The sequence below is a fragment of the Chenopodium quinoa genome, unplaced genomic scaffold, assembly GCF_001683475.1.
Source record: "Chenopodium quinoa cultivar QQ74 unplaced genomic scaffold, ASM168347v1, whole genome shotgun sequence".
Taxonomy (NCBI): domain Eukaryota; kingdom Viridiplantae; phylum Streptophyta; class Magnoliopsida; order Caryophyllales; family Amaranthaceae; genus Chenopodium; species Chenopodium quinoa.
Window position 1 is genome coordinate 5,268,669 of NW_018742205.1, and position 144,179 is coordinate 5,412,847.

General features: G+C 34.6%; 12 protein-coding genes, 1 long non-coding RNA gene and 1 other non-coding gene across 17 annotated transcripts; 8 read left to right on the forward strand and 6 right to left on the reverse strand.

Annotated features, from left to right (window-relative positions):
- Positions 1–1,011: 1,011 nt before the first annotated feature.
- On the reverse strand, positions 1,012–22,322 carry LOC110730386 (protein PAM71-homolog, chloroplastic-like). Of its 3 annotated transcripts, none has more exons than XM_021910178.1 (11): positions 22,102–22,322; positions 20,407–20,561; positions 15,048–15,207; positions 11,903–12,086; positions 8,022–8,069; positions 6,411–6,507; positions 3,562–3,719; positions 1,943–2,008; positions 1,811–1,861; positions 1,621–1,725; positions 1,012–1,539 (listed from the first exon to the last, which is right to left on the reverse strand). In XM_021910178.1, exons 2-11 carry the CDS (start codon positions 20,534–20,536, stop codon positions 1,474–1,476), a joined length of 1,065 nt encoding a protein of 354 aa, XP_021765870.1. In that variant the 5' UTR covers positions 20,537–20,561; positions 22,102–22,322; the 3' UTR covers positions 1,012–1,473. The 3 variants fall into 3 exon arrangements, 2 of the variants coding, with proteins under 2 accessions (XP_021765870.1, XP_021765876.1); XM_021910184.1 differs by having other exon boundaries at positions 20,407–20,575; XR_002513055.1 differs by lacking the exon at positions 1,012–1,539 and having other exon boundaries at positions 1,690–1,725; positions 1,925–2,008.
- Positions 20,707–32,788, forward strand: LOC110732453. The gene is made up of 4 exons (XM_021912401.1): positions 20,707–20,853; positions 29,963–30,637; positions 30,755–31,272; positions 32,047–32,788. Exons 1-4 carry the CDS (start codon positions 20,707–20,709, stop codon positions 32,786–32,788), a joined length of 2,082 nt encoding a protein of 693 aa, XP_021768093.1.
- Positions 32,789–33,179: 391 nt separating this feature from the next.
- Positions 33,180–33,557, forward strand: LOC110732462 (uncharacterized mitochondrial protein AtMg00810-like). Its single transcript, XM_021912410.1, has one exon. It carries the CDS (start codon positions 33,180–33,182, stop codon positions 33,555–33,557), a length of 378 nt encoding a protein of 125 aa, XP_021768102.1.
- Positions 33,558–49,369: 15,812 nt separating this feature from the next.
- On the forward strand, positions 49,370–53,403 carry LOC110725809 (aldose reductase-like). Its single transcript, XM_021905279.1, has 8 exons — positions 49,370–49,560; positions 50,764–50,814; positions 50,981–51,054; positions 51,174–51,261; positions 51,576–51,782; positions 52,169–52,240; positions 52,730–52,969; positions 53,067–53,403. Exons 1-8 carry the CDS (start codon positions 49,417–49,419, stop codon positions 53,178–53,180), a joined length of 990 nt encoding a protein of 329 aa, XP_021760971.1. The 5' UTR covers positions 49,370–49,416; the 3' UTR covers positions 53,181–53,403.
- A 294-nt stretch (positions 53,404–53,697) lies between these two features.
- On the forward strand, positions 53,698–53,770 carry TRNAE-CUC. Its single transcript has one exon. It is a non-coding gene; the product is annotated as a tRNA-Glu (tRNA).
- Positions 53,771–54,253: 483 nt separating this feature from the next.
- Positions 54,254–66,309, reverse strand: LOC110730402 (protein transport protein SEC23-like). The gene is made up of 12 exons (XM_021910199.1): positions 65,083–66,309; positions 64,067–64,240; positions 63,129–63,290; positions 62,408–62,550; positions 60,316–60,391; positions 59,958–60,130; positions 59,756–59,837; positions 57,633–57,710; positions 57,055–57,216; positions 56,715–56,978; positions 56,244–56,348; positions 54,254–55,165 (listed from the first exon to the last, which is right to left on the reverse strand). Exons 1-12 carry the CDS (start codon positions 65,905–65,907, stop codon positions 55,019–55,021), a joined length of 2,391 nt encoding a protein of 796 aa, XP_021765891.1. The 5' UTR covers positions 65,908–66,309; the 3' UTR covers positions 54,254–55,018.
- A 1,412-nt stretch (positions 66,310–67,721) lies between these two features.
- On the reverse strand, positions 67,722–69,183 carry LOC110725818. The gene is made up of 2 exons (XR_002512232.1): positions 69,042–69,183; positions 67,722–68,168 (listed from the first exon to the last, which is right to left on the reverse strand). It is a non-coding gene; the product is annotated as an uncharacterized LOC110725818 (long non-coding RNA).
- A 2,177-nt stretch (positions 69,184–71,360) lies between these two features.
- LOC110730407 (aldose reductase-like) lies at positions 71,361–77,839 on the forward strand. Its single transcript, XM_021910214.1, has 8 exons — positions 71,361–71,607; positions 74,622–74,672; positions 75,830–75,903; positions 76,279–76,366; positions 76,457–76,663; positions 76,785–76,856; positions 77,128–77,370; positions 77,532–77,839. The coding sequence occupies exons 1-8, from the start codon at positions 71,464–71,466 to the stop codon at positions 77,619–77,621; spliced, it is 969 nt and encodes a 322-aa protein (XP_021765906.1). The 5' UTR covers positions 71,361–71,463; the 3' UTR covers positions 77,622–77,839.
- Positions 77,840–79,820: 1,981 nt separating this feature from the next.
- Positions 79,821–81,854, forward strand: LOC110732474. The gene is made up of 2 exons (XM_021912421.1): positions 79,821–80,352; positions 80,926–81,854. The coding sequence occupies exon 2, from the start codon at positions 80,934–80,936 to the stop codon at positions 81,852–81,854; it is 921 nt and encodes a 306-aa protein (XP_021768113.1). The 5' UTR covers positions 79,821–80,352; positions 80,926–80,933.
- Positions 81,839–83,047, forward strand: LOC110730415 (serine/threonine-protein phosphatase 7 long form homolog). Its single transcript, XM_021910222.1, has 2 exons — positions 81,839–82,286; positions 82,368–83,047. The coding sequence occupies exons 1-2, from the start codon at positions 81,855–81,857 to the stop codon at positions 82,809–82,811; spliced, it is 876 nt and encodes a 291-aa protein (XP_021765914.1). The 5' UTR covers positions 81,839–81,854; the 3' UTR covers positions 82,812–83,047.
- Positions 83,048–84,053: 1,006 nt separating this feature from the next.
- Positions 84,054–101,978, forward strand: LOC110730422 (putative protease Do-like 14). 2 transcript variants are annotated; one of them, XR_002513061.1, is made up of 11 exons: positions 84,054–84,223; positions 85,051–85,110; positions 86,112–86,228; positions 86,320–86,447; positions 88,306–88,580; positions 92,084–92,217; positions 93,469–93,586; positions 94,012–94,104; positions 98,153–98,253; positions 98,380–98,462; positions 101,382–101,978. XR_002513061.1 is itself a non-coding variant. In XM_021910229.1 (10 exons), the coding sequence occupies exons 6-10, from the start codon at positions 92,135–92,137 to the stop codon at positions 98,387–98,389; spliced, it is 405 nt and encodes a 134-aa protein (XP_021765921.1). In that variant the 5' UTR covers positions 84,054–84,223; positions 85,051–85,110; positions 86,112–86,228; positions 86,320–86,447; positions 88,306–88,580; positions 92,084–92,134; the 3' UTR covers positions 98,390–98,799. The 2 variants fall into 2 exon arrangements, 1 of the variants encoding a protein (XP_021765921.1); XM_021910229.1 differs by lacking the exon at positions 101,382–101,978 and having other exon boundaries at positions 98,380–98,799.
- Positions 101,979–103,477: 1,499 nt separating this feature from the next.
- Positions 103,478–108,301, reverse strand: LOC110725823 (probable protein phosphatase 2C 65). The gene is made up of 4 exons (XM_021905294.1): positions 107,978–108,301; positions 105,745–106,131; positions 105,197–105,538; positions 103,478–104,549 (listed from the first exon to the last, which is right to left on the reverse strand). Exons 1-4 carry the CDS (start codon positions 108,179–108,181, stop codon positions 104,103–104,105), a joined length of 1,380 nt encoding a protein of 459 aa, XP_021760986.1. The 5' UTR covers positions 108,182–108,301; the 3' UTR covers positions 103,478–104,102.
- Positions 108,302–113,189: 4,888 nt separating this feature from the next.
- On the reverse strand, positions 113,190–115,690 carry LOC110730431. The gene has a single exon (XM_021910235.1). The coding sequence runs from the start codon at positions 115,072–115,074 to the stop codon at positions 113,470–113,472; it is 1,605 nt and encodes a 534-aa protein (XP_021765927.1). The 5' UTR covers positions 115,075–115,690; the 3' UTR covers positions 113,190–113,469.
- A 19,472-nt stretch (positions 115,691–135,162) lies between these two features.
- On the reverse strand, positions 135,163–136,167 carry LOC110732483. Its single transcript, XM_021912431.1, has one exon. The coding sequence runs from the start codon at positions 136,165–136,167 to the stop codon at positions 135,163–135,165; it is 1,005 nt and encodes a 334-aa protein (XP_021768123.1).
- Between the last annotated feature and the right edge of the window lie 8,012 nt (positions 136,168–144,179).

Below are 144,179 nucleotides of genomic sequence, written 5' to 3' on the forward strand. Positions count from 1 at the left end.
TAACTTAGACAACTAGATCAAACTGCTGAATCGGTGTTGCGAATTTTATGATAAGAGCCATTCTGATAAGTTATTACGGAGTATAATAAACTTTTGACTAGATAGGTTGTGCTCCTATTTTAGCACTGCAATGAGCAAACACAGTAGTTCTTTTTTCATATAATGAAAGCTTTTGCCTTCGAGGAATGATAGTTCTAGAAAAAACTAAGGAGTGTCCAGAATTGTTGTAACCTCTATTCCTCCACAAGAAGCATTAGTCTCTAGCACAAATTGCTTGGTAATTTCTAGAAACGCCAGAAAAGGTGCTAAACGCCTAAATTATATGAAACATATGGTTGTTTGTGCTATGCTAATAATCGACTTGATGGTGATAAGTTTGCTAGTTGGAGTCAGTAGCGCATATTTGTGAATGGTTCTGTTAGAAACGGAAATTTGTTGCAACTGTGATAGTAAGGAAAGAGCCTAAAAGTTTCCGGTTAGTGTGATGCAATGGGTGTGGAGATACGAGCACTAGAACAAAATGACACATGGATCATTGGGAAAATGCTGCCCAGGAAGAAAGCCCTTGGAAGCAAGTGTGTACAGAATTAAAAACCCTAATGAGAGTTCAAAACACTTGAAAGCAAGACTTGTGATTTCTAGAGATCTCAATTCGGGGGGGTGGACTATTATGTGATGTTTGTTCCAATGACAACAATGGTGACTGTTTGTACTTTTTTGGCTGTGGCAGCTGCAAAAATTGGGAAGTATATCAAATGCATATCCCACAACGCTAGTCGCTAGCCTTCATGGGACTTCCAAGATGGTGTATATGAAAGCACCTCCAGGTTTAAAAACAAGAAATTGGGATTATATTAATTAATTTTCCTTATCAATTCCCCATCCCACAATTCTCAAAAGTAATACTTCAAAACCATTTAAACAAACTCTCTGCATCTGATAAAAATGATGGAAGATTACTGAGGGATGAAATTCCCAAATTCCATCCGATCTGTGACATACATTTCTGTATCAAGAGTAATGTAGCTATAATGCCATATATGCCAAAAAATGAAACGTATAACACTTAAAAAACTCTCTTGTTTATTCATGGTAAATCATTATGTATACAAAAATGGTTGTTGCAAGATGGCAATTTAAATAAATGTCATACATAGGAAGGCACAAAAATTTTATTAGTAACAATGAATACCTATACTTCACAGGTTTCACTTTGTTTACCTGGTTATTGGAATTTGTCAAATTTCCTACTTAAGGTGCTCTGTTGCTGAATTGGCATGGCGTAACTTGTATGAACATTTCCAAGCTGGCTATAAAGCTGATAGATTCTACTTGCACAATCCAACTAATGTGTCAGTGGGGAGGAGTTCCTGATCTGGGGAACAAATCTTCTGAAGATTTCCTTTTTGAAGATAAACACTTTGAATATAATATCTTGGAAAATATCCTTCGACTCTGTTATGTCACGAGGAACTAAAAGAATCCAAAGAATGTTGCTACAGCAAAAAGAAGAAATAGGACTCCTCCCAAGTAGCCAACCTAAAGGGAAATATAGTGAGCATGATAAATAAGAGCAGCAAGATAGCACAATTTAACAGCAGAAACACTTCAGTGACCTACCAGCTTTTCAGAAATGTATTTGGCAAGAAATGCTCCTCCAAGAACTGCAACAGATGTGGCAACTAGGTGTCCCACTATGGCTCCACTTGCCACGCCCCATGGAGACTGAAAGTTAAGTAGTTAAGATATAATTGTAAACCTTATGGATGCATACAAGTTTATACATATGAATGCTAGGTCTATATCGTACCTGTGCAGCACCAAGGGCGATGGTAGCAAGCATTGAGCGATCACCCCATTCCTCAGAAACAAAAGTGTAAGCATGTTTCAGCAAAATGAAATTATTATAAATACAGCTACTTACGATCGATTATATACTCACTGCAAAGAACACAAGGCAGAATGACTTCCACAGAATTTCAAATGGGTTTGTCAGTCGTTTTGAAGCCTGCACAGTAAAAATAGGCTATCATTCACTAATGCAATGATTATCATTACAGCTTTTCACCTTTTAGGATTTTTTTTAGGAAGGGGGGGGGGAGGGTAGGATGATTAGAGAAATTTGGTTTTGCAGCAAGAACTCCATTGTGTCATTACAGAGAAGTTAATCCTCAGAGGGAGGGGGCTAATAAATTTATAAGATCTAATCTATATACTTGATATAGATTAAACAAAGTAAACGAAACAATTGTAAACCCAATAAAAAGTAGAGAATTTAATTTGTTATGTTAGAGCAAACAAAGTCCTAATTAGAAACTTTGAAGGAAAATATAATTAATTGGACACAATGGAGTCAAAGATAGGGGTGAAAGTAAATTGGATAAAAACCGAAAACCGAACCAAACCAAACCGAATAAGCAATTCGGTTCGGTTTTTTTCGGTTTTCGGTTTGGATCGGTTTGAAAAAATGGAAATCGAAATATATCGGTTTGGATTCGGTTTTGGGATTCGAAAAACCGAAAACCGAAAACCAAACCGAAGTTTATTAAGCCCACTAATCCCAACCCATTTTCCTACATATGTATATCCAAAACCCTAAACTGTTCCCCTCTTTTCCCATTTCCCTTTCACTTTCTCTCGGCACCTTCCTCACCAAATCCCTAGATTTCCCCACTTTTCTCCCTCACCACCTCACTCTGTCCGTCCACCACCACTCTAGAAGTCCACTTAAGGTATCTCACCACCAGTTCTTGTTTCGGTGTTTGTGCTCTCAACGTATCTCAAAGTTGTTCGCTGGCCGCTCGTGTTTCATTGTTCGTTTTCCCTCATATCACCACCACTTCACCGCCGACCACCACCACGTCTCCTCACCACCACCTCTCTGGTCAGTCACTCAAAAGGAAATGATATTAGTAAAGAGGTGCAGAAGCAGAAGATTTTATTTTTCTATTTAATTTTTTTTATAACTCAAAGGAAATTATATTAGGAAATGAATAGATCTGAGGTTTTGAGCCAAATTATTGAAGGAATGCATGAAGCAGAAGATCTGATTTATTTATTTAATTTCTTTTTTAATCGGTGGACAAATTTATAATGGTTGATTGTATGTAATTAATTCTCAGTTTAGTTTGTGTAATTTTATGTTTATAATTATAAAGATTGCTTAGTTTTCTTATACTTCAATTTGCATCTGGTAAAAAATTCGGTTTATGGATCGGTTTCGGTTTGCTAATCAGAAATTCGGTTCGGTTTGGTTTGGACCGAATTAAAATTCGGTGTGGATTTGGATTGAAAAATGTAAAACCGAATTATTTCGGTTTGGCTTCGGTTTGGGCCATAATCCAAACCGAACACCGAACTTTCACCCCTAGTCAAAGAGATTCACTTGAGAGCCTAAGGGTCCAGTACTAGAGCAGTAAATTTATTAATTCAGAAATGGTGCAAATGAGACAGAGGTAATAGTAAGCTTAGAAAGAAGTGAGAGTTAAGGTGTTTTTTGAAGAATAAAAATATGTGATCTATAAGTATCGTGAAAATAAAATTCGGTGTTTTGAAATTCACCTTCACAAGCTCCTCAGCCTCAGTATATTCACCAAGTTCAGAGCCATCTTTATTTTCATCTTTGGAATCATCTGCTGGAAGGTCCCATGCATCTTTGATTGACTTTAAGCCAAAGAATAGCAGAAGAGTCACAGCAGCGTACTCTCCGATCGGAAGAGCTGAAAAGGAGACCATACATGATTAGCATCAAACTTTTTATATGTTTAAAGAGCTCAATGCAAGACTGACCCATTATCTAATATATACTCCTTCAAATGGAAATCTTCTACATTTTTTTTAATTATTAAATCTCTCATCTTATGGTCCATACTCTCAAATTTTTCGTTACTTTTCTCTCACATCCCTTACTTTCTAATTAGAAATATACACCCACTATTCTCTCTCTAAATAGAATGGAATGGATTGGGATCCCATACATAATGGTATGAATTTAGATTTTAGAATCTTAGAGGGTGAGTTAGGTATGAGATTTTAGGGGGTTGGAATAGAGTTAGATACAAATATTATGATATTCCACAGCATTAAATGTCCGACTGAACATCGGAATGGATTTGACATTATTCCAATTCATTCCAAAAGCCCCAATCAAACACCCCCTAAGTTCTCTATATAGGTAAGAAAAAGTAACAAGGAGCCATGAAGGTTTTTTTTTTTTCCCAAGTATAATCTAATATACATAATTAAAAAACTTGAACTACACTATGTTATGCGCGCATATTAATACTATCTGAATATTATACTACCTCCATTTTTCTAAGACTTACTCACTTTCTGTTTTCATCCGTTTTTCTAAATTCTACTCACTTTTACTTTATTCCTTTTATGACAACTTTTTATTCACTTTTTATCATCTAAAAACCCCACTTTGTGGGGCCAATTTTATTTAATAAATCTCTTACTCTCTATCTTTCTCCTCTTTAATACAAAAGTACCCAATGTATGGTCCTCATTATTTCTTTTCCTGGTTTGCGTAGCTATAGTAAGTAAAACTCAGCAAAACAGGACGTAGTATTTCTTACGATCAATATTGTTAGGACCTACAATGTCATAAGAACAATCAGCATGAAATCCCAAGTCCAAGAATGATATTCTCCAAGACATACTTTAATTTGTTCAAGTTTTAGGACCATCTGCTCTAATAAGTAGAATCAAATAGATTATCTTGGTATTCATATGACAAGTACTAAACTGTTATTCTAACTTGTATTAGTGAGAGTTGTTTCTTAAGTTTTTAATCAAAAAACTAAACATGGTTAGTATATTTTTTATTTCTTAAAAAAATAATAAAAAAAATAAAAATAAAAATAAAACCCTCAAACCCCCACCCTTCTCTATCTTCGTCCCCCAATCAGGCCACCCACCTCCATTAGCAACACCCAACCACCAGCCCAACACCATTTCCTTTCCTCCGTTAACGCCTAAGTGTCCAACATCACCAAGCAATCTGAGTTTTTTTAAAAGCAGGAGCAGAATTGGATGAGAGAGTGTAATGAACTGGTCTTACTGCTAACTTACGCATATAACAGTAAAAATACAGAGAAAGATTGGTTTTGATTAAACTAGATAATCTGATTTTTGTAAATTGCTTGAATAAGAGGAAATAATAGAGACGAAAGCTTTAATATTTGATTGATAATGGTGGAAGGGTTACAAAATGATAGGGTTAATAGCTTTAGGCTATCACTCTCAAAATAGCTAGAGGCTATCACTCTCTAACAATGACTTGAGGCCATGACTCTATAAGGTCTCCCTTCAATAAAAATTTCTGCCTACCTTCTCCTTTCTCCCCTCTCTCTATTTATACTAAGGCTAAAACTACTAACCTAATAAACTAATATTACCGGAATGCCCATACTACCCTTCCTTAGATTAGTCTATTACAGAGAGAGAGAGAGAATAGTGTTGAGGATATAATTCACTAGGGTTTCTTGTCGCTTTTGTTCCAGTTTTATACTCCTGCCTACTCCTGCTACTATATCAGGTCTCCGTTTCTTCATCAATCAATTTTGTAAAAATTTATTTATTTAATTAGTTTCCCGATATTAGCTGCTCCCCATTCTTTTTTCTGCTTCCCTTATTGTCTTTGGTTGTAGTTAATGGAAAATTGAAGACTTTTAAATGGTTTAAAGTGATTAAGACAAAAATGGGAAGAAAAAAAAAAGGCGAAAAAAGTCATTTTTTTTTTTTATTGCCTTCTTAAATGGTTTAATTGCAACTCAAATTGAACTACATTGCCCTTTTCATTTGTGTCGTTGGAAATGTATAAAATAGATATCTTAAGAAATTGCCAGATTAAGTATATTCATAACAGGTTCTATATGACATCTTTTTCAGATTCTCAAATACTTAAATGTGTTCTTGATGGTTGTAATTTGTAAAACCTCCTTGGATTCGAAAGCAGTACTCGAAACCCATGAATTAAAATCAAGGAGGGAGAGTGATTGGTGTACTGTGCTGGGCTAAAAAGGGTCTTACTAACAGTTGTGCGGTGGCGGTGATTGATGCTGTAAAGTGGTGTAAGTAGGGAGAAAGCTGAGGATTGTAGGGCCATTTAAGAAATTTATTTATAGGTTAACCATGGTTTGCAGTTTAGTGAAAACTAATCCATTTAGGTCTTATAAACGCTTTAAGTGAATAAAAACTGAATTAGGGTCATTTTATGAATATTTTTTTTTTACAAAAAAAGGGGCTACCAATCAAGCGTAGCAATTGTTAGAGGCAACATGAGAATTTCCCAAGAAAAATAGAAAAGGTGGTTTCATGAGCCTGACTCCCTGACACAGTGCATACATAAGTTAGGCCAACAATTACAAACATGATTCCTCAAATATGAGGTATTAAACACATACTTGTCTGAAATTGAGCCGGTACAGACTGAAATACTCGTCCTATAATCACAGAGAGGATGGTCATCAGTCCAAGGGCACCCATTGATCCTAACAGCACCTGTTTCATGAAAAAAAAGACTGTAACATATGATTTCCATCAGTGGAAGTACACTAAATTCCTGTGATCATCCTCCCTTTAGAAAATGCTTTAACAGTTAATCATGACGCAGAAAAAGGACTTGTGCAATGAAAAAGCTACATTCAACACTGTAATATAGTAGCTCCACAGAATGGCGACCCAAAAGTTCAAGGTGAACAAAACTTAGATACCCCGCAGACAGAAGTCAGTTACCATAACTTTTTGAACCTTCCAATAGAGTGATATCCACTCTGTAATATACCTGGAGAAACTAGTGACACAATAAGCAATTAAGCACTAGCAAAACTAGTGCACTAGAAACATGGTTGAAGGCTATTTATTAATTTCTGAATAAGTAAACATGCGCTAGCAACAGAGAGAGTAACAAGGTTCTAGTAATATATCTTACGCTTATTTAGTGCATCAATCCATGTTATCATAAACCTTGGCATGGCCTAGTCAGATAAGCTTACTCTTTTCCTTTTTCAGTTTCTCAAGCTTCATCGATTTTCTACATGACTTGTGGTTGTCACTTCTCAAGGGCCAACTCATCATTGATAGATTTATGAAACGTTAGACTGATTTACTGCATGTTTTAATTATAAGATGTTCCTTTCAATCCGTCTTTTTAACCCTATACTGCTTGATTAGGAAGTATAACATCACATGTCCCAAACAGATAAATAGACGATCTTTACACGGGGCACACAATTCTTTGGTGTCATGCAAATCTCGGGAAAAGATCCTCTTTGACAAATTCAACCCTAATTGAAAACAGTGGACTGGGTTAAAAAGTATTCCACCTAATCTAGTGATTTCTCCACTCTGCTCTTCATGTTATCTGGCAAAGCGTATCCTTTTTATAAAAATTCAACTTTTCATGCCTGAATTCTGACAACCAATTTCAACACAAAGAAAAGAGGTAAAATTAACTGGCATCCTCTTGACTATTCCTGAGCAAAAAGCACATGTGAAACTATGCCTAAATTATTCTGCTTATATAAAGAGGAAACAGGAGACTTCTTGTAGAATGGCTAAAAAGTGTCACCTACACACTCTAATGTAAAGAAGGCTGTCATTTATAAATTCAAATTTTATTAGAGCTCACTGATTACAGATACTCAAATTTCTAATGTTCCATTATTATTTTACATTAAGGTGGTACATCATCCACCTTATGAGAGATTGAGCATCAATATGTAGTCATGTACTATTATAGTATTATTAGCTGTCCTGCCAAGTAGAATACATGAAAGCATCAGACCTTAGGATGAGTTTATATGTGATACGTTATTAGCAAAATGACATGACCTTCATTTTGGCATTTACAAGAAAGCTGTTATTGAAAGAATTCAATGTTGTACATAAGTTTAATAACTTAAAATGCAGTCATGAATGTGAAAAATGAGTGCGTGTGTTGAGTATGCTCACAAATACACATACACGCGCGCAGACACACACACACACTGAGAGAGCGAGAGAGAGAATCATACCAGTCCTTTTTTATACTGCATGGCCAGGAGAGCAGCAATAAAAAATGTCTGTTCCAAGGACACAAAGCAACTTATCAATATTTCCATTTCACAAAATAACATTCCAGAGGAAGTCTAAGGGTATACAAAATGAAAATATAACATTTATCTGAAAATTGCACGAGTTTATCTGATCTCAGGCCTATTACAGTTAAACATTATACTGAACATTGTCAGTATATTATGTAAAAACCTTCCATAAACAGTAGGTAAAATATGCATTTCAAAAGAGCTATATTCCAACTCTGATTAAAAGGCTCTTTTCGTTCACTTCTAACAGCCAATAATCCTACATCCATAGTTATTAAAATCGCGTTTTAAATCTTAGAGTCTTACGATTGTTGTACGGCCATGTGATTCGAATTACAATTGTACCCGATTTTACATATTTCTTTTAACTAACAAAAACCTTACAAATTTAAAACATGCCTACAAAGTTATTAATAATTGCACTGTCAATTATTGGCTGTTTAGTGGGTAAACAACTATTTTCTATCAGTAGTTAGGTTTTTAACTTATAATACAAACATATTCAATGAAATTTGAGTATAATGTACTTGATTCGATTTTACAATTCAATTCTAAAGGCCCTCAAAGTAGAATCTTGATTTTAATAACTTTACATCACATTGGAAACTAACTAGTCATGCCTAAGACAACAGAAGCCAATCGCTGTGTATGGAAGGTTACTTTCAAAACAAGAAAATGCTTATATACTTGTGTTTCAAAATGCAAGAGTTATGTAAAGAGAATGCAAAAGCTAAATTAGAAGGGCTGTATAGAGCAGGAACTGACAAAATGAGTAGCATCAGGAGCCCATGAAACTGACATACTTCCTCCGTTCTCTTTTAATTGTAAACATGTAAAGTGGAGGGGATACATAATTATTTAGGAGAGAAAAGAGAGAGAGAGCAAATAGGTGGACCCATGTGATAAGGAGAAAGATAGAGAGAATCAATTGGCCAAATAAAGTAATGTTGCAACTAATTTGCAACTTCCAAAAAGGAATACATTGCAGTTAAACTTTAAAAAAGAACAAAGCAATTCATAACAGCAGAAATGAGTCGTAACAAGCCAGCAAATGATATTTATTAATCATAAGAAAATCTAGCTTCATGTCAGAATCAACTGGTTTGTTTACATTTTTTGCTTTCCTATTAAAATCAATGTACTTTTCAAGTTGTTTCTATAAGCCGGATACTCATCCAAAAGCTATTAGTCCTATAAAGCAATTTGATGGTACCAGAAATGAAGCTACTTTAATAACAACTTGTATACTTCAAACCAAAGCCAGATTCCAGAACTTGTTACTCCAATGGGAAAAAAAGGGCAGATCGGTTCTCAGGGTTCTTTAGTCGCAACCTCGTTTCCCTAATTAGTTTAAGCTCTCTAATTGAATCCTTAAGGCTTGCCTGGATTCTCTTAAATAGTTAAGGGAGTAATTTTAAGGGTATAAATTTTACTAGAGGATCAATTAAAGGGATAATATTTTCATTTGCTCAAGTTTGGCATTATTTCAAGGGTAATGAACAAAGTTGTCTACAATGGAGAAAGGACTTTTTCTCTCTAACTTATTTTAGATACTCATTTCTTATTCTTGTCAAAATCAAATTAGATCAGACCGGAAATATTTAGATCAGAACCTTTAATTCTTGTTTACTAATTGCTAAATATCTTTAATTGTGTATTTAAAATAAATTATGAAAATTATATATTTGAAAAGTACATGATTGATGAGACGATCCTAATAAGATCCAAATTGATTTTTTTTTTTTTTCCTGATAGATTAGATTAAAAACGCAGTCAAAGTTTAATAAAATAATGCATCAAAACAAACTAGACCAAATCAGAAAAATTAAGATCAGATTCACACCCAACCACCTTATTTCAGGTGAAGAGAACAGGTCCAAATGGAGAGAGGACACGACAGATGCAACCATCAATCGTTACTACCGACAACACCAGCCATTACCACCACAAAAATCACAGCAAAAAAGCCCTATCATATAAACCACCGCAATGCAAACTATTGCAAATTATATCACCTCACAAACCACCGCAAAATAGAGAGGAAAGAGAGAAATATTGAAATCGCAACTGAGAGTCTTTTGTGGGAAAAATCAAGCTCCATGGTGGTCAGTTTGACATTGAAGGTTTTGATTTGAAATCTTTGGTCAATTTTGACCACCATAGAGTAAGATTTTACCCACTTAATTTTCGACGATAAGCTCATTGGGAATTGAGAGAACAAGGAGAGAGATTAAGGTAGAGCAAGACAAAGGTCGAGGAGAATGGCAAGGAGGAGTGAGATGAAATGGCGCGAGGAAAAAGGAGGAAGCTAGATAATTATTCAGAGGGGGGAGTTACCCTAGGGCTATGTTACTCGGGCTCTTCATTTCACCTCAAGTACCCGCGCCGGACCCTCGACACTCGAACATGGGTATGACACTTGGACACTTCATTTTAGCACAAAATCATATAATTTTTTAACAATATAGCCGAGTCGGACACTTGGACACATACTCGTGTCGGACATGGGTACCCGAGTCCGAGAAACATAGCCCTAGGGGGTCATGATAACTTGTACCCCTATTTTGAGGGGAACATGTTACCCTTTTACAATTCTATCTCCAAATTAGGCATTTCAAAAACGTCAGATATTTTTCTTCCAATAAATTTTCCTCCCTTCTTACTAGCATTCCAAGCATGCCCTAAGGGTGTCCATAAACAAATGAAAACCAAATGAATTTGAACGCATGTACCCAAAGAGCATTCAATTTATCACTCACCTACCCTAAACTTTTGAAACTCAATACACTACCTCAACATATAAGAGCACATGAAAGTGGAAAAACTCAAAACACTAGAATTGAGTGGAAAAGGCTAGGCGAACATTGACAGAAAAGGCACATATTTTGCTTCCTTCAACTTTTTTTTTTACCTCTATCTCTTCTTTGGTTTACCCATGTAGGAGTAACAAATTCTTCCAAAATGTTATTATCTCTTAGAAGCACTTCTATAGGCAGGCAGTCAAAATACATAAGTGAAGTCAAAAGACAGAATTTTTTCTTATTAAGTCCCCATGAATTTTGCATTTTTTCAAATTTTAAGGCTCTTCAGTCAAAGATTCATTTCCCTAATTACTGTTAGCCTCTAAAATGAGTTCTGAAGATGCCTAGCAGAGAGGTATCTAACATAAATGGAGTTGCCATTAATATTTGGTCATAATTCAATCTCAAATATGTTTGTACCACACATTAACTCTATTGAACTTGTCCTCCAAACATATCTAAGCAGCATCAACCCTGGCCACACCAAGAGATTCTATCGAAAAACGCTAGCTAATTTAGAACCTAAGAAGAATCATGAGATGCTCCTAAAAGAGATCATTTATAAGAACTAATCACTAAAGTCCTTACAAGCAGCCCAGGAGGAGGATGTCATTATCATAAACCCAGACATTTAGTACAGAGGAGATCCTCCTTGATGACCAAACAAGAGCTCAAACATAATTATAATATCACATCTACTATTATAGCAGCACAGTAATGCTGGCCAGTTCATATGGAAAACTATTTATCTTGATGTTTCAATTATAAAAAAAAATAAAATAAAAAAACATGGGTTCAACATTATTTTCAAATTTAGGTTAGCAAAGTAACTAGCCATCTGTAATTAACATTATATACTCAAATCAAAAGAAGATGTGATCAAGGAATGTGATACACTCCTGGTGATTTTTCTAATTTAAATCACAGACTCAAATAAAACTGCAGAGTGCAGACTGCAGACCAATATAATTTCAAAAGAACAGATAAAAGCTTTGTTACAAAAATGTATACCTTATCCCCAATTTCCGAGACAAATATTAATGTGAATGCAGCAGTAAATCCGGTCTTTGCAATAGCAGCCAAAATTGATGAAGGCCCTCCTTTGACAAACATAACAAGGGAAAACACCAGAGCACACACACCTAGAACCATAGCTATAGAGAGAGGATAAGGGATTCGGCTAGGACGCTTGTCACTGCCAAACAATTGAAAATTAAACACAAATTGATGTCATCCTAATACACATTGCAACAGATCATATGCGATTAAGAGATGATATAGACTAATCAGAAGTCAAAAGGTGAACAATGTAAAGGTTGTCACATCAAAGTACAGGAGCAGGAGTCACAAACATGTTATTCTGTCAGACACATCACAGTACAAACTTCAGACACAGCCACACGAGACATTATCTTAAGTAGGATACTAAAGAGATGACACAGTTCATACAGCATTATGAAATGCCTTCATGTGTGGAATAAGGCTGCCCTTACCAAACTCCATTTGGCATTAGCTTACAGAAAGGACAAGCTTTCGGTCGAATGAATTCACATATGCCTATTCCACTATGCCTATATCAAGGAAAGGGATGTCTTCACTATGCTTATTCCACGCTTCATGGCTTGAGAGGAAAATTTAGAGATGTAGAGACTACATTGGTAAGGTTGGTGGGTGGAATGCAGATAACAGTAGAGATGGCTTCTCAATCAAACTTATGTAACAGAAGCTTCAAGGACCATATGAGAAGGTGATGTGGAGAAGGGTGGTCTGTAATATTAAAGCTTGTCCTAAAATTGTATTCACTTTATGGATGACTGTCTTGCATATACTACCCACTAAAGACAGAATCACTAGTTGGGGCATTGAATGTGTGCAAAGCTGCAGTTATATGATCAGGCTCCAGAGAGCATTGAACATTAGTTCTTCTCTTGCTCTCTCTCAGCTCATCAGCTGAAGTCTGGACATATGTGCTCAATGTGTTGCAGGTGAGAAGGCAGATCAAGTCTTTCAGAGAAGAAGTGCATATTGCAATTAAGATTGCCAAAAAAACGAGTGCAACTAGTATATTTTATTTGATGGCTATTGCTGAAGCAATTTATAGCATTTGGGTCTGGAGGAATGCCATAATTATTTATAGAGTAAAAATGACTCCTACAGAGATATAAAGAAGTCATTTGTGGAGTCTAATGATAGTGAGAAATTGTATTTACTTTGATAGACCTTAGTATATCCTTAGATGCAATTAGCTTAGTTTTTATTGCTTTGTAGGAGTACAGTTATTACAAACCCATGTACACTATTGTAATAGGCTAGATCGAATTGGATAGGACCAGGACCAGGACATGCTCAGTTTCAACGAAACCGATCTTAGCAAAAGCAATGTGGGAGATCAAGCCACCCAAGTAAATGGGACAGCAGTGAGGTGCCTTAGCTATCTCCTTATGGTGGACTGCAAGTTGGTGCGCAAAATTAATTTTGTATGGTTAGTTGTTCGGTAAACATAACTACCGAAAATGGCCAATTCCTCACTATGAACATTTTGAGGCTCATGCCTCCTAAAAATAGTAAAGCCGGCAAACCAGTGCCAAACCTTAGAGACAAGGTGGTGGATTCGAGTGGCATACAGATGATGGAGGGAGTCACAGTTCTCTTATGACGATATATTCGGGCGGCGATTTGTGAATAAAATTATTGCTTAGGCCAAAAATTCGTGCAAACTCATTCAAACTCATATTAATATTTGTAATCATTAATTTAAAGTACAAGGTAATGTCATCACCTCTAGATTTCACAACACTTAAGAGCTCAAAAATTCATACTGTAAGTAATTAGGGAAAAAGTGTAACAAGACAAACTAAACATTTGAGCAAACAACATTTTTACCTCATCATCAATTTCCATATCATTTAAAGGATTTCTATGAATGAAACAAGTAGGAATTAATTGACAATTATGAATTTTTTTTTTACCCTCTAAGAGGATCTAGAACTTTCAACTTTAAACTCCCTCTCTTTCTGATTGTTTTTACAAAAAAAAAAAAAAAAAAAAAAAAAAAAAAAAAAAAAAAACCAGGTTATTGTAAATCAGTTTTAAAGATTAAATTTGAGTTTTTTTTTTTTTGGACATATTTAATACTTAGAAAGCAGTATATAAATAAATAAATTAATTAAAAAAAAAATGGTGCCTCATATATGGAAGGCGCGTGCATGCGCTTTGTGCCTAGTGCCTAGGCTCCCTGTGTGCCTTATGCTTTTTAAAACTAATAATGATCGAGAAGTACCCTTTAGTCTGCAGTGTCGATGACTATGTCCTAAAAATCTAGTCTGGGTCTTGTTGAATCTCCGATTGTGGTTATCTCGAACTCTCAAACCCGTTCTTGACCTTTTTGGTGCCATATTTGAGTTCTTGAAAGTTTTTCTATTTGGAATATTAGAAACTTGTAAGACTTTAGAGAACGAGGATAAAATACAGTGCATTAAGATAGTAGATTTAACAAAGTTTGAGAATTTGAGAGATGAAGAAAGGGTGAGAGATTTAAAGTATGTAAGTTGAGAAGTTAGGGTTTGGAAAGTAGAGAGAGAAAGTGAAGAATTGGGGAAGACAAGGGGGGGGGGGGAGTTTCAAATTCCCATAAAACCTGATTAACCAAGGGGGGCTTGGTAATTTACTTTTCATATTTTGTAGGAAGTTGAAATTCCCATGAATTCCCACTTCCTCCATTTTTGATTTTGTATGTCAACCAAACAACTATCCAACTTATCAATTTCCATGAATTTCCACTTTCCCCATTTTATGTTGTCAACCAAACAAGACCTTAGTATTGATTATTCCCTATTCAATTATTGTCTTAGTTTCAATTATTCCAGCATCAAAACACTAGACCGCATATATAATAGGATCAAAAAGACATTGTACGACCCTACTTCCCTCACCACCTTGTTAGTGGACTATAGGCTTATTTATTATTAGGTGATGCCTATCAGTCATACGTGTTTTCACATAAACACAACTGTTTATGACATACAGACTACAAACAACAACTTACTTGGTTGCAAACTTGCAACAACGAAAACTGATACAAACTTTTTATGACATAAAGATTACAAATAAAAGCTTAATTGGTTGCAAGCTTGAAACAATGACAACTGATACTTACATTTGAGAGGAACTTTCAGTGGATGAGCCATTTGAAGATATATTCTGACTATTAAACTCCTCTCTTCCATCAAAGTCACTTGATCCAACACCAACATTTGAGGCCTGGCTTTGGACTGGACTGAAGACTGATTTGAACTTCCTTGTTTCCTTGTGTTTTACTTCAAAACATAAAAAACATTTATTTATCAATCAAAATTTAGTGTATCAATGTGTAAATACCAAAACCTAGAATTCCAGAGACTAGGTTTGTATAAGAATATGTCAACACAAATTGAGGATTCTCAGTAAAAATTAATGTTTCTTATGAGAGTCGGTATAGAAAATGTAGGTATGCCACCAATTACACAGTCAAAAGGCAAGGACAAACTAAGTCTCACCATTTCAGCAGCAAAAGGAGAAACATAACGTCCTGACAAGAAAAACACAATATTTCAAGTAAATAGCGGACCATATCAGAAGTGAAAGACACCTATAGGCCATGGTACAGCTTTGATCTCTTAACAGGTCATCATTCAAACATGGAATTAGTTCCACTTGCTTCACCAAGCTCTTTCAGTCAGATATTATCGAATTCTACAAAATTCTGGTCCCTTCTTCATTAAATATGATACTCATACAAAAAAATATAGATACTAAAGACCAAAGTCAAAACATGTACATTGCCCTTAGTTCACTAAAACATCATCAACGTTACCAAGATTGACTGTATAATGGCATATAGGAGTGTCCTATAATGATATACATATCGGCATTTGGACACATTGATGGTCACACTCAAAAAACTCAGGCATTTTGAAAATGAAAATCACCAAATATAACAAACAATATTCACAGCCTTAAATGTCTCTTATGTAATAGGGCACAGAAGCAGACAATATAACACTATCCTCCTATCCAATATATTCTACAACTATTTTTACACCCTTCTCGACCCTCCAACCACACATGTCAAAGACAACTAAACTAATCACAGAAACAAAATGAATGCACATGAGAAGATATAAGAGGTTGGCAAAAGTAGATTACGGTCTTTCACAATTTCAAAACTATGATAGGATTATCAGTTAAGACTGCCTTCGGTTTTATATGTTAGTAATACTTCATGAGCATACCATAGACCAATGAGAGGTGGAAAGGGAATGTGAAAGGTGGGATATGTGTATTAAGAGTAGGAGAGATAGTGTTGTAAGTGGGTTTTGTTAAGAAAGAGTAGAGTGGTTGTAGATGAGTTAATGCGAGGAAAGTCTGCCAAAATAGGATAAAAGAAAAAGTGTAACCAACAAAAAGAATGGATAAAAATAAAAAGTACCACCAAAAAAATGGAACAGACAAAGATTTTATGAATTTATGCATCTTCCAACTTTTATGAGTAACCATGGGTCTTTCTGTATAAATCAAACAAGAAAACAACACACATTTAATGATATACTTATGGTACATTCATTGACACCAACTTTGGGTGTGTTAAATTTATTGACTCTAGCTTGTGCCAATCATCAAATAGTTCCAACTAGCTAAAAACAAAGTTGACATATTTAAACCAGCGTGCAACCTATTTGCTAGAAAGTTGTTTTGATGCCATTTTAAAACAAATCTTAGTATTTTTAATTAAAATAAAAAGTGAGAAGATTATTTCAATGAGTTAAAACACAGGAACTTTTTAAGCACATACAAACTTACCTTAGTTGGGGTATTTTTTAAATTTTATTTAGGTGATTGAATTCATTAAATATATATTCACCTTTTATTTAAAATGCTTAAAAGGATTTTTAAATGGTAAAAAATAACTTTCTGGCTAATAGGTCCCAATATAATGTTATTCATGTAAATTTTGTTCTTTTCGTAGCAAGTTGGTGTAAATCCAACGGGTCGTAGAAGTTAGATTCAATATATATAGCCACACCTTAAAGTTGGTCACCAGGTGTAATTTTTTGCCAATACTTTTTCCTTTCATCTTTATACTAGGTTAAGAGAATATAAGGTAGTGAAACCATGAGTAAATGAGGCAAAGATGCTATCCCAACTAAGCTAAGGAGGTGCTCAGCGTTTTGACGGAGTACTACTTTGCTATCGGTAAAGTGGGAACAATTTGCATGTTTGATCACCTAAATATGGCAATTGACGTGCTTGATGGAGTGAATACTTATCAGCATGAATGTCACAATATGCTAATTTTCTAAAGCACTTCCTATAAGCTATCAACATGACAATTACTATAATTCAAAAGTAAAAGCCAATGTAATTGTCAAATTGCTAACATACTAAAGACCTTTTAGATGGTTGTCAACATACTCCCAACAAGCCTACTAACTCAATTTTTGCAAGTGAAGTCTACATGACAACACAGCCCAAGTATATGATTACTTTCTCCCAACAAGCCTACTAACTCAATGTACAACTCTTGTCTACAAGGAAAGTTAAGAAAAAGTGAGTGGGTGCATGAAAAAGGTAATTAGAGTAAAAGAGCTGGAGTAAAAAGGTAGGTAGGTGTAAGAAAGAATTGGATAATGTAAGAGAGTAATTGTAAATTGGAAAGGTGCATAAATTGTGGAGTGGAGTAAAGGGGGGTTAACTAGTAATATGAGATTGCCAAAAATAGAATAAAGTAAAATTGAGTCTTGCTTTCTAGACAGACCAAAACATAAAGCAAGTCAAACTTTCAAGAATGGATGGAGTACTTGGATAGCAAGCTGGTAGTTAATTTTTCAAACACATTTGATAATTGGTTATAGCTAACTTCCTTATTTTCGTGCAAATTTGATTAATCACTCTTAACAATAACCATTATAAGAGCCATATATTTAGCATCAGAACTACTTGAAAAAAAAAAACAACTCTATTGTTCTAATAACATAATTCATGATATTAATAACTTTTTTGGATCAGAACTACTTGAAGTACAATGATCATATGTTTTGGATTTTCTCTTTGGTAACCAAACTTAATTTTAATTCTCAATGGGTAACCCTGTGATTTTAGTTGTACTTGAAAAATGTGATATTAATAACTTTTTTCCGTTCTAAAAATTGGCTAAAAGGTTTGTTTTCAAACTAATTAAGGTTCTTTAAAAAATAAAATGACATAAGTTTCCTTTGAAAAAATTGTTATTCCTTCGTTTCTCATTGAAATCCTATTTCATTCAGGTTTTTAAAGAGACACAAATGAAAAACAATTTATAAAGGAAATAACCTTTATTAAGCCACATGTTCATGTATAACCGAAGGGTTTTGTTTGTTTTGTTTTATTTTTTTATTTTTTTTTTTGGTTAAAGAACCGAAGGGTTACCATCGAGAAATTCCCTTGTTTTCTTCAATAGCCTCACCAAATAACCAGGTTGTTCAGGCTAACACATCCTTCACCAACCCAACATAATGTAACCCCTAATTATTCAAATCATCTATTACGATCTCATAAGCTCGATTAAATAATTAGGTGTAGAACAAAGAGCTAATTCCTACTCAAGATTCAAGAAGCAAAAAAGGGATGATTACATATTTAGCACAAGAAACCTTTTTTTCTTCTTGGAGGGTTAGCATAAGAATAACCTCAACACCAACTAAAGAAGTATCCTCAAAACAAAAAGTAAAATTGAATCCCAACTGATAGATCAATTCAAGAGCAGGAAAAATGTACACGTTAGAAAATAGGGAAAGAGGAGAGAGAAATTATATGAGATAGAGGCATGTGGGTAAAGAGGGAATTGAGTGGAGAGAACATAGGACAGCTATGGAAGCAATCACCTACCATAGACAAAACTAGATTGAGAGAATATTTACTATGTATATTGGTCCCAAGTACGCTAATTTGCAAACGCTCATTCTTCCAGCATTTCAGTTTCTGGATTTCAAAAGTGAAAGCCGGCGTAGACCACGTAGTTATTATTTTACTAATCACCAAACACCGTTTATATAGTCTACTTACGGGCGTTACGGCTAGCAAACCTACTAACCCAGCTTACTAGTTACTAGTAAAGTCTTCTAAGTGCTAATTGAATATACTACCTTCTGCACAATGATATCAAATTGATAAACAAGGCCCAAGAATTCGGTAATGTCAAAATCTATTAGGATGCCAAAGCTGATGGTTTTGTTGAATTTTTAGGCAGCAAAAATTCCTAAAGTGTTTATAAAAGGGTAGCTTAAAATTTTTGAGTCACCTACAAGAGGAGAATGGTAGGCAGAATGAACAAAGGTAAACAAGAAATGATCACTCACAAGTCACAAGAGTCATTTCCAACATTAACATTATGCTCTTACTTAATTTTCCTTTAGAGATACTTGACCCGAAACTTCATTACTCGAAGTCTACCAACACCTCTTAAAAGTTAAATCCGGATATTCACATATGAAGATGCTATGTTTAAATGCTGTAGAGCATACAGCAAGATAGTAATTATTTACCTGCATCTTTGTCCATGTACTAGGTTGTAGATATCAAACATGTTGGATGGTCTTAAAGATTTTCAGTTCCAATTATGCTCATGCATCAAATTTATGACCGAGACTTTGCATAATCACTTGTGCGTCAACAAAATCAAGGCAGGAAAGACACTTAGGCCCTGATTGGTTTGATGTAAAATGTTTTCATGGAAAATGATTTTCCCTTTTATTTCCATTTTTCTTTGTTAGGTTTGTGAAGGGGTGGAAAACAATATTCCCAACGGTGGAAAATTGCATCCTTAACGATAAAAAACATTTTCCTTTACAAAACAAGGGAAGCACATTTTCATCCCTCCTCCTTACCTCCCTTTTACTTTCCTTTTATCTATCCTCACATTCCCATTCCTATTTTTGATTTTTCTTTAATTTTCCTCATATACAACCAAACTAAGGAAAACTTATTTGCAAATGTGCTTTTACTTGAAAATATATTTTTCATAAAACTAATTTTCCATTGAAAATGTTTTACATCAAACCAAACAAGGCCTTAGTGAATGAACCGTTAGTATAAAATCATGAATGCAGTTGTCTAATCTGCATTATGAAAACATTAACACGCTATTCTGCGCATTTACCAATAAATGGCACACCTCATCTTTTTCTAACCAAATCATATTCTTTGTAAACCAAAATGACTTCCCTTTTTGATTCAGGGTTCACCATTCCTCTATTTAAACTAATTTCTATCGGGTTTATCTTCGCCGAATTTACAAGTGCCCATGGGCGCACGTTAGACAAACCATATTCAGTTATACAAACAATCCCACATGTTAAAAATACAAAAGCAAAACTTTGATAGGTTTGAGGCAATTGAGCTTTAAACAAAGAGATTACTAGTATTAAGTATCCAAAAACACAGTAATATTAAACAGCAATTAAAACATGAAATTCAAAAGAAAAAGGAGAGAGAATTATTACATGAGAGAGAAAATTGGCGTCTGGGTAAAGTGGGATTTGAGCGGACAGAAGAAGGAACAGCTAACAATGGAAGTAATCCTCCGCCATCAATGCCAATTTTTGATGCCATAAGCTGCTGCTTCACCACCATTTTATCGCTTACTTTGTCCAACTTTCTGCTTAATATTTGCTTCAAAACCAATTAATTCTTCATCTTGGATAAAAATTGAAGCACATAGAATTTGGGGGTTTGGGTTGTAATTGAAAGAATTTGCGTTTGGTGATTGGTGGTATCACTACTGCTGATGTGAAAGATGATAGATGAAGAAGAATGATGAAGAAGAACTAGGAAAGATGTACTGTTTTGGACTTTTGGAGATACTGATTGATGACAAAAATAAGCTCATACCCCCTCGCCCATACGCCCAATCCAAACTCCCATACCCGATTACCCGTCATATAGCACGGGTCATTTTGGTTATTTTCTGTGAAATTTTATATTTCAACGGTATATGATTACCCGTCATGCACCATGGGGTATTTTGGTTATTTATTGTGAAATTTTAAATTTCAATGGTATTTTTTGTGTATAATTAAAAATATGTATAGTATCATTGGAGTCTTAATGATATTATCATATACCACATTAGTACCATTGAAATTTACCATGTCCATAAAACTCTATTTTAATGATACTAATGTGATGTACTCCCTTTGTCCCTCTTTTTTTTGCTTAAATCCAAATAATTGAGTCAAACTTTAAAATCTTGATCATACACTCTCATTAATTTATAAGAGATAATATAGTCAAGTGGGGTCTTGTTGGATTTGTCTCATTGACTATTTTATTAATATCAAGTTTTTATAATTTTTAAATATATAAAAATGAAGTTTGACGCGCGTTTAAGACCGTGAAAGGGACAGAGGGAGTATGTATCTAATGGTACACGTAATAAACCATTAAAATTTGAAGTTTCACAAGATTACCAATATACTCTGATAATGAGAAAAGAAAAGGTTTGGAAATTAAGTGTGCTCGATTTTGGGTTTTGTGTGACCACCCGTTACCAAAAATCGACAACCGCAGCCACCCTGACCACCCACGAAACCCCTAAACCCCCCACGAAACTGCCTCCCCATTGACTACCTAAAAGAAATTCAAACCCAGAAAACCCCAAAGTGAAACCCAAACCCAGAAAACCCAAATCGAAATTAAGAGGGTTGCGGTGGGTAAGGAGGCTGGCCGGATTGAGGTTGCAGGTTTGGACGAGGGGTGGGCTTTAGTTCGAGGGGGCGACGGATGGGAAGGGGAGGTGGGCAGGGAAACTGGGAAAGGCAGGTGGGGAAAGGGGAAGGAGTGGTGAGGTGGTGTCTGGTGCGGCAGTGGTGGGGAGCTGTTGCAGCCACACTCACCGAACAAAACCAGCAGGCCCTGCTTCACCATTCACCAATCAACCAATCAACCAATCCAACCCACACCACACGTCCACACCTGCCACACCTCACCAAACTCCCCTGCTCCCTCACAACCCGCAATTCATCCACCAAATACCACCGCAGCCCAACCACTAAAACAAGTAATACCCATAAAAAATTTGCAATGACAAACCGTAGATTACAAGAACCCTAAAATTACTAAACTGAAAAGCAAATCAACGAAAAACCCTAGATTGCGAAGGAATTCGATAGTTTAAAAACACCACAATAAAATCTTACCTCGAAGCTGCTTCAATGGAGGTGAGAAAGCTCAGAATCCGATTCAATGGAGAATAAAGAGCACGAGCTTCAATGGAGGAGAGATATGGAGAGAGAAGGAGGTGCAGCTGCTTCAATGGAGGTGAGAAAGCTCAGAAACCGCTTCAATGGAGAAAGGTGAAACTTAGGAGGTGGTGGAAGAGAAGGGCGAAAACGAGGGAACGAAAACAGAATAATGAAAATAGCAGGGGAAATTAAAGAAAGAAAGAAAAAGATCGATTTTTTTTTTAATTTCACACCGGTTTGAACCGGTGGTAATAGATTATTTCGCACCGGTTTGGTTTGAATCGGCGCGACATTTATTTTCCCTTTTTTTTCTTTTTTAATTCGCACCGGTTTGGTTGGAACCGTACGAAAAGTCTTTTCCCCAATCCCGCCCATTTCTTTTAACACCGGTTTTCAAAAATCGGTGCGAAAACTGCGGTGCCTATTTCATTGGGAACACTGAGGAGAGAGAAATGGAGGGCGGTGGGGATGAGTTGCATCACCAGCGTAGGGGAAGGGGAGAAACCGGCGCAAGGGAAAGGGGGAATAGCGGCAGCCGGCCGGCGTCAAGGTTTCAGTGGTTGGAAGTTAGGGTTTAGCTGGTGGTTTTTTTTCATTTAATTTTGTATTTTTTAAAAAAAAAAAATTTAACCAATTCACTTACAACACGTATCATTTAAAGAAAAATTTTTAAACAAAACCTATTTAACAGGTAACCGGCCATTGAGATTGAAGAAAGTAAACAGCCCCCAAAGTTGGAATAATTCCTGAATAATCCAAAGTTGAGATTATTAAAAGAAAATGGAGCAAAATTGGGATTGTTAATATCAATTGTTCCTAAGAAATAACATATAATACATGTAACAAAAAATAATTACAAAGTATTAGTATAAGTTAATCATTGCTAAATAGTAAGGTAATATTATTAGGGTGGCTAAATAGACACAATAATAAGGATAAATTGCCCATAATAATTAGACCTTTGTCTCATCTGCCCAAATAATCCCAACATTCGATTATTTTTTTAATAATCCGACCATTAATGTCAATCCGCGTTAAATAGTCCCAAGCGACCTGAACCCGGTTAAGTAGGTAATTTTTTTATTATGTTTTTTTTTACACGTGTCACAACGTGATTGGTCAAAAATAAGTTTTAATTTTAATTTTTTTAAAGAAATGATTATTACTGATTAACATTAATTAACCACTATAAAACTAACATTTTTAAAAATAATTAAAATGTAAGAAAAATTAAAACCACCACCACCTCCCCACCCCTATCATCGGCCCAGACCAGGCCCTTCGCCGCCGCGCCTAGACCCCAGCTCCTCTGCGCCGGTCGCCGCCCTTCCTCAACTCCCTTTCGTCGCCTCTAAACCACTGGACCCATTACCGAAACAATGATGGTGTGTGCGCTGACAAGGGGGGGGGAGGGGGTCGAAATTGTGGGGAGGGGCGGAAAAAGGACAAGGGAAGGGGAGGGTCGGAAACATGGTGGTAGAAGGGGAGGGAGGTCAGGATCGGGATGGGGAAGGGTTTTTTCAAGGGTGTTTGGTGGTTCGGGGGAGGGGAGAGGGGAGTCGGCGGTCAGAAGGAGGGGGAGGGTGGTTGGCAAGTGGGGGTGGTTTTTTTAATTAATTAGGTAATTTTTTTTATTTTTTCTTTAAATTTTTTTTTACCAATCAGATGTCGACATGTGTCATGTAAGGCCTTGTTTAATTCAACTTATTTTTACTTATTTCAGAAAAAATAAGTTAAGTTAAGATCAGATCATCATTTTATGTGCGATTTTTTATCGCTAAATATCTTTAATTTCGTAATGAAAAAAAGTATGAAAATTACATTTTAATAAAATACGCTTTAATAAAATACACATTATTACAAATCTAATAAGACCCCACTTGATGTATTTTTTTCTTTATAGATTGTCGTACACATACGGTCAAAGTTTGGTCAAATCAGACAATCAGATCAAATCTAATCAAACCAGATCAGATCTGATCGGATCGGACCAGATCAAATCAGATCATGTAGACACCTAAAAATGTCTCTCTGACTGAAACCCGATGATGAGGGTTGCCTTTCATTACCATATGGTTCGGGTTTAGTATTGGAATAAAGGAGTACTTAATTTTATTTTAAAACCCATTTAATCTAACTTTTGTAGCCCACATTTATTTTAATCTTAGCCCAATCCATTAGTTTTCATCTTTATTCTTATTTTCATTCTTAATCTTATTTTCCAACTCAATTTTCTAAAAATTATCTAAATCATAAATTAATTTGAGTTTGAAATAATCTTCTAAAGGTCTAAACGCGTTCAAAATCGTATTGAAAAAGATGAATTTTTGTATACCAGGACGTACAAAGACTAATTTCAATAAAACTCAAAAAGATGTAATCTGGCGCGTGGCGATGTAGCCGACATTTGCATCATCACGCCAAGTTGCATCGCGTCGCAACGCATTGTATCGTGGCGCGATGCAAATCATCGCCACTCGATGATCCCGAGATGGCGCATGGTCTTTCTGGTTTAGGCAATTTAATTTTTATCTTTTTCCCGTCTATTTTTATATAAATACCGTGGCCTTTCGTGGGTTACAAGCACCGTTTTCTGCTTGCATATTCTCTTATGCTCTAGACATCTCAATCTCTCTCACATAATCTTTCAAAATTCCTCCTCCGAGTGCTCCTAGACATCAATACTTCACCCGAAGCTCTATCGGCGGTCCACGGCGTGAAAGGTTGATCATAAACCCTGAGGGTTTCAATCTAAACTCGATTTAATTTGTTTTCTTTAATTAATTTAATTTAGTATATTTCGATTTATTATTGAAGTTAATTACCGTTTATTCATGATGTAGTTGCAAGGTTTCGCAATCGAAGTAAGTAGCTAGATTTGATTATTCTTTTGTTTAATTAATTCTACAATGTTTACTCTTACTAGCATCATGTTTAGGATCGTTATTTTTAATTATTAGTATCATGTTTAGGCTTTATATTAATTTTGTTAGTATCATGCCTAGGATTTTATTAATAATTATATAATATCATGTTTAGGATGCTTTTAATTCGTTCTATAATTATTGAGTTGCTTCCAATATTTATATGTTTGGTTTTAATTTGTTCTATTTGTTTTGATCACCTATATTGCATGTTTAATTGGGAATATGTAATTGAAAATCACGCCTAATAAGATAATTTGGACAACCGGTTTAGGTTCCTAGTAATCTTGTTGCTAAATTCAAGTTGTCACAATAATTAGATTTATGTATGCATTAAATATTCAGTCGACCTAGATTAATTAGTTTGGAGCAAATTGAATATTGTTTGCATGTATGTGTTTTGGGTTGCAGTTAATACGTGTCACTATAAGAATCGAGTGGAGGCCAATACGGGCGGCATTGAGTTCATGACGCAATCTGTGCCATCATCCCGGAATATCCAGTTATGGTTCAGTTTCACTATGGAGTTAGTAATCTCATGGATTATGAATGGGGTGTAACCTTCATGAATCAAATTGTTGTCGCTTTCGGTTTTGTCCCTTTTCGTGGTTGCCTTTAATAATCCATAAACGGTTTACAAGTTCCTTAAAAACTTGTTGGCGGCTCCCTAATTTTTTGTCCCTATCGTTATATGTCAAATCCAACTTCCTATGATTTCCAAGCATATTCGCCTATGCTCCATGTAGGCGCACTTCGTGCGACGCCTACAGATCAGATAAGCAAAAAAAAAAAAGGTGAACTAAACAAGCTCTAACATGCTATAACAAGTTAAATGACCGGTTGGGACCATTTAAAGCGGATTAAAATTAAAGGTCGAATTATTAAAAAATAATCGAAAGGTGGGATTTATTTTGGGCGAATAAGGCAAAGGTCGGATTATTCCGGGCAATTTTTCTCAATAATAATAAAGTTTAGACATTAAGTTATTTTTGTTTGAAATGGAAGGTTTTATGGACATGTCATGCCATTATTCATGTGGTGACAGGTCATGGTGAGGGAAAGATGACACATGACAATAATACCATATTGCTCCATTGAGTTTTAAGAATATTACTGTCTTTTTGATTCGTTCGATGCATGAGGTATTACTTTTAAATTATTTTTCTTAAAATGTGTTGCTTATTGTGTTATATGCGTCAGTGTTGTTTTGTAATAATTTCATTTGATCTTACAAAATGAAAAAAAAATGAATATTTATTAAATCCCAAACTAAATTGAAATAAGTTAAAGGGAAATCCTTGAAAATTAATTACTTAAGAGAAACTATGCCAGATGTGGTACCTATTTTTTTTTATTTTTTTTACTAATTTAGATTAAAAGTCAAAATCCCGCGTAAGTCGATAATTTGACTAGACAAAAAGAAATTAGAGTTGTCACTCTATTTTTCCCCGAATAGAGACAGTTTTTTATAAGATCGTTTCCAAATAGAAAACGACATTCACTCCATTAGGTGACGCATTATATAAGAATGATCTTGTGAAATTAAAGATCTAGGAACGGGGTATAAGTTAGGAAGATCGAACGTCTGGAACTCGTCTCTTCCTCTGTTCTATAGAGCAAGCTCTTACTAATACGTTGTTACTTGGTTGTGGTTATTCACATACTTTTTCTTAAATTAATAATACACAAAAACACTTAAATTTCCCGATCTTCAATCACATTCAAATGCAAAATAAAAATAAATAAACCTTACGATATATGGTAGGCTTGAGCATTAAAGTTGTCGTTCATCATGGGATTTGAATCCACTCCTGGATCAAAACCATAGATAATTCTAGCAAATGTCCATCTAAACATGGTCTTAAAATTTCATACAAGGTTTTGAAAAAGGTTTTTTTTTTTTTTTTGGGAGGGGGGAGGGGGGGGAGAGGGGGGGGTTTGATCCATATAGGATCATTTGAATGAAACTGAGCAATCTTGCTTTCAAGGTGGAGGTCAATCTATCAAGGTTGAAGAAGCCACTAGAATTAGTGACACCATAGAAAATTCTTTGAGGAGAATTTTTTTTTTTTTTTTATAAGATGTGTTTCGATTGACGACTTTTGGATTGACCAACTTATGTAAGTTGGGATTTAATGGCATTTTGTTTGATACGAATTGAGAGGAATATGAAAGGAAATGTGTTGGGATAGTATGAAATTAACCTATGCAAAATGGACATTCTATATGGCCTAAATCTAAATAATAGGTGATGAATTGAAAATTTTGATCATGTTAGACTACATAAACGATCTATCGGAGGCAATGAAACTTAAAAGTATAATTCTCTATGGCAAATAGATCAACTTGTAACCCGTCATAATTAAATATTCAATTTTACCCTCTTGTTTAAATGTAGGCCATAAACCATAAATCGAAAGATTTTATTTTATTACTAAGATGATACAAGCATGCATAGCCGTATTTTACTTAGTCAAAAATTAATTGTCTTCTTATTAAGAAATGCATAAGGAAACTTTGCTCTTCCGAACGATGATGGAGTTAAAGTTTAAATAAAAGTTCTTTAAAATGCATAAGATATTCTATTCTAAAATGAAATAATTTCTTACTTAATTATAGTGCTCCTTTCATAAAGTCATAGGATATAAAGAAAACTTAGAGGAAGATAAATCGGTTTAAAATGATACATATACGTTTTCTTTTTAAGGGAGAGATTGATATTAATTTGAGGCATGAGTAATTTATATTTTCCTCACCTAGATTAATTCAAAAATATTTTAAGAAAATAATTATAATAAGTGAAAAAATAAGGTTATGACATAAATTATAATACTCATTTCTTTCTCCTTCTTGAAGTTCTTGAAAGTTTTATGCTTCCCCTGATATTTCGGACTTGATATCTTATGATCTATGTAATACTCCGTATTTATATAATATTATATATATATAAATTAATTATTTTATTTATAAATTAAAATGATTCATTTCATTTTAAATGAATTATTTATTTAAATATAAAATAAGTGTATATAAAATAATACGAGCTAATAATTAGGGCAATGAAGTGTTTTAAATTGGGCCAACATCAATAAAAGTATTAGGCTAACTTGTTAGGAGTAAAAGAGTTTTTAAGGGCCCAACAAGTTAGCCCCAAAGGAGAATTCAAGGAGGGATGAGATTAGTAATGACAGTTTTATAAATAAGTATTTTTTTTTAAAAAGGGATATAAATACCCAAAAAAACTCAACAATTTCACTCTTAAAAATCAAATTTGTCAAATTTTACAAAACTCCAAACTTTTTCTCTTATTTTTCTCTCTCCTTTTTCCTCTTTTTTTTACCTTTCTTTATCACGCCTCTCCCCTCCTATCAACCACCGGTGCCACCAGCGGCCAGCAGCAACAACCGACACCACCAGCCGGCTATGGTCTCTCTCCTCTCTTTTTGGTTTTGGTACAAAAAAAAAAAACTCTCTTTCTCCTAATTTAATTTCTAAGTTTGTTTTAATAAATTCAAGGCATGATTTTAATTATATTTTGATGTTATCTTTGGGTAGTTGATGTTGTTAATTCATTCTTATAATTTTCAGATTTTAATTTGATTAAAATCCCAATATACAATCCCTAGAATTTGGATATTGAATGTTTATGATTAGGCTTTGATTCTAGGTTGTTGTGGTTGTTAACTTAATGATTATAACATGTTTTTAATGAGTTTTAAGCCCTCAATTAATGTTGGAATTTAATTATACACACTACTTTTTAATTATTATGTTAGGGTTTGATTACCCATAAAAGGAAAAAGGTTCTTAATGATTTAAATATGATTTTCTAGTTGATTAGTGATGTTTTATAATAAATAAGTATGCTAAAATTTTATTTAAGTCATGAAAAGTAAGTCTTTTTGAAAGAGTTTTAAGTACCCACTTAAAAAAAAGGTTTTAAGCCTTTTAACCCATTAAATTGGGTTAATTAGTGAGGTTTAAAGTATATTATTGTTGCTGGAAATTTGTGAGAATAGAAGATTAATTATGGTTATGTATTTTTATTTGTAGGAAGCTTTGAGCTAGGTGATTTCTAGCGAGTGTGGCTGAGTTTAGGCATTATTCCAAGGTACGTATGCGCATAAAAATATTTGTGTATGCGTAATATCATGTTAGGGAAGTAAAGTATGTTTCAAGTGATGAATTAGTAGAATGTTTGGTTGATTAAATGCTTGGATTGGATGTTGGTTGATCATGAATTATTATGCAAGCATTTGAATATGTTATTTGAGGCATGATACATGTTGAATATGTGTGAATCATGTAAGTATGTTTTATTTTTAAGTGTCAAGGAAGAATGAATTTAATAAGCAAGACTTATGTATGTTTATAAGAGCTAAAGTTAGAATTATTGAGCATGATTCATGATTTTATTCTCGCCCATATATTATTAGAGTTGAGTCAAGAAGTTAGTTTATTTATTTATTCACTCATGTAAGTTGAGATTGAGTCAAGGAAGTTTATGTTAAGGATTGATCTTCTCAGAGTAAATATCTTCTATTATTTTGTAAATATTCTCTGCCTTGATTCTAGGAATATTAGTCAGTAATTTACTCTATATAATTTAACCTTAATCCCCTCCTTAATCCTAGTGATTGATTGATTGTAATCTTATATAGCCTAACTTATGCTAAAGCCCTTACCAGTTGTATACTATATATATGTAATCGTTTGATGAGAAATTACAACTTCTTTCATAACTCTTATATGGTATCAACCTACCGATCTCCTCTCTCCACTTAATTTTTCTTTCTTCTCTAACCAAATTGGTCAACTCAAACTATATTCCTTCTTATCAAATTCCCAATGGGAATGACCCTACCAAACCTTTCACTTTTCTCAATATCCAGACCACTATCAAACTCACCCCTGTAAACTACCTTTCTTGGAAAATTCAAATCGAAGCTATACTCGTCGGCCATGATTTGTTTCGATACATTGATGGCTCCCTTCCATGCCCTCCTTCTGTTATCACCTCTTCTAGTGGTGAAGAGGAACCCAACCTAGATCATGTTTTTTGGACTCGCCAAGATCGTCTTCTCTTTGGTGCTTTAATCGGCACATTATCACCAAACCTTATTCCCTTGGTCTCTGAGGCTCATACCTCCAAGCAGCTGTGGGACATTCTCAAACGCACTTATGCTCTTCCTACTCGTGGCCACATCAAACAAATCAAGGATCAACTAAATCGCATCACCAAGGGTGGTCAATCCATCATTGAATATATGCAATCTCTCAAAACTTGTGCCGATCGTTTAGCCTCATTGGGCAAGAAGCTTGAACACGAGGATTTAATTAATCGAGTCCTCTTTGGCCTTGATGACTCCTACAACTCAGTCATCGAATCAGTGATGCTAGGGATACACCCATCTCATTTGAGAAACTGCACGAGAAACTTATCAACAAGGAGCTCTCCTTGCAGCAAAGCTATACCGATCCCTCACTTCCTGCCACTGCCTTTGCAGTGTCAACAAGGCCTCACTTCCGTACCTACGGTAAAAACAACAATCGTACCAATACTACAGGTATTCTTCTAACTCCCAACAACCATACTAAGTAATCAAGACCTTTTCTCGGCAAATGCCAATGGTGTCGTGAACAGGGTCATGTTGTTGCTCATTGCAATTTTTTTAAAACAACAGTTTCCTAATGCTACACCACCACCACACAACAACCGTCCAACTCCTATGCCACAAGCCAACACTACTAATCTTGCTACATCATCCTCTTCCACCTGGATTCTTGATAGTGGTGCCTCCCACCATGTAACAGCAGACTTGAACAATCTCTCTATGCACACTCTGTATGATGGGAGTGAAGAACTAGTTGTTGGTGACGGTAAAGGCCTAAAAATTACTCACTTTGGTTCTATAATCTTCTCAAATTCTCTAAAACTTAACAATGTTCTTGTTGTTCCTGCTATATCCAAAAATATTATTTCCATATCTCAATTATGTCAAGATAATAATATTTCTATCAGTTTTTCATCCACTTCTTTTCTTGTGAAGGATCTGACAATGGGGGCATCTCTCTTCCAGGGGCAAATTAAGTCTGGCATCTATGAAGTCCAAACCACTTCTCCTAAGGTCTACACAAGCACAACTACTAGTTCTCTTGATTGGCATCACCGATTAGGACATCCATCCCAATATGCCTTTAGGCAAATTATCTCTAAAAATAAACTAAATGTATCCAGTATCTCTACTCTAGAATGTAATTCTTGTGCTTGTAATAAAAGTTATCGTCTTCCATTCTCTACATTTTCCATTACTTCTTCTGCTCCTCTCGAACATGTTTATACCGACCTATGGACTTCACCAGTTTACTCTTATGATGGTTTCAAATATTACATAATTTTTGTGGATCACTATACCAAATACATTTGGTTATATAATCTTAAAAATAAATCCGACGCCAAAAATACATTCATCCGATATAAAGCTCTTGTTGAAAAATACTTTCAATTACCCCTTAAATCTCTCTATTCGGATAATGGTGGTGAATATGAATCCCTTAAAACATTCCTCTTTATTGATGGTATCTCTCACTTAACTACACCTCCTCATACCCCTCAACACAATGGCTATTCCGAACGTCGTCATCGCCATGTTGTTGAAACATTTCTCTCCTTACTAACACACGCCAACATGCCTCTTGGATATTGGACCCATGTTTGTTCCACTACCACTTATTTAATTAATCGCCTATCGACTCCAACACTAAACAATGAATCGTGCTACTCTAAATTGTTTGGTGTTCAACCCAACTATTGTAAACTAAGGAGCTTTGGTTGCCTTTGTTACCCCTTTCTTAAACCCTATAATTCTCATAAATTGGAATTAAAATCCAAACCATGTGTCCTTGTTGGGTATTCACCCACACAAAGTGCCTATTATTGTCTAGAATTAAACTCTCATCGTATCTACACTTATAGGTATGTTCATTTCATAGAAAACAAATTCCCTTTCTCTGAGAAAAATATTTCTCTTCCTTCACATTCATCATTGGTCGAAAAATGGGAACCTCTTACCTTACCCATTCTAACTCCTAAACCAAACCCACCCCACTCCTTATATAACCCCACTACCACTCCTTCTACTGCTGAAACATCAGACCACACACCTCCTTCTACTCCACCCACACATGCCTCTCTCACACCTTCTCCTCCCTCATCACCACAAAATGTGAACCACCATGCACCTTTGTCACCACAAATGGCCACCCGACTTCAACATGGCATTAGGAAACCAATTGACAAATTGAATTTAAATGTAGAGGTTGTTGATATTGAGGTTCCGAAAAATATTACACAAGATCTCAAAAATCCGGTGTGGAGAAAAGCCATGGATGCCAAAATCAATGCTTTGGTGAAAAATAAAACGTGGGATCTTGTTCCCTCCTCTTCTTCACAAAATGTAGTGGGGTACAAATGGATTTTTCAAATTAAGAAAGATAAAGACGGCAATATCATTCAATACAAGGCTAGGTATGCTGTAAAGGGAGTTAATCAAAGGCCGGGAATCGACTATGGTGAAACATTTAGCCCTGTTGTTAAACCCGCAACAGTCCATCTTATTCTCTGCCTTGCTGTTACCCAAAGTTGGCCTCTTCGCCAATTGGACATCAGTAATGCCTTTCTCCAAGGCACTTTAACTGATGATGTTTATACCATTTAACCACCGGGTTATAGTGATCCTAATTAATAATCATACATATGTGTGCAAGCTAAACAAAGCCCTCTACGGGTTAAAACAAGCACCGAGAGCATGGTACAATGAATTGCGCCAACATTTGATTCACTTGGGATTTAGGAACACTATCTCTGACTCCTCTTTGTTCACTCTCCACAAAAATGGTAACATCATTTATTGTCTACGTTGACGATATTATTGTGACAAGCAATACATCATCATTCATGGAATCTTTTATTCAACAACTTGCTGCTCGTTTCTCCTTGAAAGACTTGGGTGACTCTCATACTTTTTAGGCGTTGAAGTTATGCCCCATCCAAATGGTCTTTTCTTAAGTCAAAAGAAGTATATTAATGAAATTTTGTTCAAAGCCAACATGGATGAAGTCAAACCAGTTGCCATACCCATTGTCACGGATCCTCCTTTGTCCATTCATGGAGAGCCACTGCCGGATCCTACACAATGCCGCCAACTCATTGGTAGTCTTCAATATCTTGGTCTAACACGTCCCGACGTTGCCTTCACAGTCAATAAGTTAGCCCAATATATGCAAAGACCAACTGATCAACATATGCAAGCATTGCATCTCCTCCTACGATACCTTAGTGGCACATCCAACATGGGTTTAACTTGGCATAAAAACTCTCCTCTTACTATCCATGATTTCTTCGACTCTGATTGGGCTAGAGATAAGGATGATTATATCTCCACAACACCATATATTGTTTACTTAGGCAGGAACCCAATCTCTTGATCATCAAGAAAACTACGGTCAAGAGCAAGGTCCTCCATTGAGGCTGAGTATCGAGCCGTGGAAAATGCTACGACTGAAATCTTATGGGTGCGAAATTTGTTTAAGGAACTTGGTCATAAAGTTACAATAGCTCTAGTCATCTATTGTGACAGTGCCAGAGCCACCTATGTAAGTGCAAACCCGGTGTTTCACTCCAAAAAGAAACACTTAGCTCTTGATTATCACTTTGTCAGGGAGGATGTTCAAAGTGGTTAGCTCCTAGTTTCTTACATTTCAACCAAATGACCAACTTGCAGATGCTCTTTTCAAGCCATTACCAAGACAAACTTTCACTACTCTAACAAGCAAAATCGGTCTCTCATCTTGGCCGCCCATTTTGAGGGGGCGTGTTAAGAATTTATCTTCTCAAAGTAAATATCTTCTATTATTTTGTTAATATTCTCTACCTTGATTCTAGGAATATTAGTCAGTAATTTACTCTATATAATTTAGCCTTAATTCTCTCCTTAATCTTAGTGATTGATTGATTGATATCATGTATAGCCTAACTTAAGCCAAAGCCCTTACCAGTTATATTATATATATATATATATATATATATATATATATATATATATATATATATATATATATATATAATCGTTTAATGAGAAATTACAACTTCTTTCATAACTCTTATAGTTTATTAGTGCATCTTATGCACCAAGGTAGTAATAGTGCAATTTTGTGAACAAAACTAGGCAAGAAACCTTAATTAAAATAAATTGTATGTGCTCAATAATTAATTCAAGAATGAAATGGAAGTATGTGTTGATTATTGTTATGTTTGTTCTTGATTGAATGGTTGGAGTCATCACAAGTTAATTTGATGCGGTCAATGTTGACCTGGTGTACACCCGGCACCGCCTCCTTTTCGGACCGGGTGAGGGTCCTCAGCATCCTCTTGGCATACTGTTGGAGGTCAAGCCAACGAGAAGAGGCATCTGCATCAACAGATTTATTGGTTAAGAATTGAGCATAGGCGGCACCTACATTCTGCTGGTTGCCTGAAGAATCCCCTGATTGGGTAGCTTGGGACTTGACTCGCATAGGCCGAAGCGGCCGGGGGGATCAAAGGTGAGAGCCATACCTTGATTTTCAGGCTGAGGGGTCATCCCACCCCCAGCCGCATTGGAGCCGGACGTTACAGCAAGCAGCCGGCTTGAGGGAATTTCGGGCTCCCTCGTTTCAACCTCAGCCGGCCCATCATCAATACCACTATACACATAAAATTATAACATCATTTTTTTTACACTATTATATTGTTTATTAAATTGACTCTATCTTACTTTTTTATTTTGCAGCCATTGCAGATATTGATTTGTATATGCAGCTTGTTTTGTGAGAACATTAGACTTCACAGGTTATGCTTGTAATACTTTATGTTCTTTTGGAGATACTTAGCCTATTTTGGTCAATTCTACAACGCCCATTTAAGCCAAGACATTTTAAATTGCTCCATTTATAGTTGTTGCGTACATGATTTGTGTATTTAATCATTCAAAATGAATTTTTATTGAGAAACTTCATATTATATTTACCTCTCCTATTCTAGCTTATTGCTGTATGTTCTTTCTACCACTAAATGTCACAGTCTTCAATTGAAAATTAGAATACAATTCACACTACAATAAAATACAAGCAGTACATGCAAAGGTGTAAAATTTTAAAAAATGCCTTAAGAAAAAAAATACAAATAAAATAAGTAATGGTTTTCTATAATATTTTGGAAAAAAAAAAAGTTGCCATACTTTACATTTTTATGTGTCAACGGAGGAGTCAAAATCACATTAGTCAGAAGTCTCAAGAAAGTAGAGTAAAGCTGGGTTGCTTGTACCATTGTAAAACTTGTGCAATGTGAAACTCACTATTATCCAGATAGCATAAACACATGCTTATTTCCAGTAGATATTGCACAGGTTTACTTTTCTAGCCAATTAAAACGTATCAGCTATAGATATAAGTAAATTTTAATGTTTCCTTTGCTCTATTTAAAGGACAATTTTCTCTTCCAAAACGTACATCTCATTTCCCTTTTAGAGAGAAGCTTCTTTGCAGATTATTCTCTCTGATATCCTGCTGCTAAGGTAAGTGCATTAATGGCTTTGTTCTCATGTTTTCAAATTATTGAGTTATTGCTTATTTGCATTTATTAGTATGCTTTCTTTGATCTTATTCATTGTCACATCTTGATATGTATGGTTGCTGTTGTGCTTTCCTGTATTACATGTCTATTAAAATTAGCAATGAAACTCTTATGAACATGAAACAACTTACGTGTAAAATCTTATTTGCTTGAATTTAATAGCATGACTTATTTAATGCAGTTCACTGTGATGGATCTATTTTTGTGCTTACTATGTTGTTGACCAGTACAAATTAGATATAATTATGGTTGTCTACACTATTAAAGTTGTTGAGTTTCTTATAGTTAACTACTTTGAAAAGGTTGTTTGCATTGTATGATAAAAAAATATTCTTATAAATAAACCAGTAATGTACACTTAGCATATAAATACTGACTTAAACAAAGCATCTTATCAGTTTAGCATGTTGTTAACTTACACTTTTAAGCACTGCAACACCTTTTTATTATTGCATTACCATGTATTGTGTAGCCTTTAACATTGACAAGCACTCTTTAATAACTTTTCTTACATGCAACTGTAGTAGATGAAGCCTCAATACGTTCCTATAGACAAACTAACTCCCAAAAACAAGAAATACAAGATTAAAGTTACAGTCAAGGAAAAGTCTCCTGCAAAATACCGAGAAAACAAAAAGGCTTTCCAGAAACTTGTCTTTGAAGATGATGAGGTATAATGCTATGAACATTCAGTGCTTATTTTAAATGTTTGAGTTAAATATAATCTTATTTTTTTCCCTGTTGTACATGTAGGGTAACAAAATCAGAGGCACTCTATTTGATGATGAGATTAAGAATTTTTAAAATATATTAGAGCATGAGAAAGAGTACATCATTGCAGATGCACCTATCAGAAACACCAATTTGATGTATCGCAACAAGGAAGGTGACTACTACTTGTCATTTGGAGGGTCAACTACAATTCAGTCACTCAATCCTAACACATGTCCTATTTTGCCAAAATACACTCCTATTGCTGAAGTGCCGCCAACAAGAAGTGTAGATGACTGTTTTGGTAATATTCACTCTCTGATTTAGCATGCCATTAACCTTGTTTAACATGTTTAAGCCTTTACTAACTTTGTGATTATTAATACAGACATTCTTGGAGTTGTGGTTGTGAGGAGGGTGTGCCCGTCGTTGGGGATCCTTCTTCTCTATGCCCATGGCTCTTTAAAAGCCTAGGACTTTACACTTTTTAAGATGTGTTAGGATTTGAATTCCAGACTGTTTAGGGGACCTTGAATTAGAGTTGATTTTATCATTACGCTTTTTTTATAAGAAACTAATAAGGAGTCGCCAATGAGTTTTAGGATGACTCATAAATCTCGTTCATGCCTTTCTCCCAAGTAGGGTTCAAGGGATATTTAGCATGAATCATAAGTTTACCCATGCCCAAATTGGTCTACGTGTACCAGAAATGAGTTCGGGATCGAGGGTACTAAAATAACGTTCGTTTTAGGGAGGAATCGCTATTCTAGCCCTAGTGCGACCTCTACTAGCTCTTCCTTTTTCACAATTTCATCACCAAACAATATATGCAACGTGATACCTAAAACTAAGTTAGTTGATTTTATTTACAAACATTGATCACATAAAGATTACATTGCAATGAATGTCGTTATTCTTTGTTATTCAAATTTGTGAAAAGAACAAAAATAAACAAGATTCGCCTTGGCTTAAGTGATAAAACAATCAATTAATTATTCAAATTCTAGTCTTGATTAACGAAAGAATACTATGTGAATTAATTTATTAATTTTTTTAGAGTGACCAAATAACACTAATTAGTTGATTAAAAGTTATTTAAACAAGAAAAGAAAAGTGATTTATCTAAGTGCTCAGGAAACTAACCGTTCTTATACTTGCTTAGATCTTCGTCTTATATGTTTATGGACCTTCTTTCTTCTTCCTACCTCCAAGGACTTCAAATGGATGGATAAGGGTTGAAGATTAGTTGGGAAGAGAGGAGAAAATTAGTGTATAGTAAGAGAACTTGAGAGATTAGGGATTTAAGAATGCTAGGGTTTCCGTCGTGATTAAGACCCCTATTTATAGGCATAGGAATCTAGGTTTAGGGTTTTAGAGCCGCGGCGTCAAGTGGCACGCGCAACTCTTAGAGTCGCGCTGGAGTTCCCACCGCAACTCTTTGACTTGCGCTTGGCAGGCGCGCGCAACTCTGAGAGTTGCGCGGTGCGGTTTACCTTATACAAAAACACGTTTTTAAAACTTCCATAAATTTTGATTGCGAAGTTGGATTAAGGCATATAAGATATCATTGGAACGCTATGAATGTCTACTTTCCAATTCCATTAGAATTAGGTTAAAATATGTTATGGATCAAAAGATATGGCTGTTTTAGTGCAAGGGTGTTGGTTTTAGGGCCCGGTTTAGTATTTTGATGATAAGTTCTTCGTTTTAACTCGGAATTGGGCTTATAATATACCGTTGGAAAGCTCTTTGAAAGGGATATCCAGATGTATAGGCCTTGCACGTAAATTTGATGGTTGGTTTATCTAATTGGATCGGTTTTCAACAATGTAAGATCCAATTGATCTAATCATTGCATATGAAGCATTTAGGTCCGTAATTAATCAAGATGAAACATGTATGAGCGCTTTTTAGGCCTAATTAGTAATTGGACAAGGATCTAAGATAACTTGGTCTCAAATACGAGTTTTAACTTACTTCATAATGCAATTTTGGAGTCCATAAACACTTCAACTTTGATCTAGCATGAAGAACGGGTTTTTGTAACATCATCGCACTTCCTGTCGGGACAGGAGGCCAAAAGTAGATGTCTACAGTGGTGCATTTGGAAGACACACGAAAGAAAAAAACAAGAAGTGGCTATGAATTTGATGTGCGCGATATTATTGTTGTGGGTCATAGTGTGCAAAAGTTAGTATAAATTCATGCATATAGATATTAACTGATTCTTATTTCTGCCATCTATTTCAATAGTAACTTGCTACATCTGCAGGCTTGGTGATGGGCTTGTCATTTCTGTGTATGGATAACTTGCTACTAAAGATTTTGCTCGACTAGCAGGCTGGTGAGAATCTTTCATGGTTGTCAGCTTCCGGCATTTACAACCAGCTCCCCACACTGGTTTAATTCTTCTCTGAATACTCTTATACTGCTTGATTAACTATGTTTATGCCTTAACTCATATTTTATGGCCTAGGGTTCTCATTGGCATCATCTATGTCAACAACTATTGATCCTAACCCTACTGGTCCAGAAGTTAATGCATTAAAGGCTTGGTGAGCTAATATACTTTATCAGTTTAAATATTTTACTACTTGAATTGTTGATAATTATTAGATATTTTCTCTGAAACAGGATATTAGAGAACTAGGATCGTCTTTCTGATCACATGGGACGTCAGGAGACCATCAGGGAGGCTAGCAGCTCCAATGTTATAATGACTGTCGAAGAGCTCAATAAGAAAACAGTAATTGTACATTGCATTATTCATAGAAAGCGTCTTAATCTTCAATGACACATCTTCATGTATGTTTGTTAACTTGTAGTCAACTACAACCACTGCATATGAGCGTCACTGGCTTAAGGTTACAATTCCAGCTGCTACGAAAGAAGATGTGAATGCTTATATTGGATGCAACGACTGTGGAAAACGCTGTGATAATGTGAAGACTGTCAAATTTTAGTGCGACAAATGCAATGCTCAATGCATTGCAGAAAAGAGATACATGTTTCCATACATAGAGAATTTGATACTGCAAATCATCATATTATTTACTGAATGTGTCTCTTTTCAGAGTCAATATCAGCTTCTATGCAATTGATGACATTGATAGTATCCGCTTAACTGCATATGGAAAGCAGTGTGAGAAATTACTTGGCCTTAAAGACACAGAACTTTTACAGAAGAAGGTAGAGAGTCTTAAATAAATTCTTGAATACATAGTGACTATCTTGCATTGCAGACTTAAATAGCATTGCAGGTTATCTCTATATTAACATGTTGCCTTTTCATGTGTAGATGACAGACTGGCTTGAATTTGAAGCTATAGTTGCTGCTCTGAAAGACAAACTAGTTAAGCTTGAAGTAGGCCCAAATGGTTTAATCAAGAGGGTTGGCTATCTAAAGTGGGTTGTGAAATCCATTTCTCTTGAGTAAAGTCGTGACTACTTAGGCCTTAGGCTTCTGATAGGAACACATTGTTTTAGGTATGACTACCTGGTCATTTTGGATGTGTTCCTACTCGACACCTTTTGGAACAATGCTATATTTTTTGCGCCCATTTCATATGCCTAATCATTTGCTCATCGCTATGTAATCCTAAACTACTCTAACATTACCACTATGTTATATTTTGAAACTTGCTAGGTAACTTATGCATGCTTATAAGTACCTTGGCTTATTGTATTTGCTATCTACTGAGTTATCTGAGTTTGAAGTTACCTTTATGAAATCTGCTAATATTTATTCCTATTCCATAATTTTTAAAAATACTCAGTCAATGCAATATGTTTTAACTACTTACCTTTATTCAAGAAAATCAGATATTCATTACCTTATCAATGAACTTATCTTTAAACCGCAGTTGTTTCAGCTATATTTAAATAAAATCTTCTTTATATTCCTTTATTAAAGCATGCAATTAGTTGACCATCATTTTCACTGATATATAAACAAAAATACAAACCTAACAAGTGACAACTTAGTAAAAGCAATTAAAAATCTAACAAGTAATTATTTGTAAGATCTAATAAGAAACTAAATAATAAACAAATACAGTGGAATCTAATAAACTTATATTTCATTGCATGAATTTCGAAGAAACATCCATTACAACACAATATCCCAAATAAACTACCAAAACTTAGCAGAATCACTTATCACATTCACTAAACATGTTGACATAACACTGTCCTACACTCACCTTATTATAAGCAACATCTTTTAACTTACATATTAAGTAAGCACTAATTAACTATTAACCTTATCATTTCCACCATCTCCATAAGAATCGTCGTTGTCAGCTAAAGGAATGCATGACTTTACTAAGGGTATGGTATAAAATCTTTACCAGAACTAATAACCAACACTTATTACTTCATTACCTTAAGTTTTTTTTTTACCTTCAGACACCACAAAATTTTCATCATGTTTAGCTGTACTTGATCCTCAACAGCTTTAGCTAACACAACACCCTCAGTTACTTCAGTTCTGCACATTTGAGTTTGACTTGACTCAACCAAATGCACAGCATCTTGAGAATCACTTAGAAGATTTTTCTTAACCTTTTTTCCTTCTTTAAAATTCCTGATTTCAGAAATCTCATTTTCCACTTCATGCAACTGCATTTCTATATAGACTATCCTCTTTTCAACATCCAAGCAAATGACCCTTGCATCTAATAATTGACCCTGTAAATGAGCTTCTTTATATTGAAGCTCCTAGAGCGTAGCTTCTATATTGCGCTTTTGGAATGCAGAAGGTTGCTTAATTAAGAAATGAAGACTCGTACTTTCCTGCCATGTCAAAAAAAAATGAAACTAGGGATAGAACGCAAAATTTTCTACATGCTTAAAAAAAACAAAACCCCATGCCAATTTAAAGTAACTAACACTCATACACAGGGCTCAATACTTGTTGCAAAGGCATCTCAAATTAGTTAACACTTGCCACAAATTTAAAAGCTATATAAAAGCAAAAAACACCAGTCTGTTTTCCACTGGACAAAAAACAGCACCCCAACTACAAAATCTTTATCAGTTACAATCTCAACAAATCTCCTAGCAACCCAAGAAGTCACCTATCATGTCATACATCAAAACTTAATAATGTAATGCAGAAAAGCAATACAAAACACAAAGGATTTTCAAGAAAGCCATTGTCCAAACAATAGCAGACATTAATGCAGCAATCCAAGGCTCAAAAGAAGCAAGCCTTATGTAAATGAAAAGCAAACTCAAAATAGGCAACATCATTTTCACTTAAAGAGCATAATTTCATATATACAACCTAGAATGACCCAAACTAATGCAAAAAATACTAATACATTTAAGATTACTTAGCTGATTTAACTTTCAAGCAAACTTTGACCTACCTAACCATCATACCTTATTTTGTAGCTTCTCATAAGCCTAATCATTCCAGTAACAAAATCTCACACTTTATTTTGTAGCTAATCACCCTACCTTATTTTGTAGCTTCTCGTTATCATTGTTCATAAACTGATAAGCTTCCTATTACTTTACATCATTATTCCTACTAAATTGTTCACATTCTTGTTATCTAAGAGCAACATGCCATTAAAAATCAATTTCTAAACTCCATCAAACTTTGAAACTTAAAAAATATAAATCTTTTCCTTGTTTTCAATCCATACAACATATAAATTCTGTTTTTTTACCTACATCCAATCCGTTCAACACTTACTCAAAAACACCTAAATCTATTGCACATCATTTCAATAACAACATAAAATTTATTCTGCCTTGTCCAAGAACAACACACCACTAAAATCAATTCCACAATTCAATCCATTCAACATTATATATTGCATGAAAAAAGGCAAATACTAAAAAAACTAACAATTTGAACCAAAATATTTATATATGCCAAACTCCATTACACTGAAACCAACTTATTTATAAACCAAATACCCTAAGCCAGTTCTATAATCATATTAACAATACTCATTAGCTAACAAAATGAAACTGGCTTATAAAACTTCGTTAATCAAGAACTACATAATCTGATTAAGATAATACTACTTTATACCTAAAAATACTACTTCTATAGTGAATCAAATCCGTAAGCGTCGGAGTCTTCATCAAATTCAGGGGTCCGGTAATGGTATGGATACCCATCGTCCTCTTTAGAATTGATGTCCCACTCCCCTGGTTCTGGCTCTGTTTCATCTTCCTCCTCCTCCTCTTCCTCCTCTTCTTCTTCTGGTTCCCCCTCCTCATCAACTTGAGGTTGTTGTTGCCCCTGTTTCACCTGAACAACAACTTCCTCATGAATTGCAGGTTGCTGTTGCACCTGCTCAGCCTGAACAACAACCTCCTCATGAATAACCTCCTTCACTTGAACATCTTCATCACTAATTTCCATATCAGCCTCGCCTCCCTCAACTCGACGAGCCTCAACCCCACCTACATCACCGAGCTCACCTTGCCTTCTAGACGATTCACCTACAACGGTGTGCACCTTCTTCACCCCAACAGTATCATCATCACTATCACTGTTAACTTGAATGACACCATCACAATTGCCCTCAATTCTAGGTCTTTTACCATCTCTTCACTCTTCATCAACCTTGTCGCACTTTGCTAACTGACCATCAATCTCATTAAGCTCCTTTAGCAACTCGTCGCACTTACATGTTGTTGTCAACCGAACTTCAACGGTTGCCGATAATTGACCCATTAGATTCGATTTCCTGTTCTCAAGAAATTGACGATATGCATGTGAAAAAAAAGAGCTGCCATTGTTTCCGGCCATTTGAAAACTTAGCTAGGAAATTTTAATGAGGAAAAAGAAAGCTTTTGAGCAGCAAAACCTAGGCAGAGAAATATTTTGATTTAGGCGAACAATGATGACACTTTGCTTTTTATAACAAGCAAAATGTCTTCTTTCCCTTCCATGTCTCTTCGAATTACTTTTCCAGACCCTTATTGTAGATAGAGAAGGTTGCATCGGTTGACATAATACACATTGACCGAGAAAACACTTCACTTTACATTATCTGATAGTTAAAGCTTGTTATATAAATACTACATAAGAACATTCCAAAAAATAGAAAATAAGCTTTCTACGTAATTGTTTAAATAGTCATATTGAGACGATATTATGCAGCAATTCTACCCGGGAATAAAAACGTCATCAATCCTTATTTTAAAAATTGTCTTTTTTGAGATGCTTGAAAACTTTCAGATTTACTACTCTATTTAATTTGTAAAATCTTTATTACATAGAAAAGCGATCATGCGTACTACTTATTTGTACATAATACGAAATAATAATAATATCGACAAACTATCGCGCAAATTTTTCTTGCAAGTTAAAAACAAGTTACATTGATTTTAATTGTTTTATAAAACATTTAAGACGACAAGAAATGAATTAATATACGTAATAAAATTAATAATAATTCGATAAAGCCAGCAACTTAGGTGTTTTTTAAAAAATTAAAAAAGCCTTAACCCAATTTTATAAAGGCTAAATCAACTTAGAATCCCTGTCTAAAACCCAAATACAACCTTCGTTCTTATTATTTATAACAAACATAGTACTTAAAATTTTATAATAATTCATCAAATCATTAGGTATTTTATTATTAAATATTTTAATAATTAGCCATATTTTTGAAATTACCCATATCAAAGAAATAAGGCAAAATCTTGTCATTATCCATCTCAACAGACTAGGCCTACAGCCCAGTTTTATGGTTTTACTTTGGGCCTTTTGGGTCAATGTATTACCTTCTTGCATTGGACCTTAAATCTCTATCCAATGAAACAATATCATGACAAAAGCATCACATGAAATAATGACATAAACCATAATTATATTGTTTAAGCACTTAATTTTAAAATTGAATTTCCTATATTAATAAGTATAACTAGACATTAATCTTTATTTTTTTAAGAAAATGCATGTGCTAGGTCCAAGAAAATTCACAAGCCAGTTAAAATGCCCTATTTGAGTCTTTATGACATTGAAATCAAAAAAAGATCCCTTAGAGTATTACTCCGTATTAACCATCCTTATCGGATTAATCACTAGATGGGCTTTAACCAACCAAAAATATAAAAGCTAAATTTAAAACAAAAAAATTACAAACTAAATTTAAAACTTATATAAATTACAACTACATAATACTTAACTATCATTACTTAAAAAAGATTACACAAAATAGTAGCAATTTACCACTCAAGGTTCATAGATAAGCAATTACATTACTAAGAAATCACATCACTTAATACTAACTAAACACTTAAGGAACAGTAAATTAAGATAGCTAGAGGACCTTACAACCATAAGACTTTTAAACTAAATTACAAGTACTTTAAGAGCATTTTTATTTTACTTAGTACTAACTAAACACTTAAGATAAACAAGTGAATTAGGACAGCTTGAGGACCTTACAACCATAAAACTTTAAACTCTAACTACAAATACTAAGAAAAAAAGTGACACAATAAAAGTTCAACACAGATGTAGCCTGCAAAAGAGCTTTCTTCCTTAAAATGAACCACCATATAAGGCATCACTTCCAGGTGAATATGATGGGCTGGAATGGTGGTGGATTTCAATGCCATGAAGAATAGGCTGAGCAATGTAATTACTGGTTCCTTCCTGAGGTTTCTGTTTTGCTTCAGCTTTAGCAAAGTGCATGGAACATCCTCTCTTAGGGCTAGGTTGTTCTTCTTCTGGTTCACCAAAACAAAGAGCAGAAACAACAACCTCTAGCTCCTCCACCCTTTTCTCTAGAGAAATAACACGTTCCTCCACCACTTCTAGGTCAGGCTGTTTGGCTGATCCACACTGAACACTGCTATCAACCTTATCTTTACCCTTGTTTTCCATAGTCACTAAGTTACTTCTAACAACAAAGATAGTAGTTTGGATAAATTAAAGAATGCAAGTAAATGGTAAAATCTTTAGCAGTCTACCCTCCCTTTATATATGCCAAGATAACTAACTATGTGTTACCTAAAGGTTAAATGTAGTTTCTATGCAATAGTAAAGCTACCTTAAAATAACTCTCTCATGTGCCACAAAATTGGATAACTCTTACCAAAAACTAATAGAAAACAGCCAGGACCCTTTAAACCTACATGTGATTAAACTATGAATCATAACATAACACAGCTCATATATGTATAGCTACAACTCATCCATATAGAGCCTTTAATTATGAAACTTATCTAGCTATGTATAGTTAACTTAAACTACACACCTCCAATGCACATCAAATCTGAATCAGCTTTAAAACTATACAAGACAGGGTCTTAGTAGATGATGAAAGTTGGTTCCCATAACTAAATGCCTGTTCAATCCAACCTAAGGCTTCTAATCAAACCACATTAGTCACAGCATGCTTCTCTTACTATCTTAGATGTGTTGTTGTTTGTTATGCTCTACAACCATTTCCTGAGCATTGTCTCTAACTAATTTAAATTATATGTGCTTTACAACCCAATTGTTGCTGCTAATTAGCTTAAAAATACATTATATAAAATCCTACAATAATGCTTATTTCAATTGCTTACTCTGAAACATGAATTCAACAAGTTCCTATTTAATTCACTCTATGCCTTCATCTTAGTCCACCCATTAAGTTAAACCAGTAATAACATGTATGCCTGTACAATCCTCTACACTATTCTGTTCTGCCTATAGTTCTCAAAGCAAAATTCCTTGTGTGCTTGGCTTTTTCTCTAATATAACATATTAGCAGCACTATAAACACATATGTTATGGTTAACAACTTGTATTCAAAAAAATAACAGAACTAATAATTTTAAAACACTTATCATAATAAATATCATGCATAAGGTAACAACCCATAGAACATTAACTACCTTTCACATATTACACTACATTTATTATTGTTCTTAAAAGCAAAGTTAAAATCTGGTACACAAAGCCTAAATAATAAAAAAAAAAAACCCCAGTAACTTACACTAGCACTAGGTCTACATCAAATATTGGAGGATTTCCTATACTTAAAAAAAGCTCCTTCATCCTCTTGACATTGTAGCGATCAATGAATTCCCTCACACCAATTTTTAAGAAGCACTGAGTGATAACACTTTCCTTCCTCACAATTTTCAGTTGCACATTGAAATGTGTATCATAATTCTGGAGAACAACATTTGTTGACTCACCATATTCAGCTAACCAATCCTAAGCAAAATCAACTGGGACATTCTGCAAACAACATTACCAAGATAAAACAACATTATTTCAGTTAATTTGCTTTTGCCACATCAATAAATTAATTTATCAAATTCTTTAATCAACACTTACAATAGTCCCTTTTCGAAGATAAGCTACTGTTAAAATAAATCGAAACTTTGGCTCACAACAACCGGCTGCAAGGTCATCAATCCATGCATTTGTCTCAATCATTTTCCTAGAACACCCTTCATAAGCAGGCTTCCGCCCACGTCTCTTACCAGAACTGCCATCACCCTTTCTATGTCCTGACCCTTGTGCTTTCTTACCTCCTCTTGGCTTACAAGTCTGCACAATGAATGAACTCTGCCAAGAATAAGTAAATTTTAAAACATCAACGACATTTAAACCATTATCCTCCACAAACTCTGACCACCCAGCTTCCAAAACAGTTTTTCAACCATCTCCATCCTCTTCATATACCATAGTAACATCCCAAGATCTAGAATCACCATGCACAGACAATTCAACACTTAAGAATCTATCATCTAATATGTCTTTGAAATCATCTGGAATACGCTGTAAATAAATATACATTCACAAAAAACAGAACAACAACATATGTTAAAATCAAGTTAACATTATTAAAAAAAACATAAATACACAAAGCATTATTCCTAGCATAAGATAAAGAAATCAATAAACATATTTCATACCAGCCTGTTCTGCTGCTCAGCCTCATAACATACAGTAAACGTAGCAGCAAATTCCGCCGTAACAAGAATTATACAAATTTCTAAAATAATATATACCTAGACTTATCTCCTTAACACAGCTCACTCAGTATTAACTAATCCATAATAAGAATGCTATATATAAAGAAACCTAAGCATAGTAACTGATATCACATTTAATAAAATAATGTATACCTTTGACAAGAAAACTCTAAAACAAGATTCTTTCTACAGGAATAAAACAGATATCTACTTACATATTCCTTCCCTATATTCAATGACAATAATAATAATAGGTAAATCAAGTCAAAACATATATAATTACTGTCATTCAACACATAAAATTTGTAACAACACTTTTCTTGAATAGCTTCAATAGCTTGATCCAAATCACGATTATGCTGAAAAGTGAAAACAAAACTTATCATGTCAAACAATAATCAAGAAACTAAATAATACAAATAAGTCAATTATGTTTAATGAAAACTATGCATTTGATGGATAGTAATCCAATGCTAAACTGTGTCAAATAATTTGTCATAACCTCTGTGCATTCAATTGAAAAAAAAAAACCCTCATGTTAAATGATATGTTATCGGATCATCTAATGGTTCAATCTCATTGCTGTTAGATGAAAATTATTTAAAGCAAGTTATGTTTGATTTTATGTGTATTTGTTGAGTTTTATTTATAATTTGATTAACATTGGATTATGTAGTATTTTATCATTAATATACTCTCCTAAGTTGTTGTTTAGCAGATTATATCTAATTTTATGTGTATTTGTTGAGATTTATTATAATTTGATTAACATTAGATTATGTAGTATTTTATCATTAGTATACTCTCCTAAGTTCTTGTTTTTTTTTTTTTTTTTTTTTTTTTGTTTTAATGATGATTTATGTCATTGAATTTATATTGATCATTCAGAAATTTTTCTTACAAAATTTAATTTTAAAAGGCTTCATATTTAAAAAAAAAAAGCAAAAAAAAAAAATGCAATTTAAAATCACAAATTCACAACACAATGTGGTTTTAAATTTAATAAATAAAATACAAATTTTGTAAGTTTTCCCCTTTTATTATTAACTAAGAATAGATAAGTAACATCAAGACTTACAGATCCACAATAGAACATTTAACACAAAGCAAATAAAAGAACAAACATGTAATCCAGTCCAAGCAATGATATTAGCTCAGCTAATTTTCCTTAGTCCATACCAACATACGTTTCAATGCTTCTCAATTTTTTATGATGTAAATAATTTATAACGTTAATCTATTTCGAAAAGAGGTAAATGCATCTTATACACATTTTATCCTATTTTTTCAATCACAAATAGCATTTCAATCATTTATATTATATACAACTTCGAATTCATGCACAAAATAACAAAACCTAAACCAAATAGATTTAAGGGTTCGTTTGGCATCGCTGCGGTTTTCTGTTTTTTGGTTTTTTGTTTTTCAAAACCATAAGATATATGTCATATAATGAATAAAAAATTAGTTAAACTTATTAATATCATGATAACTTTGAAAACTGACAACTAAAAAGTAGAAACACCTTTTTCTTGTTTCCAATTTTTGATTTTTTATTTTATAAAAAACAAAAAATGATGTCAAACAAGCCCGACTCACTAATGTCCTCCTAATTTAGATAAACAAAACGCTATGCGTGATGCGCGAGGACAAAAACTAGTTTTTTAAAAGCAAATTCGAAGGAAGACTACGGATGTTTCAGGATGTAGGACTCTCTGGAGCAGCTATAGTAAGAACTAACAAGTGTTATCTAGTAGTCCCATCGAAAGAACAGAACAGAAATCATCATATTTTATAAAGTAATAATTTAATTAACCGCCAATAGTAAGCTACGTGGCTAACTAACTACTAACATATATATATACACGTGGCTAACAACCTAATATGGGTCCATGAGTTAGATCTTACTCATCAACTTATACCAAGTATATATAATATTTTGCTAGAATAAGTACGTGCTTCACAAATTAAAGGAAAGAGAATTAATTTGAGAGAGAACGAAAAAAAAAAATGCATCGAGTAACATTTGTTCCAGCAAATGACAAAATGGAGTACTTCAAATTGATGAGTAATCATACTATTCCTTCAGTTGGTTTGGGGACATGGAAATCTGGCTCTCAAGCTCGTTACTCCGTTGAAAGTGCCATCGTCGAGGTATGGTATTCTTGTTTTTAAATAAATTAACTATTTTTTGGACCCGAGCAACGTGTTGAGTTATTGTACAAATGTCGCGTTACAATATTTTTATACTTTCGTATTTTATAAGTTTGTGGGGAAAATTTCATGTCTATACCCACTGTAAATTTGTAAATCGTAAATTCATACTTCCTCTGTTCTAGTAATATTACAATAACTGGACTTTTGTACTGTTCTTCATGCTTGTTTGACCATAAATTATGATTTATACGTAAAGTAAAATATAGTCATGTAGGGGTCTTATTAGATTCGTCTCGTAAAATACTTTCACAATATCAACTTTTTATAATTTTTACTCTTATATAATTATAAATATTTAACATATAAACTGTGTTTTGAGATACGTAATTTCATCCTTCTTGCAATATTTGTGGAACAGAAGAAGTATATTATAATGGTAGTCCTTCCTCAAATAACTCATTATATTCACAAATATAATATTCATTATCATTTTAAAGGTGGTATTAGTGAAGTAATGGGAATTTATGAGCAAATTCACATGTTTGGAGGTAATAAAGATTAGATGATATACATGGTAATGAAAACATTAGAAATCCTAATAAAATTAAACAAACATCCATTACCCCACGATTTACTATATGAAAATTCTATAGTAGTCATCTTTAAAATGGTTACCATTACACTAAATTTTTTTATTGACTGATTTTTTTAATTTATTTTCTATGTCAAAATTAATTATAAATATTTTTTTCTTATTTTTAAAATTTATTTTTATTTTTTTATATTTTTATAATTAATTTATGAATTATTTTTTAATTTTGATAATAATAAAAACTAAATTTTGTAAATTAATTATGAAAATTATTTTTAAAATAAAAAATTATTTCTAAATTAATAAATGAATTTTTAAAATTAGGAAAATGATTTATAATTAATTTTGACATTAAAATAAATCAAAATCAGTCAATAGAAAATTAATATAATGATAGTATTTTGGGATTCTTAGTCGGTTAACGCGTTTTTTTTTGTGTGAGAATAAGTCCTGACCGACCGAGTAACCATAATAGAATGATAATTTTAGATTTTGTAGTCGTGTAAAAGTTGTGATTATGGATTGGGCCAATTCATGAGTCGGGCTTTGGCTTAAAATCAGGCCCATTTTCACTCTAACAATGCAATAATGGTTTGATTTGGGTGCAGGCTGGTTACAGGCATATTGACACAGCTTGGGCATATGATGTAGAGAAGGAGGTAACTTAACTCTTTCTGACTTTCAATATGATATTTTTTTTTTTTTCTTTTCTTTTCTTTATAAATAAAGCATACGATTTTATATTATTTGATATTAATTTCATATAAAAATAGCTTAAAGTCCTTTTAATACTACACAAATTTGATTTGTAACATTTGTTATCAGGTTGGTGATGGCATTAAGGCTGCAATTCATGCTGGAGTTGAAAGGACGGACCTTTTTGTCACCTCTAAACTATGGTTTATTTCTACACCTCTTTATATAAACGTTACAATTTTAATCTCATTTAGTCTATCTTTAACCCCCCAAAAAAATAGTCGCATAAACTAACTCGTTTACTTTTTTGTTGAGTTTGTAGGTGCACTGATTTGACTCCAGAGAGGGTTAGACCAGCATTCGAAAACACTCTTAAAAAACTTCAACTTGATTATCTTGATCTTTACCTTGTAAATTATCTTACCTTCTTAATCACGTTTTATTTCTTTTTTTTATTTTTTTATTTTTTTAATTTATTGTGCAATAAATCTCTGTTACTCACTGTGAGAAACGTTTGTTTCTCACAGTGGCAGTTTCGTAAATAAAATGTACCACCGACTAAAGTGGTACATTTTATTTACGAAACTGCCACTGTGAGAAACAAAAACGTTTCTCACAGTGAGTAATGGGGGCGCCCTCTTTATTATGTACATTGGTCTTTTATCTATATTAGTATGATCCAATGAACACTTGTCCTAGGCTATATTAATTGTTCATTTCGTAGATCCATTGGCCGTTTCGCTTAAAGGAAGGCGCAAGCATGCCACCAAAAGCAGGAGACGTGCTAGAGTTTGACATGAAAGGAGTTTGGAGGGAAATGGAGAGACTTGCCGCCGATGGTCTTGTTAGAGACATTGGCATTTCCAACTTCAGTGTCGCAAAGCTTACCAAGCTATTGAGTTTTGCTCTTGTTAAGCCTTCAGTTTGTCAGGTAAACATACAAATTGCCTGATATATAGGGAGTTACTTCGTCACATTGGTAAACCGGACTTGCTTAGCTTAGAAAGCTAGCTTACTAAGCTAATGCCAATTCACTTAGAAGATAGAGAATGGAGAAGGCTTTTTTCGTTGATTGCACGAGCTAGCCTGCAAGTCTTCCGCTGACTAATCTCCCATCGGTAGAAAGCCCAACCGGTAACCAAAAGAAGCAAGCCGGCTTCGGTATAATTGGTATAAAATTTAGATCAACAACAATTTGGTTTTAAAAGAGTGATGACAATATTGATCAATACACCTATATGTTAACCTACTCAAGTGTATTAAATTTTGCTTTATCATTGCTATATGACTAATGATCTTCATGAATTGCCATTGCAGATGGAGATGCACCCGGGATGGAGGAACGAGAAGATGCTCAATGCTTGTAAGGAACATGGCATTCACGCCACTGTAAGATGTCACCCCCTTTACCTTAAATATAACATGAATTGTTCTCTTAATAAGTACTCATGTCCAAGGGAATGTTATATTTGGCATCACGGTACCATGTACAATAATAAAAAGTAGATATATAGATATAACGTGAATTCTTTCAATAGACAAATACAAGTAACATGAAAATTTTCCAACATAGTTGAGTTTGATCCTTGAATGTAGAACTAGTGACATGGAAAATTTTGCGAATTGAAGTCAATTTTTTTTAAAATTACATGAGTTCAATACTCTAGGTAACAATATATGATAACATTATGTACTTATGTACTAGTAGTAACACTACAAAATTCTCAACATTTAGTAGATTTGTTATGTGTTTAATCACCTTACTACAAATGGTATGTAAGAGGTTTACATTTCACATAAGATATTTGGGCACATCAATATAATCCACAAACATGCAATTATTCTAAAAATGGGTGGTGTTGCAATATTTTCGGGCAGGCATACTCACCGTTGGGTTCAGGAGGGAAGATAGATTTGTTGAATGATCCAGTGGTGGTGAAAGTAGCAAAGAAGCTAGAAAAGACTCCAGCTCAAATACTTGTAAGATGGGCATTGCAAAGAGGGACTAGTGTCATCCCTAAGTCGAGTAACCCGGATAGAATCAAGGAAAACATACAAGTTTTCGGGTGGGAAATTCCTGAAGAAGACTTTGATTCTCTTTCAATTTTCAAACAACAGGTAAACTTTAACTATACGAATTTGAATTGAGAATTTGTTTTCTTCGCCTTTTTGTTTAAGCTTGAGAACACTTATTTTGGGGGGTTAATTGTTGTAGAAACGAATTATGGATGGCGAAAATCTGTTTGTTAACGAGACGGATGGACCATTCAAGAGTGTGGAAGAGCTCTGGGACTATGAAGATATTCCTCCTCTAAAGATTGCTCCTTAAATTCTCTTCTCGGATCATTAGAAGGGAAAATTATCTAAATCGACGCCTTGTGTTCTTTTTATTTCTCTCCAATAAAATGTAACCTATATGGCACTGTGTCAAACAACATATACTGTATATAGTACTCGTACTTAATTAATTTTCTTTGTTATTTCGCCTGAGATCGTTCAATTTACTTGGCATAATAGCTACTCTGTATCAAGTAATGCATTAGCATTCACGTGAATCAATTCTTATTAAAAGAATTTGATGGTAAAATGTCGATCAAGTTCATCTTGTCCATGTGATATAGCATCTTGCACAACGGGCGAATTAGGAATGAAAGTGAGCCGATTTTGACTACCAAAGATAAAAGAGTTACACATGAAGCATATTCCTTACGTTCATTTCACGAACAATCCAAAAAATTTAATAAAAAAAATAAAATAAAATAAAATAAAAATCAGTTTTGTTGTTACAATGTAAATATGCTATAGTGTTAATACTTTAAAATTTACATCATTTAGTTGACAACAAATCCGTTGTAGTCTAGTTGGTTAGGATACTCGGCTCTCACCCGAGAGACCCGGGTTCAAGTCCCGGCAACGGAATACTATTTTTGTGACTTTTCCATATGAAGGGCGACATCTACAGTCTGCCTTGTTGTGAGTTATCTCTTGGTAAGCTGGCCGTTAGGTTGCGCACCATGGTTGTTGCCAACAGGATCCCCCATTCCGATAGGTTACTAGGCTGGCCGTGAGGTCCAAAGTTGTATAACGTATTCGCTCGATTAATTTATCAGTGCCGTTATTTGAGTCAAAAACTTGGGTTGTTTTAATGAGCGTTTGGAGTAATTATGCAGATGATTTAGTATTTAGGAACAGATATATGTATTCAATAGCCCGTCCATTAAACACCCAAGTGCACCTACCTCTATGTAAATCCCAAACATGATTATAATCCCTTAATTTGCGGTTAAGAATGCATTCATCTATAAGAGAATAACTTACATTGTTTTTTTGGTAAAATACAACTCCGAGTGGAGAACCTGATTTGCCATTGAAAACTTTGCTATTACCACAAGAACAACCAAGTGACAAGAAATCTTTAGTCTCCAACCCTCAATGTGGTTGGGAAAAGAAAACCGTCTCACTGTATCAAAATTCCATTATATAGACCAAGGATCGTTCTACTGTTGGTAAAATACAACTCCGAGTGGAGAACCTGATTTGCCATTGAAAACTGAACTATTACCACAAGAACAACCAAGTGACAAGAAATCTTTAGTCTCCAACCCTCAATGTGGTTGGGAAAAGAAAACCGTCTCACTGTATCAAAATTCTGGAAATATGTCCAAACATGAAAAACAAAGAGGGTATACTACAGTTTGGAGCTGAAAAGAAACGAAAATGAGACGACACATGAGTAGGTTCCTAATTCTAGGAACAAATGCACTACAGGAAACCTGGATAATTCGAAATACAAAAATTCAAAACAAAAAATAAAATAAAAAATAAAGCACATACTTTTAACCTGTGATGATTACAATAGGAATGAAAGATATCCTGACTAAAACCTGCCGCCTGAAACAACTGATATATTCTCACAATTTATATCGATTGTGCCTTGTGTATAACTTAAAAGAGTCAATTGGGCTTCTTGCTCTTTTTATTGTCTCAAACCTCGAAATGCCTCAAAACACCCCCAAAAGAATTATATATGTCCACATTTATCTTCAGGTAACTTAGACCTGAGGGCACTCGCAGGCATATTAAGGTTAACAACTTAAGAACCCAAGATATTCACTACTCCACACCCGTTGAACTTGTACAATGAGGACAAATCCTAAAAAATGTCCATCAAGATTGCACAGCCAATCTCTGAAGATGCTCAAAGAACACTTGAAGACTAACATCATCTGTGAAAATTACATCTGACACAGTGCCCATCTCGTTGACATTGTTGTATGTCGCTGATGGGTTCAGCTTTGCCAAAAGAAATCTAGCCTGTTGATCATTGTAGACAACAGTAGTACCAGTTAAATAATTGCATCACATCTATACTATATATTAAAAGGCGTTCCTTTCAAAGGAACGGTACCACGTGGCACTCTTCAATGTATATGCACAGTGCCACGTCACTATCTAAAGTATATGCGCCACGTAAGCTTGTCACTTCATTTAACAAAATAAATTATGCTTTGAGCGAGAATCGAACCCGTAACCTCCATAGTACAAAGGTCATACATTAACAACTCAACCAACTTTGATTAATGTTATAAATTTCACATAATTAACATCATATATTAAGTAAATTAGAGGTTATATAATTAATTTAATTTTCACAAGATTAGAAATTAAATACATATGAGGTAAAAAAAAAAAAACACCCGAAACAACGCCCGAACCACTAACTATACAAATAGTCGAACATAATTATCAATTTAAAGAAGTACAAACTAGCAACCCGGGGCATCGCCCGGGCCACACACTAGTTTACTATACTATATATAGACGATCTTACTATTGCTTATTGGTTAATACAAGTATGGTGATCATGGGACATTGGGGTCAACTGTATAATTATTTAATATATTCAAAGATAAGGGGATTTAGCCTTTGAAAGGAACAATAAAACTTAGAAAGAATAATGGTAATATCTTTCACCTAGATCAACATTTCTTAATACGATGTGTCGCTATAAGAACTGTCTATCTCATTTATTCCAATTTACAAACTCTAATCTATTTGGAAGAAATGGCAGCTACAGCGAAAGGGAAAACATAGTACAAAGCTTCTAGAGCTCCCAAACATCAAAGAAAACTATGGCTAAAGACAGAACCTTGTCAATCTGCCAGTCATCTAAATTAAGGTAATGACATAAATAGGCAACAGATGGAACACTAAGAATAGGATAGCCTTTTAGCCATGGATTGCAGGGTAGCTTTCCACATCTACTGATTATTATTACTTTACAGAATGAACAACCTTGCCTTCCAATATATACATACCACAGTTTGCATCCAAAATCCAGAAATTAGCAAACACTGGTACAAAAGATAGAAGATCAGAGAAATGTACTGACCTGAGAACCATGCTGATCGCAAACAACCAATCTGGGAACAGGGAAACGATCATGGATGATCATTTGAGAATCTTGAATTGGAGCTTCTAATAGTTCTTTGAAGGCCTGAAAAGTAAACGATAAAAGAGGTTGATAAACAACGGTCTGCAGAATGAGAGATCACTGGCACAAGATAAAAAGAAAGCACCAGAAAATATGTTCTAATTTCTGGAACAGAATGCTGGACAAATTTACTTTAAGGTAAGCTGTTACTTGGACAGTACTATCTCCACCCAATGAGGCAACGATATCAAGTTATTATAAGAAAACACAAGTAAAAGTTCTCATTAGCACTTAGTTAACTACACTGCCCCACCCTCTACCTTGGAAAAAAAAAAGGACTCGTTGCATGGGACCAATTGCATGAAAGACCCTCCATGCAAAGAGAAAACTTTGAGACCACACTAAAATCCATCCAAAAAATGGACATACCTGGTATTCAGGTTGATTCTGGTATCCCAGATTACGCCATTGAGCGACTGTCATGCCATGGAATATAACTACACTGAAATAGGAATCCAGCAAAAGTATGCGATCAGCTGCAATAGATGCCACATCTAACAATGCTGGAGACGGAGGCGAATGCATGGAATATGAAATAAGTGATGGCTGAATCATCACAGCTGCATTAGTAATGTTCTCACGGTTCAACAGCATGCGGAAATAGGCAGTTTCATCAGGACTATTGTTAAACACCTGTTGCAAGAAAACAAAATATAATTGAGATCTGTACAAAAATTAATATAAAAGACACAGAACCACAATTTAGTACCTGCACAAACTGTGATCGTCTTAAATTGAACAAAAACTGAGGGAACAAGGAAAAACAAGGGTTTAATGTAAATGATGATGGATCATCTTTCCGGTAGTCACCAAATTTGGAGCAAAGACGTATTAGATTCCGATCCAACCACCGTGTAGCATCAAATCCTTCCTGCAACAAGACAACTTACATCAAACCAAAGAGCTAAAAATAGAAGAGAAAACAATTAGAGTAACAGCAAATAAGATATTAACAGAAAGATAAGGAGGAGAGCACAGATAAGGGTTTTGGCATAGGTAACAATCACAGAAAGCATACAATACAGCAAAGAGAAAGCTGAGGGAAAATCTGAGCACTAATGGATCCATGATTGATCCAAAATGAACTAGCTTTAAAATGTCTAATGGTTTTAGTGCAGCTTGTAAGCGAAACGGGAACTACTGGAAGGAAATGAGAAGCCCGCATGAAAGAAAACTAAGTCCCTTTCAAATAACAGCGGGATCGGCAAGATATGTATTACCAGATACAAGCCTTTGTATTGGGAATAAACAAGCAGTTAAAGGACACAGAGACAGCAAAAAGAGTACCTCCATCTCCATCTTATGTGAACATAATCTAGCCATTACTACAGCAGCAGTTTCTTGATCAAATCCTTGTACAAGTTCCTGCAAAAAAGAATGCTATCTCAATATTTGCACCTACATTTCCAAAACACATAGCTCCAAAAAGCACTGTAACATAATAAAATATTAAAAGTGGCCTGCACTGAAGTTATGACAGTCAGGACATCCAAACCAATATAAAAATTTTTTAAAAAAATAAAGAATAATGCTCTAAACTACTAGTTACTAAAATGCTTATGGAAACTGATAACTCACAGATATAGCCTATCATCGTTACAAATAGTAACTGTCAAAATAAATGAACATAAAAAGGAATGTATCAAAAGTCAAAAACTAACCACAACAAACCAAGTCAAGCAGCATCAGCTGTAACTGGCCAACACACAAAAGGAAGAGATAATAATTGCCTATTAAACAACTTATATCCATTGCAGATTTAAAGTTTCTCTAAATATTGAGATAAAATGTGAGGGATGCATTTATTCAATTTACTCTATAGCTGACTATAAGTAGCAAGATTATAGACTATTGATAGAGCAAAAGCTACAACAAGTCTGGCTCTCAGATTTTAACTATCCTTTGCTTTGGAAAAATTCTGTTGTACTCCCTCCGTATTCAATTAATTGCTCCACTTCTCCGAGAGAGGAGTTTTAGGAGAAATAGTAGAAAATATTATTTTATAATTCAATTGGGGTTGGTTGAAGAATAAAATAAATCTGAAAGAGCAAAAGTGGGTATAACCGCATAAGTGAAGAGAGAGAATATGAAAATATTAAAATATGATATAAGGGGACCACTAGTGGGGTGGAAAATAGTAAAATATCATTAAAAGTTTCCAAAAAAGGAAATGGCGCAATTATTTAAATATGACCGCAAAAGGAAAGTGGAGCAATAAATTAAATACGAAGGGAGTACAGTATAAGAGTTGATGAATAGTTTCCAAGTTAGAGATACATGTTATTATTTCAGAAATAGCAAATTCATTAAAACAGCCCAATAATTACTAAGATACTTCCTTTATTTTTTACTTTCCAGTTGCCACCAGATGAAAGGGGACAGAATCCAAGGAAATGTTGAGGGAGAAGAGGGGCATATAGTCCATTTAATTAACTATCTTACTTACCCACACCAACCCCTAATTTAGCCACCACCTTCCTTCCTTCCCCTACTTCCCTTACTAGTGTTACAACATATCATCCACCACCACCATCACCGACCAACCTTCTTGCCTGAGGTTAAATATGTAAAGCCTTCTTTTCCTCTCAGATCTGTGTCACAAACAGCCAAGCCATTGTTTCAAAGATTACTCATTTTACCCTTCTATGACTACCCATCCCTTCAACCACCAGAAGCAGTGCTTCTCATTGTTTTATCTCCAATTTAAATTAAGGGATTTCATCCTTCCAATCAAGATTCAACAGTTCCTTTGATTTGGTATTCCGTTGTTCACTTTCAGGGGAAAAAAATAATAATATATATATATATATATCAGTATACTGAAGAAATTAATCAGTTTCTCTTCTCTTTCTCTTTTTCCCAATTAGAGGGGTTGTGAAAGTGGTGGTGAGGCTGTAATTTTGGGAGAATGATAGCAGTACAGTGATGTGGGATGGTGGTGGTGAGTTTAATATGTGACAGTAATTTGGGTGGTGGTATTCGAGGGTAAAGATGGTAGTTTGCTTACATCAATTATTTTTATAATGTGGGACTTAAGTGATCACGTAAGGACAAACGTGAGATTTCCGCATGTAACAATCACCTAATTAAGTAATGTTGCAAGTAATATGACAATTCCCATAAAACCCATAAAAGGAAATTGTTGAAAAAACAGTAGAGTAAGGTTGTCATCGACTAGTAAATCTGCAGTAAGTCTCACTCTCACATTCAACATCTTATGAAGCTAAACTAGAGGTTTTGGATCTGACAATGCAAACTACCAGCTCCTTTGATATAAAGAAGCATAAATTTGTACAGGAATTCAAAAGAAATATATTAGAAATAAGGGAAGGGAGAAGTAAATCATGCAGATATGATAATTTGTGAAGCAAGAAATCAGGAAGTATGATTATAATTCTCAAGCAACACACCTCAGAACCAACAACACTCTCTACCCATCTTCTACTGACTGTAGTGATGCGAAGCATTGTTTGACAATCCGGAGTCTGATAACTGCCGAGAAACAAAACAGTTAACAGTCAGATAAGCTCATGGAAAAATAATTAATTCAGGGTACATGTTCAACAAAAATAATAGACAAGTATAAATCTTTTAATCGCCAAAGCAACAGACCTGGTCAGAAACTGCAAGTACAATTGGGGATTCGTAGTTCCAAAAGGATTTGCTTTTTCACTAGACGAGATATCAAAGAAGATGGTCAAATTAGTATTTTTGTCGAGACTACATAACTTCCAAGCTGTTGTATTCCCTTGTCCAATAACTGTATCGGCTACGGCAACTCCTTTCTGCAAGGATAAATAGTGATAGTGTTAGATTGCATAACTGAACCTAGTTTGCAACATTTACTGATGCTACAAACCTTGGCATGTGAATCTTCCAGAAATTATCAAGTTGAAAATAGAAACAATAAGTAATATACAATTAACACTCCAGAAACTTTAAAGGAAGCTTCAAAGTATTCAGGCCAAACCTTTTCTAGTGATGTGCAAGGTCCAATAGCGCCTTGAATTTTGATATCCTTGGAACAATATATCTCAAGCGCGCCACTGGCGTAATAAAAAATGACCAAGTATCAGCAAAATTAGAAGAGTGGATTTAATAACGAATGTATAGGCACATTACAAAAAAAAAAAAAAAAAAAAAAAAAATAAAAATAAAATTGAGGCCTAAGTAGCACACACAACACAAAATAGGAAAAGAACACTTAAAACCATAAATTGATCATGTACATATAAATACTCCCTCCGTGTTTAAATAAATTAACGTTTTGACTTTCACGGAGTTTTAGGAAAGTTAGTTGAATTTATTAAAATAATAGGTAGTGGGTTTAAGTTTGAGAAGAGATTAGAAAGTAAGGGGTTTTGTGGGGACCATTAGTTAGTAGTAATTATTAAAAAATAGAGAAAAATTACTTAAAAAAAGGAAAGGTTTCATTTATTTAAACACGGCCGCAAAAGGAAAACGTTTTATTTATTTAAACACGAAGGGAGTACACATTTTTATATATAAACAAATAAATAAAACCATATAACAAGGGAAGACAGCCACATGAATTGGAAATATTGGCTGCAAACCCTAACGCAAACTATCTTAAACCTACACTTGATGTTATCTTCTCAGTCTTCCAGGAAATACTTCTCCAAGAGCCCAATGGACCAGCCGCCTGAAGTTCATACTTCAGATAACAGCAAAAGCAAGTGGAACCCAAGAGCAGGCAGCTGAGTCTATGACAGTGTTACCCAATTCATGGTACAAGGAACAGGTATGGGAACACTAATACCCGGGATGGGGGAGCGGATTAGTGAATAAGGTAAAACTGGTCTGTGATGTTCACAAGTAACAATTCAAGCCAACTGAATGATTGCCATCTTCCAATATGTCTTTTTTAGCAGGTAATGACCATCACACTACACAATCAGCTCAGCCAAAAGCGCTCTGCAAAAAACTCCGCCTTAAGCACTCTTCTTTAAATTTGCTTCCCAGCCAAAGCAATTCAAAAATACTACATAAGTCTCCACATTCCGCAATATGCAAACTCGTATAATTTCTTTCTGGTTGCATGAATATCCACATCGACAACATGACACACCTTAGCAGCTAATCTAGAAGCAGTACACAATCCAGCATAATAAATACCCAAAATCAAAGACATACGTACATTAACAACAGCCAAATATCGAAATTCATAATTTGACTAATTTCTCGAGGTATTCACTCAAAATCCTTGTCAATCTATTGACAACAATTCTCTTGTTCAGATACAAAGAAGCACTTAGTATGAATCTCTTCAAATAAAGCTTCTCAAATATCAGTAACAGGGTAGGCAAGTTCAAAAAAAATTCAGCACTGATTCACCAATATCATAAGTGCCCCAAAACAACACAAATCCCCGCATAAAAAGGAATGAAATATGTTCTTCACTGCCAGTATTCTTAAAGTCACAAGTACAAACTAGAATTCAGCACAAAGGAACTATTAATAAATCCAAACATTTTGTACTTAACCAAAATCAATTACAACGTTTCTAGTTGCCTTTCTTGGATGACAATGACCCAGCTGTTTAGGCTCAATATTTCCCCTTCCCTTGGCACTCAGCAATAACAGAATCATTAAGGAATATAAAGAGGTTCAAAACTTGACCATTTGCTGATAATTATATATGCAACATTTCATGGTTGACCATCTTCCTAGATAGTAGATAAACCATCCATTGTTTTAATCACTTTTAAAAGTCTCACTACAGTCAAACACTGCACCACCAAGGGATAGAAAAGCTTAAAACAAGCCATGCTAGCATGATTCTATCATTAAAGCAGAAAAAATTTGCCACAATCTGGAATGTTGGCATCCCAATACAAGTAATCAGGAAAGTTTGTTTACCTCCCCAAAAGCCACAAGACTATCTAAAACAATTCTGTTGCATAGAAGACAGAAATTTTCACATAAACAGCAACTTTGGTTCAAGAATTTCTAAAAAAGGAGTAGCACAACAAAAAGATAACAGGGAAAACACCAGATATAGCAACACATAATTGTTTAATTTACAAATAAAAAATACATACTTAAAGCATAAACCAAGAGAATGTTCTCCTTCCTCAAAAAGGCGCTTGAAGGAGTCTTTGAACACTGAGTGACCAAAACTCTCTGATAGCACAACAAGACCACCAGTATTTTCAACTGCAACCTTCATCTCTGCCACTCCAACCTTCAAAGTATTGTGATTCCGTTAGTGAATAAATTGCAAAATATCACCAAAAGAATAGAAAGTTGCATGTACTGATATATCATTCACCCAAATTTAAAAGGTTCTTAGTCGCTTACATCCTACTTGTGAGCAATAAGATTGTCTTAAAATGTAAGAGAGTTCCAATACTTACAACCCAACAAAAATAATACACATAGCCGTATGACAACAAAATAGCAATTGAAATGCCTATGTCTAGCTTTACTATGTAATTTATAAGTTATAGCTACTACAACAAAAATAAGATGGAAATAATGTCCTTTGGAAAATAATCTTTTACAAACCTTGGGCTGAAACTACCATGAAAAGACAAAACATAACCTCAGTCACATACTCACATTTCTATCAAGCAGACCATCCAGGCAGAAGCCAAGATAGCATACTGTATAGAGGTAGCAAACCAACATACACAACATGTTCAATGCACTAAAAAAGATCAATACAAATATTTTGACATATGCAAGTCTTATAATGCCAGTAAATCAATCAGAGAGGAAAAAATATAATACATATATAGGTATGACAACAAAATGACAGACCTGATCAAGCGCAGAGGCAAAGAGGTCCAAGACATGACCCTGGCTAACAAGCTGTTTTCCTAAACTATCATAAAATTTTACAGCTTTTTGGAAAAAGGGTGCAGCATCTTTATCAAGATCCTTGTGGGAGCGAACAGGCTCTGACAAATCTTTGGATACAATCTGCAAAAGAAACAAAAAAGGCAAAATAAAGAATCAGTCAGGTTTTGAATCACACAGATCAAAGTAAAGCCCAGTATGCATAATGCATCGGTAAATAAAAGGATATATATATATAAAACATGCTTAGACAAGACTCGATATAACTTCTTAAGTACAAGTTGCTTTTCCTCCCCCACTGAATGACCCAAGTTTTACTTCAATATAACCACAGAAAGTGTTTCTTGAGAAGCATTAGCTGTGGACAGAATTAAAATCAGAGGTGGAGCTTGGGTAGAGTGGGTAGCAACAGCAAGGTACTCCCCCCATATCAATTATAATTATCAATAGTTTACTTTGTAACCATATATCCAACACATGGGCTGGCCCCTTCAAAACTTTTGAAAAAACAAAAGCATATTGAACTTCATATTCAATGAGAAACCCACAAGTATCGAAAGCATGACTGGTTTCCAATTCCAACATAAAGCCCACTGAGACAATAATCTTTGAAAAATTGAAATATGAAAATAAACCCCCTTAACTATTTTTCTTTTTTCTTTTTTTTTTTAACTCTCTTTTTCACTCTTGGAATTAGTACAGTGGCATTGAGAGAATAAAAAAATTATATTCAGAAAATCTTCAACTTCTGCGTATCAACCAGACAATATAGCGAACAGGCAAATAGATCATGATAGAAGCCACAGAAGCAAACCTATTAATGTCACTATTTGAGACAAAAGGGTAGCACTGAATCAAAGAAAATGCATGATGTCTTACAACTTGCAAAGCAAACATACCGTTCCTGGCCCTTCTGTGCAAGGACCACCCACCAAAGCAATAATCCGAGCACCAGTTCCTGGTGAACAGGCTCCAAGCAACCCTGCAGCCACATTCAATGCCACACCGGTGCATCGCAATGCTCTACTACCAGGTGGAACAGGCCACTGGTCTGTTTGTAGTTCATCCAGTAACTAAAATTCACAGACACAGAAAAAAAAATTAGCACATTTCAAGCCCCACCCTAGACAATCCACCAAAAAGTCAAAAACTAATGGTGCTCACTTAATTAGGAAGAAAAAGAACATGTGCATAATGGAAAAATGAAAAGTTGAAAATTGTTAACTTGACAAGAACTTACATAGCTTGGACTCTTCATTCATCACAATTACCAATTTACCGCTGTCAGATACTCAACTCTTCGACTATGTAAGACAGTCAATTTAGAACCAAGAGTGTGCAACATTTTTACAAAAACGACTAAGGCAAGGAGTTTGTTACAGCCCATGTCTAATTCAAGTCCAAACGACTATTGATTTCAAAAAAAATAAAAAGATTACAACTTCTCCCATCAAAAGAGAGGGATCGCCGGGTAAAAAGGATGCAATCAACCAAAGAGTCATGATCACTTCCAAAATATGTGCTTAGAATTTTCTCACTTCCTAGATATCACTTAGAATCAACTAAAACTAAAAGAAGAGTAAAACACTCTCAAAAAGCAATATGCACAATCAAATAAAAAATTACACTGAAAAACCTACACTTGCAAATTATACATATGAACTGATCAAAAATCAATACTTGGTAAAAAATAATATGCAACTATCTAGCAATAACATATATCAACAGCCAGAACCACTCATCATGCTACATTGGAGAAATTGAACTAAATCAGATCACTGTAAAACGAACATCATCATCATCAAATATAAGCAAAACAAGTCATTACTCAATTATAAGATCTTATACTACACCTACATTGCATAAATCAACAACGATTCAATCATCATCATCAATCCAAGATGATAAAACTCACCGCATTAAGAGTATACTCGCAATCGGAAGCCGGCAACAGGAACCGATTAACACCGGGACCAGGCAATCCATTCTGCACAACCGGCTGTCCTCTGGGGTACCCACCAGGGCCAGCAGCACCAGCAGGTCCAGGTCCACCACCTCTCCGCGACGACGGACCCAATCCAAGCTGATCCAACACCTGATCCTTAGCAATCTCCTTGGAACCCCTAAAGATGTAAACTTTATTCATATCAGAGAACCCCAATTCATGAACATGCACCTGAGTACCATACGAAATAAACCCAACAAGAGCATTATCCGGCAACGACACAATCGCCCTTCTCAACGCCGATTTCACAAACCCCATCTCCTCTTCAATCATACAAGTATCAAGAACAAAGAGATAAACAGGAGGAACAGCCGCAACATTCGATTGAGGCGCATGTGGGTCCCCCGGATTTGAGGAGAGAGAATAAGCAATTGTGGTGTACTGAGGGTAAAGCTCAGCAGGAACATTGTGCTCGGAAACGCCGGAATAGTGCGGCGGAAAGTGGTTACGCTGGAAACAAAAGGGGCAGATCCAGATCTTTGCGGCGAAATCGACGCGGCAAAAGGGGTTGAGCGCAGCAACGCAGGTCTTACAACGGAGAGGTGCGTAAGGTAGAGTGGGAATTTCTGGGTGTGCGCGGATCGGAGCGATTGATACGGCGATTGGGATCACACACTTCGATGCTTCGACTTTTGTGCGAGGCCAAGCGTTCCATGACATTCTTACGCCGTCGATTCCTTCCGGATCTGCGGCCGCCGGTGGTGGAGCTCCGCCCATCATGTCGGGTGTCGCCATTGATGATGATGATTGAGAATTGTGGTTAATTTTTTCGGGGAATTTTTCGGGTTTTTTGGGGATTTTTTCTGGGTTTTTTGTTTGGGATTATTGATTAATTTGGGGATTTTTATTTTTTTTTCGATTTTTTTGGTTTTTCGGGACCCCCGGAAGAAATGGAGGTGAAGAGGGTCACAGAGGATGGATGAATGAATGATGATGGTGGAGGAGAGACGAAGGAGGAGGAGAGGTGAAGAAAGAGGGGAGAATTGTACAGTATTAAGGAAAGTCAATTTTGGCATTTAATTTCCTTTTATATATGTGTCTATAAATTGATACGAAAGTTTAATTACAAGTAAAATTAGTTGAGGGGTGTTCGTGTATTTTGTAATGGGTTAATGGACTATAACTAACACATGGTTATAAAACTTGTGTTTTGGAAGTTTTGATTGAAAGTCTCGAGTTTGAACCCTAGATGGACAATGACAAGTTTTTCACGTCTAGAAGGCAACTCGACTCGTAAATTTTGAGTAGTTGTGATCTAATTGATCGTTTAGGTTTTTGATTATCAATTGATTCAAAACTAATGAAATTGTGTGGGTTTTTATTATTTGTAAAGATCTCGTTATAGAACTGACTTGACTTGAATGGCTCGACCCAAACCCTCATAGTACCCCGAAACTACATGATCGAAAATTGACCACACTTGAGCCTAAGTTGACTCAAAATTGGATGACCAAAAGTCCAAAACAAGCCCAACTTGAACTATCACGACCAAAATCAAATGTAATTAAAATGAATTAAGTTCGCACAAAGGATAATTTTCTATAGATTCGAAATTAGTCTAATCCAACCCATTATATACCCGTTCTAAGCATCTTTTCATTTAAATCAAACTCGTCCTGCACCCAAGTTGAACTACTCGTCTTCCACTTCTACGTAAGCTCATTTGTTTCAATGGCCTTGTTTGGTAGTTGGTTGCTGGATGTTTCTCTTGGTTGGTCTAATTAGTCTAACCAGTTGTTTGTATTAGTTTTTTAAGTTGGCTGTTTGACTATTGGTTATTAATAAATATGTTTGGTAAATGTGGTTGTTGGCTACTGGTTGTTTTATGTAAAAATTATCTTTGGGGATAAAATTACTTTTTTGTCCTTACTATTCACTAATTGTATACAAAAAATAGTGACAAGTAATAAGGATTAAAATGTAATTTTACACATGAAAAGCAAACAGGCAACACCAAAAAGCTAGTAAGACTAGCTTTTAATTAGTTTTGGTGGAAAAGCTAGCTTTTCAGCTAGTTGAAAATATCAAACATATTTTTAGTTGTTTGACCAATCTAAAAAGTCAAAAGCCAATCAAAAAGCTAGCCAAAAGTCATTTACCAAACATGGCAAATTTTTTTAGTTTTATGCATATCAAGAGTAGTTAGTCAACCAACAAATAAAAAGAATGTGATAGCACATTGTATTTATCCCAAACCATACTTGTGTTGAGCTTTTTAACCATTCAAGAGAAGGAGACGTACGATTCACCTACTTTCTTTAGTTATCAAAGTTTCTCTTATCTAAATTTACCTTAGCTTTTATATAAACTTATCAAAACTTATTTGACTTATTAGAATTTATTTTATATGTAAATTGAACTTAGACCGATCTCCCTTAAATCATCATACTACGTAAATTATTTTTCCTGAACTTATATAATCGTCACTTACTTTTTCTGAAATAAATGAAAATATAGAGAGTAAAACATGTCTTTATTTCCACCAGCAATATATTCATAAAAATGTTCATCTCAATCCCAAAACAGGGTTGAAGCATGCATTAGTGGCATTACCATGCAAACACTATTCGTATCATTTTTATTTTTTTATGATAGAAAGGTACACGATATTAGTAATCTCCCTATCTTAGGGAAGACTACTAAAATCTAAAAGCCTCTCTATCTCAGGGAAAGACTAATAGATGAAAGATAAAAGAAAAATATATAAAATTAAAAAACATAAAAATAATAATAAAGACCTATGCTAAAAAAACAAGCTTCTTAAAGAAGCTAAACAAAACTTCTCTAAGATGCTAAAATGTATAGCTACTCATAGAAGTTAAAGCAAACAGCTAATGAACCAAACAACCGACGACATTCATGAAGCGGTGGGTCGCAATACCGGTGAGGCGGCAAAGAAATCAGTGTCGATCTCAACTAGGATCTGGCGTTGAAACACTAGATTGTCGGCGAGGATGATCAAGAGCATAGGCAACTAGAAGCGGAGGGGCAATCAGCTAGCAGAGAAGAAAACAAGGCAGAGAGTCAGAGACACTTAGACTAAGATATTCTAGAGGAAACTACAACAGTAATTGTTAATGGGTGTTCCGTGTCCATGGACATGTTAGAAAATCTCAATTTTAATTTGTATAGTATTGATAATTTTGATGGTAGAAATTAAATATGGAAATAGTTAAACCATGATGGAAAAATAATATCGATTAGACGATTATATAGAAAGGATAATTTGATTGGAAAATCAAACTCGATTGTGCAACTAACCAATCTTTTGATTCAATGATATACCTTTTTTTTTTTTAGATTTTACCCATTATAGAGTAGTAATAATTTAAATATTCATGGCTATATATTTATATAAAGAATGTTATTATAGACAACAACTCTCTATTTTAACAAAACGAAAGTAAAAGATCAATATTTTAAACGAAGGAATGGCATCAAAACATCAATCGGCAGTTATTTGTCTCATCATCTATAGGTATTTCATCTACGGTAATCAAATTATTAATATATTCACCATGCTTAATTTTCTTTATGCAAGATGTTTCATGTGGTAATTGCTTCTTGATCTAAACAAATCAATTTTAGTTTTTAGTTCTCCCTTCGTTATTAATGATCAAACTTTAAAAATTTGATGACTTATATAATTTATTTATGCATATGAAAAAAATACTACAGAGTATCACGCAGGGCGTGTAGTCAAATTTGATTCAATTTGTTATTAAATCATTTTAAAAATAACTTTAACTCCATATTATGAAACTAAAAATATTAATGATAAAGAAATTACATTAACAAATCAAATAAAATGTAAATAGGAAGATTTTTAAGGAAATGACGGAGTGCAAAAAATTAGTAATCAATTTTACCTTCAAAATGATGACGTTGATGACTTAGCTTGAAGATCTTATACCATACACCCATCTTTTTCTAAAAAAAAAAAGTTTATGTAGGAATTAGCTACATATACTCTGTGATTGAGTTTTATATTTAACTTATATATTTACACATTGTTATAGATGTATTTCTTGTTAATTGAATATATATTAGTAATAATCTTGGATAATAAATAAAGTCGACAATTGATGTCTTAGGTAAGGTGGATTCAACATGGAGCAAAAATTGCATATTCGTAGGGCCATGCAAGTATCAAGATGAATGTTTGAAGAAATGCAAAGCTTCGGGCATCATAACATATACGTTTTTCTGTGGACAAGGGCCACATTATCCTAATGAGTGTTGTTGTGAGGGAGGTTATTTATTTCCCCCTTCACATAACTAAATGAATGATTTTTCTTGATCATTTTGGGTTGTGATTAATAAACTTACTTATGTCTTTAGATAAAGGGCTTTATGAGACAATTTTTCTTAAGAAACATATACTCGTTTAAATTTTGTCTATGTGAGTCTGTACAATAGTTTTTTATGTACAACTATTTCTACCTTGAAGTAAATAATATATTGATTCAAAATAACAAGTATATAATATATAATTAGAGCTATTTGTTTATCCATGTGTTTGTATGATGTGTGAGCACTTAAATGGTCTTGTTTTTTTTTTTTTTTTTTTTTTTACGAGACACTTAAATGTTCTTGGTTGTACCTAAGCTAGAAATATAGTTACATGTTGAAGATTCTCGTAATTCACATACAATAATTACTTCTGTTTAACGTACGTCAATCTATATATGAGCATAATATAGCTTCCATTTGTAGTGATGTTCACTTTTTGTAATTGTGTATGTGTTTACTTGTTGATAATGAGATACTTAAATTCATATACAATTAATTCTTTATTTCTTCTCACTTACACTAATACTTGCACATAACTTTATATGCATTGCAATGATTCCGTCCAAAACTTCACCCGAAAACACAATTTTGTCATACGGAATCAACTAATCAACATATAAGCACTCTTTTTAGGAATAGTATTTCTTTCATTTGATGACAATAAAGACACTAAGGGAGAGTATAAAGATGGGCCAATAAACAGGGGACCAAACATACTCAAAGGAGTGGTTATAAATTGCCCAACAATACAATTAGGTCTGGTGAGCTAAATGAGAGTAAAATTTTCAAAAACTCTCGCTAAAAATGAAACAAAGTAGATTTGTAAAGAACATTAAGCAATGAATTAATGAGGAATGTCGCATAAAATCACTTAGGAACAAATAAACTATATAAATAGTTCAAAATTCTAAGTGTTACCGTATATGTGGTGTGAACTTAAGGTAGAGCCATCAAATTGAGCTAATTAGAACTTACACCCGGTTATATGTAGTTCTACATGCATGGAATCAGGGTACAATAATATTGATACTTTTTTGTGATAAATGTACATGCGTATCAAACAAAAACACTAATATTATATATTAAATAAAAGCACAAACATAATTTTAAAAGCACATTAATAATAAAATAAAAGCACATAAACAACAATAAAAATAAGAATGAATAATAGTATCAACAGCATAAACAACATAATTATAAAACTACACAACAATTATAAACAAAACATATCATTACAAATATGAAGCACATTATAATAATATATTCCGTAACAAAAACACAATAAGTTATGCCATACGAAATAGTTCTACTTGCTTGGTTACATACTTACATGTAGATTTACATATAACTTGATATAACTTCTATCATTGATGATACTAATTTATTAAAAAGCGTTCCTTAATAATATATGTGTCATGTAGCACATTTTTCAAACGCTGAAAACATGTCATATCATTCATAATCAACAATGTTACGTGACACATGATACTGCACCTTTCTCAAATAGTAGAAATGTGCCACATCATCCACAATCAAACTTATCATCTTAGCCAACATTTAGTTATACTTTTATATATAATGTTTTTAATTATATATCTAACTTTATTAGGGTGTTTATTTTATATAATTTTTTGTATTAGTTCTTCTATTTTTTAATAATATTTATTATATCTCAATATAATAGTTATAATAATGACCCTGAACATTGTTCGGTCCACACACTAATTTTGATCTTATCGATTAAATTGGGTCTATGGTGCTTAGCAAATGACACGACCCCTCAAAAAATGACGTGTTCAACATGAATGCATGCAACACTCCCACATGTACACAACCGTCAAACGTAGTACGGAGTATGATTTATATGAATCTATGAGTTAGCTAAGTGAAGTCAGCCAATTATACATTGAAACTTGAAAGTGATTATTAGGTAGAAATTAGAGTGTCAAGAAATACCATTTTAATTTCAATTTGGTCGAGCAAATCTTGCAATTAGTGATGGCTCAGGCAACATTTACGGCTCATGACCAAGAAATGGAGTACTTCCCGCTTGTGAGCGGCCATAAAATACCGGCGGTGGGATTGGGTACTTGGAAATCTGCTTCTCAAGCTAGAAGCTCTGTCTTCACTGCCATCGCCGAGGTATCATGTTAAAGTTGTGATAAAGTTATTATGGTATGTGCGTTTTTAAATACTTGCAACATTCGACTATATGTCTATACTAGTTTAGATCCCGTGTCATGCACGGTTATTTTAAAGTTATTTATAATTAACTTAAATAATATTAAATAACACATATTTTCTGCCAATGCACAACTTTGAGTATCAACATCTTTTAAAAGGATCGATTTCCATGGATGTGGCTAAAAGAATTCAAAATTCCTCAATTGTTCCACTTTTTATCAGAATTCCCTATATACCATCCACGTATCCAACCTCTAAAAATATGATTTTTTTTTTCCTAGTTAAAAGCAGAACCGTAATTGACCCTACATAAAAACCGCTAATTGAATTAGCAATTTTACCTTGCATAAAACCGCTAATTTTATATTAAACCCACAATTTTTTGTAAGGTGATTTTTTACTCAAATAAACCGCTAATTGAATTAGCGGTTTTATATAAAGTAAAATCGCTAATTCAATTAGCGGTTTTGCTCTACATCCCTAAAAAAAATAAAATTATATTTAAATAGGATAGATGACATGGACGATATATAGGGAATTTTTATAAAATATAGTGTAATTGTGGAATTTTGATTTCTTTTAACAATATTCATGGAAATCACTCTCTTTTAAGTGCTCCAAAACGTTTGGATTTTGCACCGTAAAAACAACACTTGGATCAATGCTTGTATCTGATTTATAAATAGAATTAAGCACCTTCATGAAGTGCTTGTATGTGATTTATAAATAAAATTAAGCACATTCATGAAGTATATGTTATCTTTTTTTTTAAAAAAAAAGGACAAACAAATATATTAAAAAAATGGACAAACAAATATATTAAAAAAATGGAATTTTTTGATGGATTAAAATTTTACCAGAAAATGGCAGATATCATATGTAGTATATATGAAGTATATGCTAATATGGTTTAGATAGCTATTGGTCGATAGATCATTAATGTTAATATAAATTTTAATTATTAGAAAATAAGGGAAAGATATATAAAAAATAAAAAAAAAACATATTGGAAACAAGAATTTGGCAAGTCAAAATCACAAATGAAGTAACACTTGCTTAATCAGAAAATAATACCGTTAATTAATATGATGTAACTATCTTTTAATAAGATAACTAGATGATCTCGTGCCATGTACGGTAATTTTCACTATTTATTATTAGTTTAACAATATATTTAATTATAAAAATTATCTAATTGCATGCGAAATAAGATGAAAAATTCGTAATTACAAAAATAAAAATGAAATTATATCATACTATAGAAAATCGTGGGGGTATTACATGCACGACTAATATAAATAATTATAGATTACGTCACAAAGTTATACTTAAGAAAATATTATTGCATAGTATTAAATAAAAGAATAATATTTTTGTTGAATGTGGATAAATGGAATATAATTACCAAATAGTAAAGGAAATATAATTTCATAGTATTGAATATTCTTTAAGAAGCTTTGGAAAAAAAAATTATCTTGGAGGGAAATTTTTAAAAAATAAAGGACATGACACATGTCATTCTTGGTTTCTCCTTTAATGTAATATATAGTTATAGTTATAGATTTCTGTGTTAAAGTCATTTTGATGCAATATAACGTAAAAATGTTTTTATTATTTCATACTATAAATTAAATCCATTTGTGTGTAATTGATCAGAAAAAAAAAAATCATTTTAAACAAATAATATTAATATTAGTAATAAGAATCTTTAATTGGTATTATAATATATAAATTTATTGTCTTAAATAAGTTGTCAGTTAAAAAGATATAAAAAGAAAAATAAAGTTAGAATAACATTATTTTTGTAAAATGATTTTTGGAGGGAAAAAACGACACCAGGAAGTGACATGTGTCATTCCCGGTGTCTGTTTTAGTATTATGTTATTATTGATGATTGAATCATATTAAAAGATAGGTACATTAAAAGATAGTGAAGCTACATCACTATCTTTTAATAAGATACTTAACCTCTGGGCTTGGCCCACTTTCTCACCAAGAAAAAATAAAAATAAAAGATACTCAAGCTTGCGTCATAAGCTATAACAAAGGAGATCGAATTTTTGTAAAAATTATCCTAACCAATTTTATTTTTATGTAAGTAGAAATCATACATATTTTAGCTAACATATTCATCATACCATATAACTAATATATAAAGCTTAACTTTTAGCCAACAAGAGACAGTGACACTTGGCGTTTCAATTTTTCGCCATAGATTATAAAATTAGATTATAACTCTCATTAATAATTATCTTATAAATTTATGTTTTATATGTTATAAAATTTGATTTAAAGAGTACTTCAAAATAAATCTATTTATTATATATTTTATCAATTGACATAAAATATAATTTAGTCATTATTAAATATACAAAGTTGTACGATTAATCAAGTCACACAATATAACAAAACGTCCGTACAATTAGCCAGGGCACGAGATATGGCATTCCAATTTTTCATAAGTGTCATGCCACGTAGGTATAGGTAACAACTAACTGATTGATGTGTATAATTTATTTGTGTATATAATTGTTTATATTAATGATATGTTTTAAAATCTAGCATATAAATAAAAAATTTATCTTAAATTTAATAAACAACCCGGGCACGGGCACAAAATTAGTTACTTAAATATAAGGATTTTATAATAAGTAAGATATTACATGAAAAATATAATATTTTCCTTACAAATTGAATGGTATCATTTAAGTTATCATTGCCTAAAAAACAACAATTTTATTTATAGATATTTACAAAAAAAAAAAAAAAAAAAAAAAAAAAAAAAAAAAAAAAAAACTAAGGACACGCTAGAAGATGACACGTGTCATTGCTGGTGTGTCTTTTAGTATATATATTTATTTATTGATGTTTAGAAAATTAGCTAAAGTTGGTTAATTAGTTTATGCTTGAATACTGTGTGTGTAGTACTCCTTATAAACCTCTTATGAGTTTTGTAAATTTTATTACTGTAGGCTGGTTATATGCATGTGGATACAGCAGCACAATATGGTGTACAAGAAGAGGTAAAGTTTATAAATTCATGCTTTATTATCAATGTTACAATCAATATGATACATATTACATATTCTTTCTTCCTACTAAAATTGCCCCAAAATGAGTTGTTTAAAAGGTTTTTTAAAAGGAAATGTGTGAGGATCGATGTGATTTTTTATTTTTTCTTTGTTTTTATCTCTTTCTCTTTTGAAAAGGGTATATATGCCGGTTAGGGGCAAAATATAGATTTTTTTTTCCATGATTAGGCAAACTAAATAAGACAAAAATGAATAAATGAAGATGTACAAGGCTAACTTAGTGAGACAAAGGGAGTTATAGTATTGGATCTTGGATTAAAAGGTTGGGGCTAAGGTTTAAACTCCCACCCTTTTTACATGTATTTTGATACGTTAATTTTTTAATTTTTTTTAAAGTATATAATTTCGGCTGGCTCCCAACCTGTCTTGAGGATCCCTATAAGAGGGTGTGGTTCATTGTATTAAAATGGATTGGTATGGAATCTTTAAAACCTATACTAGTGTAAAGTTGTTTGGATTTATTGTTATAATGAATTCTATACTTTATTAATAGAATGAATTGTGAATCTTGATCGGGGGGAGAGGTAGGTATGAGATTCTATAAGTATAGGGTAGAGTTAGAACTCCTTGGGTATGAGATTCCATTATTTAAAAAACTCAACCAAACAAAAAAATAGTTGGAATAATATCTAACTCCATTCCAATTCATTTCAAAAGATCTAACCAAACGATTTCTTAGAGGGATTCTCCACTTCTTAGCATAAGTATGTAGATGGCGGACTCAAACTTGAATTGTGACCTTAGGTCACAAGTTGAGCTCCCCACGGCTACCATATTTACTAAGCTTGCTTAGTCAATGAAGATTCTTTAGCTATTTTTAGTATTTGGAATATTGTTATTATACTTTGTCCTATCTATTACATACGAAGTGCATATTAAAGCTACCAATACTACTATGTGCTATCATAATGATATTGTATTACGGAGTAGGTGTTTTCCTTATGAGGAGAGTTGTTCTTCCATACCTTTTAAAAAAAAAATCTTTTCAGATCACACCTTTGCTATTTATGCACATGTTCATGTGGCAGGTTATTAGGTGAATCTAGTATGTCAACTTAAATTCTTTTATCAATCTATAATTTCCCCAGGTCGGTCGTGCACTTAAAGCAGCCATGCATGCAGGCATAGAGAGGAAGCATATCTTTGTCACTTCAAAGCTATGGTATCTTCAAAATTCTGAGCCAAAAACTTAATTCCCTTCAATATGGTCTAGTGTCTTTAACTTCCTCAGCTCCGTTATCTTTATTACTCGTATATATTACTTCTTTAGTCTTATCTATCACGCATGTAAATGTATAACTTTTAACAATCAATATCTTTAGTTTTCAACAAGTAAAATTGTTAAAAATTAAGTATAGAGTACATACTATAGGTCTATAATAGAATTTCATATTTAGGCGGTTTTAACAAGATCACAGTACACGTGCTACATTTTTCTTTACATATAAATCTATGTGATCATATCATAATATGGAACATATATAAGTCACATGGAGTAATCTAAGGGGAGTGCTAATTGTATCATGATACCATGCAGGTGTACTGACTTATCTCCAGAAAGTGTTCGACCTGCTATAAACAATACTCTTCGAGAACTTCAGCTTGACTATCTCGACCTCTATCTTGTAATTAACCAGCCCCATTTGATAATCAACTATTACACTACGGATTTGTAAATCATGAAATTTGATACTACTAGAGTAATTAATTTGCAGATTCATTGGCCATTTCACTTGAAAGATGGAGCTAGTAGGCCACCTAAGGCAGGGGAGGTAACGGATTTCGACATGAAAGGTGTATGGAGGGAAATGGAAAAGCTCGTGGAGGAAAAACTTGTTAGGGACATTGGTGTTTGTAATTTTACAATCAAGAAGCTTAACAAGCTGCTTGATATTGCTCAAATAAAGCCGTCAGTTTGCCAGGTAATTAGTACCTTTGCTTATATAAGTAGTATGGTTGAAATATTCAACAATTCAACATAATTAGCTAGAGATATGTGTTGATAATTCTTAGGGGATTGATAATATTAGGTTAATTTTGTAGGTGGAAATGCACCCGGGATGGAGGAACGACAAAATGCTCGAGACTTGCAAGAAAAATAGCATACACGTCACGGTAAGGAGTGTTCTATTGATTTTCACTAATTGCAAAACCTGTCTCACCCTAATGGCCTAATGTTTGGGATGTATAATGTATATATGCTAATCCAATAAATAGGTTTGTGATTTCAACCTTATTGGATCATATTCATAATCTATTACTGTACATATTTGTGGAGTGTCATGTTAGCAACTTAATTGGAAATCACAAAATTTGTATTCGTACATGTATTATTTCGAAATGGAGCCAAGCAAGTGCATATTTACATGTCTTTTGTTGGTGGTAGGCATATTCACCGTTGGGGTCACAAGATGGAGGACGAGACCTGGTGCATGATCCCGTGGTAGATAAGGTGGCAATGAAGTTGAACAAGAGCCCTGGCCAGGTTTTGGTCAAATGGGCCTTACAGCGAGGAACCAGTGTTATACCAAAATCAACCAACCCTGATCATCTCAAAGAGAATGTTCACGTCTTCGATTGGGTAATACCCGAGCAAGATTTTGAAGCTCTTTGCACCATTAAAAACCAGGTACAATATACATTATACTTCGTAATACATTTTGCCAATTTTTTTTATAAGGTATTGTCAATTGTCAATATAAAGTCTTTAAACATGATTATTAGAGAAATTTTTCAATATATCTCTAGGATACTTCATCTAATAATGATCAATATTTGTGAATTGTACAGAAGCGTGAGTTGGATGGGGAAGCTCTGTTTGTTAACAAGCGTGATGGACCATTTAAGAGTGTTGCTGATTTATGGGACCATGAAGATTAGAGCATCGACTTTTTCTGTTTCCTTAAATACCCTCTAAACTTTAAGTTAATTGTTCATATGCATGAGTTCATCTAGAAGAGAGTCATGGAGCTAATAAGCGACATTCAATTTTTGCGGGTTTATATGCATTGCAATAAAATGTGATATATGTTGTTGAACATGTAAGTACACTCACAATCTTTAATGAGATAAAACCAATTAATAATTGAATATTTGAATGTAGGTACACTTGGAGACTCTTTCTCTAAACTTTTTCTTTTCTTTTCTACACCCTCTCCATTTTAAATTAACACAATTAAACATAGTCAAACTTGAGATGCATGAAATGATTTAAATGCGTAAATTTGACCTTTGACTACAATGATACTAGTATACTACCTTTGTTTTAAACTATTTATAACGATTTGACGTAAAGTATGAGTAGTCGAGTAGAAAATATCTTATTTTTGCAAATAATTTGAAACGAAAGTAGTATATTGTATATAGTAGGTGATTGGTAAAAAGCGAGCTAATTGAGACAAAATTAGTTAATTTGACCAATATTAACTAGTTAATTTGACTACTGTAATAAGCTAGTTGGGGTGTTTGGTGGGGAGTTGATTCAAAAGCTTATTATTCCATCAAATAAACTCATTTTCCATAAGTTATTATTTGGAGGAGCTTATTTATACTTAATTAGCTAGTATATTACGGTGAAAGGTGTCTTCAAAACATTTTTACGGTGAAAGGACTATTATATCTTTACTTTACCACAATAAAGTATGTCAATGTCCTTACTAGTCATTTAATTTGTGTACTCAAACAATTTAAAAAAATAAGTTATTTATCAAATACCATCTTTATGCAACCGTTAATATACAATCAATTAGTCAAATCAATTAATAAAATAATTAATTAGTCAAAATAAGTTAACACGATTGGATTCACCTTTTCAGCTTTCAGCTTTTCACCAAACATGATTACTATTAACATTAGTAAGATTCACTCCATTTATTTCATAATAATTGACGCTATAGATTATTTATCATAAAACTTTGACCATTTGTTTTTGTTGTTACATATATTAAAGTTAACCATTACTTCATTTATTATTTTTTAATTACTGCTTAATAAAGTTTCTTATAAACGAAAAAAAACTTATAAAGACCCAAAAATTAATAAAAAGTAAAAAATTATTAATTGGAAATTTATAAAATTATTAAGTATTTGATTTTGAAAGTTACTTAATTGTAATAGAATATGATTGGATAAATTATTTTTTACCCTTTTTTATTTAATATTATAGTATAACCTAAGAGGGGTAATGTCTTTTTAGGTGAATACCATAGTCTCCCCTCAGCCTACACAATAGATATTCAATTGAAAGTGGAATACAATAAAAAATGGAGTGATCTCTTAAACCGTCAAGATAAAGCACTGAAGATGTAATTTTCAATTAATGTATTCTCGTTGTAACAAAGGAGCTAGAAATGCAAAAATAAAAGTAAAAGAATAGATAGACTAATAATAGAGGAAACCCTGGTTAATCTCTATGATAAACAAAAAACGTTTATCGCAGAACATTTTGGTAAATAAATCAACAACTTTATCCAGTCATTATTACAGTGTGGTCCTAAGATAAAAATAATTTATTTATTTACGAAAATGACATGTGATAAAAAAATTAAAAATTGTTAATCTCAAAAATCAACTTGTATTTACCCCTAATAAAATTGATTTTTTTATTTTTTATTTTTTTTTTGATTTTTTCTAAGCTATGCCCTTAAGGTTGTTAAGTTTCTAAGTTGTACTCATGCTTTTTTAAAATTACAAGTTGTGTCCTCCAACTTAAGGTGTTTAATCAATTGTACCCACTAACGTTAACTCGTACATTAGTGATTGTAAAAAAAAAATGGGAATTAATAAGAAGCGGATGAGAAATTTTTTTATTTTATTTTTTGAGTTTTTCTAAGCTATGCCCTTAAGGTTGTTAAGTTTCTAAGTTGTACTCCTGCTTTTTTAAAATTACAAGTTGTGTCCTCCAACTTAAGGTGTTTAATCAATTGTACCTACTAACGTTAACTCGTACATTAGTGATTGTAAAAAAAATGGGAATTAATAAGAAGCGGATGAGAAAAAAATAAATAAATAAAGAAGAAGAAGAAGTACACCAAGTACTAGACACATTAATGGTTGCTTTTAGAAGAATGAAGAAAAAGTATATGAGAAAATGTAGAAAAAATGATTAATGTTAGAGCTCTTTCCCAAATTAAAGTCAAGAAGAACCGCAATTCCCAAATTGCAGCCAAAGTTTTAAGAATTCCCAAAGTACCGTCCACGTCACCGGTTCAGGGGGAAGAAATTTTAAATCCGGTCTACAGCAAAACCGCTACCTGAAGTAGCGGTTTTTACTAATAAACCGCTACTTCAGGTAGCGGTTTCTTTTTAATAAACCGCTACTTCAAGTAGCGGTTTTTGTTTAATAAACCGCTACTTCAAGTAGCGGTTTTCTAGCAGGTATAATTTCCTGATTTCACTTTCCTCTTTCATTTTCGTCTTCTCACCAAAATCCCATCCACGCCTTCCACCAAAATCACACCTCCTTCAACGGAAGCCGGCGCAGCCAAGGAATCCACCGACGCCGCCGGAGCATTCCTCAGCAACGAAGGCCGCCGCTGTTGACGCCGAGGGTTCGACTTTAGTGGTCGGCTTCGCTAATTTCAGAAGAAACGTGCTGATCTTCTTGTTTGTGGTAAGTGCCCTAATTATTTTTTGTATTCAGTTATTGGGTTTGTTGTTGTTATTGAGTTTGTTGTTGTTATTGAGTTTCAGAATTGTATGTATGTGTTGTTGTTGTTGGTTTTGGTTGTGTTGTTGTTGTTAGTGTTCTTGTTTATTGTTGTTGTTATTGAGTTTCGGTTTTGGTTGTGTTGTTGTTGTTAGTGTTCTTGTTTATTGTTGTTGTTATTGAGTTTCAGAATTGTATGTATGTTTGTGGTTGGTTTTGGTTGTTGTTGTTGATTTACTTACCTTACATATAACCCTTGTAGAATTATTAATGGTTTCGATCACATTACTCAGTTTAGGTTGCTATAATTGCTGATTTTGAAAGTGAAAATAGAGCTTCTATACACAAAGTACATGAGCTCAAAGTACATGTAGTCATGACTTATGCCCATGTTGAGCTTCAAGAGGTATTAAGACCTTCATAGCTCAGTTTAGGTTGCTATAATTGTGTAGTTTGCTTGCTTGATGTTAGGACATTGCCACACTGTTAATGAATTTTTGCAATCTAATATCTTTGATTAATAATGGTCTTTTCTAGAATGAAACATGGAGGTTCCGAACTACCCTCTATATTGCTATTGGGGTGGAGAAATTGTCCACAAAGATAGCGATATAACGTATAGGGGTGGGAATAAAAAATTTGTGTTTGTACATTCTGCGATGACATATTCACAAGTTCTGAACAAGCTATATGAAGAATTGAGTGTTGATCCTAGAGGTGTGGAGTTGAAGGTGGTTATGCGTTATCCTATGGCTGGGGCATATGTTGCAATTCCGTTAAATGACGACAACGCTGTTAGAGCTATGTGGATTGCTGTGACTCAGAGTTCTTCTGTTGCAATGCAATTGTTCATTGAACAAGTTCCAAAGGAGCCAGTTGTGCAAACTAACACTGGTTCCTTTCCGGGGATGGATTTTTTTGGTAGTGTGGATCAACCGTTTTCCACTGGTGTTCAAAGTGTGGGCATAGGGTCATTCACAAGAATGCTTGTTGATCCACATTATGTCAATGACCATCTCTCACAGTTTAGGTCTCCGGCCTCATCGCCTAATGTTGGAACCTCGACAAGCACACAACCACAAGGCATTCTTGATTCTCTTGACCCAAACAATGTTGATGTATTTGGCGATGCAGAGATGAATGACACTGATGAAGATGATGATGAAGAGGTAATTGAAGCTCGTGATAAGGCAATTAAAGGAAGCGCCCCCACTTCAGACTTCAATGAAGTGGCGCAAGTTGATCCTCGTTTGAATAACTCATGGATGTCTTGGTTAGGAAATGAGACATATAACAATGGGGGAGAATTTGAGGTTGGTCAGCAGTTTGACTCATTGCAACAACTGAAAGATGCTGTGAAATCTTACTCCATAGCTAGAAATCAAACAATTCGAGTTGTGGAGGCAGAGCCAGAGAAATATGTTGTTGAGTGCAAGAGGAAAGAACATACTTGTTTTGGGAATTAGATGATTTGGCAGCCATATACTGAGGCGGTGATGGATCGACTTCCGGAGATTTGTCGCTCAGACATGCACATTTGGCGTTCACGGGCACCTCTGATATGCTTTGACGTCGTTGAGTTCCACCTCCCAGACCGAGTCCTTCGTCAGTTCGGGTTAGACCAGCCGATCCCACAGGATGTAGACACGGACGTTGCTCTACACAGGAAGGATCGAAGGGGACAGCGTAATTGGGAGATTCGGCATTCGGACCATGTACACGAGTGGAGTCGACGAGAGGCATTAGTCGTCCAGGGATACCCGTTCACTGGGACTTCTTCCCCGGCCATGACAGAGTACATGGCTTGGTACCGTCGCATCACGAGACTGGTCATTACTCCACCTTCGCAGGAGCGCCCCCCGAGTCATTACCAGCCAGCTACCTCTGACCTCCTGCTTGTATGAACTTCACTTCATTTCAATCTAGTTCTTACGTTTTTGATTTCATTTTACTAACATTAAAACTACACTTAAATGTAGGCACATGCATTTGCTGATTTGCACGTCCAGCTATCGGGAGCTACTGAGACCATCTCCCACTTGCCACCAGAGACGGCTATACCATTTGCCATACAGACGATGCAGGGTTTTACATCATTTTGTGGCCAAACCTTGTCTAGGGTGGGGCAGTCACACCTTATTCAGCAGCCTCGACCGTCCACGTCTTCATCTTCTACTGTGCACACTATGCCGATCAGACCACCACCTCATCGTGGAGGCCATTCAGCACGTGCCTTCCGTCCACCGACTCCTTCTCAGCATACTATCATGACATCTCCTCCACTAGTGCATCGCCAGTATCAGAGAAACCGACGGCGTAGCAACACTACGTCTGGGGTTGGAGTTGGCCTGGATGACATTCCAGAGGAGACAGCTGCATCATCTTCATCGTCACCTCATGGGAAGAAGCAACGCCCGAGCTAAGTGTATATTTTGGAACTAAACTAATTTTTTTTGTAAATGCTTAGAATTGGATTTTGTTATATTTAATCAATTGAAAAATATTCGACTTTGCAATTTCGACTTCCTTAGATCTTCATAAACTTGTTATTTATGGTGGTTGTGTTGAAAATATGCTATATATCTCATGTTTTACAGGTACACAACTTGCAGGTTTTTTTTTTGAGTGATTATGCAAGTTTGAAAAAAAAACCAGTCCAGGGTAAACCGCTACTTCAAGTAGCGGTTTTTCAAAGTAAACCGCTACTTGAAGTAGCGGTTTTCCAAAATAAACCGCTACATAAAATAGCGGTTTTTTGTAAACAAACCGCTACTTCAAGTAGCGGTTTTAAACTAAGAAACCGCTACTTGAAGTGGCGGTTTATTGCAAAGAAACCGCTACTTCAAGTAGCGGTTTACCCTGGACCGGAAAAAAAAAAAAACCGGTTTTTTAACCAGTGCTTACGTGGACGGTAGAATGGGAAAACTTAAAACTTTGGCTGCAATTTGGGAATTGCGGTTCTTCTTGACTTTAATTTGGGAAAGAGCTCTTAATGTTAATCCCCTTATATAACTCTAACCCAAGTTGGGCGTGAATTGTTTCTCTAAAGTGGGGTAATTAACGGTTAACACAACTACTAATGTTGGGTTAACGTCAAAGGATACGGTTGAATAAACACCTTAAGTTGGAGACTTGGAGGACATGTCTTGTAAATTTTACAAAAATGGACACAACTTCAATAACCACGGGGGCATAACTTAGAAAAAACTTTTTTTTTTATAGTAGATTTGCATCAATTACAAATACAGAGTACCTAAGCCAGATTGACCTAGAGTTTATGTTTTTACCTACTTCGTAGCAAAAAAAGGGTATTGAATAACAAATGCGGAGTAACCCGTAGCAAACAGTAAATAAAACCCCGAATCTATTAACTAATATTAAAACAAGACATTGCTGACATTATCCATTCTCTAAATTGTACACATGTCACTCTGACATTAAAAATTTTCCCGCCAAATTGTTATGATGATGACAATAGGTTTTTTTTTTTCACTACCTTTGTTTTTTATGTAATAAACTTTTCATATGCTTTATCATTTGTCCATACTGTGTTGTTTTTTTTACCGATATGTTCATATGCCAATGTATTTACGAAGTAGAAAACTATATTTCTCCGTATTATAAACAAATCAGTGTTTGTTTAAAAACCGTGCATAGCAAAGTAACTAAACTAGTTTGCATATAAGTAAGAAGAGAATTTTGGGTTTTGTAAAGAATTTCTTCCGCGCGGAGTGGTAACTGGCAGCAATGTCTGAGATTGATCAGCCGGAGGAACCTCAGTCATCGCGTCCTCTTACTATCTACGAAAGACTCGACAAAAATTGACGAGGCGAAGGTTTTTTTTCTTTCAATTTTTATCAATTTCTCGTTTTTTCTTATATAATTGTCAAGTCAATTGTATATCTGAATACAAAAATCGAATGTTGTTTTGTCTGGATTATTGTTAACAATTTGATATTTCTATTAACAAAACATTGTTGCAATTTAGTGTTAGTTTGATTTTACTGCTGTTATTTGTTTAATTGTTGAATTTGTTCTCGTTGACATAGAATTCTGAAGAATATTTTGATATATAATGAACACTAGGACATTAGTTGCTTTGTAAAATAAGATAATAAGGTACAATGCTCATATTGTTTAGTGATTTTTTATATATGCACCTTATTCTTAATTCTATGCACATTGGTACAAAATTAATAGTCGCCTATACTATTGTCAGATTACCGGTTAAAAAATGTTAAATTACTTTGATTAGAAACTGATAATGGTTAGATTTCTGAACATTACCCCTTTAAATGAAGAGAGGATGGTAATTACAGTAGACAGACGGCATTTTAGTGAATTCGTGGTGAATTTTAAGCACGGAGGGTTGAGACGGGGGATAAACTGTGTTGTATCCTGACTGAAAGAGTATAGTTTATCTGAAAGTATGTTTTTGTATAGAGATGTACATGACTCAAAGTCTCGCAGTGAGCCACTTAAGCTGGAATCATGCTGCCAAATTAACTGGTTAAAGTGTGTGTATTATGTGAATTGTATAATCGCTATTTTGTAATTGAACAATGAGCCTGTATATATATTTATGATATAAAGTTATACTTTATTAATCTATTCATCATGTACAAATTTTCTTTGTTAACACAGTTTTATTTTCATTGGCAGCGACAATAAAAACAAAAGTTGGTCCTTTGAAGTTTAATAAAAAGCCAAAATATGTAGGCGGTATGTTTTATGCTCTTTACTATATAATCTGTTCATGTCTATTATTATATTGTACATGATATCAAATGATTGCTTTAAGAATGTATAGATGGTCTTATCGTTAGTTTGATTCTTTCAAAGGAATTTCGTGACTGCAAATATCCAATCTTATTTCTTAATGCAAAATTGGCCGCAACACTCTCTGAAGTATCGCTTAGGTGCACTGAGCACCCTGAACTTTGCGTAGTAGCCAAAACACCACCAACTATGGTGTTAGGTGCAACGCGTGCCATAAATGAAAATTTCCGGCAACTTATTTCACCGGGAGGAGGTGAATCTTCACTCTCTAGAACAGTTATGTAGTCTTCCATCCACTTAGCACGCATGGATTCACCTCCTCCGATGAAATAAGTGGCCGAAAATTTTCATTTAAGGCACACGTCGCACCTAACACCATAGTTGGTGGTGTTTTGGCTACTACGCATAGTTCAGGGTGCTCAGTGCACCTAAGCCATAGTTCAAGGGGTGTTGCGGCCAATTTTGCCTTTTAAATTTGGACGCAGACAAGTATTTTGGATTTGTTTGTTGGGGCATACTCTTGTAGTCCTGTATAATCGTGTTTGAATAATTAGTAAAGGACTAAAGGAGGAATGCATTGATCCAGGAACTCTAAAATCTAGAGATTGTAGCTATACACAAGTTTTGAGGAATAGTAGAAAACTGGCAATATATGGTCTTATTTATGCTCTTTTTTCACACATTTCTGCAGTACAATGGAGGCTATAAGTAGTCATTGTACACTCGCCATTGCAAATATGGATTAATTTAAAGAAATAAAATGCTACACATCTCTAATTGTGTGGTTGGGTTAATAGAGATTTTACTGACCTATTGATGAGTGACGCTATATTAAATATGCTCATTCTTGTAGAACTTGAGTTTTTCAATTGAGCATTCTTTCCTTGTTGTCGATTGTTACCATTTGTTTGGGGCCAATATTGAATTCATTTCACTTTCAACAGGATTGCGAAATAATGGAGAGTTTTGTACCTTGGATGAAGGTGACTATTATAGTCGAATTGCAAGATCTGTTGCTTTTAGAGTTGCGCCATCTGTTGTTGCACTGACATCTTTCGTAGGTATGCTTGGGCATATGCCTATTAATTAATTCTAAGAATCTGTTTAGCAGATTTGTAAATGAATTTTGGCAAATTTGTTATTTTATTACAGGAGAAAAGTTCCGTTTTAGTTGCTCAGGATTTTTCATAGAGTGGAATGATATGTTTGGAACGATCTTAACTTCTGCTAGTCTCTTCATAGGATATAAGGATACCATGCCTACCATTACCAATGTTACGGTTAGTCTTATTACTTATAGTGTTCATGCCTTGTTTTTTATGCTTGTGGAATATGTAGCACTTTACCACTCCTACAAGATGTATACTCCTGAATGTTTTTTCTTTGCTTGGAGATTAGTAATGAAACATTATGGTTGATACTTGATAGTATAAAATTTAGTAGTATTTGCAATTTCAGTAACAACATGCTAAATTGGTGTATGGTGGGTGTTATATTGTGCATCTCCATGATCACAGTGTGGAATGTGACTACAAATTAGAAACGTACACTTTGTCTTAAATAGCTAATGTTATATTGTTGTTGAGTGCATAACCCACTCAGTTCCTGTCCTTTTTCTTTGTGACCAGCATACAAGCAACCCCCAGTCTAACCCCAGTGCGAACCTCGAAGCATCCTTTTGGCTTCACCCAATCTCTATTCCGATTCTTCCTCTTGAGCGATACACAGTCAATTACTTAACAAAAATGCCACCCCTTTGGTTGATGTTTCTTTGCTAAGCTTTATAAAAGCGTTTATTAAAGTAGATGAAAAGGATTTAAGCCTTTGAACTCATGAAGATACTAAATTGTTTTTTTTTTTTGGTTCAAATAAGGGTTGTTTTTTTTTCTCTTGGGAGCACCTCTTACGATTTACATAGCCCATTAATATTGTTTGACCCATGCATGTTTTTCGTACACTTCTTTGTAGTGGCATCCTCAACCAAGATTTTTCCTCAACCCTACATTAGCAGTGGTGGCTTGTCATACTATGCTGACATTTTTTAACAATTAACTTCTGATGATGGTGGTGTTGCTTGGTGGCGTCCTCTTCATTGCTTCTATGCCTCTCCATGTACCCTTAAGATTTTACCCAAAGGTCTTTGTCTATTAGTTTCCTAAAAGTTGCTTATGATTTCTAACCTTCTTTTGGTGGAGCACCCTTCTCCTGTGCTAGGTCTAATTGGCATAGCAACACTATTGTATTGAAAACCACTCCCTCCATTCCAAATTACAATATACTGACCCCATATTCTTATTTGGCATGTCCTAATTTACTTGCCTCGTTTCTTGTATAGGAAAATTTTCTCTCCTTTTCTATTGATTTGGGTCCCACTCCTTCACTCACCTTCCCATTTATTACTCTGCTTTTCCACTTGTATAAAGTCCAGTACAAGTAAATTCGAACGAAGAGAGTAGTTGAAATGTTTTCTGTAGGTGCTTTTATTGTCTGATTTTAGTTTGGCACATTTTACAACGAACAACCTTGACCATTAGTATCTTAAATTATTTATAGGTAGGAATTGTTAAAAGTTGACATTTTGATGATATCATGATATAGATCGAGACAAATTTTATAACCTGTTACATTGTATAATTTTATAACCTCAAACGCCATCGCTGAACATGGCCTATGACAACTTAAAAAATGCTCTTATGAGCTGATTGAATCATTTTAACAATGTTTTTTTTGTTGATCTTTTTGTTATATGTGATACTTGTAGTATGTAGTTTTTTGAGGATTGAATAAAACTTGCCGCACATTGATGCTTGTGAATGTTGCAATTAAATACTGTTATAAAGAATCAAGGAAGTGTTTGCAGTTGTTGAGTGGTGTGTAATGGGAATTTACCATCTCAGTCTAATGTCTTGGTCCGTGCTAACAGATAACTAAGTTTTCTAAGTGTGTACATGTAAAGTGGTGTATTAAAATATATTTATTATTTGAAGGGTATGTTGCATGGTCATACGCGGTTTAAATACTAATAAAGGTTAGGACCATTTATTTAAGTTAATTGTGTGCCATTGAATTAAACTAAAATGTACAGCCATGGTTAAGCATAGAGAGATAACTTCAAGCCGATGCTGTTTATTGTTTCAGGTTGAAGTACATTTGCCCAATCGTAAAACAGTGCCTGGTTCCATTTCACATGCTGATCTTCATCACAACATTGCCATTCTTATGGTGCCATCTGTTCCTAAACTTCGTGTTGCCACTCTTCTGCCTGATTTTGAGCTGCTTACTCCTGGGAAGAGTGTGGTAGCCCTTGGTCGACTTGCTAGCTCGTACAATTTGCTGGCTGCTCAGGGAGAAGTTTTGCTCAAAGACCACGATTTAGATGATGATGTTTTGCCTACAGGCTGCTAATTTCACGTGTAAGTGGCTGTTTATACCACATGGTTCCTTAATAAACCTAGAGAACTGCTTCTTCCATTTAATTTTGATTCTTTTTTTTTTTATTTTTTTTTTTAATTAATGCTCCCTAATTTGAAAACCATATTGGTGATGACTTATAGAACAAAGGTTATTTAAGATAATTAACATCTTTTTTTTTTGGTAACTGTTTCAAATTGATGTTAACTGAAGCATTTTATAGTGTTTGACTAAAACAGACTTCTTGTTTCATGTGTCCATTAGTTGCAACTTCTTGTTTCATGTGTCCATTAGTTGCACATAGCATCGAGTGTCTCTGACAATAAACCCTAGATTGTGACTTATTGGTTCACATCGCTTGTAGCTGCATATAATCAACTGGCATAGGGCTACAGATTCTTACAAACACTAAACCATCAGACTGAACTTTCTTTGGATTAAGGTCAGAGGTTCTGAATCAAAAATTTTAGGCATGAGTGCAAATTCATTCTTATTCTTAGCTTTGTAATGCTTATTCTATTCAAAGCATGGATCGTGCACCCATTTTAGAATGGCACCCCTCAAAACATAGAAAGCGAGTATCCGAAAGGACATATAGGTTCAATTCATAGAACATGAACCCTAAAAAGCGTAAAAGCTAAAAAATAAAAACATGAACTCAAAAGAACATAAGGGGTAAAACAAAAAGCATGAACTCAAAACCAAATATGGGTTAAAGCAAGTGAACATGAACTCGAAAGATTTAAAGAACATTCTATCCAAGTACAAAAAACATATTGTTTATATCCAAGTAGCATATTTAATCTCCATTCATTAAAGAGCATATTTCATAAAGTAAATTACATAGAATACATTTAGCTTAGGCCCAAAGAACATACAACTCATAAAAAAAAAAAAAAAATGTTCAATTCTTGTTCAACAATTAAAGAAGGATTGTAATGAGAAAGCACATATGTTAAAACTTAAAAGAACATCCTTTATAATCAGATGAACATCATATTCAACCTTATATCACAGTACAAAACCGGAATAGAAGTACTAAAGTATATAAACCTGAAATAAATTCTTTCAATAATGAGTTCTTCAATTTCATCTTCCTATTATTAAATTCATTGACTATAATCAACTCCTAAATTGCTTTGAAATTCATAATTTCTAAAATAAATCTCTTACAATGATATTTTCAAACCCTAGTATTGCATTCTCTTCCTAAAATTTGCAAAAATATACTTTACAAGTTAGAATTGGAAATTTATAACCTTAATTTTGAATTTTTCAACAGTTGCCAGCAAAAATTGTGTGCACAATGAGAATCGTGCATGCCGGTGTATAATCTAATTTATATGAATCTTGTGTGGTGCTTATTGTATGGGTTCATACTTTATAGCATGGTTAATATTTGTCTTCATTGTGATGATATAATTTACAGGTGCCTGTTCACATTTAATGTGGGAAATATAAGATGAGGTCATATATTTGGTTATAATGATCTTTGAAAGCCTTTGCCTATAGTGGATTTGTGGGGTGAATGAAGGTTGTAAAGTTAGTTTTTTTGAGTTAAGATACCAATGGGGTTTATCTTTTTAATTTTTTCACCTTTTGGGATGTCAGTCCTTTTTTTTTTTTCTCCACCTTTTAGGACCTATAGTTAACTATCCAGCTAGTTAACCCATCTTTAACTCACCTGAAAAAAATATCAGTCTCTTCATTTATTATTTGCCAACAAAAAAAATGAGTCCCTTCATAAAAATTCTGTCAATTCCAAAAAAAAACCGAAACCCTCATCCTTTCAGCCACCTTGTAACCCACCCCAAAACGCTTATCACCTCAGCCACCACGTTATACACCGCGAACTCCTAAAACCCACCTTGAATATTTCTGGGTTTTGTTTTGAGGGAGGATGGGTGGGGGTTCTCTTGGAGGTGGGTGGGGGGTTTTCGACTGAGGTGGGTGGATTTCGACGGAGATTCATTGGATATCAAAATTACTGACCATTAATTTCAAGTTTTGATAAAAGAGGGTGGCTGGTGGGGCAGGTGGAGATTGACGATGAGGGAATGGGGGAGAAAGGGTGAGGAAGGAGTGGGGGGTGCGGGGAAGGGGCGAGGGCAGTGGAGGGGGGGCTGATTGTGGGTTATGAATTGGTAGTGGGTTGTGTTGGTGGTGTGTGAGGGGGGTTGGTTGCTCTGGTGTTGGCCGGAAGTTATGGAGGTAAGGGGAAATGAAAAAATAAATGTTTTTTTAAAAAAGTTTTTTAAAAAAAATTAGACCAATCAAAATGTGACACATGGCAAGGTAACCTGTTGTTGTAAGTTGATGACAGGTTTGGCTTAATAAAAAAGAATGGGGGTAAAGCTTGGATTATTGTAGAATAATTAAAATATTTTTATTAAAATAAATCGGCCAAAGGTTGGATTATTTAAATCAAATTTTCCTAATATAAAAAGGCTACGGAGTAAAAAATCAGAGAAATAACACAATAATAATCAATAAAACTAAGAAATCCATGGTAAAAACAAAATGAAGAAAAATTAGCAATAAAATACAATTGAAATTTAATTTTAGTTTACTTCACAAGAACAAAGTAAAGAAATGGACTGAAATATATACTCCTAATTGCAGTAATTTAATTAAATACGGGATAATACTTACAAGACGGTGAAAATTACTGGGTAAAATGAGAATGAAACGAGCAAAATGAAAATTCTTCCAGTAAATTTTTTCTTCCCCAGATATAAAATTCCTGCAGTCCATTGTTTGTAGTGAAATGTTGTTGAACAAAGAGAAATACCACCCTATTTACAAATTAGGCAGCAATATACCTTTTGGGGACTAATAGGGGACTGTCTTTTTTAATAGGGGAGTATCTTTTTTTTGGATGACTTTTTAGGGGACTTAAGTTATTTAACTAAGGGACTATATTTTTAACTCACGCACAATTAAATTTTGGCCGGAAAGGCGGAAAGTACACTTGAGGTCCCAAAAGGTGAAAAAAATACCGAGGTCCCAAAAGGTGAAAAAATTAAAAAGATAGACACCAATGTTATACTTAACTCTAGTTTTTTGGGTTAGTCATAGGTCTATTGAGAAAAGACTTTGGCTTTAGTTGTGCAGATAAAGCATTGGATGGATGATGATGTCATTACTTTTTATATGTTTTGATAGAAACTTCATTTTTTTTTTTTTTTTTTTTGGAATTGGAGGGGGGGGGGGGGGGGGGGAGTGAATGATATAAGGTTGATTTCTCTTAATAATCCTGTGGAAATGTTATTCTATGTTGCTTTATGGTCTGATTTTAATGAAAATAGGATAGTACATTTATAACAGATAACTTATCAATTTGTATTATGTTGTTGTTCAATATACTTTCAGTCTATATTTACCAAGCTGTAATGATGATTTATTTTAAATACTTACAAAGTATTTACATTTGTTTTGTGTGTTTTTTGATGAAGTGCAATGGTGTTTTCGGGACATTTGCTTACCTCCTTTTTCTATGTACTAGTATGGCGTTGGGGGACCTCTTGTTGACATCGCTTCGGGATCAGTTATTGGAATGAATTTCACTGATGCAAACTGTTTTGTTTTTCTTCCCAATACCATTTTGCTGAGATGCTTGAAGCACTTCAAAAGTTATGGGTATGTCATTGTTGGTTTTTCCTCTCTACATGATTTTGTTTTCCTTCCAAACCTTATACCTGCTTTATTTTGTTCGATATTATTTTAGTCAATCATTGAAAAATTAACTAGTTGATGGCTGACAGTATCTCTTATTCAAGTGGTTAATTTTTAAGTGATTGAATTAAATTACGTAATAGACATTATTCTCTTGCATCCTCACATTTAATTTGTTGAAATATGATGTAAGTTTGGCATATTTTATGTTTTTAAATAAAAATTCTTCTTTAATGTATTTTATTTAGTTTTTTTCCCCTGATGTGTTTTTTTTTTTTAATTAATATCTTAGCTCTCATCAACTCTCCTACCTTCTCCACTTTAATTATTTGGTTGTCATTTCTCTATGTACTCTCTTTTTTATATTAATTATTTAAGTGACACACTTTCCTTATTCTAACTCATTAGAGGACGGAATGACAAATATATGGTCAATTTTTTTTTTTTTTTACATATATTATATGAATTTTAACATCCCATACCCGTGTCCCTTATTATGAGATAAACGCTTTTCCGTATCCGTTTCGTACTCAAATATGTGTCAGTACCCGTTCTTGTGCAACCTACGATATAACTATAAATGGTCCAACATTATCTCCAAAATAACTAATACTTCTGTCATGAAATTAATTGAGTGTCATGCTTTTAATTTGTTGATAACCTTATATGAAACAGTGGTTAATATTGCAATTCTTGGGCCATGCATGCTTAAAAATATCCTTTATGTTTCAGATTATCTTAATAATTTTTGTTTTCCACTCACATTTTATTTTGGAGGTAGTGATTTCTTCTAAACAATGTCTTTTTATATCAGAAATTTAGAATCCACATTGTAGTGTTGACTTTGTACGCTTTGTATGGATAGCAAAGAAGGGAGGATAGGAAGAGGATGGAAAAAGGAGAACGGGAGGGAGGAGAAAGGGAGGGGAAAGGTGAGCTCTATTTTCCATCCAAGTCGCCAATTTTAGAGGGATTATGCTTATGAGATAGAAAGGGAATATGGATCCCTCCCTCTCCTTCCCTTTCCTTCCCCCAATCCTTTACCCAAACAAGAGAAATTGTTCTCTCCACTTTCTCTTCTCTTCTTTTTCTTCCATTTCCTTCTATTTAAACAATGAGCATATTTGAATTTCATGCCAACTTCAGTATAAGCCTCTACCATTATATGTATGCTTTAGAAAATGACTTCTGTAGTGATATGTACCGATTTTGCAGGAGAATTGTTCGACCTTGGCTGGGAATGAGAACTCGAATCCTTGATTCTTTGAAAATGGCCCGGCTTGAAACAATATACCAGAAATTTCCTGATATTAATGGGGTATTTGTAGAGAAGGTAATTTTATTTAATTGATTGATACGAATTGGATGTACACCTTGACCTATCACCTACAGGTTACACCATCTAGTTGTGGAATCCATAGTGGTCTTTGCTTTTTAATATATCATCTGTTGTTGAATCCAATCTTACATTTGGATAATCATATGCTTGCATTGCTGTATATGCTATATGATCATGTTCCAATGTGATGTTTACAATTGAAGGATGTCTTTTTTCGGTCCTTACCTCGTTGCACGCTTTCTTGAAACTGCAATGGAGAATGCCGTATTTTACAACTCTGGAGAATAGCTCAATTGTTGTGTTCAGGGTTCCTTTCAATACAATTTGAGGCCTTCGTTTAACATTCAAACTACTGGACTTATATCACGCTTATAATAACTGTCCTCAATGTGGAATCTTATAAAGTAAACACCTTCCAGGTAACAGAGGGATCCCCAGCAGATTCTGCGGGAGTTCGTCCCGGTGATATTGTGACTCATTGCGATGAAATTCCTGTGTGCTCTCCCCTTGAGGTAAATACCATTTATTTACCATCATGTTGTTGAAGCAAGTCTCTTTAGTCTTTATACACATATCATAATCTGTTTTTTACTAGTACATTATATTTTTAGAAAATATGGTAGGAATAATCCCAAGTTTCCCTTTTCTCTAAAAACTCCCACATATTGATGAACTAATCTCAAGTTCATGGGTGTCGTTCCAAAATGGCTTTAAGCAATTTGTAACCTGTTGAACATTCTAAATTTTTATTTACTTATTTATTTATTTGTTTATTTATTTTTATCTCTCTCTCTCTCTCTCTCTCCATTGTTTTATATAGTATGAGAAGACTTGAATTTTATTCATAAGGGAGTACAGTATACTTGTATAAGTATGCCGGTTAGGCAAATTCAGGGAGTTTAGTAGCAGACTAATCAGTGTATAAAAAGGCGCACCTAGGTGCTAAGCAATTAGGGTAGAGCAGTTTTTTTTTTTTTTTCTCTCTAGGCAATCTTTATTGCTTCATTGCGCCTTGTGCTCTTAAATACATTGAGACTAATCAATAACCTGATAAGTTTAAGCTAGAACACAGTCCCAACATGCTACGAATTAGCTCACATGGAGACCAAAACGAAGAATAAGGATTGAAGAGAGATTAAGGGATGAAGAAGAGAGATTAAGAAAATATAAGATATGACTAAATTAATGCTAACCAAGGTGATTAATCACCAATAAGCTATGAATTGATATAGAGAAGAGGTCCCCTCAAAAATTATACTACCTTCGTTCAATTTATTTGTAGGGATGTGACATTTACCAACATCTAGATAAAATTTGTTTGTGAGTGTTAATGGAGTGAGAAAAGTAAAGTTGCAGTGATGAGGAGAGACATAGAAATAAATGACTAGTAAAAAAATGAAAGAAAACCTTTTGTTGCAAATAATTTGTAGTATCCACTTATGGTAAATACAACAACAAAGCCTTAGTTCCAAAATCAATCAATCAATCAATCAAAGCCTTAATCCCAAAAGTGGGGTCGGCTACATGAACCAAATTTGATTATTCCGTGTAGTCATCGACATAAATCTTCCTCCTCCATCTCTTACGATCCAATGCTTCATCCTCATGCAAATTCATATACTTTATATCCTTCCTAACTCCTTCCAACCAAGTCATTTTCGGTCTCCCTCTCCTTCGTTTAACCCCTCTATGGTCCCACTCTTTCAGTCTTCGAACCGGTGCACCCTTGGTTCTCCGTCGTACATGCCTAAACCAATGCAGGCGATTTTTCCTTAATTTATTTGCAATGCCTATCACACCTACTTTCTTGCGAATAACCTCATTTATGATTCTATCTTTTAGAGTGTTCCCACACATCCACCTTAACATGCGCATATCCGTAACCTCCATCTTTTTAATGTGCTCCTTCTTAGAAGACCAATATTCTGTACCATAGAGCAACATTGGTCTTGTAAAGTTTTCCCTACAACTATAAGGGAATGCTCCGGTCACATAAAACTCCCATGGACGCTCTCCATTTAAGCCACCCCGACTTAATCCTGTGGGCCACGTCTTGGTCAATGTCACCATTCTTTTGGATGATCAACCCAAGATACTTAAAACATTCACTCATGGTCAAATCCTTTCCATCCAAACTCACCACTTCATTGCTTGTCCCCCTTTGAGTACCAAAGCGACATACCAAATATTCAATCTTACTCCGACTTAGCTCAAACCCTCTAGATTCCAATCTTTGTCTCCATTGCTCTAACTTGGCATTAACACCATCTTTAGTTTCATCCACCAAAACGATATCATCCGCGAACAACATACACCATGGAACCTTATCTTGTATTGGTCTAGTTACTTCATCTAGAAACGTTACAAAAAGAAAAGGGTTTAATGCAGACCCTTGATGCAATCCATGGAGCCTTAGTTCCAAAATGTTGCAAATAAATTGAAATGGAGGTTGTATCATGGAAGGGGATATTTTTGGGATTAGGGAAAAGCTCTATAATTGAGCTAATTAGAGAGAGATAATCATGTTGAATATTGCTGAATGTTTTGGGTTATCTTTGGAAAGCTAAATTGGGATAGAGTCCACCTCTCAAAAGTGGAATTATTATACAAAAGTACTGTAATTCAGTTTATTAATGAAAATTCATCATTTTCTTCCTATTTTCTACCATATACAATGTTTATGCTATGTTACTAGATAGCTAATGGTATTATTGCCCTAAATTGGTATTAGGGCCTTAGGGTATAGGGGTATTTTAAGGAGTAGAGTTACAATAATTTGCTAGCAAAAGTTAATCTGTTTGTTGTTACATAAAAGCTCTATAAGTAGAGCTAGTTAGAGAGAGATAATCATGTTGAATATTGATGACCAAATAGAAAGACTAATCTTGTATCAGAACTTGCTCTAGAATAGAATTTATTGAGTGCAGCTGCTAGTCGACCGCTGTGGAGAAATACATGTTTCAGCTTTGTATTCAGTAGAAGATTGAGGTAGGAAACTTTGCTTCTTTAAGTTCCATGTTATCAATGGTTGACTGAGAAACATAAATTAACCCATTGTTTATCTGTGATCATCGTTTATGCGTGATCATCCTTCTGGCAGCCCTCTCTGCATCCGGAAAAGTTTGGAGTGAGTGCAGAGTCATGAAAAATTGTGATTTCTTTGTCCAATCAATCAGCTAAGTAGCGCAGTAAATGCTTCAAGGCTGTCCAATGAGTGATATGTAGTTTATGCATTAATTGAGATAACCAATTTACCACCGATGCATTATCTGGACAATTAGTAAGTATGTAGGTTTCCTACTTCCTACTTCAGCTTGGTAGTCAGAAGGGTTGTATGTTGATTTCACAAAATGATTTGAGCAGTGTTAGAAAAGGCGCACCTAGGCGCTGAGACGGAAGGCGTTAGGGTCATGCCCCTTTTGTTGTCCAGGCAAAGCGATTTTGATGAGGCGCACCCCCGGAGGCGCCAAAAGATTTTTTCAGAATGCTTTTTTTTATTGTTTATTATATGCACCTTTCTTCTTTGAGGCGCACAAAGGCACACCTTAGGCGCAGGGAATTTGAATTGCCTTGGTGCCCTTGAGCCTTTTTATACATTGATTTTGAGAGCTGAGTATTGACATTCATTGGCAATTTGGCATAGCCTGACAACAATAATCATCTAGATACAAGCTATCTACAACTTAGTCAAGAAGATAAGCTGAGACTAAGTCTCAACATCATCTTTCCTTACATGTCTCTGCTCCTTTACTGCACACCAATACTAGTCGCTTTCTGCTACCTGTGCACTGCTACTACCTTTGGCAAGGCGGAGGAGAGAAAATGGGGCAAAGCTGCAAAGATTCGGTATGTAATGGATGTTTTGTAGAGATGTCTTCATAGATTACTTTGAGAAAACTAATTAGAATACAGGGAAATGCATGTTGGGACTGGAAGAGAAGCTGAATGTTTTGGAAATGGGTGGGTGGAGACACAGATTATTTGTTACCATTTGGATTTTTATGAGGTTTTTGCTTACCATTAAGGAGGTCTCTTAACCGCTGGATGACTACTTTAGCAGTTGAACAAGGAGCAGGTACCAATCAGAGTAACTTCTGTTTGGTGTTGCTGCTGGTTGTTGCTATAGTAGGCCGAGGGGGTCAATAATGGAGGTGGGTAAAAAGAAAAGGGGCGTGGGGAGTTGGAGTAGATTGTTTTAGGACTTTTTTCTTGAAAATAAGTATAAGAAAGAAAGTACACAATTTTGAGGCAAATAGTATGTGACGTGTGTACTTGCTTAAATAACTAATTATGCTTTGGGAAGAGTGGAAGACATCTCATAGATTTGGTATTATTCGCACTTAATCAAACAGTGAGACTATCTAAATAAGGATAATTGAAGTTGGTATTATTCTTGTCAAAAATTATATTTTTGGCTGAATCATCTCTGTGAATACCTTATGTTCATTGTTTAAAGATTTGTTTTGTTCTTGAAATCATTGCTTGATGGATTACTTCATGAATAATCTGTCTCCATCTTGATACGCCATATTTACTGCATAATTTTTTCTTTGGTTTCAGTTTGCTGAAGTACTGTTTGATAAAGCTGAGAACTCTATGGAGCTTGGGTGTGATAGGGAAGTGATGATAATGCAAATAAGAGACAGGCAATTGCTGTTGAGGTCAATATTAATTCTGGTTTCTGAGGATTTCATATTTACTATATATTTTTGTATATCTATTTGATATTAATTTTATTTTTTTATATTTTTTTTAATTTTTGTTTGGGGGAAATATTGGAATTTCAGGTGGTTATAAGAAGGGAAAGCTGTGGTTCCGATCTGGTCAAAAGTATCGTTATTGACAGGCTTACCCTACCGGAAATCAATCGGTATGTTTACCCTGCTTTTCTTACACCAAACTGGCACACTATTATGTTGTTTTCGGAAAGCAATGGAGGAGAGAGGGGTAGGGAAGACTAGAAGAGAATGAGAGGCAAGTGCATGTGTAGGGTAGTGTAAAGGAGAAATGGGTCTGCATTATCTGATCTTATCTCCATTTCTTTTCAGTTTAAGAAATATGGGAGAAATGGGTCTGCATTATCTGATCTTATCTCCATTTCTTTTCAGTTTAAGAAATATTGGGTGTATTCTAAGGGAAGAAATTTGCGTTCCTCCATTACTCTTGCTCTGATTCATATCCAATATATGGATACATCAGTATTCCAATTTCTTCCATTTTTTTGAAGGCGAAATTTTGTATGGGACGAGATGGAATTGCTATAATTTCTGGGGGACTGGAGTAACTTTTCTATTCGAAGAGATGATTTCTTGATTTAGGATATAATTAGATTCCATGCTATGATTTATCATAAGTCTGTCTCACCAATCCACTGAAGCAACTAATACTTGTTCTTAAAATTCTCTCATCTGAACATGATTAAAGGTTTAAAATACGGAGCATTTTATTATCGTATGAACTTGTGGAACTTCATCATCGAATGGACAGTTTCTGCAGGTTCAAATTCTAACCTTATTATACATTACCTTTTTCTAAAATCTCACCTATCACAAAATCACAATCATAATACATCAACAATGTAGGCCAATTTAGAAAGTGCTCATAAAATCTCTATTATAAGTCAACTGTTGACCTTTTTGATGTCCAACCAAATAGATACTTCCTCCGTTATTCATCCTCATTTGATAATTATGCATGATAATAAACATAGCTAAGTTGTCTTATAAAATTGTTTCAATATATGTTTTTCAAATATATAATTTATATAATTAATTAATTATACACAATTAAAGATATAAAAGGTCAATGTTGTGCATGGTAAACATCAAGGAAGTAGAATACCTTTCTAATTACTTTTAAGATTTTACTTCGTGGGAGTATGTCCATGATGACTAATGTAATATGAGTTGTTAGTTATTTTATACATTTTTGTTTAAATTAGAAGCAATTAAGCTTCATATCTTATACCCCCTTTATTCTTAATTTTTGTCATATTTGATTTTTCATGGTTTTCAAGCCTGTCTTAAAACGTTTATAGCTCAATATTTTAGATGAGTAAAAATTATTAATAAAAAAATAAATTAATATATAATGAGATAATGATCTCACACGAGATAGGAATATATTATATCTTAAGTAGATGACGGGGTTTTGATGGTAATTTCTTTTAATAAAAAATAAATAAAAATAAATCCAAATATTTGTAATAGGACAAATTATAAAAAAAAAAAAAAAAAAAAGGATGGAAAATGCACCTTGTTATAACTTCCTCATAGATTTTAGGGTTCGAGAAGCCTACAAACTCAAGCTTAGAATTAGAAGCTTATAACTCATTTTCAATTTTTCACCCAAGATCCAATCTTTTTTTTAATTTTAACTTCATTCAACACATTATTAAATAGTTTATTTGCTCTAATGTAAAAGCTTCCCTGTTATAGATCATTTTACTGCCCTTACAGGTATGTTACCTCCAATTCAAGTATCTTCATTATGTGCATATTTGACTAATTTAATAATAATGATACCTTAGTTTAATTAAAATCTATGAAATGAGTAGCTAAATAATGCCATTTGTCTTCTAATTTTGTTTATCCTTTCTACTCGTAAATGTATATGGAGCGTTCTAAAAATAAAAAGTTTGTCCTTTTCATAGACAATGTAGATATGAATTGCTTGAAACCAATTTGACCATTTGTAACTGTATTTTTGGTTGAAATGGAATATTTTGGAAAACCAAAGCCTAAAGAATAATAGGGTTTGTGGTGTTATTTTTTTGAATGTTAATTTTGTTGTTATGGGATTTATTGAATTATTGTTGCCTTTTAACTGTATAAGTAACAGTGCGATGGGATTATGCATAAAACCCTCCAAAAAAATTGTAAGTTCTGGTAATACTGAAGCCTTGAAAGGAAAACTGGTTGACCAACATTGGCTCTTGAATTAAATTTTGTCATATTGATCACAATAATAATAGTAGACCCTAATAAAAGGGTCTTCAATTAAGACACAGTGTAATAAACTAAATATTGACAACATTTTATACACCAAAATCATATATATATATTTTACGAATCTAAACTGGTTCAATATTGAAAATTATGTTATGACAGTGCCATAGATTTCATTCGGGTTGAAAGTTGAGTGCTGCACAAAAAATTTACCAATCTTGCATCCAAGCTAATATCCGGTACATCACTCTTAGTTACACCAAGGATGAACATCTCTGTCGTAGTTATCTGTTATGACATATATTGATAGGATCTCCTAAGTTTCCTTTCCTCATTTATGTACCAAACAGGCTATCCTAAATTTGCCAAGATTGCATTCAAATCATCTCTTCGACCTTGAAAACTTTCTGAACCAACTTGATTTTTCTCATTGAATAAGGGTGCGCCATAAGATCCTGAACCAAACAGCGGCATCCAATACTCCACAGACTCTTTGGGTGAACGAAAATCAAGATACCTTGTTGGCTGCCTGCAAAAACAGCATATCTATGTTTATAGTACATTCGAGCTGAGTGATTGTATACGTGCAGCCGTGCAGATGCAAATAGGATTAAATGGTTATTAGAAACTCACGAGACGTATCCCGTGGTCAAGGAAGATGGCAAAATGTAATCTACCAAATGTAATGTTCTCACTGAATTCAACCATCGGAACACCTTGGTGCAAGTCGTTAACTTCCACTGCCAAAACTGCAAGATCATCCTCAATGCTTCCTCCCATAAAAAAATAAATATCACTTCAATACTCAACTTGGCACTAATTTCATCCCCTTTTTCTTGCAGTTGTTCCTCTGTGATGCCAGGAATGATTAATGTCGATTGATATGCACAGGTCAATATCAATGCTATGGAATTTTTAAAGATGACAACCCCAGTAGTATAATGGTCGTTGTTGACACGAAATTTTGTTAATTATTAGGTGTCAGATATATGTAAATAAGAAGATAATATCAAAAAATAAGATATTTATCTTCAAGATCTCGTAGAATATTTGATAGTTATCTTGTTTACTACTCAACAATATTCTATATAAAGAGAGTCGCTTGTAGGGTTTAATTAGGCTCGGATGGAACAAGGCACAAAGACCCCATCTCCTCCCTACTACCAAACACTGTAGGTACAAGTATGGATTAAGCCGACAAGGCCCCGTACTACAAACAAATATCAAGACTCAAACCCTTTGGAGAGGGAATTAAGAGATCTGCGAGAGTTGTAACTCATAAATTATCAATGAAATAATTTTTCCCGTATATTTTTCTACCTCTTTAATTATATATTGCAGGTTTGAATTTTTATGGTTTATATTCGTCATTTTCATTTTTTTGATTTTCATTTCTGTCAATCCTCTTCCAATGAACAGTAGCTACCGGGTCTAAAGCGTTATCATTCTCCATGTTCAATCAAGAGCTGAATATCTTCAAAGGGGAATTTCATCGAACATCTAATGTGCGTGATTGAACCAGCTTTGATTTCAAATCCAATACCTGAAAATAAGTATTGTATAATCAATCTACAATTATTTTTTTTTTCCAACCAAATTAAAATTTGAAAAAACTAATCTAATCTATTTTTTCTTAAAAACATTGATGTGCCACGTAGCCCTCTGCCATGTCATCTTTCAACTATGAGCATATTCTAATGAAAATCTCTATCATGAGATTTGAACTCACAACCTCAAAAATATGCATTAGAAGTCTTACCATCTCATCTATTGATTAATACTATTTTTATACTTGATTCATAAATATATATATATATATATATATACTTGATTCATAAATATATATATGGATTGGAGATCTAAACATTTAATGATTGCGATTTAAAAAAATCAATTCTATTATTTGCTAATAATGCTCATCGATGAGGTAATGCAAACAAGAAAAATTAACTGTTGTTATAGACTAATTTTAGTTATTTAATTATTTTGATAATAATTATGTCTTTATTTTCATTATATTAATTATAAATTATATACAAAAAACATGTTTATATAATTAGTAGTCAGTAGTTGTTCCATAAATATGAAAAACTATTATATAAATAAACAAATAATGAATAAATGGAATAATAAAAAATGAACCTATCTATTCAATTATAAGTGTTTAAAGTAACAATCTGGGGCATTACTCGGGCCACACACTAGTTATATTTATTCAATCATGTAAAGTTAAAAGCTTTTACTAACCTTTATTGAACTGTGTTTCACCTTACTTATATAATTTTCAGTAAAAAATAATTTGAGTTAGATAAAAATAAGTGAAGTTTATTAAAAATAAATTGGGTTCAATAAAAAAAATAAATTTTAATCAGTAAAAAAAAAGTGTGAAAATAGTATAGTGTACCCGGGTGCACACCCGGTAAAACTAAAAAAGGCGGAAAGAATATACTAATGTTTGAAAAAGAACATGTTTGTGTTTAACAAAGAACATAAAGTCCTTAAAAAAAAAAAAAAAACATGATTATATATTAAAGAAACATGTACTTTTCATGGTTACTCAGGTGGTTGAATTTAACATTTTTTTATGTAAATACATTAAAGAACATTTGATTTTTTTTTAAAGGGATACATTAAAGAACATATTGTATAATGTAAAGAACATGTAATTCAAACTCAAAGAACATAATGATCAAACTCAAAAACATATTATGCTCGCGTTTTTTATAAATGTGTATAATTTTTTTTTTTCCGCCTATATTCTTTAAAATATGCCTAATATTCTGGGTGCACCAACCACACGTTAATTCTACACAAATATAGTACTCCGCAGTAGAGGGTCAATGAAAATAAAATAATTTTCAGTCCAAAAAAAGTTAAGATCGAGAACTGAGCCAAACTAATTGAATATTACTATCAAACCTCAAAGTATTTGAAACCTGAAGGGGGACGGGGTACTTGCATCGTGCGGTTCACATCCAGTTATAAATAATTTATCGTAATTGCAGATTAATATTATTGTAACTTTGTTTGAAGATTTATTGGTCATTCATGTGACTTGTGTTATAGGTAGTATTGATCATACATATATTAGTGATTTAGTGTATTGATGTTACTTGGGTAATTCTGCATTTGCCACTGGTTATAAAGACGAGCAGATTAAAAAAAAAAAATAATCAACTATATGTTAACGGAACAAGGCTTGTATTCACAAAATTACAACTGATGAAACTCTGTTTAGTTTTCACATCTTTATCTATTTTCTCCTCCTTTTCTTGGCAACATCTTATGATAGAAGAAATATGAAGTGCAACATCTTATGATAGAAGAAATATGAAGTTAACTTCTTGGTTTCAGCTTTTGGTTCATCTAAGAGGAACTAGTATGTGATTCAACTATATGTATCTTCCTTTTAAGTTTTAACTAATAAGAAAAAACAAAAAAATTGTCAGAGTTCCTCACACTTTTCTCACTTTAGGCAGGTTTTTAGCCATTTTCAAAACCATATGTACACAAAATCATTCACTGCCCAAATTCATTCATTCCCCTAAGCTAAAAAATTTGTATCAAAAATCGATATCAGCACTTTTTGATGTTGGTCTGCCTTTGTGTCTAGAGTTTGTATACCGCGGAAAATTCAATGATGTGTCCACTAAACTTTCTCCTTCACCCCAATCCTCTGGAATGTCCTGAAACTTACCTTTGTTGTTGTCCCTAAGATCGAACCCCTCTTCAGCATCACTGCTAATGCTTCTGTATGTATGCTGAGATACTGAAGAATTAAGGTGGCTCAAGCTGTCAGGAGTAATGTGGCTAACTTCTGACATAGATTTTCCGGGGGATGGAGGCTTGAAAAATAAGCAAACCACCGCAATGTCATCAGTTCGCGAGGATGGGAACCTGCTCTTCCAGGCACGAACTGCATGTGTTGCTAGGAACTTTGCTGCATGGGATCGCTTCCTTGCTGCTGAGACTATTTTTACTACCTCAAAGTTTGTTAGCACATCCCACACCTGCAATATATTGTATCACCAAATTTATAACCTTAGTAACATACCACGTATGTAACAGTATATACTTCATGTTCATATAATTGTACATGTTGTTCATATAATTGCACTCCCCCGCGTTTCATAATGTTAGTCCCATATACTATTTTGGGCGTTTCAAAAAGATCTACCCATATTGAATATGTTTCATTTTTAACTTAATTATTTTGGAATTAATTGGTTGAGGATTGATGACATGACTCTAAGTAAGGAAATCTCTACCTTGAATTATGCAATTATGACTTATGCTTTCTAAAAAAAAATCAAAAAACTTAAATAAGGTAAACTAATTATGAATTGTTTTGTACTCTAATGTTAGATTCCAAATATTCTTCTTTTCTTATTTTATGTGATTAATTTCATATGAGACTAACATTATGAAATAGGGAGAATACTATCTTTGACCTGAAATAATAAGTCATATCTGATTTAGATGGTTAAAATTCAAAATCAAGGATATAAAATTATGGTTATTAGTTTACAATGTGAGATATCTTTGTAAAAGTCACAAATTTTATTGTTTTAGGTATAAATGAAGCTTATTAATTAGGCTAGATGTAACAAATTAAAGAACAAGGAGCTAAGCAATAAAAACATGTAAGGTATCTTACCCCATCAGTTGCAAGGACAATGAATTCATCCTGTTCAGTCAATTGGTGGTAGAAGACTTGAGGGGTAGAACTAAGACCATAATCTTTAAGACAGAAATCACCGAAAGCTCTTGTCATGGCAAGTCCAGGGCTATCTTCATCAGGCAGCCATAGTCTAAGAACATGAGACTCCTCTTCAAGAGAAAAAACTCGACCACTACAACTCCTCACCCTTTCGGCTTCCCTTGGAAGGCTTGGCTTCAAGTCTACCGTTAATTGGAGTGGTATCACTTGCCCTTTGTCCCCTCGTGTGCACATAACTGCACGCGAATCCCCCAAGTTTCCGATTATTAGATGATCTTCCTACAACAAGGGGAAAACTTGCATAGTTTTACTACATAAACATAATAAACTTATTGTTTCCATGATTATATTTTTACATTGCTTTTGTTTATTTAAAACAGATGTAAAAGTCATATAATAGTGCAAAATCAAACTAACTAATGTATGATCATTTTTTTTAACTAAACAATATCGATTAACGATAAAGTTTAACCAAGAAAATCAACCTGTTTGACAACCGTTACAGCCGTTGTACCACTACAATAGCTCTCAATCGTAGGGTCACGGCTAAGCTCTTTATCCACTTCTCTAAATGATCTCAAAAGGCCAGCCTTCCACAAATGAAGCACTGAATTAGGATCATAATTATCTCGGTCGTGGCGGCTATCAATAGTCTTTCCGGTGTTAGGATATGCTTGTAGCAATGCACCACCTTCATCCTCATAAAATGCGTCGATATCACTCATGCTATGGCCTTTCATTTGGAGAAGCTTATGAGCAGTGGAGAGCTTTATTGGTAGCTGATCGCGGACAATACGAGCTACCTTGTGACCACTCGGTCCATGCCCGTCGAACACCCCACAAAAGAACACATCTTTTTCACCAGCAAAGTCCTGAAACCACCATATTAATTAAAATTTAGCACATTACAATGTTAAATTATGCTAGTACAGAGCTGCCTAATGCTCCATTTTTTGTACTTTATATATTCACGTGACCCCTTTCACCATCTTTTATAATTTATACGTAAGATCAAACACGGTCATGATATGTTGTGATCTTGCTATAGGTGCTACATCCGTCTATTCCGTCTCCATGTACATACATAACCATACATGTTCATACTCATAAAGAATACCTTGATTTATAAATAGATTTTTTTTTTTTCTTTCAACTTATTTGCCATATGATATGTGGTGGTACTGCTGGAAGTAGGGGTGTACAAAAATTGGCCCGGACCTGAAACCGGACCTGAACCGACCTGAACCGGATCGGACCTGACCCGGACCTGTTGATTCAGGTCCGGTCCCGGTTCTTAAAAATCCAGGTTCCCGGTCCCGGTCCGGACCCGGTCCAAACCCGGGGTTTTCAGGTCCGGACCTGAAACCCGGGAAAATCGTAATTAAAAAAAAAAAAAAAAAAAAAAAAAAAGAAGAAAACCAAACTCTGAAAAATTGAAACTGAGTTTTCGTGGACTTATTTGTATTTTTGGTGGACTCATTTGTATTTTTGGTGTTTGAGAATCGGGACTTTATAGACTTTATGTAGTTTTGTAATTGATAATTTTGGTTTGTATGTAATTATTAAAAACAGGTCCATATGCAGGTCCAACAGGTTTTGTATTAAAAAAAAAAACGAAAAAGACACAAAACAGGTCCATTCAGGTCCAAACCCGGACCGGACCTGATTTTTCAGGTCTGGCCCGGAACCGGACCTGTTAATGCAGGTCCGGTCCCCGGTCCTCATAATTACCCAATTCAGGTCCCCAGTCCAAACAGGTCTGGTCCAGGTCCAGTCCGGTTTTGGACCGGTGTACACCCCTAGCTGGAAGAATGATGAAAATAGGAGAACACAAAAGATATTACAAAATTATAAGTTCCAAATCAATATGCTAATTTTGATTTTAAATATATATGAAATTGGCTTCATCATTTAAATATAGTGTCAAATTCATTGAAACGTCCATGTTTCAAATGTTATGCTCAAATTGAGTTCATTTAAACATAAGTTAGTTGTTCTGTTCAGCCTGTATTTGGTGACAATGTTAATATAATATTAAACAGATTTATTATCTTAAATGTAGACTCATTTACACTAGTGCATAAAAATAAAAATAATAATAAAAAAAAAACAAAAAAAAAAACAATTATGAGAGAAACTTCCAAGACGGGTAATAGAATTATGAGAGAAGCTTAACCACCTAAGTTATCCCTTACTCAGTCAATCTTAAACAATTGTTCTTATAACACATTACAATATCATATTGATTTGTTAGATTGACTCAAATATGTTTTTTTTTTTTAATTAACTTAAAAATAAAGTATTCGACATAAAAATATAGTTTGCTATTGGTGACCCTTTGACCTTTAAAAGTCAAAGTGGCTAATAAGTAATGACTGCGATTTTTTTGGTTGTTTCACTTTAACCTGTACGTTTTCCAACGCATGACTTTGACCATTATTTTTTAATAGAGTAATTGTAAATAAAAAATTAAAAATTAGATACTTTGAAAATCTAAAACAAGACAATTCAAATGAGACCCAATTTAACTATATTTTTCATTATGTATACTCACCAAATGATGGTCAAAGTGGATGAGTGAATTAGTGTCAAAAGTCAGAGTAAAAAAGGTAAAAATTCATAGGAAGTAATTATTTCTTTTGGTACAAAAATGACGTTTAATAGACTGATAGAGCATATAAGCATAACACTCAATTAAATAAAACTTTTGAAATTTACCTCCCAAACTGTCATGGCATCTTGATTGATTCCTTTCTTCCCTTGCGTAGTTGCCATTGAAATAAAAGTAGAAGAACCATGTAGTCTAATCGAAGCTCCATATTCTCCTTCAATTACATGATTTTCATGCTCATATTCATGTTCGTAAGTAGCAATATGTCGATGATCTCCATAATCCCCTTCTTTGCTACAACATGCTCCCATTTTTTTTGTTTATATTTCTATAATCTAAATGTTCCTACCTAGCCAATTGTGTATATCAAAATTACCGGAATGTTTTCTTAGAAAATCAAGCCAATATCTATAAAAAAAAAAAATGCCCGTTTTCAATAACAATAGCTAGAATGGAGGCAAAAATACATGTGAAGGATTATGGATATGTTTTTGAGAATTAGAAAATACAAATAATGGAATAAAAATGTTCTCAAAGACTATCATACAAATTAATCTTACACAAAACAAAAAATCATGGAACATATTCCTTTTAATTAGAACAATTAACAAGAAATTGAATTAGAATATGGAGGAGAACTTTGAGGTTGAAATTTGATGAGTTCTTATTAAAATTTTGGTTGTCCTAAAATTTTGTGGGGGATCAAGAAGATTAGGCAGCTAATTGTGCAAATGTATTTAAATTACAATGTTTCAATGATAGGTGCATCATCTATTTTTGGATCCATTATTTTTGGGGATTGATTACTATATATGGTGGATGTCTTGGAATCTCATTTGATATTGTTGCCTATAACCAAATGATTTTTTTCCTAAATTTTCTGATTTTTTTTTTATATCCAATATGATACATTGTGGTTATTGGTTGCTAAAAATAATTGTATGATTTGTTTCCTAAATTTGCTGATTATTTCTTATTTATACTTGGGGTAATAATTTTATTCCCTCCATTATTTTTTTTAACTTTTTGCATTTGGTCCACAATATACAAGTTTGACCATTAATATCTACTCCCTCTGTCCCTTATTTTTTATCCCATTTGACTTTTCACGGTCTCCAAGACGCGTTTTCAAATGTATATATCTCCATTTATATATGCTTAAAAATTATAAAAATTTGATATGAATAAACTATACAATGAGACGATTCTAACAAGATCACACATAATATATTATCATTTATAGATTAACTTTATGGTCAAAGTTTTAAAAGTTTGACCCATATTTTTGCAATGGGGCAAAAAATAAGGGATAGAGGGAGTACATCTCTAGTATTTATGAAACTTTGATACTATGAAAATACAAGTTGCAACATACGGAGTATTAACAATATCATACATGTCTTTTTTCTTTATACTCCTTCCGTACCCTTTTTTTTTTATCTTCCCATTTACTGTTCATATAAAATGAAGTAGTAAGTGAAAATTAGATCCTATTTTTACTTTTTAGTATTAGAGAGAAAATTGTTTAGAAACATTGATATTACTAATTACTCCATAGTTTTATGTAGACCATGTGATGGGGTAATTTTCTTAACATAAAAGGAATAATAAATCAAAAGTGGAAAGATAAAAAAGAACATATCAAATCGAAAAGTAGGAAGGTTGTAAAAAAAATTATTATCACCGCGCATCGCACGGACACTAATCTAGTATGACCCAATAATAGGGTCCGATAAGGTATAACAAGTCAAGGTTTGATAAGTTCGGATAAAATAACTTATAAAAACTTTTTGTGTAAATTGAAATTGGATATCCCTTTTGACCCTCATCACAACTTATTCTATCATCTTATTTTATCTGAACTTATCATGTTTTTTTTTTGGTAAATTAAGTGAAAATAATATGAACAATATAATATAGAGCCTAAAATCAATTTCTGTTATTTTGTAAATCATAAAATCAATTTTGGATCCCCCAACCTTGTAGATTCCAACACAATATAAACACAAGACATCCCATTCATATAAATTACTGCACCAGTGTACCACATCTTACGCAATGTATGCAGCATCTTAAGATTGCAGCCAATGCGCACTCGTCACAATGTTAAATTCTCAACGTTGGTAAAATATGAAGTACAATATAGTCTAACATTTACTTATAATATTCTTGTAATTTGAATATAAAATGTGTTCGTGCATAATTCTGCATTCATATCAATGTGATAAAAATCAACTGATTCAACCTTTACAAGCAGAATAACATTAACTAACTGTACACATTGTCTATGGAACACATTCAATAGAGTACTTGATTTCTGATATTACAGGCTCAAATTTTGTACCAAAGAAACTAAGCTGACCAAAGAGTTAAGGGTTGTATGCTTAAAAGTGGTACAAAATTTGACTTTTAAGGATAGCATACTGAAATTGTTACTTGTAACTATGAGAAACTCATATTTATAATTATAATTCAATAAAGTTGTCGAATCGGTCTATGATTGGTTTCCGGTCAGTTTGTCAAATTATTATTTATATAGGTTCACTGTAGAGCTGATCAAACTCAACCCGATCCGCTAGCCTAATCCAACCCAGCCCAAATTTGCGCAGCTTTTGGGCAGATTTTTCGGCCCAAGTCTAGTGGGCCCAACGAGACTCGAATTTTTAATTTTGAGAGCAGACCCTTGGACATGCATTTTTAGTTAATTTTTTTAGCCCAACCCAGGCAAACGGCCGATTTTCCTCACTTAAGCCCGACCCGCCCTCCCTTTGATCACCTCTAGACTACTTCACTATGTCCATATGAATTGAATACTTTAATTTTTTTTGGTTGACTTTTAATTTTGTCATGTCAGTCCAATCAAGTCAACTTTAGACATGTCTAAATAGTTCATAGCTTCAAGTGACCACCCCCACCAAGTATGGCCTATGGGTTGATTTGAATTCAATTAGGTTGAGTATGTGTTAACAAAAAAAAAAAAAACCAACTTTGGCTATAATATTCTCCATCGGTTCAATCCTAAAGCTCACTAATAATCATATCATCCAATTTGAAGTACAATTCATGTCTAGATCGATCTCATTTTAATTTACATCTAATAAATTTTGCCCAGTCTAGGTTCGCCCATCATAAAAGCCAAGTCCCTAAAATATATGAGCTAATTCAAATCTGTCTTAGTATCATTTATCATATACCCTAACATGACAATAGCACAAATAAATCAAGAATCTACAAATGATGCCCACATTTCATGATGTACAAATCATCTCTGTTCTTAAAAACAATTCATTCCATAATATACAATCATAAAACCAGCTTTATAATGCCATTATTTGCAATCAATGTGAAGAGACAATGCAGATGCCAAATGGCAAATATGATGAACTCACATGAAACCCAATCAAATAAAGGTGATGAATGTACTACTTAAAGCATACAACATCTTAAAATCACAGGCATTTTGTCAGTCAAAAAACAAAATATACTTGTATTAATATTAATTTATTAACATCGGCAAAATACGTGGAAGAAAATGCTCTTAAACTAGAAGCATCACAGCACTCTGAAACTGGAATTATAATTATTAAGCAATGATTGTTACAGATCTACAGCTTTGCCACCACTCAATCATTGCTTTCTTAATACAGTTTGTTTGAACTAGTTTTCGTTGTGTTAATGAATGCAACTAGTAATTTCTGGGAAATTGCGTAAGATCGCATTATAGCACAATTTCAGAAGGAATCGCTTTCACACAGCAGTAAGCACATTTCAAGTGCTATATTTTGATTGTTAAAATAACTAACCAGTTATACTAATACTAGCAATATGACCGCGACCTTTGTAACATAACAATCACGACGAAAAATACAAACCTAATCCCCCTCCCTTACCCTCTCAAGGCCTCAATGACTCGAATGCAAGGAGTAAAAGGTTGCGGGATCAAATTCTCATTCACAATACTAGTTTAAGCCCTCAGATGTCTCATAGTATGACCAAATTCATCTCACTAGAGACAAACTTATGAAACGTTAATATATTTGACTAATCACATGATAAATTAAAACTGTCACAACCTCACATGAAAACATAATCAGCCAGGTTGACAAAACCCAACTTCACCTAAAACAAACATGATGAAAATTACAGTGCTGGACCACTCAATAAATATAAAGAATCCTATTCATAAAAAAAAGGGTATGTTTTTATAAAGACACAAAATGGAAAGTTTGATAAACAACCAATTCCAACCCCCACCGGCCACCCCTACACCCCAACCAAACCTTTTGCTTTCATATCCAGCTATTCAATGTCCTCAAGAGACCATCTTAGGTCTTTAATGTGATAGTTACCAATATATCGGTATTCGGTAATCAATATCAACTACAGAAAAGGAAAAGAATGAAGGCAAAATTCTCCATGTAGGGAAGGCTAGAGAAGCATACAAATAAATTCTCAGCATAGGTACATGGAAATGTTCCGAGGCCCGACAAACTGTTTCTTGATTAACCCCTTAAAACTCATCATTTCACGGTCTTGTTAGTACATTACCAATCATCAAGGGTTCCTAATTCCTTGGCAGGTCGTTTTCGATCCATCTACGTAGGGGGGAAAAATGATGTATAAAGGGGAAAAATTTGAGAAACAATGGGCGGGCTGCAGTCAGCACATGGAGATTTCATACGAGCTCCTATCAGTCTATTTCACTGTCGCGTCAATCACAGCCATACTGCTAATTAAAAGAACATGCCAAATCAGTTATGGCCTATCAATGCACCAAAATGTCACAATTGTAGTGCAATTAGACCATTCTTAAAACCAACTAAATGTGGCTAATTTCGATGCAATGAAGCAAACAGTGAGAAGGATTCTCCCTCCAACAGAATAAAGCATTGGCAATCAATTTCAACAAAGTTCCATGCATATTTGTTCCCCCTTATCATAACTTTACTCATTGCCTTCCCTTTGTCTTCTTTTATTGCGGGAGGAGAAGAACGAGGGAATATGGGCGGGGGTCAACAAAAGCGGTTCAACATGAACCATTCATTGCTAAATAACACTAGTAAGCATCAAAATTTCTATCAAGATGACAATGCAGCTTATAATATTGGGTTAGAAGCACTTTCGTCCAGCAAACGTACCACAAATTGCTGCGGGGAGCAAAATTTGGCACCATAACAGCATATAAACAAAGGAGACCATAGGAAAATGCACTATCATGCCAATCCAGATGTGGTACGAAAACAACACTCAGCAACGAAAAACTAACAGCAAACATATGGTTCAGAGATCCATTATCGAAACCAATTAAGAGTTTTCATCTTAGATACATAATCAAAGTATTATTTGCCAAGATATAGTCAGGATTCCTCAGGCATAAGGATATATCAACTACATTTTAACAGAAACAATTAAATCAAAGAATATGGTATAACTGAATTAAGTGTAATTTTCATTTGCAAGTAAAGATCCTAAGACAACTTCTATGACTGAGAATTAATTGTGAAAATAAGAACATGAACAGCATTGTTGGTAGACAGAGCTTTTAGACAAAATACAAGAAAAGCAATAAAGACATTCAAGAATGGTCTGTTACCAAAGATCACCACCATTGATGAACAAGAACACCACGCTCTCTGAGGGAAGTAAATAGGTCCAAGCACTGATCGTACGTCTTCTCATACTTGGCACTCCGTTCACCCGGGCAGCACCTCTGCCATCGATTGTAATGGCACTCCAGGAAGATCTCATCGATCAAGCAAATTGCCCCGGTCTCAAACAACCTAGGGATAAGATCAAATTCGGTCCCTTCAACATCCATCTTCATCACCACAAAGTCTCTCTGAGTCACAGTAGCCTTCAACCACTCAGCAAAATCGAACCCTGCAATCTGATCAACACCATGGGACACCCCATCATGCGATTGAACCGGCTTAATCCTTCCCATACCGCGCCCTTTACTCCCTTTCTCCTCAGGATCATCCCTGGGATCGTGATTAACCTCGAAAAACAAGGTCTCATTCTTAACCCAAGCAGCATAAGGCAACAGATTCACCCATTTCTTCTTAGCCTCATACTCTTTATGAAATGACTTATCAGCCTCAATGGCATAAACCTCGAACGTCTTATTCTGTTTCGGGTATTGCTTCTTAAACCAACTCCCAATACTCGAACCATAGCTCCTAGCTCCTACATCTACATATATATACCTACTCTTAAAACTAATATCCACCATTGAAGGCAAATACTTGACATTCTGTATATTCTTTTTCAGTGTAATCCAAGGTTTCAATGGCTCCACCGGTATCAATTCCTCGGCTTTTCGAACAATCTCCTGCTTAAACCCCGGCACAACCGAGCATTCCTTACTACCACCACTATACACAATTGAACCAAATTCTTCCTTCTTCATCACAACCTCACGAATCATAACACTACTAATATCATCAACATTATTATCATCACCAAAATAACCTTGAATTTCACGGGATTTAATAAATGTGCAACAATTGAATAAAGCAATTAAGGAATGTAAACTGTATGTATCATTTGTTCTTGTGTGGATTACCAAATACCCTTCGGGCTTCAGCGTCCGGCCGATTTCGACCGCGATTTCTTCGAATTTGCTCAAACTATCAATCCTTCCGCCACCGCCGTAGAACACGAAATCGAAGGTGTTATTCTCAAACGGTTGACGGCGGCCGGAGTTTTTCATCGCCACCACCAACGGCTTCGCCGCCGTCTTCGCCACCCCAACGGCGTCGGAAATTCCGAGCTCCTTTAATGCGAGCACCTCCTGCCCTAACGGCGTATCAACGCACAAAGACTTCGATTCAGGAGAGAGAAAACCTTCGGCAATCAGATCCTGGAACACCGAAGAGTAGTATTGAACGGATTTCCGCCAGTTTTTGCTGGTGTATAGGATGTTTTTCCGATCGACGGAAACAGCCTCGGTAGAAACGACGGCGGCGGATGATAAGGCGGCGATTGTCGTCGTTCCGGCGAAATTGAATGATTCCGGCATAGAAAAGAAGCAGAAATCGCCAACATCACAGGACTCACCTCGGATTGTGACAACGTAAGCAAATCGAAAGCAGAAAATGAAGACACAAAATACCAAAATCTTCACCAGAAAGTTTCGTACAAAGCTCGGCTTCGCCGGTAACTCCATTAACACAGCTTCAGCGCTGTGTGGAACCTTCTTCATATCAAATTTCCACAGAAAAAAATCCAAAAAAAATTGTATAAAATTCAAAAAAAAAAAAAAAACGGATGAATTCCTCGCTTTACAATTGCTGATTACAAAAAAATGGTGTTTAATTAACAGAAAAAAAAGAAATTTGAATTATTAGAGAGAAAAAGAAAAAAAAAAAGGTTAGCGAGAGCAGAATCTGGCGGAGGTATGGTTAGCACCGACGAGAGAAACGCGGGAAGACGGCGAAGAAAAGAGGGGATATACCGGGAAATCAGGGGTAAATCGGGAAATCATGGTGGTTTTACGCCGGAGTTTTTCTCTCTCTCATACGTAAAGAAACTGTATTGACATTTGATTTATTTTTTTATTTTTTTGTTTTTGGGAGAAAAAGAATAATGGAGTTGGTTAGCTTACTCTGGAAGTATGGAGTTGAGTGAGGAAGAAAAAATGGAGAGAGAAAGATAAAGAAGGGATTAAAAGGAGGAAAATGGAGGAGAGAGAAAAAGTGGCAGGATTACCGGAAGTTTCGGTGGTGACGCGTGATGAGTTGGAAACGTGAGAGCTTGATTTATTGCCCATTGAGGTTTTGTAAATTTACGGTTTTGACATTACTAGCCGGTAGTCGGTTACCAGCCGCGGCATCAACAAGGCGTGTTTGTGGATTAGTGTGTAGGGTAGCAAAACTGCGTATAAATGACTAAAATATTAAGGGGTTTTTTATTAAATTATTGGAAGCAAATCAATTAGTTTAAGAATGTGATTAAATTATTGGAAGGGTGTATTAGGGGTGTCCATAATTCGGATAAAAACCGAAATCCAATCCAATCCAAACCGAATTATCAATTCGGATCGGATCCGAACTTTAAATTGGATCGGATCGGATTGAGATTTTTTGGAAATTCGGATTTTCGGATTGGATCGGATTGACCCTAATTGGATCCAATCCAAACCGAAAACCGAATTGTAAAATTAAGCTTGTATAAATATGGATTTCTGTATATTTTGAAGTTTAGCTCAAATACTTAATACTACATAAAATAAATTAGAGAGACTTTGTATTAATTAATTAATGACTTGACGTTGAACTATGTATTTTAATCATGATTTTGAAGACTTTTATTTATAGTAAAGCTTTATTTTTATAATTGTATTAGGCGCTAAAAAAATAATGTATTATAATTTGGATTTTCGGATCGGATCCAAATAACCGAATTTTAATTCAGATTGGATCGGATTGGATCAAGAGAGAAATTCGGATCGGATCAGATTGGAAAATTGAAAACCGAATTATATTTCGGATTGGATCGGATTTGGACTAAATCCAAACCGAAAACCGAACGGACACCCCTAGGGTGTATTATTTGTTTATGATTTTGTTACATATTATTTATTGAAATATGAATCTGTATATAATTGAGTTGGTGATTACTTCTTTAAAATGGAGTGTTAATTAGGGTGATAAAATATTGGAACAAATCAAAAAATTTAGAATGTGATTAAATTATTGGAAGAGTGAACTTGTTGATGATTTTTTCACATATTTATGGATCAATTATTGGTAAAGATTGAATACATATATGGTAATATATATGAGTTGGTGATTCTTTCTTCAAATGAAGGGTTAGGGTGATGAATTATCCAATTTTTGTCAAAATACAAGTGAGTATAGTAAGGTGTAAAACAATGACATCAAATTAACAATTTTAATTGACGTATAACCAACTCATAAAACAAAACAAATTGCAAGTAGTAGTTAAATTCTAACAATAATTGGCAACTAATATAGCAACAAAAACATCAATGTCATCTACAATTGAATTTACCTATAAATTTTATTATTTGGAAACCAATGTGATCTATGTATGTAATTAGGTATCTTTTTTTAGGGAAGGTATCCTTTACTTGCAAGTATTGTTCCTTTACTTAATTAAGTAAATAGGAGTACTTAGTTCAATCATCTTTCCATTTAAGTATATTATATTGATGATAATATCTATCAGTATAATAGTACTCCACTATGACAATTGTCTACGCTTAATAAACGAGCCAAAGCTTGAAGCCTTGAACAAATATTTGGATGCTTGAGTGAGCTTGGCTAGAGCTTAAGCTCGGTTTTTCTTATCAATCTTAGTCATAACAAGTTAATACTTGACTTTTTTCTCTCGTTGATATCCCTATGTTGCTAGAGTAACTGCTTGTGTGTGCAAGTCTTTTTTTTTTTCAGTAGAAAAAGCCTACGAATGAAATCTTAAGCATGACCTTATAAGTTATACCTAGATACCGTATATATTACATTTACCCACCATCATCTAAGTGACCTAGGTCATGTATAATTCTAACAGTAATCAAGATGAAAGTGAGAAAAAGTATCAATGCAAGTAGTAGAACAAGTAACTACGTGTTTATTAATCACATGACATAATAAGTTTGCCTTTATTTTCTCTACTTTGGATTCAATGCTTGAGAGATTGTTGATACATATTATGATGATTTATAATTTTTTTTTATAGCTAACTCTTTGGACCATGCAATTAGAATCACTAGATCTTGAACAATATATATATATATATATATATATATATATATATATATATATATATATATATATATATATATATATATATATATATATATATATATATATTACTTTTAAGAGTTAAAGACTATATACAATGTGGTATGAGATATTTAAAAATGATATTCATTCAATCTTATACACTTTGTATCTTAAAAATAAATAAAAAAAAATTAAAACACTTCAGCAATTAATCACATATATAATTAGCCTAAAGTCGTTATGTATTAATTAATGGGATCGAAATCAAATATAAAATTGAGATCAAACCCTTTGAAACTTGGAAGTTGATGGAATTCATACGAAGTATATTTTAATTATAGTGTGATCAAAAGTCAAATTAAACATCTCCATGCAGCATCTTTGACCGACGATCTGATTAATGTAGCAATGTGAGTTATTTTATTTTGCAAGCAATTTTCATTTGCTAAAAGAGTATTGTTGCATCATATATTTTTTGCATTACAATAAATAGTAGGCACGTCATGTAATATCAATGTAATACGAAGTATGAATCATGTTGCATCTACTTGAGCTATAGCCTACATATAATACATGTATTTTAAGTTATTTAAAAAAAATACAAAAAGGTTAAAACAACAAGTCTCTTAAACTACTTGCACCCTCTAGGCCTCTAATTTATTTCATACCATTCTCTCAAATATAAAATTGTTGTTACAAACATCGAACACTTAGGGCTTGTTTAGTTCACCTTATTTTTGTTTATTTTTGTTTATATGAGGTCTGATCTAATTTGGTCTGATCTGATTGTCTGATTTGATTAAACTTTGACCTTAAGTGTACGATAATCTATAAGGAAAAAATAAATCAAGTATGGTCTTATAAGATTCGTAATAATGTGTAATTAATTAGCATGTAATTTTCATAATTTTTTCATTATGAAATTAAAGATAGTAAAACGAATTGATCTGAACTTATTTTTTCTGATCTGATCTGAACTTATTTTTTCTGAAATAAGTAAAGATAAGTTAAACTAAACAAGGCCTTGACCTTTGAAATCAAAAACAAAAATTGGTGCAGTGTGTTCTATTCACCTGATTTTCACTTATATGAACTTATCTAGTTATTTTATATTATTTGAGACTTATTATAAACTTATTACACCTTATTAAAACTTATTTTAATTGTAATTTGTATTGGGTAACCCATATCAAAAACTTAATTGAACTTAATTGAACTTAGGGTTTGTTCTGTTCACCTTATTGTCAATTATTTCAGTTCTAATAAGTTCAGAAAAGTTCAGTTAAGTTCATATCAGATGAGTTTAGATAAGTCCAGTTCAGGAAAAATAAGTTCTGATGAGAGTTGACCAAGTTCAAATTACAACTAAAATAAATTTTTAAAGTCTAATAAGTTCAGATAAGTTTAGGTAAGCTCAGACAAGTAAAATCAGGTGAATAGAACACACTCCTATTTGAACTTATCTGAACTCAACTGAACTTATTACACCTGAAATAAGTGAAAATAATACGGTGAACAAAACAGGCCATAAACCACCATTTCAAGAATATACCTTCTTAAAACTTATTTTAAATGTAACTAGATGGAAGCCCGTGCAATGCACGGTTTTTTCATCTAAGATTTTTAATTATTTGATTTATTGTATTTAATAATTTTAGACAAAATTACAAAAGTTTAATATTTATTTTTTTTACTATAATTTATAATGAATTTATTAAATACAAATAAATTGTAAATATGATATTTTTCCGTTATATAAAATATTTAATGAGAAATGATAAATTTTTAATAATTTAAATCCTAAATTATTATTCATTGTTTTACCATATCTTTTATTTCAATAGATATCTTTTATTTCGATTGAATCACCAACCTCGTCTACAACCAACCTAATACATCAATGGAAAAATTGAACCGTGAAATTCTAGCCAAACTGAAATTGATATAAATAAATCTTTACATTTATCTAAAATTAATCAATATATTTACCAATAAATGAAAAATTGTTGCGATATAAAATCAAATCTATGCATTGGAGTTTTTTCATCATCTCCAAAAATAACCAAAGTCATCCATATATTAAGTATACAACATCTAATCGTATGCCATTACATAAACAAATAATTGTTAAGTATCCTAAATAAATACAATGTAACTAATAATTACAAATATAAATTTAAACATAAGATTTTAGAAATTACCCGGACATTGTTGACCAAAAATAAAACATAAACATAAAATCATTGAGTATCCCAAATTAATACAATGTAAGTAATAATTAAAAATACTAATTTAAACATAGGATTTTAAAAATTAAGCTAAAAATTACCCGGCCATTGATGACCAAAAATTAACACAAAATTACTAACACAAAATTTGCTTGATGGGGTTTTTTATTGATACGAAATTTTGTTTGGTGTCGTATGATGTGTCAATTTATAATGGTAGGTATCACAAATTTTAATTTAATTATAATTAACGAACAATTTGTATTTCTTATCATAAATACTATCAAAATTTATCTTATAATGATAGGTATCAAACTTTATTATAAGCGTTTATCATTTAAATAATTTTTAGTATATTTTTTTTTTGGATTTCTTATACACGTAGTATTAAATTAATAAATTTATCTTTTCCTATATTTTTACTTTATTTTTTGTCCATTAAAATAATTTAATTCGTGGATTATAATCTACGTGGCATTAAAATTTTAGATATATCAAATCTAATTCGTTACTTTTATCTAGGTGGCGACATAATTTTTTAATTCAAAAATAAAATACAAATCTTTCTTCTTATTGGTCGAAATAAGTATATTTCTTATGTGGCGCTCCGAATGCTCTCCAAAAATGTCTACTTTATTTATATATATTAGATTTTAGATTTGTATTGGGTAACCCTTATCAGAACTTATTTTTCCTGAACTGAACTTATCTGAACTTATTACACCTGAAATAAGTGAAAATAAGGTGAACAGAACAGGCCCTAAACCACCATTTCAACAACATAACATTATTAATTGTTGTTTCAAATTAAATGATAATAAACCTTAAAATAATATAACTTTAAAAGAGTTTAAACATGTAGTTGCACCTTCAAGTCATTTATAATAACAATAAACATGTATTATAGATATTTTTTTATTATAATTTGATGAAGAAATTATATTTCCTCCATCTCATATTAGATGACACATTTTATTTAGGCACGTTTGCTCATGCATACTTTATAATGCAAATATCCTTGATTACATATAATAGCAAAAATTATAAAAATTTGATATTTAAAAATAGGTGTTGGGACGAATTTAACAAGACCCCACACATGACTATATTTTTTCTCATTACAAAATCACAAAAACGAAGTCAAAGCAAGTTATGTAAATAGTGCACAAAGTCAAACTGTGTCATCTAATGTAGAACGGAGGAAGTACTCAATATTAATGTAAGTTATTTTTAATTCCTATAATTTTAAGAGTTTTTTTTTAAAAAAAAAATTTATTTTATATATCAATCAATTATATATCATTTGCAATTCAAGAAATAATCATCTTTAAAGTTATAGGTCGAAGATCTTTAATTTAAACACAAATTTCTATATTTCATACCTTTTTTTTTAGAAAATATTATATTCCTAAATAAAGTATGAACAAGTCAAAAATCGAGTTAATAAGTAGTGTAGTCACTGCATCTAATAAATTGACCCCTTTTTATATTATTTTTTTAATTTAAAACAGGTGGCTGATTTATAGGGATGGCAGTGGGTCGGGTTAAATAGGAGATCCGTCCCATCCCCGTCCAAGTGGGGCGGGGATGGTTTGGCGGGTGATGGGGCGGGGATGGGTATAAAAATTGTACCCGCTATGGGTGGTGGGGCGGGTATGGATTTTAGAGTAAACCTGCTCCATCCCCGCCCTGCCCCATCACCCGCCTTATACTACTTTTGTAAAGGTTGAAACAAGCTTGAAAGAGCTTAGAATCTATACTATAATAATATAATAAACATAAAATATTTATTAATAACATTAACGTCGGATATGAATTTCGCCAAATGGATGAAAAAAGAGGTTTATTAGAAATGATAATTCTTCATATTATTGTCATATAATGTCATTGTGATAGCGGGTATGAAGCGGGTATGGGGCGGGTTTGAGGTGGGTATGGATAATCCAAATGGGTGGTGGGGCGGGGATGGATATTAAATTGTACTCGACAGGGCGGGTATGGATGTGGATATTGTACCCATCATGGGTGGTGGGACGAGGATGGGTATAAGATTTTTAGGCGGGCATGGGTGTGGAGGTACCATCCTCCGCATCCAACCTGTCCCATTGTCATTCCTAATGATTTATTAAAATTGTAAATTAGCATATTGACTGAGTATGCAGTATGCCTCCTCATTAGTTGGAGTAAATCAAGTGACGACTTTGGGCCTTATAGGGATGTTAATCATCCTGCTTATTGCTTAAACACCACTATCCCCCTTCAAATTTCTTGTCCTTGACATTAACATATGCTTCCTTGTTATAAAATAAGGAAAAATAATATGAGAGATTAAGAGAGAATAGATCAGTTTTATTATTCCATAGAATGTGGATATATATACATACAATATAACTAGGGATTGCTTAGATAACAATAAACCCTAAATCTAGAATATTCCGGAATGATACAGGGAGGATAATGGATATCCACAAATATTTCATAACACTCCCCCTTGGATGTCCATTATCGAAGAGTGTGCCTCATTAAAACCTTATTAGGAAAAACCCTGTGGGATAAAAAAAAAAAAAAAAAAAAAAAAAAAAAAAAAAAAAAAAAACCTAATGAAGGAAAAAGAGTACAACATTCTTCGTAATACGCTCGAGATGCTGCCTCATTAAAAACCTTACCAGGAAAACCCAATGTGGGACAAAACCATGGTCAAGGGAAAAAGAGTGCAGCGCGTATTTTTTCCCCCTGATGAATACATAACCTGAGATCTTCTAGTGCCGCAACAATGAATCCAATATAGATGGATATCTTCTAATATGTAGTAAAATATCATTCATTGGTCTTCGATCCTCCTAAACTGAAATTGCATCTTCAAGTCTTCAAGTGAACATGTGAAGTGTCTTCATTTCACCATACATGTATTTATCTCTACATCATTCCAAACCTCTGTTTGAATAAAGTTATTTTAAAAGTTAAACTTATGCGGTTAGGCCTTCTTCTGGAGGTTGTGAATAATAGAAATCGATGATCATTATTTGATCAAACATTCATTAATAATAATTTGATGACAAAACTTGATATTATTAATGTCGTTCTTCAATCTCATATGAATTATAATATAACACATGTAATTAGATACGCTAATCATGGTTCTTCTGGACCATAAGAAAACATTCTCACGCATAAGTATTCCATTGATATTCCTTAGACGTTTCATAATTGACACGATAGCTCTCTTGCAAATACAAAAGCAAATCTCACTAACTTTCATATGCTCAAACTTCAGGTTGAGAAGTCAATGATGTAGTCACATAGACTTTTCAAGAGTTTGATAATAATTGCAATATTCAAGATATAAAGTTTGTAGGGCTATAAATACGTTGCATATACGTTCTTCGGGAACTTCTCTTACATGATTCATAAATAATATTAGATCAACGTTATATTTAATTTCATCATAATTATAAGCCCGTTGGAATATAAATATGTCTTTCTAATTTTCCATCAAAGTTGTAAATATGCCTTACTATACTTTGAATGAACATGCACATACACCACAAATATTGTATAGAAACTAATGCATGCAATATGAGATATATAAAACATGATAACATATTAAGCAAAATATACAATAAGTAATGCATCTAACAACTACTAACATATGTAATGAACAATCCGTTAACCTATGAATTATGCATATAAACATGCATAGGACTCAAAATAATGCAAGACACTGTACAGTGTGGATTTAAAATCCATATTACATTGGACTTCTAGTCCATGATAAAATTTTGATCATTATCATTATGTCGACATCAAAATGGACATATATATTTCAGATCCCTTATTCACTAGTCCATTCTATCATACATATGCATATTATTTATCGGTTCCCTTGTATACCGGTATCATAATATTCTTTTAACGTACATTTCGCATGCTATTTTACTATGATATCTAAATACTTTTCTTATTGGTACCATCATAACTTCCTTACATCATAGGCCATCTATTGTAATAATTCAGATATCTATACCACTTTTAGGGTATTTCATACTCTATGGTATTTATATATTATTACGCTATTAGTGTTAACTGCACTATCTTGCCATATATCATATCCATTAAAGATATTTTTATTTTGGAACCGATCATACAACCTACACTTCAGGTGTAGTGATTCAAGTATAATTGGCAAGATTTTATCTCAATGTATACACATAATATGACCAAAAAGTATCTTCAACGCTATGCAACATGAGTCATAACTAAATACAAATCAAATCATAAATGTGCAACATATCTTGATAATATATAGACAAAAGTTGGCATATAACTTTTCAAACTACCTTATCGGGATCATCAATTATATTTTCCGATTTTTCCAACTTTTGCTAATTCTTCTCCCCCTAAGTTGGTAAAATATCTAATTTATAGGGGCGTCTAATTCTATACCTACTTAGTATATAAATTAAAATTCTTTTCATCGGGAGGATCACAATCAAAATAATTATCTCAGAAGATTTGTATTAAACAAGTTTTATCTCTTCTAGAGAACAATTTCAATGAAGAATAATTTCTTCATTAACTTTACACTACATGTGTATTTATTGTTACACTTTCTATAATATGTTCTCTTCTGGAGATCAATGTCAATGGGGAGACATGTGTCGTGCAGTTGTACGTTTTTCTTTCTTTTCCAACTTCTTATGTGCTGACATATAATATCCCCTGTTTCGGGGTATCTGATGTCCTGCGGGAGAGTTACAATTCCGAGACTGGAACCGGACGCCTGTACCTGCAAAACAAACGGATGCTCCGGATGATTGGAGATCCGCCTCCGACGGTCAAGTTAGTACTTGATTAAGGAGTAATTAATGCGGAAATTAAAGTGATTGGGTCTCTCTAGGTGAGAGTGTTTAATGTGAGTAATCTGCGTTTTTAGCGTGTTATTCATGTAATCTCCCTTAATGAGGATTAAGGGAGGTATTTATAACCTCGGGAAACGTGCCAATCTAGGTTTAGGTTAACCTTGGGCTGATTGGGCTTCCCTCGGAAGTTGGGCCTAGGTGACCGGTTATCCCAAGTGTCATGGGAAGGACACGTGTCGTGTCGTAATTGGTCCATGGTGGACGGATCATTGCTTGACACGTGGCAGGCTCCTATTGGCCCATGTGACGGACACATGGCGGAACCTGATTGGTCCACTTGTCAGATGGTGATTGGTGGGGAAAAATCCCCTAATAATTTGCCCCTCACAGGTGGCACGCGACTGGTCACGTGTTACCTGTGACAGGTATCGCCCTGTAACAGGCGACGGCCTGCTACAGGTGTCACTCGGCGAGAGGCCGAGAGATTCTCCCGCCAAAATTTTGAATTCTGGAAGTGACCCTTCGCCTTCTCACTTCGCCTATATAAAGGAGTGTTGACTTCGCTCATTTTCACAGTTGAAAACTTTGTGAGAGAACATTCGGACCCCTGAACTTGCTCTGACATTTTGGACCCTTTCTGCCTACCGCCTGCTCCGACAAGCCGACTGCAAAGGATTTTCAGAACTTCATCAATCGTCACTCGTTCAGGTAACCGTCGGTTCTCTTACTCTTAATTTTCTCTTTACTTTATTCTTTTTTGAAATGGCACCACGGAAGCACACGACACGACCTAGGTTAGTGATCAGCCGGTCACCGGGGACGGCTGAATCTAGGACTAGGAGTGCCGCCTGCCCTTTTCTGGACCCATCTTTTCCCTTTATACAAAGTCCGACTGTATCTGTGTCTATGCAGAGCATGATGGCCAGAACAAAAAAGACTGCCAGGATCTCAAACTCAGACGGCTCCTCCCACAGGGTGTCGATTAGTGAAACATCTGACCAGGCGCCAGATGTGGAAGTGAAACAAAGCGGCTTGAAAGCCGGCAGTTCTGAGGGAGGAGTCAAAGTGACCCCTTCCCATTTTACAGTTGACAATTCTACATTCTCTCCTACTCCTTTTAAAGGAGAGGAGGCGGGCCCCTCCGGGAGAGGGGAGGAGTCGTCCTCTTCGGACTCGTCAGAGGACGATTCTGAGTCTAGCTCTTCTGGCCATGCTTCTCTGGACACAGAAGAGAAAAACAATCGCCTGCAAGAGGCGAGGCTTTCTCACGCAGTTGAGAAGGGGGACGATTGGGCGGAGCCATCCGCCTCTCACCGAGAGCAAAATACCCCCTACTACTGCACGGTACCTTGGGGCCGGGCGATCACAGCCATGCAAGAGAAAGTGGAGAGCTTTATCGCAAACCACACAATGGGCCCCGACTTTTTAGTGTTTGTGCCGGATCCAGAAGACACAGTCGTCTGGCCAGCTGGTACCAGTTATGATAGCGCCTGCTTTGGCTGCTACGAGGCGGCCATCAAGGCTGGGCTGCGCTTCCCACTACATCCGCCTGTTCAGCGGATCTTGGATGGGTATGAGTTGGGGTTATGGCAGTTAGCCCCGAACTCCTGGGTCAACGTACTCGGCTATGTGGCCGGGTGCGAACTGCACGGGGTGGAGCCGAGCTTCGAGGCTTTCGCCCACATGAACTACCTCAGCCGGACCCCTAAGGCAGGCGGTACCGGCTGGTATCAATTGACGAGCCACAGGGGCTACCTCATGACGAGAGGTAAAGCAAACAAATGGAAGGACTGGCGGAGCACCTTCCTTATCATTGAGAGTTCAGACACAGAGCTGAACAAGCGCTTCAACAGGTGGAACAGGAATCCGCCCCTTCTTGCAGGCGGCTGCAGCATGCCGCCTGTTCCCCCCAAGGCTAAGAAAGAGATCCTAGATAAAGGACTCTTCAAAGTAGAGTCGAAGGTGAACTCTACTTCAGGGGTACGAGAGCAAGTACCCCTGTACTGCGTCCCGAGCTTCAAATGGCTCTACGACGAGTACTTTTTGGCCGCCTGTGGCCTCAGCAGTCGGTGCTCAAGAGGTAGCCGGCCTGTCGAATACTCTGTTGTTCCATGCATTTCTTGTTATGACTTTTATTAACTTTGCTATTTGTTTTTGCAGCGGACGCTATGAGCAAAATTACCGCCTCCAAGACTGCGGCGGCCATGTTGCGGGCCTCCATCATGCAACAGTCTTCAACCGACTCCCCCAACAAGGGGGCACCCTTGGTGGGCTTCGAACCTTTCACCCTCTTTTTGGAGTTGTGTTTATGCATATACTGACCCTTTTCTTCTTTTTTAGACGGGCGCTCCAAGAGCTTCTTCTTCCCAACAGCCGGACCCCAAGGCCCGGAGGACGACTGTTGCGAGCTCTCCTGGTTCTGCCAGGAAACATGCGGCGGCTGAGAAACAGCCGACCACTTCTTGTAAAACTCCAGCTGGGCCACCTAGAAGTATGAAATTGTCCTTGTAAATTTTAGACTTGCTCCCTTCTTTACTAGGTCTAATCCGTTTGTTTATGCTTGATGCAGCCGGCCCTCAGGAGCCTGACTTGGTCGAGGTGGCCAAGTCTATGATCAAGGCCGTTCCTCCAGCTGAAAGGGAGGCGGTCAGGGGTGTCGGCACCCTTGACCTAGACGGGATTGCAGGGGTCCTTGCTGAGGTATACTTAGCATATTTTTGAGTATTTGAATTCCAGGACGCCTGTTTTCTTTTTGTTTGGAAACTGACGCCTGTTCCCCTTTGTACTTAGGCCCTGCTCCGAGTGAACGGCCTTCGCAAGCCGCTTGACCGGAAGAACAAAGAGGTAAAGGCTGCAAAAGCTATGGCCGCCTCTGACTGTGATAAGGCAATGTTTCAAATTGCCCAAAATGAATTTCTGACCATTGATATTCTTTATTATCAGGCGCAGGCTACCGCCGCTATCCGGGCTCAGTTAAAGGCGGCCCAGAAGAGGAATAGCGAGCTGGAGGCGACCATCAACAACCTCAAGGCCGAGCTGAGACCTCTTCGCCAAAAGATGTCCTCATACGAAACCTTGGAGAAATCCTTGGCGAGCGTAAAGGTACGCCTGGTGACCCAGGAGAAGAGTCTTACTCAGGAGCTCTCGGAAAAGGCCGAGCAAGAAAAGAAAGAGCTGGTCCGGGAGATGATGGAAGACTCTGCTCAAATCCAGCGCATGACTTGGGGCCGCCTCTTCCCCAATGCCGACTTTGCCTCATGGGAAAAAACGTACCGCCAGTGTTCTGATACATATAATCAAGAGATCCTGGCGGCTGCTGAGGAAGAGGCGTTGGAGGAAGCGTTGGAGGAGGAGGAGCAGCCGGTAGTGGCGCTTGTGCCGCTTGGGGGTAATGCATCAAAGAAGGATGCAGCTGAAGCCGAGTCCAGCAAGAAGAGTGCTGACCAGGCGGCAGCTGCTAATATTGAAGACCTGCCCCCTTCTTAAGCTTTATGTCTTCTTTCCACGGCCTGCGTGCCGTTTGTTTGTATTTACCCGGCCAGGGGGCCGGGGCTCTGAATATTTTGCCGGTCTTTGATGACCGGCTTCTTTTTAATGAATTTTTTGTTTTGCTTTAAATTTGTTTAAGTATTGAATATTCTGATATCCAATTGTACACTATACCGATTGCTTTACATGGCCGATAGTTGCAGATAGGTACGGATAGTTAGTCACGCCGCCTATGCCCCTGGACGACTGGTTGTCTGTTTCCAGGCTAGACGATCAGTCGGCCATTTATCCAATCGGTATTCGAACCACTTTAAAGACTGGATCCCCTTTAGGCAGGCGGTCCTGTCATTTGTAAAATTAACCAAGTAGGAAAGTGGTTTGACCAAGTAAACATGGTTGTTACCTAGTCGCCAAGTAACTGAGTAGTAGAGGTATCAAGCGGTTGGTACCGGTTGTTCCCCTTCATTTGCCAATGTTTGTTGGCTTTTAACTCATAGGTTGTTAACCTAGCAGGAGTAGTGGTTGAGAGCCCCTGTTTGCTAAAAACAGGCGGACGACTCATACCTTTTAGGCTCCATACTAAGTTTGAGAGAGTGACTATGAGTTAACTTTGGTGTTACTCAGTCGCTGTCACTCCTGCTTGAGTAGTAAAGGTACCAGGCGGCGGAGGCCGGCTGATCCTTTTGATTTGCCAATGTTTGTTGGCTATTAACTCAAGAGGTACCCCCTGCATTTATCCCAAGTAATACAGACGGTCATCTGACTCAGATGTCAACTGCTACCACTGGTTTGGTTAGTGATAGAGTTATCCTTGTCTCAAAAACGGCTACGTGGTTGCCCTTGGGGGCAGTCGTATAGGTGCCGTGTAATTAGTTTATAGAGCAATGTTCCACCCAAAAGGGAGCTACTCTCTGCGACGAATTTCATCCGGAGGGATGCCGCCGGACGCCTGCTATGATGTTGGGACAGGTCGTATTAGTTTTGAAGATTGGATTAGTTGGCTTGGCGCCTGGTCTGATCATTCGGCCTGTGGCCTTGGTTAGTTCTTGGTGAACGTAGGTGCTAAGTAAAAGGAGGGTAGTCGCCTGTTTAGGCACAGGGTCGGCCAGGCCCTGATCATTTTAAGTTAAGTATAAGGGGGGGTGGCTGTGTGTTTGGAACCAGTCGGCCCTCTTCTATGGAGAGTAGCCGACTATATGTCCAGACGGCGTGCCCCTATGGTGATAGAGTAAAATATTCAATGGTGAGTAGCCGACTGTAAAGGTACATGCGGCATGCCCCTCTAAAGATAGAGTAAAATACTCAATGGAGAGTAGCCGACTGTAAAGGTACAGACGGCATGCCCCTCTGAAGATAGAGTAAAATACTCAATGGAGAGTAGCCGACTGTAAAGGTACAGGCGGCATGCCCCTCTGAAGATAGAGTAAAATACTCAATGGAGAGTAGCCGACTGTAAAGGTACAGGCGGCATGCCCCTATGAAGATAGAGTAAAATACTCAATGGAGAGTAGCCGACTGTAAATGTATAGGCGGTCTGCCCTTCTTAAGTAAGAATAAAAATTAAACATGGAGAGTAGCCGACTGTTTGTCAGCAGGCATGCCCCTCTTAGTACAAAATTGAATATTAAGTATGAAAACTTTTATTAAGTAGTCCTTGACTATTTACATCATTCAAAAGAAATATTTCTTAAGATTATCTACATTCCAAGTTCGAGGCAACGGTTGTCCGTCTGGTGTTCCCAGACTGTAGGTACCGTCCCTGACCTCTTCACAGATTCGGTAGGGTCCTTCCCAGTTGGGAGTTAGTTTGCCAGACTCATTAGCCCTACCAACTGCTTCCATTTTTCTAAGTACAAAGTCCCTCACTTTGAGTGGACGCCTGTGTACTTTTTTGTTGTATGATCTAGTCATTCTCAGGCGGTAAATTTCATGGCGCAAGACAGCATTGCCCCTCCTTTCAGGAAGTGAGTCTAATGCCAGGCGCATGGCTTCCCAGTTTGCCTCTTCGTCATATAGCATTACTCGAAGAGTCGGCTCGTAGTGTTCAATTGGAAGAACAGCTTCCGCACCATAGGTTAGGAGGAATGGAGTTTCTCCAGTCGACCCTTTTACAGTCGTCCTAATGGCCCAGAGAACATGTGGTAATTCATCCGCCCATAGGCCGCCTGCTCGTTCAATCTTTTTCTTGAGACCGTCTGAGATAATTTTATTAAAGGCTTCTACCTGGTCGTTTGCTTGTGGACGGCCGACAGATGCAAAGTAGTGTGCAATTCCTTGGTCACCCAAACAGCTTTTGAGAACAGGCGTCTCAAATTGGGGACCATTATCAAAAACCATAGACATGGGAGCCCCAAACCGAGTGATGACATTTTTCCAAATGAATGAAATTACATCCTTCGTCTTGATTCCCTTTACAGCCTCCGCCTCTACCCATTTAGTGAAGTAGTCTGGGATGCCTTTCTCTTCTTACCGCCTGCTTCTTGAACAGGCGTACTCTCCTTGACATTGTCAAGGTTTGTTTTTCCACCACTTGACCCAGTGGCCATAACAGTGGGCTTGACATCCGAGAGATAGCACTCTCGGGCCATCCTCTGATCTCCCCTTAGGGACCCGACTGTTCCATTATCCCTCTCAAACTTGAGCAACATAAGAGATGGGATTATAACAGCCTTGGAATTATTCAGGGTTGGTCGTCCCAGAATCATGTTGTAGGCCGAGAGTTCTTCTACTACCAGGAACCGGACTACCATGTGTCGTCCTTCCCCTTTTTCGCCCAGGCGGATGGGTAAATCCACTCGTCCCACTGGGTGGAAGACTCCTCCTCCAAACCCTACTAAAGGGTGGGATGCCGGATGTATGCAATCAGTCTGATATTTTAGTTTCGACAGACATTTGCTACTGATGAGATCTGAGGAGCTTCCAGTATCTATGAGGATTCGACCAACTCTCTGGTTGGCCACTTTACATTCAATAACAATAGGGTCGTCATGCGGCCCTCTTACCCCTCCTAGATCTTCTTTAGTGATGACAATCTCAGGAAATGAATATTTGGAGGGCCGTTCTTGGTGAACGGAATTTACATCTAAGCGTCTGATATTGTCTTTGTTGCCCCTAAAAGTGGGGCCACCTCCTGAGAAGCCGCCTGCAATGGTGTAGACGACTGCATCATCTGTATCGGAGTTGACGGCCTTTTGATTCTTTTTGGCCGACTGCTTTTTTGAGGAAGTGTTCCCCGTAGATTTCTTGACATAAGTGTCAAGATCACCTTGCTCAGCCAGGCGGTCCAGATACCGCATGAGACTGATGCATTCATTGGTGTGATGACCAACATCTTCATGATAATCACAGAATTTTTCTTGGTTCCGACTGTTTGCATAACTCTTCATGGGGACCGGCTTCTCAATTGAGATCCGTCCCTTGATTTCCTTTAGGATAAATTGGCTATCCTTGTTAAACGCATACTTTGGGGAGTATGGTTTGAATTCTTTTTTCTTTTCTGGGCCGGCTGTTTAGAGGAATCAGCCGCCCAGACCTCTTTTCTCTTCTCGTCTTTGTTTGACGACTGTTTCTGTTGTCCTTCTCTTTTGTCGGACCTTCTCCCGTCTGACTGTTTTACCGTACTACAAAGATCAGTCGCCTGTATATAGGCTTCCGCTTAAATCAAGGCCTCTTGAAGAGTCGCCACCCTCTTTCGGACCAAATCAAATTTGAAGGTCGACCCGTCTTTGAGACCTTTGAAAAAGTCAGTATAGGCTACTTCATCCGGTAACCCTTGAATCTGTATTCTCATCAGGTTAAACCGCCTGATGTAAGAACGAAGCCCTTCCTTCTCGCCCTGCTGAATTGTTCCTAAATCAAGGGTCGTCTTATTCGCAGGGATGTTCATGGCGAAGTTGGAGGTGAATAAGTAAGCAAGCGTCCTGAAGTTATTTACACAACCAGTCGGCAGGTTGCCGAACCATTGTTGTGCGATTCCTTTGAGAGTCGCTGGGAAACACTTGCACCAAGTGGGATCATCCAACCCTTGAAGGTACATCAGGTTGGTGAATGCCATCAGATGGTCTTCTGGGTTAGTAGTGCCGTCATAGGCGCCTACTAATACATTTTTCACTTTGGCCGGCTGAGCGGCTTCAGTAATTTCCTTGGAGAAGGCCGACGGCTGTTCACCAAGTCTAAGCAACCGTAGCTGTCAGTCCATAGGTTGGACATTTTTTGCTGCATGTCCACCAAACGGAGGTGGCTGTAAAAAATATTGTTGTGGCACAAACGGTAAGTTTGGTACCGCCTGGTCGCTATGAAAGCCGGACTGACGGGAGGTGCCGCCTGACTGACTCTCACGATACGACTGAGTATGCCTCATCGAGGTATTTCGCAGACTGTCTTGGAAGTTTGAAGTAGAGGCCGACTCTGACAATCGGTCACTCTTCTTCTGATCTAGCAGTAGCCGAGCGTCTGTGTATGTTTTCCTCGACCCGTCCGCCTGAATATGACGAACAGGTTTCCTATTTCCTGGAGTAGGAAAACGGTATTTTGTGAAATCAAGGGCAGGTGGCTCCCACTTCCTAGATTTAGGATGAGGGGTCTCCTCTCGCCCTTGAACTGGCTTCCTCTTCCGTGAAGTGGAGGGTTTCTTAGCCGACTGCTCCTTGTCCAGAGCAGGCGACTTCTTGTTGATCAACTCTTGAATTTCTCCCTTGAAGTCCCTCATGAAGGTCATGAGTTCGTTCCTTGTGATGGGAGCAGACCCATCAGTCGGCTGCTGCCGAACAGGCGGTGCGCCTGCTGGCTCACTTCCAGTTTGAAGATGTTCCCGTTCCCTCCTTTCGGTATGACGGGTACGTCGGGCCCTTAGGGTCCCGTCTGAAGCTGTGTGAGCTTCAACTTCAAATTCATTCTCAGTATCGTGGTCCGACTGAACTAGAGGGTCGTCCAGGGGACGTCTCTCTTCAGGAGTCGGTACAGACGTGGATGCCATCTCACAAGTACTCTCCCCACAGACGGCGCCAAATGTTTCGGGGTTTTCTGATGTCCTGCGGGAGAGTTATTATTCCGAGACTGGAACCGGACGCCTGTACCTGCAAAACAAACGGATGCTCCGGATGATTGGAGATCCGCCTTCGACGGTCAAGTTAGTACTTGATTAAGGAGTAATTAATGCGGAAATTAAAGTGATTGGGTCTCTCTAGGTGAGAGTGTTTAATGTGAGTAATCTGCGTTTTTAGCGTGTTATTCATGTAATCTCCCTTAATGAGGATTAAGGGAGGTATTTATAACCTCGGGAAACGTGCCAATCTAGGTTTAGGTTAACCTTGGGCTGATTGGGCTTCCCTCGGAAGTTGGGCCTAGGTGACCGGTTATCCCAAGTGTCATGGGAAGGACACGTGTCGTGTCGTAATTGGTCCATGGTGGACGGATCATTGCTTGACACGTGGCACGCTCCTATTGGCCCATGTGACGGACACATGGCGGAACCTGATTGGTCCACTTGTCAGATGGTGATTGGTGGGGAAAAATCCCCTAATCATCCCCAATCAAAAGAATTATTATACAAATATAAACTTGATTGTAATTCTACTAGGTGATGATCTTCTAGATCACTAGAAACCTTGATAGTATGATACTAATTAAATATTCAGAATTTTCTCATACAACTTGTATTTGGTGAGCTTCTGGTCACCAACATGTGATAACATATAAGTTATTCTGGTGAACTTCTAGTCACCTATTATTCGTATGAAAATTTATTCAGAACGAATATATTATCTCTTGAAATTTTCTTCAACACAAATCATTGAAAATCAGAATCCAAATATAGTTCAATCTCAATGTTATGTCTTGCCATTCAATTCACTTCATATATCTAACATTGAGAGAGTGTCAGCACATTATCAAATGAAACTTCAGGTTTCTATAACGGGTATTTATTGAACCCGGATGGCCTAATTTAATTATCACATCCAATCATTTATCTAAATTTATATTACGGTTAGTTTTCCAGGTGATCACTTTATGAACATAATATGATGTGATATTAGAACACCAAAATGTGTTTCTTTATATAATTGGCAAGACAATCAACTAATACTTGATCCAAAATTTTATACTCTGCTAGAGCTTTGACTATAATCTTGATACATGCTAAGTTTGTTGGATAATTCTATACTCTTCTAGAGTACTCTATATAATCATGGTACATATCCATTTTACTAAATATAATCTCTTATAAAGGTCTATCAAAACGTATTACTTCCTCAAATTTACTATTGTCAATAATTGCTCTTTTCCTGTTTGAATATTCTTATCTTTGGAATCTATTGGGCTCGGCTACGGATACCACGCTTCAGGCGTGCTTTAGGTTCATTAGCAACTTATAAAGGTATATAGCTAATGACATCTATTCATATCCATCTTCAGGATGGTATCATTTTGAAATATATTAATTAACATGTGACCACTTTTATTAATTAAAACATTAATATTTAAGTTAATGTATGTACCAAACTGACCATCAATATATTTTATTATTTATGTGCAAGGATTACATAAAATAATGATATAAATACTATCTCCCCCTAATCCTTGCATGTGGGGGCATTAAATTAATCCAATTACCTTTAAATCTCTTGCACCTTTTAAGTCACAAATTCTTTTATCAATGTATGTATAGCAAAGTAAAATAATTCTTATAAGACTCATATTCGTTCCTCTTGCCCAATTATATGAACCTTTATACTAAAAATTCTCAAATTAATATTCTAATAGAATTAAAGGAACTAAAATAAGATTCACTAAACCAAATAACTTAAATTAATAAATGACTGATAATAATAATAATGAAATATCCGAAAACATAAAAATATCCAAAAACAAATGTCCCATAAAGCATAAAATCACAGTACTACGATAAAATTCTAAAATAAATGCAAGCTAATTAATAGTGTTTATTCGCCAATGTATCATAATTTATTCAATTATTTTCTTCAGAATTAGGAAAGAAATCAGCTGCTTCCAGGTGAGTTTTATCACCGTAATCAAAATCACCTTCACCATCCTCATACACCAAATTTGTTTCTACTTTCTTTCCTTTCTGTTTGATTGATTGTTGATAAAGGTCTACTAGATGTTTTGGTGTGCGACACACACGAGACCAATGGCCTTTTCCTCCACAACGGTAGCATATGTTTTCATATTTATCCTTCTCATTCTTATTTCCATCTTTATTGTCCCACTTCTGGTGAGAGTATGAGTTTCTAAAATGACCACCTCGACCACGATCATGTCCACATCCGCGGCCGCGACCACGACCTCGTCCACGACCTCGACTGCTGGCGTGATCTCTAGCCTTTTTCTCTTTCCCACTATGGGATGTCGCATTCGCTTCAGGGAATGGAGTAGAGCCAGTTGGGCGTGATTCATGATTTTTCATTAATAGTTCATTATTTTGCTCGGTCACAAGGGGACAAGATATCAATTCAGAATATTTTGTAAAACCCTTTTCACGGTATTGTGTCTGCAGGACAACATTGTTTGCTTGAAAAGTAGAGTATGTTTTTTCTAACATTTCTGCATCCGTGATTTTCTCTCCACATAATTTCAATTGTGATGTAATTCTAAACATGGTTGAGTTGTATTCACTCACAGACTTAAAGTCTTGTAATCTTAAATGTAACCAGTCATAACGAGCCTTTGGTAATATCACAGTTTTCTGGTGGTCATACCTGTCCTTTAGATTACTCCAAAGGACTTGTGGGTCTTTCATAGTCAAGTATTCAGTTTTAAGGCCTTCATGAAGGTGATGGCGAAGGAATATCATATCTTTAGCCTTATCTTGGCTTGTTGCAGTATTGTTTTCTTTAATAGTATCACCAAGTCCCTTTGCATCTAAGTGTATTTCAGCATCTAACACCCAAGACAGATAGTTGTTTCCAGTAATATCAAGAGCAACAAATTCGAGTTTTGCAAGGTTTGACATGATTCACTGATATATAAAACAATATTATAAATTAGGAACTAAGATGGTATAATAAATATATATACTCCAAGTTTCAATTAAGATAACTAATTTCAAGTAAGTAATTATAACAAGATTTGCGTATTGAACTTTGAGAAGGTTATTGTTCATGAGACCATAATTAAGTCTACTAATCAATTATCATAACAAAACATGAACCTTAATTTACCATAATAAACACAAACCTTAAAAAAAAAACAAAAACGTTATTTTGGGACAAGTAAGTTGTGGAAATACGTATGTAATCGGATTATAAAAAGTAATGTATCAATAAGGTCTTTGCACGCAATGATTGATTCAAAGTATTTCAATGACAAGCTTGCTTATTAATTAATACACTGTAAAGATACATCCACTTCTCAAAAAATTCTATAAAAAAAAATTTTTGTTAACCGTATTATTCTCTATAATGTATAAAAACTCCCAATAAAACATACAATATTTTCTCATTACTAATATCCCGCAAATATTAGACTGATCAATCCAAAAGAAGTAGTAACAATCAACAAAGAAAACGATCAAAAACCCCAAAATCATCAAACCTATTGAATGGATTAAACAGGATCCCGATCCCAATCAAAAATTATGCAAGACGATTAACGCAAAATCAGCGACATAGGATAAGCGAAGAAAGACGAAAGCAGAAGACGAAGCAAAATACAGAGCATTAATGATTAAAACTTCTTGGATATAATAAATTCTTGGATGAGTACCATATTATAACAAAAAAAAAAATTAATGATTAAAACTTCGTTATCAATTCTTTACAAATATTCCACCTCAGATAAACTATAATCAATCAACCACTCGTTTCTTAGCTCGAATTTCCGGACTAAAACTAACACAGTATGCCAAGAACAACACTTTACTCTAGTTGAACAATTAAAATAACGATTTCACACATGAAACAACAACAATTAAAGAGCAACTAGCAACATTAAGTGGGTGTTAAAATCAAAAGGGCAACATCATAAATTTAAAACAAACAAATTAAACAGCACAGAGAACTAGTAATGCTAGAAATTGCTTAAAATCAAAACTTAATACTGTCGAACTCTGACCTTAGATAAACCCAGAAACTAATCGGTTGAGCACAGAGAACGGAGCACGGAGGCCACGACCTGATTACGCGTCACGCCGTCACGGACTGCGGGACTGTTAGTCTATGAGTGAAAGTGAGTTAGGGTGTCGAAGGAGAGGAGAGTTGTTTTGGAGTTTGGGTAGTTTTGAGAAGCAGTAATGCTCTTGATCATATGAATCAATAATATTGTTTCAGATCCAAGAGCAATGGTGCTGATAACGTGTTATAAAATAAGGAAAAAAAATATGAGAGATTAAGAGAGAATAGATCAGTTTTATTATTCCATAGAATGTGGATATATATACATACAATATAACTAGGGTTTGCTTAGATAACAATAAACCCTAAATCTAAAATATTCCGGAATGATACAGGGAGGATAATGGATATCCACAAATATTTCATAACACTCCTCCATTTTTTAAAAACTTATAAGTAGTTACAACACATTATTTTTCACGGTATTTAAGAAAAGTGAGTTTTACATGGTTTAATACACTTAAAATGGGGTTGAAAGATTGCTAAGAGTATAATTAAATAAGCCACAAGCTTTAAATATTGCGATATGGGTAATAGTACAATTTTCACCCAATAAAAATTTCCAATTATGATGTATTGCAATTTGAAAGTATTGTGACAATTTTATTTTAGAAAAGTATTACAAGTATTAAAAACAAAGGAAGTAAAAAATTCGTTACTCTATAAACACATAACACAATCACTCATCTTAAAAAAAAAAATGAAATACGTAGAACTTTTTCTTACAAATATTTACAAATATAAATTAATCTCTCCGTTTTTATTTAAGTGTCTCATTTTGATTTCAGCACTATTTACATGCACCGCTTTAACTAGTGTTTTTGCTTTATAAATATAGTCATGCAGGTATTTGTTAGCATCGTCTAACACTAAATGCACACTTTTCAAATATCTAACTTTTTATATAATTTAGACTATCAATAATTAAAAATACCAGTAGTCAAAATTATACATTGACAATTATGCCGATTAATAATAAAACAAAAACGAAAGGAGTACTCCATATTTAATTTCTTGATGTTATTAATCCTCCTTCCGTCCCATAATACTTGAGACGTTGGGGTGTACACGTAGTTTTAACTACAAGTGGGTTTATTTATAACATTTGTTTAACCGGGGGTGTATTAGCACGGGAGTAATCAAAGCAATTTTGCTATGATTGGGTGGGCAGAACTGAGATGGCACTGCGGGGTTCAGACCGTTGAGATTGGTGGGGCTTCTTGAATGTTCATGTGACATGGCGGAGGGTAAAATCGGAAAAGTAACTGTATCTGTCACGGCGGACAAACCGCATAAAGTTAACGGTGGGCCCAAATCTCTTTTTGTCAAATTCCATCCTAATTGAGTTGTTCTACAGACTGCCCACTGACACCATTTTTGGGCCCACTTTTTAACCCACCTAAATTATCCAGATACTTTCTTATCCAATTTTTTAGAGGTTTTTATTAAGGCTATCAATTTAATGAGTGGTGTTTAATGACTACTCCGTAGTTATTGTCAATTTGCCTATAATATTACGTATTGGAGTTTACTTAACTAATTAAGCACATGTTGAAGAAGAGTTAGTTTGATTGTAGATCGAGGATGTAGACACTAAAATATATACCTTTAACTTTAATAGTTATTTGTAACGGAGTTCTTATTCGACAATAATATAAGACAGCTCATATACATGTATATTATTTCCCTTCACAAATTCTTTTTATACATATAAGTATATAACACATATCAGTCTTCATTTCTTATATTGTCCCTCATAGAATGATAGAAACATTACTCATATTGCAAATTACTCCCTCTATTTTTTTTAAATGTATCCGTTTGACTGTTATATTTACCAAGATATAACTTTGATAATTAATATCTTTAATTGTGTTAGTAAAAATTGTAATAAAATTATATTATTAAAGTAGACATTGTGACAATTCTAATGATATACTACCTCCGTTTTTATTTAATTGACATCTTTCTTTTATTACGCTTGTCAACGCACTATTTTAATGATTATTACCTCTAATTCTCGACATTGTAAAATTATAAAAAGTGGATATTAATAAAATATATTTTGAGACGATTCAAACAAAAATCCACTTGACTATGTTTCATTGTAGCTATAAATCATAAAAGCTAGTCAAAATATAGTTTTTGAATTGTGTAATAGTTAAACGGTGTCAACTAAAAAAAACGAAGGAAGTATTATATAACAACATTTATTTATTTTATAATAGTAAAAAATTTAAGTCAACCATAGTATGTGAATAGTGCAAAAGTCAAACTGATGCATTTAAAAAAAAAACAGAAGAAGTATAATTTATTCAACATACACTCTACAAAGTACTTGTATACCGTCCCTCAAAAAAAAAAAAAAAAAAAAAAAAAAAAAAAAAAAAAAGTTCTTGTATACTGTATACTGTATGAAACCAACCCCCCAAAGCTTCGTTTTACTACTTAATTCAGGTCCCAATCTTGATTTCGGCAAGGAGATAGCAAATGGGAGCCCGTCTTTCTTCTCGGCCTAATGCGTGGACCACACGCCTTAGCATAGCCTTTCCCTAAAGAAATAGGTAAAAGAAATTTCCATCCAAGATTTAATAATTGGTCAATTCTAGTCTAGGTAAAGTCCATTGAGAAAAAGATGGCTTTTCTCAAAAGATGAAATGCAAATTGAAGTCAAAATATGATTATTAATTTAACCTTTATTAATTTACAAAAGATCTAGTCGTATTAAATCAATCTTTGTGAAAAGTATATGCCACCCAAATTCCTTACCAAGTTCACACTACGTTAACTCGATTATTCATAGCAAAGTTGTAAGAAATGGTTTTGGAATTTAAATTCGAAACATCATGCCAACAAAATTACAAAAGTATCAATAATTCAATACGAAATATACACATATAATTGACCAAAACTATGTGCATGCATGCAAAACAAAAAGGACAAACAAAAAGGACAAAATTGTTTTTTGCAAAAAACTAGGGCCTTATTTGTAAGTTTCATTAACCTTTTTCAGTTCGTCCAAGATTGGCAGCTCATGATCTTCTTGAAGACCCGTTGGACGTTGAAAATTAGGAATATATGATACTTTAGACTTCTTGTAATTTTTTACAGTACCTTTTTACTCTTTACAGTGGTTATTTTCTTATGCTATTAATCCAAATTATGTAGCTTTAATTATGATTTATTTGTAGTCTTGCCTATAATAATAACTAGATTTAAGCCCGTGCGATACACGTGTTTCTATTAATAGTTAAATTAAACATTTAATAATATTCAATTGTAATAACAAAATATTAATACATAATATTACTATTTTTTTTAATCTTATACAATTAAGGTTAACGCATATATAAACACAGTATATTTTGTAAATTGTTTGTTTAAACAACAATACAAACCAATTCTTGAAGAGAAATAGAAAGAAAATCAAATATGTGAAACTATATGTATTTGTTTAACCAATTTTTTTTCAAATTGTGAACACGGTGAAAATATAATCTTCCAGGCTTCCATTATTTTTTTGTAAATCAATCGTTGATCGTGCCAGTTGATAAGTTGCATAATTAAACCCGCCCTCTTGCAAAATTAACATCCTTGCAAAATTAACACTTATGACTGAACTGGCTTATTAATTATGATCATCGTTCATCGCGTGGGACAATAGATGAGGTTATATAGGATTTAAAAAATATTGGATTTAAAGTGGTGATAAAGTTTATTGTTAGATATGATAAATTTTGTTTACGTATAACTTAATCTTTTAGATGAATAAATGATAAATGATGAACATCTTTTTTTATTTTTTATTTTTGCTAGAAAAAGAAAAAGGATATATTTTTAATTTAAATGATTTTTTTTCTTATTTTTTATATCTAATCCAAAACTGATGTATTTTTTTTTAAAAGAAAACTAATTTTTATTTTTTAATTAAATGTGATTTAATTTTTTTTTATTAGTATTGTTTATAAAATATTTTATTATAATCACTTGTCATATTTTCATTATTTATTTATCAAATCCTTTTTTTTAATATCAATTAAATGTGAATTTTATTTTTTAAGTTTAATAGTATTCTTTTTATATATGAAATAAAATAAATTGTTTCTTTTCTCTTAAAGATATTATTTTATTTTTATAATAAATTAAAACCTATAATTTTAATCTACGTGGAAATTTACAAAAATAATTCTACGTGGCATAATCCTACTCGTAACGCTCTAAAAATACTAATCTTCCATGGTGCACTAATAATTTTTAAAAAATTAAAATCCTAGGAGGATCTTTAAAATCTTGGGAAAAAACTCCCCTTTATATATATATTAGATTTAATAAGCATGTGCACATGACAAATTTAGGGTGAAAAAGATGATTGAATGGCTTGATTTATTATTCATCAATAGGTAGAGTATTTATACAAAACCTATGCATATAAGATAGGAAACAATCTTCCTAAAAGATATACTACTATAACCATATATCCTAAAGATATATTCACTAAATATTATCTTAACATAAATAAACCTAAATATATTATTCTACTAATGAGATGAATACGGAAAATATATCACACATATATTTTCCGATATATCATATCTCTAACACCCTCTTGCAATCATAACGGCAGTAACACGAACGTTGCGATTGGAAATACCACTTTGTTGAAGCCGAGATGCATGTGGCCTTCATTTTTTTCAATGATGAGAACGTTCAGCTTTTCGAACCCATTAACCATCAATCATCAATCAAGCAGGAACGTCATTCTTTTTGAACCTACAAAAATAACATTACAACGAGAACGTCTCTTCTTCCCGAACTCGTTGTATTTTGGTTTTTCCCTGAGCAAAATCAAGCTCCAATCAAATATTGGTTTTTCAGAGCAAACCACACTCAAATATCTTATTGGTTTTGTTTAAGAGCAAAACCAAACTCATATCTTAAGAGCAAAATCATGCTCAAATCATATCACAAATCTTGTCTCATGGCACAAGGAGAACCAACACATGAACCTTGTCTCACGGCACAAGGAGAACCAATATATCTTGTCTCATAACACAAGAGAGCCGGAAATCATTTTTTTTAATAATTCAAAATCACGGGTCAAAGCTTAGACCCTAATTCACCTCATCAAACACTCATAAAAATCTCCTTCCTTCACAACTACAGGTAGCACAAACCCAAAGGTAATGCAAAAAAATTTCCAACTTGGACAACACAATCGTACATTAAAAAAAAAAATCAAAGCCAAAAGCACAATATAATTTTTTAAAAAAATATTTTGTTCATGAATCCCACCGGTGGGTTTAATTTTCAAACCCACTGGTAGGGGGAATTTTTTTTTTTAAAACACTCCCAAGATCTAACCTGCTCTTGATACCATGACAATTTAGGTTGAAAAAGATAATTGAATGGCTTGATTTATTATTCATCAATATGTACAGTATTTATACAAAACCTACGCATATAAGATATGAAACAATCTTCCTAAAAGATATACTACTATAACCATATATCCTAAAGATATATTCACTTAATATTATCTTAACATAAATAAATCTAAATATATTATTCTACTAATAAGATCAATATGGAAAATATATCACACATATATTTTCCGATATATCATATCTCTAACAGCACATCTGTTAGGAAAATATTAGGAGAATATTATTCATAATTATCATATATTATAGTTTCCTTGTTTATAGGCTTTGATTGACACAAGATTATACCTTGGATATCTTGTGATCTTATCTCTTGCATTTTGGGAAGCTTTTGTACCATATATATGATTTGAATGAATGAGAAGAAGCTCAAGCTTTGAGCCCTTTTCCAATTCTACATGGTATCAGTCGCTTAGGTCTATTAAACCAAAACAAAACCATGGATGGTGTACAACCGCCTCCACGTATTTCTGGAGCTGTAGGTAGCACTGCTACAACTTCTTCTCAAGTATTTTCGGCCACACAATGGGAGGCTCTTGCTAGTTAAATTGGCAAGGCACAAATTCCCGATGATCGATTGAATAGCACGTTTGATAAGAAAATGTGGATTGTAGACACTGGAGCTTCTAGACATGTTACTTGCAATGATATGTGGTTGTTTGCCACTCACAACATATCATATTGTCCGGTTGGACTTCCGAATGGCATGACGGTGATGGCTAATAAGGAGGGTTCAGTTCAATTGTCGCCCAAAATAATTCTGAAAAATGCTCTTTATGTCCCGGAGTTGAGTTGTAATTTAATTTCGGTATCACAATTAATTGATGATATGCATTGCACTTTCCAATTTAATTCCTCTATGTGTGTTATACAAGACCAATCGAGGGAGCTGATTGGAACGAGTGTTAGACGAGATGGATTGTTTTACTTCAATGGAACAGATTCGGTGCAACATGTTTCAGTGGCTGCAGATTCTTCTACTATGGAGTTGTGGCACAAGAGAATGGGTCATCCGTTGGAAAGAGTTGTGAAATTACTTCCTCCGGTTAGTAATTGTAAGGGTCATTTAAATAAAGCTTGTGAAATTTGTTTTCGTGCTAAACACCCTAGAGACAAGTTTTCTTTAAGTGAGAATAGGGCATCAAGAATTTTTGAAAAAATACATCGTGATTTGTGAGGCTCTTATAGACATGTTTCCTCATGTGGTGCTCGTTATTTTTTGACAACTGTGGATGATTTTTCTCGAGCTGTTTGGGTATATTTGATTGTTGATAAAACCGAGGTGTTTCGTATGTTTATGTCCTTTGTTGCAATGGTTGATAGCCAGTTTCTCAAACAATTAAAGTAGTTCAAAGTGACAATGACACTGAGTTCAATTGTTTGCGTGAATATTTTTCTACAACTGGCATATT

Bases quoted from the DNA above. Each gene is read 5' to 3' on its own strand.
- LOC110730386 (XM_021910178.1), bottom strand. From the start codon at position 20,536: ATGGTGGTGAAGCAGCAGCTTATGGCATCAAAAATTGGCATTGATGGC. The intron at 2,009-3,561 runs GTGAATTTCAAA...TTTACTGTGCAG, and splicing joins AGGCTGAGGAGCTTGTGAAG to GCTTCAAAACGACTGACAAA. The intron at 1,862-1,942 runs GTGAGTATATAA...TTTGTTTCTGAG, and splicing joins TCTGCCTTGTGTTCTTTGCA to GAATGGGGTGATCGCTCAAT.
- LOC110732453 (XM_021912401.1), top strand. From the start codon at position 20,707: ATGAAGAAGAATGATGAAGAAGAACTAGGAAAGATGTACTGTTTTGGA. The intron at 30,638-30,754 runs GTATTCTTCTAA...TTAAAACAACAG, and splicing joins CAATCGTACCAATACTACAG to TTTCCTAATGCTACACCACC. The intron at 31,273-32,046 runs GCAAATTATCTC...CTACACTTATAG, and splicing joins CCATCCCAATATGCCTTTAG to GTATGTTCATTTCATAGAAA.
- LOC110732462 (XM_021912410.1), top strand. From the start codon at position 33,180: ATGGATGAAGTCAAACCAGTTGCCATACCCATTGTCACGGATCCTCCT.
- LOC110725809 (XM_021905279.1), top strand. From the start codon at position 49,417: ATGCATCGAGTAACATTTGTTCCAGCAAATGACAAAATGGAGTACTTC. The intron at 49,561-50,763 runs GTATGGTATTCT...ATTTGGGTGCAG, and splicing joins TTGAAAGTGCCATCGTCGAG to GCTGGTTACAGGCATATTGA. The intron at 52,241-52,729 runs GTAAGATGTCAC...ATTTTCGGGCAG, and splicing joins AACATGGCATTCACGCCACT to GCATACTCACCGTTGGGTTC.
- LOC110730402 (XM_021910199.1), bottom strand. From the start codon at position 65,907: ATGGCGACACCCGACATGATGGGCGGAGCTCCACCACCGGCGGCCGCA. The intron at 60,131-60,315 runs GTTTGGCCTGAA...TTATCCTTGCAG, and splicing joins CTTGCACATCACTAGAAAAG to AAAGGAGTTGCCGTAGCCGA. The intron at 57,217-57,632 runs GTACTCTTTTTG...GTCTTGTTGCAG, and splicing joins CACATAAGATGGAGATGGAG to GAAGGATTTGATGCTACACG.
- LOC110730407 (XM_021910214.1), top strand. From the start codon at position 71,464: ATGGCTCAGGCAACATTTACGGCTCATGACCAAGAAATGGAGTACTTC. The intron at 71,608-74,621 runs GTATCATGTTAA...TTATTACTGTAG, and splicing joins TCTTCACTGCCATCGCCGAG to GCTGGTTATATGCATGTGGA. The intron at 77,371-77,531 runs GTACAATATACA...TGAATTGTACAG, and splicing joins TTTGCACCATTAAAAACCAG to AAGCGTGAGTTGGATGGGGA.
- LOC110732474 (XM_021912421.1), top strand. From the start codon at position 80,934: ATGGAGGTTCCGAACTACCCTCTATATTGCTATTGGGGTGGAGAAATT.
- LOC110730415 (XM_021910222.1), top strand. From the start codon at position 81,855: ATGATTTGGCAGCCATATACTGAGGCGGTGATGGATCGACTTCCGGAG. The intron at 82,287-82,367 runs GTATGAACTTCA...ACTTAAATGTAG, and splicing joins CTACCTCTGACCTCCTGCTT to GCACATGCATTTGCTGATTT.
- LOC110730422 (XM_021910229.1), top strand. From the start codon at position 92,135: ATGAATTTCACTGATGCAAACTGTTTTGTTTTTCTTCCCAATACCATT. The intron at 93,587-94,011 runs GTAATTTTATTT...AACACCTTCCAG, and splicing joins ATGGGGTATTTGTAGAGAAG to GTAACAGAGGGATCCCCAGC. The intron at 94,105-98,152 runs GTAAATACCATT...CTTTGGTTTCAG, and splicing joins CTGTGTGCTCTCCCCTTGAG to TTTGCTGAAGTACTGTTTGA.
- LOC110725823 (XM_021905294.1), bottom strand. From the start codon at position 108,181: ATGGGAGCATGTTGTAGCAAAGAAGGGGATTATGGAGATCATCGACAT. The intron at 105,539-105,744 runs GTTGATTTTCTT...CCCTTGTTGTAG, and splicing joins CTGTAACGGTTGTCAAACAG to GAAGATCATCTAATAATCGG. The intron at 104,550-105,196 runs GTAAGATACCTT...AATATATTGCAG, and splicing joins TTGTCCTTGCAACTGATGGG to GTGTGGGATGTGCTAACAAA.
- LOC110730431 (XM_021910235.1), bottom strand. From the start codon at position 115,074: ATGAAGAAGGTTCCACACAGCGCTGAAGCTGTGTTAATGGAGTTACCG.
- LOC110732483 (XM_021912431.1), bottom strand. From the start codon at position 136,167: ATGTCAAACCTTGCAAAACTCGAATTTGTTGCTCTTGATATTACTGGA.